The sequence below is a fragment of the Podarcis raffonei genome, chromosome 17, assembly GCF_027172205.1.
Source record: "Podarcis raffonei isolate rPodRaf1 chromosome 17, rPodRaf1.pri, whole genome shotgun sequence".
In the NCBI taxonomy this organism is placed as follows: Eukaryota; Metazoa; Chordata; class Lepidosauria; order Squamata; family Lacertidae; genus Podarcis; species Podarcis raffonei.
The window spans coordinates 6,056,018-6,196,178 of NC_070618.1; the positions used below are offsets into that span (position 1 = coordinate 6,056,018).

The 140,161-nt window shown below is 45.4% G+C and overlaps 6 protein-coding genes and 2 long non-coding RNA genes across 20 annotated transcripts in view; 5 read left to right on the forward strand and 3 right to left on the reverse strand.

Moving 5' to 3' along the window:
* The window catches only part of ZCCHC7 (zinc finger CCHC-type containing 7), a 124,049-nt gene extending 121,327 nt beyond the window's left edge, over positions 1-2,722 (forward strand). For all 4 annotated transcript variants that reach the window (XM_053370527.1, XM_053370529.1, XM_053370530.1 and 1 more), the window contains exons 8-9: positions 1,174-1,291; positions 2,114-2,722. In XM_053370527.1, the coding sequence (XP_053226502.1) occupies positions 1,174-1,291; positions 2,114-2,577 (582 nt within the window). In that variant the 3' untranslated portion in view covers positions 2,578-2,722. The remainder of the gene's footprint in view (positions 1-1,173; positions 1,292-2,113) is intronic.
* A 30,030-nt stretch (positions 2,723-32,752) lies between these two features.
* GRHPR (glyoxylate and hydroxypyruvate reductase) lies at positions 32,753-53,246 on the forward strand. 2 transcript variants are annotated; one of them, XM_053370546.1, is made up of 11 exons: positions 32,753-32,779; positions 36,115-36,183; positions 39,202-39,467; positions 44,831-44,955; positions 46,627-46,699; positions 46,831-46,947; positions 48,378-48,466; positions 49,702-49,806; positions 50,979-51,114; positions 52,185-52,315; positions 53,026-53,246. In XM_053370546.1, exons 1-11 carry the CDS (start codon positions 32,768-32,770, stop codon positions 53,145-53,147), a joined length of 1,245 nt encoding a protein of 414 aa, XP_053226521.1. In that variant the 5' UTR covers positions 32,753-32,767; the 3' UTR covers positions 53,148-53,246. The 2 variants fall into 2 exon arrangements, with proteins under 2 accessions (XP_053226521.1, XP_053226523.1); XM_053370548.1 differs by lacking the exon at positions 36,115-36,183.
* LOC128404717 (uncharacterized) lies at positions 50,232-54,503 on the reverse strand. Its single transcript, XR_008328154.1, has 2 exons — positions 53,555-54,503; positions 50,232-53,516 (listed from the first exon to the last, which is right to left on the reverse strand). It is a non-coding gene; the product is annotated as an uncharacterized LOC128404717 (long non-coding RNA).
* A 370-nt stretch (positions 54,504-54,873) lies between these two features.
* Positions 54,874-103,882, reverse strand: ZBTB5 (zinc finger and BTB domain containing 5). Of its 6 annotated transcripts, none has more exons than XM_053370542.1 (2): positions 103,874-103,882; positions 54,874-57,780 (listed from the first exon to the last, which is right to left on the reverse strand). In XM_053370542.1, exon 2 carries the CDS (start codon positions 57,774-57,776, stop codon positions 55,749-55,751), a length of 2,028 nt encoding a protein of 675 aa, XP_053226517.1. In that variant the 5' UTR covers positions 57,777-57,780; positions 103,874-103,882; the 3' UTR covers positions 54,874-55,748. The 6 variants fall into 6 exon arrangements, with proteins under 6 accessions (XP_053226517.1, XP_053226515.1, XP_053226514.1 ...); XM_053370540.1 differs by lacking the exon at positions 103,874-103,882 and adding an exon at positions 62,710-62,808; XM_053370539.1 differs by lacking the exon at positions 103,874-103,882 and adding an exon at positions 62,164-62,439.
* Positions 62,611-80,565, forward strand: POLR1E (RNA polymerase I subunit E). Its single transcript, XM_053370543.1, has 13 exons — positions 62,611-63,040; positions 64,681-64,866; positions 65,766-65,869; positions 67,476-67,552; positions 68,779-68,864; positions 70,130-70,185; positions 70,826-70,970; positions 72,527-72,634; positions 75,198-75,294; positions 76,447-76,580; positions 77,339-77,420; positions 79,561-79,692; positions 80,279-80,565. The coding sequence occupies exons 1-13, from the start codon at positions 62,626-62,628 to the stop codon at positions 80,424-80,426; spliced, it is 1,770 nt and encodes a 589-aa protein (XP_053226518.1). The 5' UTR covers positions 62,611-62,625; the 3' UTR covers positions 80,427-80,565.
* FBXO10 (F-box protein 10) lies at positions 85,596-118,030 on the reverse strand. Of its 2 annotated transcripts, XM_053370534.1 has the most exons (11): positions 117,679-118,030; positions 112,371-112,961; positions 109,061-109,918; positions 101,424-101,573; positions 97,794-97,930; positions 93,985-94,055; positions 91,505-91,657; positions 90,430-90,705; positions 89,318-89,628; positions 86,549-86,730; positions 85,596-86,383 (listed from the first exon to the last, which is right to left on the reverse strand). In XM_053370534.1, exons 2-11 carry the CDS (start codon positions 112,953-112,955, stop codon positions 86,206-86,208), a joined length of 2,901 nt encoding a protein of 966 aa, XP_053226509.1. In that variant the 5' UTR covers positions 112,956-112,961; positions 117,679-118,030; the 3' UTR covers positions 85,596-86,205. The 2 variants fall into 2 exon arrangements, with proteins under 2 accessions (XP_053226509.1, XP_053226510.1); XM_053370535.1 differs by lacking the exon at positions 112,371-112,961 and having other exon boundaries at positions 117,679-117,797.
* LOC128404718 (uncharacterized) lies at positions 93,256-96,063 on the forward strand. The gene is made up of 2 exons (XR_008328155.1): positions 93,256-94,124; positions 95,932-96,063. It is a non-coding gene; the product is annotated as an uncharacterized LOC128404718 (long non-coding RNA).
* A 9,199-nt stretch (positions 118,031-127,229) lies between the features above and the next one.
* On the forward strand, positions 127,230-134,469 carry SLC25A51 (solute carrier family 25 member 51). 3 transcript variants are annotated; one of them, XM_053370552.1, is made up of 2 exons: positions 127,230-127,422; positions 131,616-134,469. In XM_053370552.1, exon 2 carries the CDS (start codon positions 131,653-131,655, stop codon positions 132,532-132,534), a length of 882 nt encoding a protein of 293 aa, XP_053226527.1. In that variant the 5' UTR covers positions 127,230-127,422; positions 131,616-131,652; the 3' UTR covers positions 132,535-134,469. The 3 variants fall into 3 exon arrangements, with proteins under 3 accessions (XP_053226527.1, XP_053226526.1, XP_053226528.1); XM_053370551.1 differs by lacking the exon at positions 127,230-127,422 and adding an exon at positions 127,454-127,550; XM_053370553.1 differs by lacking the exon at positions 127,230-127,422 and adding an exon at positions 129,968-130,275 and having other exon boundaries at positions 131,627-134,469.
* Positions 134,470-140,161: the final 5,692 nt, after the last annotated feature.

A 140,161-nucleotide genomic window follows, 5' to 3' on the forward strand; every position in this document is an offset into this window, starting at 1 on the left:
GAAACATGGTTTTCACTAAAAAACAAACAAACCCTACATCTTTCATTCCACGTGCCCTTTGCTTATTGATGGTGACCTATCAGGGAGAAGCATAGAGTATTCAGCATGAAGAGGGAGATGTATTCATCCAACCTGGTCTGCATGTTCTTTTTCCTCCATCCCCAGACATTTGAAACACCTGGCCCTTCAAGCCAATTAAGTGTGTGTGTCCTGATGTATGCCCTTCAGCAGCAGCAAGATGATGTAGCCTGTGCTATCAGGAGTGATGGGAGGCACTCCACTTGCCTCAGTTCTCTCAACATTCCCAGTTGCCTTTCTCTGCAAGAAGCTAGAGAACAGGTGCTTGGCCTCAGACTTCCAAGTAGCTAAGGCTGCAGGCTATTTCTTCAAGGATTCCAGATTTTTTTCTGGCTCCCATCAGTCTCTGGAGGCAGACCACTGAATTTGGTTCTCAAACCTGCAGTGGTTACAGGTAGTTTTGAAGTCAAACCTGACCTCCGGCTCAGGTATCAGCTCTCCTGTCTGTCAATTGTTTTATGATACAGTGGTACCTTGGAACTCTAATGTAATCTGTTCCGGAAGACCATTCGACTTCTGAAACGTTTGAGTTCCGAGGTGCAGCTTCCGATTGGCCGACAGCTAGATTTTTGCTCAGCGGAAGCCGCGTAGGACGTTTGTGTTCCAAGGAACGTGGAAAACTGGAGCACTTGCTTCTGGGTTTTGGCGTTCGGGAGCCAAAACGTTTGAGAATGGAGCCGTTCAAGTTCCAAGGTACCACTGTGGTTTGTTTTTAATGTGAACTGTTTGTGTGTTTTTTGATATCAGAACGTCAGGATAGGATATTCCTATAAATTAAGATTTTAAAAAAGCAAACTTACTGTCTAAGCTCACCTCCTCCAAAGTATGCACCAAATATTACCCTTACAGTTAGTTGGTGATGATACTCAAACAGAAACATAGAAATGCATTTCTCTTGTAGACCAGCCACCTCTGGTTTCACATAAGGATATTAGCTAAAGTAAGTTATCAATCAACCATCTCTTCACCCCCAAGTCAGCAAAACCAACTGATGTCGGTTCATTTGGCTTGTTTTCCTGGATAGGGTTTGAATTACTGAATCTAGCAGAAAGAGAAAATGTGCCTAAAAGTTGCCATTAAAATATTACTTTGCAGGAATGTTCAGAGAGGCGGATGTTTGGAGGGACATTTCCTACTTCCCCCTTCATCTATTACTATGATAGCAATTACGATTTCAAGAGGCGTCGTCAGAGAATAAAGAAAAAAGTGCAAGGTATGATATAAATTTGTTGAGCTTTCTAAATCCACATTTTTGTTTTGCTCCTCTTTAACCACGGCTGCTGTTAGGTTTGCTGCTTCTTGACTTAATCTGGATAATTTAAAGGAGTAGAAGTGGGGATATTTCAGAACCAGGATGAAACAAGTATTTACCTTCTCTGATTATATGGCTCCAGACAGACCTGCCTGAAATTCAGGCTTCAGAGTACATAAATGAAGAGGAGAAATATTTTACAGTTATGGGATGATTTACTGAGCACTCAAGCCACATTTGATCTTCACTGAGAAACTGGAGTTCTTTTTTAGCTTCATTGTATGTTTGAGCTGCTGCATTTAGATGAAATGTTCTGAACTCTTCAACCGGTGCTCAAATTTGTGGCTTTTTATTCCCAAAACACTGGAATGCAGAGTTGGCATTTTGATAAAAGGTAAATCATGTTATTTTGAAACCTGCCTATAACTTCCAACTACTTTACTGGGCGATATTGGCAACTGTTGCCATTACATTTCCTATTTGAGGTTGAGCATATAGCTCTAACAGTTATAAAGCTTGGGGGACTTAAGATCGGTATGAACTCAATGATATATCTGTAAAAGATTTTTAACATTGCTCATAGTTTCTGGCTGCAGCTGACCTAAAGAATGGATGAGTATCCATATTTCATCAAACTGCTTAATTACTTTGCATGCAGGGTGCCCTACAAAGACTTCAAATTATAAACAGTAGTAAATGTGTGTGTGTGTGTGTGTGTGTGTGTGTGTGTGTGTATCAATCATTTGACCTCTTAAGTATCATCAAGTGTCTTACTTTTTTCAGAACTTCAAGATGCAGGCCTTGTGCCAATGGCTCTGAAGAGACCACGCATAGACAATGGCCAGGGACTGCAGAGCCATAAGAAAAAGAAGAAAACATTAAAGGACCGTGACAAGAAAGGAGATAAGCATCATAAAAAGCTGAAGAAAATGTCCCAGGCCAACATACTCAAAGGAAGGAAGGATAAGAAAGTGGTCCAGAGTAACTATAACATGGAAGAGGACTTTCCCAGAGGTGGTAACAGGGATGCTCTTAAAAAGAGCAGGAAAACCAGGGCACAGGGCAACTTTGGCCTCCCAGCAAATGGAGGCCAAGCAGAAATCCTTCAGGTTCCTCTGAAGACAGCAAAAAAGAGGAAGAAGAAACGGAGAAAGAATACAAGTGGTAGCTCTCCCAGGGATGAGAGTTTATTCCTGATAAAACAGAGGAAGAAGAAATCAAAACAGAAACAGAAACCCAATTTGTGATGGAAGGGGGAGTGGATGTGGGGTTGGGGATTAAGCTTGAGACAGCTTTCACACCATCACCCACCCACACCCCGTGGAACATAAAACCATCCATAAGTGCAGGCTGGGATACAAAAAAACAAAAAACAAAACCCAATGAGTTTGCCTGTGCTAATGTATACGAGATTATACATTGTACTTGTTTTCTACAACTTCTGTATTTGGATTGAACGTAGGGGGTAAGGGGTTGTGCTACAGAATCAAAGCAAAATGAGGATTGGTCCACTGTGTTGCATACAGTCTTTTTTCTCTTTTTAAAAAAATAAATCCTGCTGTTTGTTAAAGCACTTCTCTTTAGCACATGTGATTTATTTGCATGCAGGCTTTAGAGAAGAACTTCGCAGAGGGCGTGGATATTGAACAAATTGACTTAAAGCTGCTTCACATGTTTGACAGAAATGGGAACAGAATTACATACAACCTGACAGCAGGAATCACTTCATGCTGTTTCTGCTGGTGCTTCTGTAGGGTGTGTGAAACAGGTCTAGGAAACAGGAGACTGAAGAGAGTTCTCATCTACATCCTAATTTATTTTCATCCCAGAGTTGATCCATGATGTCACCTTCTTGTGCATTCTTCTGCCTTGAGGAATATGCTGAAGTGTCTTTAACTTGTCATAGATGCATCAGCACAAGTTGGACTGGCAAGTCTGGTTGTAAGAGCTAGTCTTTTATGTAGGAAGGCTTCAATTCTGAAATCTCAGCCTCTCAGGTGCTCTCCTGCTGAATTTCAAGGGGCTTACTAGTAAGTGACTTCATGGTTGTCTCCTAATATATTTAACTTGCCAACAAACAAAGCAGTTAAATTATTATTTTTTTATTTTAAAAAACCCAATTTAAATAGTTAATTAAATCTTCATAGAGATAGCTATTCAAGTTATAAAGATAATGATTGTGTAAGAAGTATACCTGTTCTCAGAAATAACTTGACATATAATTCAGTTGCTTTAAAATTAGATATTTTTGTACTTTAACGGAATTACAGTTAAAATTTTAAGGTAGTATTCAAGCAGGAAAACAACAATTTTAGTGCCTTCCTTGTTTCCTTAAAATCACACTTATACTGTCTTAACATTAATACTGCCAACCCGTGTTAGCTCTAACTCAAGGATTTTGGGCTGTTTCACACACTACTTTTTCTGAGCCTGACATTAATCTCCATGTTGGAAAAGGTAGCCTTGGTACTATACAATAGCACTGAAACCTTATTGTCATGATAAACCACTTTTCTAGTAAGAGCTGTATCAAATTATATCCCTCCCTTCCCTGACAAAATGCTTTTTGATTCAGCAAAGGTTTCTGTGAGTTGAAAGGGGGAGTGATTTTTCACTGAATTCTCCTTTCCTCTCCAGCCCCCTCCCTCAACCTCCTTCACGGTTTTGGAGGAACCTTTAACAGTGTGGAAAGGGGCACAGTGGACTCTGAATGAGAGAGGAAGCTTTTGTAGGGGGGGACTCCAACTCTTCTGTCCCTCCCCCACCCCTTCCTGCTCTGCTGAATGAAAGATCCATCAGTGGAGGGCGGGGCACAATTGCAGTGGAGCCTAAGCATTTAACATAAGCAGAATCCTGCTTGATCAGTATGGCTAGCCAGTTGGCTATGGGAGCTCATAAGTGAGGCATGATGGAAATACCTCTCTTCTGCTTAGGGACCCCAGCAACTGACACTCAGAAGCCTATGGCCTCTTATACTGGATGTAGTACCTAGACTTCATGACTATTGGCCATTGATGGCCTTACCCTCCATGAATTTGTTTAATCCTCTTTCCAAATCAACCAGATTGATGGCCATCACTACATTTTCCATAGTTCTAGCTGTGTGCTTTGTAAGAAGTATTTCCTTTTGTCTGTCCCGAGTCTTTCAGCATTCATTGGATGACCGTGGCTTCAATTATAGGAGAGCATTCAAAACTTCTTTCTTTCCACTGTCTTAGCACCATGTATAATTTTATAGCTTCTATTTCAACCTCCCCCTCCCTTACACACCATTTTCCCCCTAAACCAAAAAAGCTCCAAGCTTCATATCCTCATACAGGAATTTCTCCAGCAACTTGATCTTCTTGGTTGAAAATGAAAATGAATATAAACCCACCACAATATAATCTTATTGGGCCAGTTCTGTTCTGGTGCCTAGACAATCTAATGGGATGGTCTACCCCATGGGTAGGCAAACTAAGGCCCGGGGGCCGTATGCGGCCCAATCGCCTTCTAAATCCAGCCCACGGACAGTCTGGGAATCAGCGTGTTTTTGCATGAGTAGAATGTGTCCTTTTATTTAAAATGTATCTCTGGGTTATTTGTGGGGCATAGGAATTCATTCATTTATTATTTTTTCAAAATACAGTCCAGCCAAAAAAAAAAAAAAAAATACAGTCCAGCCCCCCCCCACAAGGTCTGAGGGACAGTGGACTGGCCCCCTCCTGGAAAAGTTTGCTGACCCCTGGTCTACCCAGTCTGTGAGGTTGTAGAAACTGACATATAAATATAATTGTGATTATGCAGAACACCATGCGTGGAAGTTACAGGAGTGAGAAGGCAGAGTCGAAAAAGAGCTTAACAACTTGGAGCCCATAAATAAGAGACAAATAGTGGAGCTAGATGACATCATATTGGCTGGCTTGAAAAATTAGATGAGAAGCAACTTTCAAAACAGTAAAGAAGAACAAACATGTAGCAATAATCTTAGCAAGGTAGGATGATAAACTGCAATATTTAGGCAGTATTTAAACTGTATGAGTATCCTGCACAATTCTGTTCAATGACATGTCTGTCCTCTACATGTTTATTTTGGGTCAGTATAAATTACCAGTTCCTATTTTATCTCTTCAAAGCTATATGTCATCCCCATGTGTTGGGTTTTGTTTCTTTTTAAAGAACTCTTAGTCGTTACCCTGAAGTTGCCTGGAACTGAATAACATTCTTATCCCCGGAGAGGAAGATGTCTCAAGGTTGCAGTTGACGTGCACTGGCAAAGTATCACGAGGGACTCTCCATTGTAAGAATAAATAAGGGGCTTCCATTTAGCAAGAGGAGTTGGGAAGCAGGAATGATCTGGTTCTGCAGTGGTTTGGGTGGGGAATTGTTCAAGGTATGAACAAGTGGCAAGAATATACTTAGTTAATTATTTGCTGTGGGCTTCAGGTGGATAGTTCTGTAAGAGGAAAACATGCAGCAATTTCCGAAGTCTGCTTATCTTCTGCTTGTAGCAGAATATGAATTCTGAGGAATTGAATTGACAAGGAGGCAAGAAATGCTAAGGCGTTGGAACACTTACTTTCAAAGCTGCTGAAGTTTAATACTACAATGGACATACAACAGAAATGACAAAGGCATCCTGTATGTGGTGTTAGCATTTCAGTATGATCAGGGATGACGAAAAACAAGGTAAAAAAGAATAAAAATCCATGCCACAATGGTCTAAATTCCACAACAAGGAGAAGAAGCTGTCTTCTGCAAACTCTGTTGCTGATGAAACTTCGGCGTATTTTCATGATTCATCTAATTTTGTGTAATTTGGTTTCCCAAACTTAATGCAGAAATGCAGAGTGGGAGAGAGTAAATGACATGTTCAAAGATGGTGAGGTATGGCAGTCTGAAAAAAGGCCCTGTTGCAGAGAAAAACAAACAAACTGTGACATGTCAACATTATCCACATTGAATCTGCATATTTTGGGTTATTTTACGTAATTTATTTCGCATCAGATAGTGATGGGAGAAGGCAATAAATTGTTACTGAATTGTTAAGGCTAGGCTGACACTTTGGGCTACTTTAGATATAACAATCTTGGTTTAATATACTATAGTTTATTAAACTGAGAATGAAAGCCATGCCTGTGCCTCTTTCACCTCTCTCTGTTTGACACATCTATCCTGGTTTGCTTAAGACAGTCTCCTCTGACATCCAGACCAGGAAACTAGTTTAATTTCAGATTACTAACCAAGATACGAAGCCAGGCTCAAAAAGCTGGTTGCCAAAAGAAACTTTATGGAAAGCAAATGCAAGTTCCCCTTCCCAACAGAGTCTGCATTCCAGCCCTGCCAGGTCCCAACAAGGAGCTGAAGATGCTCCAGACCCTCAGATAGGAAAGTGATGGAGATGACAGCTAATGGAAGGGAAAAGGGTGCAAGAAAGTCTATTGAAGAAGAAGCACCACTTCCTCTCATCTTCCTGACATCTGGAAACAGTGCTTTGCTTCTTCCACAATCTAAGGTTATAGCACAACAACTACATTTTCATGAATGTCCATCCTTTGTCCGCTTTATGCTTAAGTTTCCTTCAGGATCAGTTCTCAGGTATCACTGGACATCTACTGATCTTCCTTTGCACACCCTTCTCTTAAAGGCGCATACACAATTTGCCACATATCGTCCGCTCGTGAGGTGTAGCACATAGTTCAGGCCTGGTGTTGATGTCAGAACAGTGCTCCTCTCTACCTTGTTTTTCTTCAGGAAGTTCAAGAAGTTCTTAATGTGCAGAACTGAAGGACCCAAAGAGGAGGCCCTCAGCCATCAAATCCAGACCATTCAAAATTATTTGTTTAAATCCAGCTATTAGTCAATTAACCATGAAAGCTATGTGGGCTTGTTATAAGCTGTTTTGACTTGCAATCTCAACAAGCATACTTAAAAAAAAAACTTTTTAAAAGGCAATGTTAATTAGGACTCTGGTCTTTGAGGTGCTGAATCTCCCATAATTTGACTTCCTAATCGTTCCATAGAAGAGGTGACGCTTACCTAAAAATACAATTTTTTATCCTGTTGTTTAGGGCTTACACAGATTCTAAGCTTCAGGAGCCATAGTGTATGGCAAATTCACCACTTGCTGAGCAGCATACGTCTTAAGAGTTTCTATTGAACTCCAGCTGGATTTTCTATGCACTGTGGATTTTCATTTTGCCTTTTAATTTTTTACTTTAATGAATTACTTTTAATAAAAGAACAAAGTAACAACCAAGCTTTTAAAAGAATAGAAATGTGTGGACCTTAAGAGAGAGAAATTAAATTGACTTCAGGAAAACTAATTAAAAACTTGAGAAAATTCCATTCAAAATGGCTGGCCTGTATGTTAAGGAACATAGGAAACTGCCTTATACAATTGGTCCATGTAGCCCAGTATTGTCAACACTGGCTGGCAGCAGCTCTTTGAGATTTCAGAGCGGGTATTTCCCAGCCCTGCCTGCAGATGCTGGGACTGAACCTGGTATAAACAAAACCACTCACAGTATCAACAAAACCACAACATCATCCATTGTTGTTGTTGTTGTTGTTTAGTCGTTTAGTCGTGTCCGACTCTTCGTGACTACCCCATGGACCAAAGCACGCCAGGCACTCCTGTCTTCTACTGCCTCCCGCAGTTTGGTCAAACTCATGCTGGTAGCTTCGAGAACACTATCCAACCATCTCGTCCTCTGTCATCCCCTTCTCCTTGTGCCCTCCATCTTTCCCAACATCAGGGTCTTTTCCAGGGAGTCTTCTCTGCTCATGAGGTGGCCAAAGTACTGGAGCCTCAGCTTCAGGATCTGTCCTTCCAGTGAGCACTCAGGGCTGATTTCCTTCAGAATGGAGAGGTTTGATCTTCTTGCAGTCCACGAGACTCTCAAGAGTCTCCTCCAGCACCAGAATTCAAAAGCATCAATTCTTCGGCGATCAGCTTTCTTTATGGTCCAGCTTTCACTTCCATACATCACTACTGGGAAAACCATAGCTTTTACTATACGGACCTTTGTTGGCAAGGTGATGTCTCTACTTTTTAAGATGCTGTCTTTTAATCATCCATTAAAATTAATCTAAAAACTAACAAGGCAGAAGAGAATAAAAACAGCAGCAGCGACGTTCAGAGCATCATCACCATCATCATCATCATTTATTATTATTTATACCCGGCCCATCTGGCTGGGCTTCCCCAGCCACTCTGCGCAGCTCCCAACAGAACACTAAAACAGAATAAAACTTCAAACATAAAAAACTTCCCTAAACAGGGCTGCCTTTAGATGTCTTCTAAAAGTCAGTTGTTTATCTCCTTGACATCTGAAGAGAGGGCGTTCAACAGGGTGGGACCACTACCGAAAAGGCCCTCTGCCTAGTTCCCTGTAACCTCACTTCCCACAGTGAGGGAACCACCAGAAGGCCCTTGGAGCTGGACCTCAGTGTCCAGGCTGAATGATGGGGGTGGAGACACTCCTTCAGGTAAACTGGGCCGAGGTCATTTAGGGCTTTGAAGGTAAGCACTAGCACTTTGAGTTGTGCTTGGAAACGTACTGGGAGTATCCCCAAAAGCCTCTTGTCTTTGCTCTGCCAGACAGCAAGCGGCAGTGAAGCCAGCTGGACTTCTCTCAATCTTTCTTACTTTCTTGGGAGGCTTTTCCTGGAGTATGTACGCATTGGGTAGGAAGCACGGTAAACTTATGCTTAGTTGAATTTGTGGCCTCTGGAGTGGTGGTGGTGGAATTGCCTCTTGATAACCATATTGTTGTGGTTTGATCAGTTCCTCAGTAGTCCTGTAAATATTAATACTGTGCCTTCCCAGGGCAGATCAGGTGGTAGTTTTGCCAAGAAGGAAGTAATTTCAGCCCAAAACACAAATTAATTGTTTCTTACTAAAGCCACAGCTATCCAGTAGCTGGTTTGGTGTCACCTGAATCTGTTCCTTACAGCAAATGTGCATGTTATATCATTGTTCATATACCTGGGATGAAAGGAGAATGACAGCAAATGTGAAACTTTTTCCTGAACTTGGGTGTCCTCCTGTTCTTTATTCGGAATGAGAGTCTCTGCTCAAAGATACAGAAAAATCTCTGCCTCCTGCTGTTACTGTGAAGAAACCCAAAGCACGAACCTCACCGTCTAAAGTGTTTTGCTAGATTTCACAATCTCCCTGTTATAGTAAATGTACCTTGGAAAACGAGTAAAAGCAGGAATCGGCACTGTATTGTGTGACAGTCCGTAATTAGTCTTTTTGCATTGCAAAAATGATTATGAGCACTTCAGTTCATTATCAAAGCAAATTTAATTTTTATATGTAGAGGGAGCTGACTGTATTTAAAAAGGAAGTTTTGTTTATATAGCCTGAAAAAATTAATTCCTGACAAATGTGAAGGAAATTGATAGATTTTAACCAGGAATATATTTGTGTACGCCTAATTGTCCTTTGTGAAAATATCTGCTCTACATGCCAGCATAGATCTCTATTACAAATGAGTAATTCAAATTATGGTGTTTGGGGTTGGTTTTTTTTTAAAGCTACCTGATCCCATATTATAGCCCATTAAATTCAACATGGTTTACATACATGTTAAGCATGAATAGGATTGAAGCCAATGTATTTCAAAATGTAAGTTAATTTAACAAAGGGAAGCATCAATCACTTATATCAAAACTGTTATCCTGGTCAGAAAAAAAAATGCAAAAATATTGGTAAATGTGATGTCAGGCAATAGCCTTCTGAAATCAAGTAAGCTAAAAAATAAATCTTCACATTTTATGTGGCAGCTGTGCTCATTAAATGATCTTACACCAGTAACCACTCTCTGTCCAGCCCAACATATGTCAGTGTTACAAAAATAAAATGCAAGAATCCTCTACATCGTTCAACCAAGTGCTTTGAGAATGCTTACCATCAAGGCATAAAAGCAATGACTGTTCCCTGTAGTTTGCCCCCAGAATATGATATTCAAAGAAATGCCACCTCTGATCATGAAGAAGCCCCCATTTAGTTATTATGGTGGATCCATCCTCCATAAATCTGTCTAATCCCATTTTGAAACCACCTAATCTCTAAGAAGGGACGTGGGTGGTGCTGTGGGTTAAACCACAGAGCCTAGGACTTGCTGATCAGAAGGTCGGCGGTTCGAATCCCCGCGACGGGGTGAGCTCCCATTGCTCAGTCCCTGCTCCTGCCAACCTAGCAGTTTGAAAGCACGTTAAAGTGCAAGTAGATAAATAGGTACCGCTCCAGCGGGAAGGTTAACGGCGTTTCCGTGTGCTGCTCTGGTTCGCCAGAAGCGGCTTAGTCATGCTGGCCACATGACCTGGAAGCTGTACGCCGGCTCCCTCGGCCTATAAAGCGAGATGAGCACCGCAACCCCAGAGTCGGCCAGGACTGGACTTAACGGTCAGATGTCCCTTTACCTTTAATCTCTAAGAGGAACTACCATTCCATAGGAGGATTCTTGCCTCTCTCTTCCCTCCTGCTTCCTTTTCGTCTTCCCTTATAATTCAGATTGAAATATAATTTATTTTTGCTGATTTTACTCTATAAAAGACCACATATATATCAATGGCACTATATAAATATGACTGCCCTTGAAATGTTGCCCTTGCCTTTAATTTGGCCTATGCATTGCATCTGTTGCATCTTTTGGTTTGTTTGTTTGTTTGTTTGTTTGTTTGTTTGTATAAGAATCTCCTGTCTTGTAACTTGAATTCATTGCTTTGGGTCCTAGCCTCTGGAGCCAAGAGAAAAGAAGCTTGCTCCATCTTCTACGTGACAGTCCTTTAGATATTTGAAGATGGCTACCATATCACTTCTCAGTCTCCTCTTTTCCAGGCTAAACATCCCCAGCTCCCTCGACCTTTCCTCATAAGACTTAGTTTCCAGACACTTTATCATCTTGCTCTCCCTCCACTGCACATGTTCTAGCTTGTCAATATCCTCCTTAAATTGTCTCTCTCCACCTTTTAGATGTTTTTGTTTTGTTGTGTTGTGTTGTGTTGCTTAAGATTGTGCCTGAGAAGAGTAGCACCAAGCTCAAAGACTCTTATATGACTCTTAACCTTCATGTGTTTTAGGGTGCTGTATTTGTTTACATTACTTTGAATTGAAATCATATATTGGGTTATTGGAGGTATTGTTTCGTTGCTATGGTTGTGAGCAGCCCTGAAGGCTTATTTGACCATTAAGGAGGGATATAATTATAACAGATGCAACCCCAACATGGAAAACAATGAAATAATCGATGGAGGAAAATGTGTTGCCTAGTCCTTTGGCATCTGCCTGTTCATTTAAAATTAAGCAAACTCCATCTTCCCAGTTGTTTAAATATTAAGGCACACTTGGATGTTGTTTTAAACTGATAGGGGTGACCCGTTACCTTGGTCAGCATGATTTTTAAACCGGAAATGTAGCAGTATTGTCCCTGAAGTGTTTTATTCTATCAGCCACTGTGTCTGAGGAACTCAGGGTAGTGGCACAGATTCTTATGCTCTCTACTCACTTTAATCCCCCACCTTTGGCCATGCTGGCTGGGAATGATGGGAGATGTAGTCCAACGACATCGAAGGGGCATCTAGTTAGCAATCCTACCGGAAACATAACAACTGGGTCAAGATCACCCAGTGAGCTTCATAACTGAAATGGAGTTTTTAACCTGGTCCAACATTTCAGCCATGAAACCACACAGGCTCTTAGAAAAAGGCAAGCGAAGATCTGTTCGTTGCTGCGGTGCCTTTCATAGTGCTGTGGTCTTCATGAGACTGTTCTCCTGCCCCCATTACCACATTTCTTCCTCCCTCCCCACTCTACTATTCCTAGTGCTGCTAATAGCAACACAATGTTCTACTGTTTCACAAATCTGAAGACTTGTTTCCTCCTCTGGATAAACTATTTGGCCTCTGGACAAGATTATTTCCATATGGAACAGGATTGTTATCACTTAATAGAAAATAATTATCCAATGCAAATTGACTTACGGGTTGTCGAGCTGGCTAGAAAGCAGCAAGCTTCACGGAGCATTTTAAAGGCTGCCTTGCTGGCTGTTTAAGTACATGTAACTGCAGAGATAAAGCCCGATATTTATTTTTCCTGAGACTGAGGGGCATTAGGAATTCAGAACATAGACGCAAAAAAATAACCCCCAGTGCTTTGAAAAGTAGGCGTTTTCAAGAATGGAAAGTAATGGCAAATTTCAATAAAGGTGGCATAGACAAGAGCGAAGGCAGCTAACCTGTGGTACTTTCAGAGCTTGCTGTACTCTGACTCCCATCATCCCTGGCCATTGGCCCTGCAGTCTGGAGTGACTGCCCCTCTATTAATGTCCGTGTCAGGTCGCTCAACGATTGCTACTGTGTCCTTTCTTTTAGCAGATCAAGATGACAGCAAAAACTGCAAGGTGTTTAGCGGGGGCAATTGGAATAAGATATATTATTTGATTATTGATGTAAACCCCCAAAATGTATTTTCTGTAGTAAGTTTTTACCTCTATCTCCAGTACATTTTATTTCATTTTATTGCTATGGCTAGTTGTTGTTGTTGTTGTTGTCTAGTCATTTAGTCGTGTCCGACCCTTCGTGACCCCATGGACCAGAGCACGCCAGGCACTCCTGTCTTTCACTGTCTCCCACAGTTTGGTCAAACTCATGCTGGTAGCTTCGAGAACACTATCCAACCATCTCATCCTCTGTCGTCCCCTTCTCCTTGTGCCCTCCATCTTTCCCAACACCAGGGTCTTTTCCAGGGAGTCTTCTCTGCTCATGAGGTGGCCAAAGTATTGGAGTCTCAGCGTCAGGATCTGTCCTTCCCGTGAGCACTCAGGGCTGATTTCCTTCAGAATGGAGAGGTTTGATCTTCTTGCAGTCCATGGGACTCTCAAGAGTCTCCTCCAGCACCAGAATTCAAAAGCATCAATTCTTCAGCGCTCAGCCATCTTTATGGTCCAGCTCTCACTTCCATACATCACTACTGGGAAAACCATAGCTTTAACTATACGGACCTTTGTTGGCAAGGTGATGTCTCTGCTGCCTTGCCGTGGCGAAGGGGCTTGAATAACTCAGAGAAGCCATGAGCTATGCCGTGCAGGGCCACCCAAGTTGGACAGGTCATAGTGGAGAGTTTTGACCAAACGTGATCCACCTGCAGCAGGAACCGGCAAGCCACTCCAGTATCCCTGCCAAGAAAACTCCATGGACAAAGACAACAGGCTATGGCTAGTGGCTGATGCAAATAAAGATTCTTCTGATTCTGATGAAGTTCCCCCAGTGTGCAGTTTGCAATAGTCAGAGATTTTCAACTTAGTCCCCAGTTCCCTTGACTAACTACATTCTTTCTGCAGCACCCCTGCAGTCTATCTGCTGCTGCGGCTCCTAATGCCCGTGGGGGTAAGGGAAAGAGAGAGAGAATTAGGGGAGGGAGGAGGAGAAGAGAGGAAGGGGGCAGCTGCACACAGCATGGGAAGCCAACCCACTCACTGTTGAGGAACACGCAGGACTTGGCCCAGGGTGTGGTGCCACTCACACTGCCTGCCTGCTCGCTCACTCACTCCTTTGCTCACGCTTCCAAGCTGCTCACCGGGCAAGCGGGAGGAAGTGTGTGTGGGGGACAGAGACCGGTGCTGCTCTCGACTCCCCTGACAACTGCTCACGGGTCTGTACCACACATGGTGCTGCTGCTCCCTGCATCCCACCATTGGCCACCTGAGGGAGCTCCCTCACTCTGCCTAACAGTAGGGCTGGCCCTGTGAAACAGGACTTTTTTTTTCTAGGCAAGCAGGGAAGAGACTTTGTAGCGACTGGTTCAGTCGTTAGAAATTGATAGGAATGGGTTGTGAAGGTGTGGACATCCAAAGTGGTGTGGATAGGCTGGCGGACAATACAGGTGAGGAATCAAAGGCTGTGGCGTGTTTGAAGCTCTGGAAGGGGCGGGGGGATTGGTTACAGTTAGGATATTGGAGATCCTAGACCTAATGGTAGTCTTTAAAGGAATCTTGCCTGTTCCAAGGCCAGCTATACAGGCAGATTTGCTGGGTCTCAGTTCATGGATGAGTCTATGCTAAACGAAAGGGTTTGCTTTTGTTGCTCACAGAGAGATATTTTGGAACAAGACAATCCTGTACAGAAGCAATAGACTCCACTTGCAAATAATACTCATATTTGTAAATTAGGGACGGACAGTGCTTTTTGTTTTCAGGGGGTACTCAGGGGTACATAGTACCGGCACCTCTTCTTGTTAAAAAGTGTGGCACATACTGTAACAACTTTATGGTGAGTATCAGCACCTATTTTTCTAGAAAAAAGTGCTGGGGGTGGAGGGTTCAGCCCATTCTGTTTCAGGTTAGTTTTGCATGCACTCAATCATAGGTTAGTTCCCTTCCATATTTTTGCAGATTAAAAAAGACATGAATAATTTAAATTGTACACATTTTGTATGCATTTTACACACATTCTTCCCCCGGACTATGCATTTTTGGTATGCTTTTCAATGCATTCCCCCCTAAGGTAAGCATTTCTGTATGCACTTTCCCCCATAAAATGCACATTTTTGTGCACAACTTTTGAACTGAAATAGTACCGCAAAATTCACAGGTGTGCATAATCCAATCAGTGGTTGTATTCCACTCTGCATAAAAGTCCAGGACTGAAAAACTAGCTCAGTGGACCAAATGATTTTGCCCTTCATCCCTATTGTAAACACTTTGGTATTACAAAATACCATGTAAGATTCCAGTATTTACAAGGGAAATGACTTTGACAGCTATCCAGAAAGAATTGCCTTCCTTTGCAAGGGCCAAAGTCATTTAGCACAACAACAACAAAAAAGCTGCAGCCATAAAATATTTCTATGGAATTAGTTTGCATCTAACTTTTTCCCATGTTTGATCTAGGACTGCAAGATTTATTAAATTAGAGTTACTCTGAAGGGCTGGAGCAATAGGGGGCATTTCTTTTTCTTTCCTTTTTTTAATTGGAACATTTTGATATTGTTTTAAAGATCCTGATCACTCCCATTTTTCTCCCCTCCAATTTGGATTCCTGTAATTAAAACACTTTTGAGGATGCTCTGCTCCCCTAAGTAATAAGTAGTTTACCCAATTAATTACACTATTAGTTAAATATGTATTTTTGTAACATGCATATTCACCCAAGTATTTACTTGAACTACCAAATGCATATTTAAATATGTATCATACATTTTAATGCATAATAATTATTTGGGAGAAAGCGAGAATCGTTCTGAGACACACCTGTCTAGGGAACAGAAATGCATACCTGCCGGTAGAGTTTTGCCACACTACAAACATGGCTGCCACTCTTGTTTTGAGGGTCTTCTACAAGAATCTGGAAATCTGAACCCACCACCACCACCACCCCCCCCTCTCTCTCTCTCTCTGTGTGTGTGTGTTTGTGTGTCTCCTATGGAAAGTAGATGGCATTTTAGTCATTTTCCCCCTCCATGAAAGCCACCACACAGGAATTGAGGGTCACATGTAGCAAGTAACTCAAGTCTGTGAACTGAGTATTTCTGCTGCACTTAATCTAGGACACTGGTTCTTGTTCCCTGTTTCCCCAACTTGTAAGACATTCCAGGACAAGTTTCCTTGACAGCAAAGAGTTGTAGAAACTTAGGACTGTAGTAAGCTGGGCAGGAAGCCTGCAGGAAGCAGCGGCACTGAATTCATTCTGGTGGCTTAAGCAAAAGGAGTTACTGATCTTCATCCAGGTCCCCTTCCAAATCTGCATCTTCCTGTAGGGACTTCATCCCTTCTTGGTCTTCCTTAAAGCCCAGTCCCAGAGGTGTGTTTCTGCACTCATCACCCAACTGGGGACAATAAAAAAGGAATAGCAGTCCCAAAAGAAGGTCAGTTGTTCAGAAGACATGTTTGAAGACTCTTCTTTTTTTGTTGTTTTAAAAATGTCAACAGGCCTATTAGGTGGTTTAAATTGTTAAAATGAACCAATCATTTTTATGACTCCCCTGTATTTTATTTTATTTTATTTTATGGCAATGTATCTGGTTTCGCCAGAAGCAGATTAGTCATGCTGGCCACATGACCTGGAAAAACTGTCTGCGGACAAACGTCAGCTCCCTTGGCCAGTAAAGCAAGATGAGCGCCGCAACCCCAGAGTCGTTTGCGACTAGACTTAACTGTCAGGGATCCTTTACCTTTATCCTTTCTGTAAATCTCGTACATCTCCCTGGTGCAGGATTGTCTTTGAAATAAGTAACAAAATGTGTAAATTTTATTATTTATTTATAAAAGAATTCATAGTCATATGTTACAAAATGCTGTAAACAGGAGACAGTGCAGCTTAAACTAAATGTTCGATAGCTGGCGCTATTGAGCACCGTTGCTTCTGAAGAAGACTCAGGAATGCAAAATAGCCATGCGACCACGTCATTTACAGATGTAGGTGGGCATTTTGCTATTTCTAACCAATCGCAGGCATACTTGACCCTGAAATACATGCCAATGATTGCCACCAAAACAAAACACACACCCTAAGCCACTTGGGGCACCCCCTCCACAATGTCACTGAAATAAATGGGATATACACAACCCTTGCACCATCCGGTCAACTTCCTGGGGAAACGGTCCCAAAGAAATATTCTCATTATTTGGCAGCCTAGTTTGTTTTCCTTTACAAAATCAATTTTTCAGTGTGGATTTTGGCTCTGGGGAAGCCCACTGAACTGATGAATATTCAACATGTGTATATTTTCATAAATGTTAATTCCACACTTAGTCACTTACAAAGTATTGTCTATTCACTGCATGCAGTTAACTGATCATATTGCATCTCTGTTGATAGATCTGCCCTGCAGTTAGACAAAGTACAAGATCAGTGGAGTGGGTCGCCTCTACTTTTAATGACACATGTTTCCTAGGAAGAGCCCATGTGCAATGAAGGATGCAGTGCAGGAGGCAACATTCTCCCAGTGAATACTCCTTAGCCGCCCTGGTCAGTCTCAGAGACTTCATAAGAAACATACAAGCAGGCAATAAAATGAAAAGCATTCATGTGAAACAGCAGCCCATAGGTTTGTCTGGTGTCCGCTGCAGACGGCTCAATTACCCCTGACATTGTCTCTTGCAGGGGAACAGAGAGAGAGAGAGACTACTTTCCTGATGGCAACTGTCTTCTGCAAGCATGGGGCAGGGCTTGTTTTCACAAACTCCATACACTGAGATTTCCTTCTATCAGGCATTCTCAAGTTTTGGTCCTACAGAGCCTTCTCAAGCCAAGGAACTGTTGACTGTCCTCCTATTATAACGAAAAGCACATTCATACTACATCTTTTTCTCTCCAGTTGTCTGGTTTTGACTCTACACTTGCAGACCTTCCAAGTGTCCCTGTTTTCCAGGGAAAAGACTTACAGAAGCTACCCCAGTTTCGATCCCAGAATGTCCCACTTTTCCTTAGGGCGTCCCAGTTTTCATCGGCGAAATTTTGGAGGGTATGGAGTTATGTGACCACCAAGCCAAGGAGATAAGTAACTATACAACCTTTAGAAGACAAGGGAAAACAGCCCTGTATAGGGAAGTTTTTTAATGTTCAATGTTTTATTATGTTAATGATGATGATGATGATATACTATTTATATGGTTGCCCCAGCTACTCTAGGTGGCTTCCAACAAATTAAAACACGAAACACAGTAAAACTAAAATATTAAAAACTTCCCTGTACAGGGCTGCCTTCAGATGACTTCTAAAAGTCATAGTTGTTTATAATATAATATTTCCTTGACATCTGATGGGAGGGAGTTCCAGAGTGGTCACAACTACCAAGAAGGCCTTCTGCCTGGTTCCCTGTGGCTACACTTCTCACAGCAAGGGAACCACCAGAAGGCCCTCGGAGCTGGACCTCAGGGTCTGGGCTGAATGATGAGGGTGGAGACGCTCCTTCAGGTATACTGGGCTGAGGCCTTTTAGGGCTTTAAAGGTCAGCACCAACACTTTGAACTGTGCTTGGAAATGTACTAGGAGCCAATGTAGGTCTTATATGGTCCCATCGACTGCTCCCAGTCACCAGTCTAGCTGCCGCATTCTGGATTAGTTGTCGTTTCCAAGTCACCTTCATAGGTAGCCCTACCCCATAATGATAGAGCAGACAGCTGCTGTTCATACATGCCCCAAGACAAACATTTTGGCAGGCAGAGCGACAGCAGCATTCTTCAAGACAACTGGCACTGATAAATTGCATCCCAAATAGTGCTGAGTAGAGTCCAGACCGCTAATACCCTGTACACAACTGCCTATAAAAATTAAAAAGGTCTTCTTAGAAACATTTGTAAAAAGGGAGTGAAAGAGTTTAATCATTGTAGGAGACTATACCTTAAGGGTATCGTTTCAGAAATACAGGCAGAGATTAGAGGGGATTTGCGAGATGGTGTTTATTCCCAATTTAGGTGCTTTCCATAAATTAATTATAGAAGCAAGCCAAAAACAAGGGGAAAGTACACTGGGTAATTCTCAGTGTGTTAGTCATTTTCATACACTAATATTCATGCCATCTGCCTTGGGGTTTTTCTCGCTCTCTTTTCTCTGAATGTACTATTGTTAATTTGAGGTTGCTTTCTCCTACAGAGATCGATCTCTCTACTTCTGTTGTTCCATGGCAGGAAGAAGCACCACATCATGGGCAGTTTATTCAAAGTACAAATGGTTGAACACAGAGACACCATTACTTAGCAAGCAGTTCTTCAATGGAGTTCCTTGCTGAGATGTTTTCTCATCCCATCCCTGCCCCCTGTTTATGAAGCAGTGGGGAGTTGAGGGCAACCTTTGAAAGATCTGTTTCCTTTGAAAAAGGGAATTCCAGAGTCTTAGGCCTGTTTGGGACATAACTGTGTGATGAATGATTGAGCCTTGGACTTGCACACTTCCCTCTCCCCTTTCCATTCCAGCATAGCCATGAGTAGGAAATTGGGAACATGTGCTTCCTGGTTCAAATTAACCATGGTTGATTGTTATGCCCTCAAAGGGCAAACTGTGGTAAGTGTAAACTATGGGTTACTAAAACAAGCCCAAATCAAACTCTGGTTTATAACTCTAGCTTGTTTTTTTAAAAAAAAACAGCATAGTTTAAGCTAACCAGAGTTTCCAGCCTAAACATATGCTTCCAATCTCCTCCTTGTGGCTGCACCTGGGATTTCCTGGTACTTGTTTCCATAATGATGAAACATGGTTTAACTTTACGTCTGAACCCATCCATAATGTGTTCCTGAAAGGTATTTAGACATAGGCTCCAGTTGTGCACACACTGCACATGCAAAGTGTGGTCCACTCCCCAAAGACTCCTGGTAGCTGCAATTTACCCCTCACAGGGGTACAATTCCCAGCACCCTCAACAAACTACAGTCCCAGGATTCTTGGGGTGTGCACGCTTTAAATGAATAGCATTCGCACAGCCTCCACATACCAGTCAACTGTCCCAGAAAAAACGGGGCATCTTATTTTTTCTCACGAGAGGACCATGGCCCAAATAACCGCCACTGTCTCATGCAATTTCAGACCACATGCTCACCCTGAAAAAGTACTTTTTGGGGGCAGCAATCTTGCATGGTGCCCCAAAATGTGTTTTGGGGTGCTATGTCTGGGGGAAATGCTTTTCGGGGGAGCTGCGATCTCGCATGGGTCATGTGACTTGTGTGGCCCCAGAAGATGCCCCAGATTTGAGCCACTTCATATTGAAGGCTATGACTCCACAAAGCAGCTGACAGGGACGCGGGTGGCGCTGTGGTCTAAACCACTGAGTCTCTTGGGCTTGCTGATCAGAAGGTCAGCGGTTCAAATCTGTGTGGTGGTGGTAAGCTCCCGTCGCTCTGTCCCAGCTCCTGCCAACCTAGCAATTCGAAAGCATGCCAGTGCAAGTAGATAAATAGGTACTGCTGCAGCGGGAAGAAAAACAGTGTTTCCGGGTGCTCTGGTTTCCATCACAATGTTACATTGTTCCAGAAACAGTTTAGTCATGCTGGCCACATGACCTGGAAAGCTGTCTGTGGACAAACACCGGTTCCCTCAGCCTGAAAGCGAGATGAGCGCCACAACCCCATAGTCACCTTTGACTGGACGTAACCTTCCAGGCGTCCTTTACCTTTACCTTTTTTTTTTTTTTTTTTACAAAGCAGCTGGTGGTGCGGCTCCTCCCAAGGCAGAATCAACAAAGTCCCAAGAGTTTAACAAACTTAGAACAGACCAGTTTCCTTTGTGAAACCTGGACCTCTGGGCAACTCCAAATATTTCCTGCTGACAAGTCCGTAACCTGAAACACTTTTGAATTCCAGGGAATACTGAAAATTGCCTGGCTGGCCCACCAAAACAAATATGGAGGATTGCTGTCCTCAATCTAGCAATGAATTAATTCAATTTGCCTGGCCTGGTCAGAGATTGACAATCCCTGTGTAACGGAGGGGAGAGGGAAGACCCATTGCCAATCCCTGGCAATAGTATTTGCAGCATACATAATTTCTAGCTCTGCATTGCCACCCGGGAGTTCTGTTCTTTTTATATATGTACATTGTTTTGTAAAGTACTGAATCTGCATTTTACTGCAAGTCAGATCCTAACTGGTTTGGCAGGATGGTAGAAGGCACGATGCCATCTCTGTCTTGCAGCCACCCTGCCAACGCCCGTCAGCCTGGACCCAGATAGAAAGACACTCTGCCAAGACTGCCCCTCTGAGAACAAGCGGCAGTGGGAGCTCTCAGACTTGAATGGTGTCCTGTCCGGCACATGTCAGCCCTATAAAAAGCAAAGATGGCATCCTAAAGCCTCAGAACACTGGGACAAACTGCCTAGAGGAACGGTAGCATTCCTTCATTGGAGATAATTACAGAAAAGTTAATTAACTATTTGGCTGGGGGAAAGCAGGAAGTTGGACTGAGATGGTCCAATATATTCCCCCCGCCGTCTGAAATATGGCAACCCCAGTCTCACCATCAACGCAAATATCATCTTTTGGAAAGCGAAGGGGAAAGGGTGGAATAACTGTGAACAGAGCAGGAGAAAAACTGACAGAAGCAGATGAGAAAAGGAAGAGAGGTAAACATAGTTGTAAAAAAAAAAATTAAAAGTGTATTAAAGATAGAACCTGTATTGTAGGTTGTGGTCAAAGGTGGGGCCTCCTGGATCTGGAAAAGTTGGAAGATGGCTGCTCTAAGGAGTTGAAGGGTGTGTGGGAGTGTTCAGGGTCAGCCCAAGATATTTTGGCACTTAAGGCTAACCACAAAATGGTGCCTCTTTCCCCACCAGAGAAGAAGGGGGTGAGTGAAGATCTCATCAGGAACAAGGGAGGGAATAAGGATCTACATCAGGATCTGCTGACCCTGTGAATCCTGCTGCCTGAGGGGATCCACTCACCTTGCCTCATGGGTGGGCCAGCTCTCTGTGTGTTTAAGATGACCCCCAGCCAGGCACTGGGCAGGCCTAAGCTCAGCAATGTTACTACCCACCAAATCCTTTCTGGCTGTTTTGAGGCTAGGTGTTAGACCTAATGCTGAAATTGTGACATGTGAGGTCTGGGAGATTTTAAAAAAGAAAAGAAAGGGTAGTGTCTTGCTTGCCTTACAAAAGAAAGAAAAATAGAAGATTGCTCCTTACAATATAATTGCCCCCAAATGTTGTTTGCAACTAGCTAATTACAAAATCTCTGTAATGCTGAGCAAAGGATTAAATGATCAGGTTAATATCCCCAGTGGAGGCAACACGTTTTGTTTTATTTTATTATTTTATTTCCCCCCTACAGGAAACTTTAAACTTATTAGGCTGAGATTATTTCTGCAACCTTTCAAACAGCCCCAACACATACATTTGCACTCCAGTGAGCACAGACTTCCATCTGGGTAATGGACTTCTGAGTGTCACAAATTCCCAGACAAAAGGTGCCAGCTTTCTGATTCTGTATGCAAAAATCTCTGGCAACGCGCACGGCGCAGAATGCCGCCGCTCAACATGCTGTGTGTCGACGCTTTAACAAGGCAGACTTGACGCTGATTCTTAGAAGCAAATTTCCCATTTGAAAGCTAAATTAAAAAGCTGACTTCCAGCCATCCTTAGGACCAAGGTAGTTAAGCTGCACTCTCTCCAGTGTCCTTGTGTGCTTCCTCTCCCATCTTGCAAAAGAGGCAAGGTAGTTTCCTTCCGTGGGGTTTTGCTGGCTGGGGAGCCTGCAGCTGCTTACCTGGAAAATGAAGGCAGGCCTCATTTGCTTCCCCACCCATGAGGCAAGGTGAGTGCTAGTTCCCCACATCGTGAGCCAGTGTGGTGTAGTGGTTAAGAGCGGTAGACTCGTAATCTGGTGAACCAGGTTCGCTTCCCCGCTCCTCCACATGCAGCTGCTGGGTGACCTTGGGCCAGTCACACTTCTCTGAAGTCTCTCAGCCCCACTCACCTCACAGAGTGTTTGTTGTGGGGGAGGAAGGGAAAGGAGATTGTTAGCCGCTTTGAGACTCCTTAAAGGGAGTGAAAGGTGGGATATCAAATCCAAACTCTTCTTCTTCTTCACCCCCCCCCCCCAGCAAAGCAGAGGGGAGACATGGAGAGGTCTGCTGCCGAATAATAATAATAATAATAATAATAATAATAATAATAATTTATTATTTGTACCCCGCCCATCTGGCTGGGTTTCCCCAGCCACTCTGGGCGGCTTCCATAGAAACCAAAAATACACTAAAATATCACACATTAAAAAACTTCCTGTCAGAAAGTTCTTTCTGGTGTTTAGTCGGAATCTTCTTTCCAGTAACTTGAAGCCATTGGTTCGAGTCCTACCCTCCAGAGCAGGAAAAAACAAGCATGTTCCCTCTTGCATGTGACAGCCCTTAAGAGATTTGAAGATGGCTATCATATCTCCCCTCAGTCTCCTCTTTTCCAGACTAAACATACCCAGCTCCTTCAGCTGTTCCTTGTAAGGCTTAGTTTCCAGACCCTTGGTCATCTTGGTTTCCCTCCTCGGCACACATTCCAGCTTGTCAACATTCTTCTTAAATTGCAGTGCCCAGAATTGGACACAGTATTCCAGGAGTGGTCTGACCAAGGCAGAATAGAGTGGTACTATTACTTCCCTTAAGGGACGTGGGTGGCGCTGTGGGTTAAACTACAGAGCCTACGACTTGCCGATCAAAAGGTTGGCGGTTCGAATCCCCGTGACAGGGTGAGCTGCCGTTGCTCAGTCCCTGCTCCTGCCAACCTAGCAGTTCGAAAGCATCTCAAAGTGCAAGTAGATAAATAGGTACTGCTCCGGCGGGAAGGTAAACGGCATTTCCGTGCACTGCTCTGGTTCGCCAGAAGTGGCTTAGTCATGCTGGCCACATGACCCGGAAGCTGTACGCCAGCTCCCTTGGCCAATAAAGCAAGATGAGTGCCGCAACCCCAGAGTCGGCCACGACTGGACCTAATGGTCAGGGGTCCCTTTACCTTTACATTACTTCCCTTGATCTGGACACTATACTTCATAGAATCATAGAATCATAGAGTTGGAAGAGACCACAAGGGCCATCGAGACCAACCCCCTGCCAAGCAGGAAACACCATCAGAGCACTCCTGACATATGGTTGTCAAGCCTCTGCTTAAAGACCTCCAAAGAAGGAGACTCCACCACACTCCTTGGCAGCAAATTCCACTGTCGAACAGCTCTTACTGTCAGGAAGTTCTTCCTAATGTTTAGGTGGAATCTTCTTTCCTGCAGTTTGGATCCATTGCTCCGTGTGCGCTTCTCTGGAGCAGCAGAAAACAACCTTTCTCCCTCCTCTATGTGACATCCTTTTATATATTTGAACATGGCTATCATATCACCCCTTAACCTCCTCTTCTCCAGGCTAAATATGCCCAGCTCCCTTAGCCGTTCCTCATAAGGCATCGTTTCCAGGCCTTTGACCATTTTGGTTGCCCTCCTCTGGACACGTTCCAGTTTGTCAGTGTCCTTCTTGAACTGTGGTGCCCAGAACTGGACACAGTACTCCAGGTGAGGTCTGACCAGAGCAGAATACAGTGGCACTATTACTTCCCTTGATCTAGATGCTATACTCCTATTGATGCAGCCCAGAATTGCATTGGCATTTTTAGCTGCCGCGTCACACTGTTGGCTCATGTTGAGCTTGTGGTCCACCAAGACCTCTAGATCCTTTTCATATGTACTGCTAGTAAGTCAGATGCCCCCCATCCTGTATTTGTGCATCTGGTTCTTCCTGCCTAAGTGCAGAAAGGATGGATATTCAAGGATGTAGGTGTCGCTGTCAAGCGTTGATGTTTTGACCCATGGGCTTCTGTGACTGAAGCGCTTGTTCCAATAGCCGGTTAAACTGTAAAAAGGAAGGGTGGGGGGTGGGGGGGTGGGATTCCCTGCACACAGCACTCCAAAGAGATAAACACAAAGATGTCACCAAGCGGATATACACTTCTGACATAAATCCCCTCCTTGATCACATAGGAAGATAAGCTCCACACTACACATCCCAGCCCCATTTTTTGAAAATAATCAACTTTTAAAGCAATTATTAAAAATAAAAGGCTTAAGTCTGAGTAATCTGACAATGTGCAGGATGGCGGAATAAGTGATGGATAAGCGATAAAACGAAAATCCTATCAGGAGGCTTCAGTCTCATTAGATAAGCTGATCTCACACATAATACTATGTGCAATTCATAGTGGGGGGAGATATACTACGGTAAGCCTATGGTCTCTGAGTTTATTAAAGCTGACGAACACTTCACGCTGTAGACAGACCTGTTGTTAAAAGCTTTTGCCTGGTATCTGATGCTCCTAGGTGCTTCATCAGCATCAGAGAGAGGATGTCCAGAAATTGGGTGGAAGATAGTTATTTCCTTTTCCCTGACATGTAGGAACAGAGGATAAGTATGCATTTAAAGGTGAGCATGCCTAAAAAAGACATATTCCAAAGCAATATGAATACACAAGAATAGCCCTCCTTCAAAATCCACTTTTCCACATTTTGCAACGCAGTTCTCAATCCAACTACTGTATACAAAAATGCACATACTGAGCTAAAGTGTGCATAGAAATGCATTGACTGGGGAAAATAAGATGCATATATCTACATTTTATTAGGGGAAACGGCTTTGCGAAAATATGTACAGATTGCGTACAAATATGTGTATATGAGAAGAAATGCACACTAATGGACTTCTGATGCACTTTCGCGAGTATTTTTTTCAATAAAAAAAATATCACAAACAGATGTGGAATTGTGGAGGACTGAAGTTAAGAATCAAAAAATGAAAAAAAGGAGAGAAACTGAAATTTACAGGTTTGCCCCATTCCTTCATGAAATGGAAAAGAAGTTATGAGCCTGGGTGCTTTGATGTTTTAATTTTTTGGAAGTCTCCCAGAGTGGCTAGGGCAACCCAGTCAGATGGGCAGCATCTATTATTACTATTATTATTATTATTATTATTATTATTATTATTATTATTATTGCATTTTTCTGTGTATTACCCCCCCCCCCCATTTATAAGATGCCCCCTATTTTGGGGGACTCCAAATAAAGAAAATGGGGGGAGTATTGCCTATAGTTGTTGAGCATTTTTGGGGGGGTGGCCCCGAGTTGTTGAGCTTCCTTTAGGCAGGATTGCCAAAAATCGCACACCTGCCTGACCTACGCTGCCACTCACATGCATTGCAAAACCCACCTATCAACAGCCCTTGCCGCAGCCACCAATCACACGCCCAATAGCCAACAACAATCTACGGCTCACAGCAGCAACCAATGCCACGTCCCCCCGTGCACTATCCATGTATAAGAAGATCCCCAAATTTTAACATTTTTTTCATAAAAACTCATACACGGAAAAGTATGGTGGTATTAGGTGGTCAGGTTGCAGCTCCTGTCTTAAGATGTCAGAAGCAACTATACCTGATTCTGAACCTCCCTCTGCCACAGACTCTCCCTTCTCACCTAGTCCTGTCAATTCTTTAGCTTCTGACACCTCCTCTTTTGCATCTTCTCGCTCTGACCACTCATCGCCCTCCCACCCCCAGTCCCTGGACTCTGAGCCTTCTTCCCTTGGAGGTTCCCCAGCTGGATCTCCCACCATTCCTCTCCACCCAACCAGTCAATGACATTCAAATACTCTTTATCCAAGCCCTGGCAGCTCCTGATAACAATCGTAATATGGTCACAGATCATGTGAAGCTGGAAAACCAACCATTATTGCCTAATGGTAAGTACAGTCATACATCGGGTTACAGACGCTTCAGGTTGCATTTTTTCGGGTTACAGACCCACCGAAACCCAGAAGTTCCCGGAACGGGTTACTTCTGGGTTTTGGCGGTTGTGCATGCGCAGAAGCGCTGAATTGCAACCCACACGTGCGCAGACGCGACGTTGTGGGTTGCGAACGTGCCTCCCGCACGGATCATGTTCGCAACCTGAGCGTCCACTGTACAGTGGTACCTTGGTTCCCGAACGGCTTAGTTGTCAAACAAATCGGCTCCCGAACACCGCAAACCCGAAAGTAAGCATTCCAGTTTATGATTGTTTTTCAGAAGCTGAACGTCCGACACAACTTGCGCTTGAGTGCAGGAAGCTCCTGCAGCCAATCGGAAGCTGTGCCTTGGTTTTCGAACGGTTTCGGGAGTCAAATGGACTCCCGGAATGGATTAAGTTCGAGAACCAAGGGAGCACTGTATGTATAGTTCCTGTTATCTGATAAAGTAATTCAAGTTTTGGAATGGAAGTGACATAAAAAAAGAAACCCACCATGCTCTACACACACAATTCATTTCTTAGAAAAAACACACTTTGTTTCTCCAGGGGTGCCCCCATCCCAACCAAAACCACACACCTTCAAAATGGAAGGCAGGATAGAATGGGACTATTTTGGGTACACTAGACGGTTACCTTGATTTTTAAAATAAAATGTCAGGGGAATAAAGACTGTTTCAGTATCTCCTGAACAAGCCGCCAAACACAACTGGTCCATCAATGGATAACAACCTTGCATTCAAGATGGTGCCACTCTTTGGAGAATGGAAACGGAAGGGCTGGTGGAGCAAGATTTGGTCCGACAGACTCCAAACCCAGACAAACATCTTGCTTGGATTAATGCAGTCTCTCATTGTTGCAGGGCGTTTGAGCTGCAAAGGTCCCGTGACATTGTGGTAATGTGGGAGACCTGCCGCCGCCCATAGGTTTGTGTTCATTTACATTTTGCTTTAATGACAAGCTGTCAGACCAGCTGCTGATTGAAAGCACCATTGTTTCCTTAATCTAGAGAAAGAATGGGCTGATTCTCAGAAGAACAGAGAATGCTTTATGGCCATCAGATCTCCTGTGTGCTCGTTCTTGTGATTTAGCATGGCCCGACTCCTCCCTTAAACCAGCCTTGAGTTTGTCCATTTGCTCATTTAGTTAGGGGTGTGTTGCTGCTCCCTTGATCCCACAAAAGACAAGAGTAATGGAGTAGGTAGCTAGAAATAACTGCAGGATCCCATATTGTGTAGCTGGAGAGGAAAGGTGGGGAACTGGGGAGGAATGCAATGGGGGGAAATAACTTTTGAGTAGTGAATAGTGATAACCAACAGCTGCCACCATCAACTTTTCTAGGCACACGCCTGGGTTGTTTTATCAAACCTAAGTAGAACATGTCTGAACATTCTTAGCCATCGCTGGCCTTCAGAGAGCTTAGAACAGAGTTTCCAGCTAAAAAGAAGGTATTGACCCAACCAGAAATGGAGACTTGAGTCACTTGCAGATGGTCTGTTTGGTGGGCTTCCATCCTGATTTTTAGTACAAAGTATGTGGGGAAGTTCGGGATGTGGGTGGCACTGTGGGTTAAACCACAGAGCCTAGGACTTGCCGATCAGAAGGATGGCGGTTCAAATCACCGCGACGGGGTGAGCTCCTGTTGCTTGGTCCCTGCTCCTCCCAACCTAGCAGTTTGAAAGCACGTCAAAGTGCAAGTAGATAAATAGGTACCACTCCAGCAGGAAGGTAAGCGGCATTTCCGTGAGCTGCTCCGGTTCGCCAGAAGCGGCTTAGTCATGCTGGCCACATGACCTGGAAGCTGTACGCCAGCTCCCTCGGCCAGTAAAGCGAGATGAGCACTGCAACCCCAGAGTCGGCCATGACTGGACCTAATGGTCAGGGGTCCCTTTACCTTTTATGTGGGGAAGTTAGAGGACATGGGCTGTTTGCTAAGTGTTTGTTTGTTTGCTTGCAGGGATGTTATATGACAGGTGTAGAATTTGATCTGACTTGAGGTCTGTACCCCTATCTCCCTAACCCCACATGGGCTGCCGCCCCCTGTCAATCACCGGATATCACAGTGACACCTGACCCAGCAGAGGCACACCCAACAAATCACCAATGACCCGCTGATCACTGGAGGTTGTGAAGCCAGGTGCACAGCACTCCACAACCCTGGCGATCATCTGATTTGATTTTAGCTCCTAGAGTGGGATTAACTCCCAAGGCAGAGCTGGATGTATGAGCAAGAAAAGCAGGAATTTAGATTTTGTTGCAGGGTGAAGGAAGGTAACATTGGGGACAGAGGAGCAAGAAGCAGGAGTGGAAGAATCTGGGAAGAAATTGGGTTTTTTTTGAAGTGGAATTAATTCTATGGGTAATTTGGGCAGGAAATTAATGTAATGGAATTACAAGGAAGATGAGATTTGGGAGAAAATCTAGGAGGAAAATAAATTTGTGGAGGGGACTCTAGAAGTACAGTGAACCTACAAGGAGAAAATATTCCCAGTACCTTTAAAAAAATAAAGAGTAATTATTTTTTGTTTGGGCATGGGCTGGAACGGGTATACACCGAATACCTGAGCCAACAATCTACCTATATCTGCAATCAGTAATGTGCCCATTTCTAATCCAGATCATTGTCTGCTTGAGTTTATTAATCACCTCTTACATTTAGCCACTGTCAGGGCAGGGGGGTGGGTGCATAGCTGTCAACCTTTCCCTTTTTTAAGGGAAATTCCCTTATTCCGAATAGGATTCCTCGCAAGAAAAGGGGAAAGTTGACAGCTATGGGTGGGTGGCGCTGCAACTGGGTCTGTAATAAAAAAACAAAAACAAACTTTGTGGTCAGTTCCCCCAGCTCCCCCCCCCAAAAAAAGAACCCACTGTCTTTGACTCTCCTCATCTGACTTAGAACTCAGGGCTCATGACACATAATGGCAATAGAATCATAGAGCTGTGGAGTTGGAAGGGACCACTAGGGCCATCTAGTCCACCCCCTGCAATGTAGGAATATTTTGCCCAGTGTGGAACTCGAATCCACAACTCTGGGATTAAGACTTTCATGCAGGCTGTCTGCATATGGTGTGTGCACTTTGCTGAAGTCCCTTTGAAAGGCTTCTTTCACCCTTGGGAGGAAGGGATTTTGCCTGTGCTCAGAGGCACTCTGCCCTGAAGTGCCCCAATTTTTGTAAACAATATATATATATAGCAATATATATATTGCAGGGAGCAAGCGTAAAATATTTCCAATGAGTATCCCTGAAGTAGCATTAAAAAGGGAGGGAGGAGTAACAGATTGACTCGTACAAGCCCAGATAACAGTGTCTTATATAGATAATGGATGTAGAAAATCACTGAGCAGCGGTCAAGGAGGCTGGGGCAGCTCCTTCCCGGCCGTTTTCCTTGCCTCTTGGCAAATGATGAATCCTATCAACCGTAACTTGTGTTAAACATAGCTTTTTCTAATTAATTACATATTGCTCTGTGCCTCTCCAAAGCTTTTAGCCATGCCGCCAGGCCTGTAGACACAGGCTCTGACATTAGCAGGGATGTTGCTGCTGCTGTTCTGCTCATTGTGGAACATGAATGTCACCGAGAGATAAGCAATCTTTTTAGAATGTGACCTTTTTTTAAAAAGGGGGGGGGAGAGGGAGAGAGAGACAGAGAAGAAGAAAAAGCCAAGTTGGCATTTGCGAAGGGGGAGCCGGTTCATTAAAATTATCTGTATTTCTTACTGAGCATTAGAGCAATCTGCAGGGACGATCTCCAATATATTTGCATTTAAAGAATGGGCACATTCCCAGAAATAAAATAAAATAAAATATTCTACATCTTATCAACCTTGGCACTTTTTACTTTCCATTTTCTTTGTGTATATAGAAAGACAATTCAGCTAATGTTCTCTTGCAGGGGAACTTTCAAAGAGCCTTTCCTTGCTCAAATACAAAGAGACCTTGGGGTTGTCTCCTGCATTAAAGACGGTTTGCAAAACCTTGAAAGTCCCTGAGTTTCATCCCTTAAATGAAACCAAAAGATCACACTATCTTTTAAAAGTGGTCTTCTGTGTACACTTGCTTTCATAGCAATTTGCCCCACAGGGTATAAAAGCTATGCCTGGAAATTTAGCTCTGTGGGGATTGTTTACATTATGAAGCCAGGGACTCCCTGTGCCCCGTTTGGGTTCCCTACCCAGCAAGAAATATTTACAAGAGGAAAAGTCTTTGCTGGGTATTAGACTGAAGGACCATTAAGCAAAGCATACCTTTTAAACAACAGTGACCATTCAGAAGTGTCTGGGAAGCTTATAAGCTGAGCATGAACTCAACCATCCCCTCCTGTCATTAATCACAAGCATCTGATATTCTGCCTCTGAACATGGAAGTTCTTTTAAACAACATAAAGGTAAAGGGACCCCTGACCATTAGGTCCAGTCGTGACCGACTCTGGGGTTGCGGTGCTCATCTCGCTTTATTGGCCGAGGTAGCCGGCGTACAGCTTCCGGGTCATGTGGCCAGCATGACTAAGCCGCTTCTGGTGAACCAGAGCAGCGCACAGAAACGCTGTTTACCTTCCTGCCGGAGTGGTACCTATTTATCTACTTGCACTTTGATGTGCTTTCGAACTGCTAGTTTGGCAGAAGCAGGGACCGAGCAACGGGAGCTCACCCCGTCGCGGTGATTCGAACCGCCGACCTTCTGATTGGCAAGTCCTAGGCTCTGTGGTTTAACCCACAGCGCCACCCGCGTCCCTTGTTTAAACAACATAGATAATAGCTATTGATGACTGTTCCGCCGTGAATTTGCTGTCCAAGGCTCCTTGGCATGTTCCCCCCAAGTGGAGGAGCGACTTCCAGACACCGCAGTCGTGCACTGCAGAATCGTGTATGTGGATAATCTCAGTTTCGCCATGTAAATAAGCACTGGGTCGCATCTTGCCAGCAAAACAGGGAGGGAAGCAAGTTTCGTTGATTCTGCCCCCATCCCTGCCTCCCCAATTGCAGCTCCTCACCCAGATCTGCTTTGGAGAGTGTTCCAGTTCTCCAGACCAGTTTTCAGGCACTAGGGGTTGGTTTTGCTGCAGGGACAATTTTGCCATGTGCCAAACATCTCTCCCCTCTCTGTTCCCTTGACAGAAGCCTTTCTGTAAACTCTGCAACACTGCTGATACAAGCCATTGGTTCCCTCACCATACCAGCCCTGTATAGGGAAACCTTTTAAGGTGTAATGTTTTATTATGTTTTTACATATGTTGGAAGCTGCCCAGAGTGGCTGGGACAACCCAGTCAGATGGGTGAGGTACAAATAAAATAACAACAATTACCATTCGTAATTTTATACCACACACACACACCTCTTGCCCTGGTTGTCCTTTATCTAAACCCAAAAACCTCTGGCGACAAAGACACAAAGTTAGGGTGGGGATGTCATGGAGACACCTAGTGGCCGATGGTGTGAATATTTACTTATTTACTTACTGGTTTTAGGGAAGGGGCACCAAAATTACTGAGCAGCTAATCATATTGAAATATCAGTCATCTGTTTTGTCCTTTGTTCTTGTTACATTAAAAAAGGAAATGTGTGTGTGTGTGTGTGTGTGTGTGTGTGTGTGTGTGTGTAAAGGAGCATCAAATTGCTGTGAAAGCACTGTAGCTCCTTCTAATCTTTTTTCCCCTAATTCATTTCATTTTTCTCAGCTCCATCTTTCCCCTATTACAGTGGTACCTCTGGTTACGAACTTAATTCGTTCCGGAGGTCCGTTCTTAACCTGAAACTGTTCTTAACCTGAAGCACCACTTTAGCTAATGGGGCCTCCTGCTGCTGCCACCCCACAATTTCTGTTCTCATCCTGAGGTAACGTTCTTAACCCGAGGAACTACTTCCCTGTTAGCAGAGTCTGTAACCCAAAGTGTTTGTAACCCGAGGTACCACTGTATAGCTATTTTTCTCCCCTAGGCTATTTTTTAAAAATGACTGCAAACAAGCTTTGCCACATTTTGTGTGGACAGGAAGACCAGACAGCACTGAGTTAAGTGTGCAATGAATGTGGGGATTTGTGAGCATAGTTGTGTCTTGGATTATGACTAAGGTTTCTCAATGCTTATTTACTGTGTTTATCTTTTATTTGTTGTTCATTTTTATCCTGCCCGCCCTTCAAGGAGTTCAAGAAAGCATATATCTCCGCTCCCCATTCCCATCGGGACTCAGGTCTGGAACCCTGGAAAGTCATTGCTGGTGTAGATGAGCAATCGGGTAAGAGCAGAACTTGTGGTTATCCGGAAGCTTTTTAATGTCTGATGTTTTATTGTATTTTTAATATTTTGTTGGAGGCCGCCCAGAGTGGCTGGGGAAACCCAGCCAGATGGGCGGTGTATAAGTAATTTATTATTATTATTATTATTATTATTATTATTATTATTATTATTATTATTAAAAGATTCAGGACAGGAAAAAGAAAGCAGCACATAGTTAATTATGTACATCATTGTCACAGGATGCAGTGATGGCCAAAAGACAAATTCATGAAGGATAAGACTATAAGGATAGATATCAATGATGGCAATTCTCTGCCTGCCTGGTTGGAGACTATATGCTTCTGAACACCAGTTTCTGGAAAACACAGGAGGGGAGAGTTCACTTGTGCACAGATCCTGCTCTCAGGTTTTCCAAAGGCATCTGGTTGGCCATTGCTTTTATGTTTTTACCAGACTATTGTTTTCTGCGCTTTTCTGCAATTTGTATATACCCAACCAGAGCTGTAGCTGGAGGGGGCGGGGCTAGCCAGGAACGCCCTCCCATCTGATGTCAAGGAAATAAACAACTATCTGACTTTTAGAAGACATCTGAAGGCAGCCCTGTTTAGGGAAGTTTTAAATGTTTGATGTTTTGTTGCTTTTTTATTATTATCATTATTAATATTCCCTTGGGAGCCGCCCAGAGTGGCTGAGGAAACCCAGCCAGATGGGAAGGGTATAAATAAATTATTATTATTATTATTATTATTATTATTATTATTATTATTATGCCCTGGGTGAAGCCTCCAGAGGGGCACCATTGAGGCTCCCAGCCTGTGTGAGTGTGTGCGCAAACACACATAGGGGACAGCCAAACTGGGTCTTTGACCCGGGTGAAATAAGGCCTACTTTGGCCTCTGACCAAACTCTAATAAAGTCCCACATTCTAGCCCCCTGCTACACCGCGCTGACTCTATGACAGACCCGAAGCTCTATTTGCATCCCCCTTTCTGCAAACATTCCTCATGCAATTCATTCTTAGCGGGGCAAATATGCGTGACATTGGGATTTGCAAGTTGCCTGCCTGAGATTTCTGAGGAAACAGATATGCTACTATAAATTTGTTTCCAGCAAAAATCACTTAGCGGCGCAGCGAAACCACTGAGCAGCAATCTGCCACAGGGAGACTCTGACCAGTCATGGCTAGCCGAGCTATATTTGAATATTCTCCAGGGATGCTTCGCAACACACTGAGTGAAAATAACTTGCGGAAACTAGTTGCTGACTGTTTGTGCAGACCAAACCTTTGGCGACACCAATCTTATTCCCTTTATGAAATATGTATGCATATGTGTTCATGCACCACACACACATGCGCACATGCCTCCAAGAGATCTGCTCCATGCTCGCTCTTATTCAGAGTCCATATGAATCTTAAATAGGGTTGCCTGCTTCGCTCACCTAGAAGTCCCCAATTTCAACCCAACATATCCAGGCAGTGCTGGAAGTAAATCCTGTCTGAAATCCTGTATCACATCAAACCAGTGTGAAGTCTATATTGTGCTATCAGTTTTGTAATTTTTGACATGGCAATATATTGTGAATCATGGGGTTTGTGTGTGTGTGTGATGCAAAGATCATGACGCAGGGGAAACGGTTAAGCCAGCTGATGCCACAACTTACCAGTAGTTCCATCCTTATTTGAGACATTGTGATAGATCGGTATAGCGTGATGTTTTGTTGTTGTTGTCGTTTAGTCGTTTAGTCATGTCCGCCTCTTCGTGACCCCCTGGACCAGAGCACGCCAGGCACTCCTGTCTTCCACTGCCTGCCGCAGTTTGGTCAAACTCATGCTGGTAGCTTTGACAACACTGTCCAACCATCTCGTCCTCCATCGTCCCCTTCTCCTTGTGCCCTCCATCTTTCCCAACATCAGGGTCTTTTCCAGGGAGTCTTCTCTTCTCATGAGGTGGCCAAAGTATTGGAGTCTCAGCTTCAGGATCTGTCCTTCCAGTGAGCACTCAGGGCTGATTTCCTTCAGAATGGAGAGGTTTGATCTTCTTGCAGTCCATGGGACTCTCAAGAGTCTCCTCCAGCACCAGAATTCAAAAGCATCCATTCTTCGGCGATCAGCTTTCTTTATGGTCCAGCTCTCACTTCCATACATCACTACTGGGAAAACCATAGCTTATTCACAAAGTTGAAAACCAGATACAGTCATACCTCGGGTTACAGACGCTTCAGGTTGCGTTTTTTTGGGTTGCGGACCTCCGAAACCCGGAAGTACCGGAACGGGTTACTTCCGGTTTTCAGCGGTTGCGTATGCGCAGAAGCGCTAAATCGCACTTTGTGCATGTGCAGAAGCACCGAATTGCAACCTGTGTCACTGCGGGTTGCGGGCGCTGCGGGTTGCGAACGTACATCCCGCATGGATCACGTTTGCAACCCGAGCATCCACTGTATCGCCCATTCCTTCTGCAGAGCCACTGCCAGTCAGCATAGACCTGGAACAGGAATCCTGTGGCTTTCCAGGCATTTGTTGAACTACAATTCCCATCATCCTTGACCATTGGCTATGTTGGCTGAGGATGATGGGGGCTGGAGTCCCAACAACATTGGAGAGTTCTGGGTTTCCCACCTTCTGCACTATGAGGTATGGTATCGGACTAAATGTTTGTCCATAGACTGAGCGTACATAACCATGCAGGAAATGACCTCTGTATCTCCCGTCTCCTTTTGATGTGGGTCCTCCTCTTTCTTCGTCCACAAATTTTTTAGTGATCTAAAGCCTCCTGAAAGGGGGGAAGGGGGAACCACCTCAGTATTTATCAATGCTATTTTCTTTAATTGTATATGTCATTTGTTCTTCAAAGGCAAAAGTTTCGCATCTACATAATTCCTGGCACAGCCCTGGAAGGGCTTCGTTTAAATGTCTTCCCTCTGCATATTTTTCGCTCGATGGTGCTTTGTTTTTTTTATTCATCACTGAGGAAACGTCAGATTTACCCATGTTTAATAGCATTTATTAGTCCCTTTCCACCTTGCTCAGCATTCCTCCGCCAATTGGATCCTGTCTGTGGTTATTTGCATAAACAGCAGCAGCTTTGTTCTAATATGATTTATGTATCGCTTCTGAATCCTATCAATGCCTATTCCTCATTTCTCATCACAGCTGTGTAGGCACCATATATATTCAACCAGGCAGGAAGAGAAAGAGGAGAGAAAAGGTAAAAGGGGTGAGGATTTGGAAGCCACAATATCGCAGAGCTGATTTACTTCCCGTCACTTAGCATTTCCATCAATGGAAGCAAAGTGTTTATTTACATTATAATCTTCCTTGTCATCTTATTTCAGTGTGCAGGTCACCGCATCCTTGCCCTTTTAGTAACATCAGCAGAAGGATATTGGCCCCTGTGTGTGCAGGTAAATGGGGCATTCTGCTAGGGAAGGGGCAGAAATTTGATTTGGTTCGCATTTTAATGGGAAACTACCTAATTTGCACCTCTCACACCGGTCTGCAAATGGCAACACAGCTATTCTTAAAATCACACGATTGTAGATTGTGCTCTGCTACGATTGTTTGCCATTGGGGTGGGCTAACAGTTAAAGGTGGACGTGGGTGGCGCTGTGGGTTAAACCACAGAGCCTAGGACTTGCCGATCAGAAGGTCGGCGGTTCGAATCTCCGCGACGGGGTGAGCTCCCATTGCTCGGTCCCTGCTCCTGCCCACCTAGCAATTCGAAAGCATGTCAAAGTGCAAGTAGATAAATAGGTACCACTCTGGCAGGAAGGTAAATGGCGTTTCCATGCGCTGTTCTGGTTCGCCAGAAGCGGCTTAGTCATGATGGCCACAGGACCCAGAAGCTGGACGCCGGCTCCCTTGGCCAATAAAGCGAGATGAGTGCCGCAACCCCAGAGTCAGCCACGACTGGACCTAATGGTCAGGGGTCCCTTTACCTTTACCTAACAGGTAAAGGGGGGAGCAGCAGTGGATGATTTGGGGCTCTCAAATTTCAGGAGCACCCTGTGCGGCGCTAAAATTCAGTGCCCCTTGCCCCCTACATCATTGTCGCTGTGCCCTCTGCAGCGCCAGAAGCCAGTGCTGCCAAACTAGTCATGCTACCCTAAAACAACCTCTAGATCCAGCCACCTCTGGCTATAACAGGGCTCATGACTCCACTCAAGATTACATTTTTGTAAGTCTTGCAAAAATTTGTATATTAAAACAAATGTGGGTTTATTGGGAGCAACACACACTAAAACACTGATGACTTCTCATGTGTTCTTTTTAAAGTGTTCAGGGGAGAGTGTTCTAAATCTAAAATGTCCTTACGTTGCTTCCCTGTTTTAGTGCCTCAAAGCTTCAGCTAGTTTCTTACTAGAAGAAGGCATCTTGAAAGCAGCAGGAACTGTTTCCAGCTTTTTGTGGGCAGCATGATCTCAATAAAAGATTAGTGTATTAGTGTAGGAGGGAAAAAGTGAGTCTTATAGAGCAAAAAATACGGTACCTGCAAGGGAGATATTTCAGCTAGAAGGTATGGGTCAGATAATGCTGGCAACATTCCCACTCCCTCCTAAGGCTGCTGTTAAAGGCTCAGGAGCAAGTGAGGCTGTGTGTGTGTCTGTCTGTGTGTGTTTAAATCCTTTTATCATACAACCCAGTGTTCAGAGGAGGATGTTCCAGATTGACATGTTTTCCACTCTGTTCATGTTATCTTCAAAACACCCCTGTGAGGTAGGCTAGGCTGAGAGACAGCGACTGCCCTAAGTTCACCCAGGGAGCTTCAGAGCTGAGTGGAGTTTTGAACCCCAGGCTCCAAGGTCCTAGTTCAAAATACTCTCACCGCTGGCTCTTTCCAGAAGGTTCTCCATCCAGATGACAGAGAACCAGCTCCACCACCAACCTTTAGAAGGCACCTGAAGGCAGTCCTGTGTATAGGGAAGATTTTAAAATGTTTAATGCTTTATTACGTTTTTATATGTTGGAAGCCACCCAGAGTAGATGGGGCAACCCAGTCAGAGGGGCGGGGTAATAATAATAATAATAATAATAATAATAATAATAATAATGGAATAGAACATCCCTATTTTCATCAGAGAAATATTGGAGGGTATGTACTTGTGCTGTCCTCTAGCCTCATGAATGTGCAATAGAAAGGACCAAGCAACAAGAAGAAAACGTTGTCTGTGTTTGCTGGTTACAAGGTTTTTTCCTAAAAGAAGGGAAAGTTTATTAATTTGTGGTGTATTTTTTTAAAAAAAGTTTGCTGTTATTTACACCTCTAAAGATGAGAACCCACATCACAGAACGCTTAGGAAGTTCTAAGTGGGAACAAGCATATAATCAGTTCTAAAGTACAAACCAGGTGAAAATAATTAAAATATGAAGACTGCCCCCGCTTGAAAATCCAGGTTGCATATGGTTTCACGGTGACTATTGGATGGCATTCCATCTCTACCAGTGTTGCCATCTTACAAGGAAAGTCTCCATTAATTAAAAAACTAAAAAGCTGCCAATTCTTTCACTCCACAATTAAAAAGCCAGCCAATAAATAACCTTACAGGTATGAAGGAACTGGGAGCGCCAGTGCCAGATTTACGTATAAGCTAAACAAGCTATAGCTTAGGGCCCCACTCTCTTGGGGGCCCCCAAAAAAATTAAAGAGGAAAAAACTGGATGTACATTTCCAAAATAGAAGATAAAAAACAAAATTAAATAAATAAAACAAAACCTACATATAGCAACAGTGTTTTGTGTTGTGTAGGCTCTTATGATGTAAGTAATGGGCCTTTGTGTTTCTGAAGGAACTTTTGTTATTGCCAAATGCCAATGTGTTTGCATTATTAAGTTTGTTATGAATAAAAAAGCACTTTTAGTTAGAGCTTAATAATTATTTCACTATCAATATACTTCTTAATTGTATTTCAGTCCAGCAATTACTTTAATAAAATACATATCTAGATACCTACTAGGTCCATAAATTACCATATATATAGCATATATTCAACACAAAAAACAGGGAGAATTTGTTGTTGACAAAGGACAGCTGGACATATAAAGGGCCCCATTACCTTCAGTAGCTTAGGACCTCTTCAAACCTAAATCCAGCCCTACTTGCAACCAGTGCTTTTTTCTAAAAGAATGCTTGGGGCTACTCTCATTTTGACTCAAGAAAATTTCATAGTTCACCATTTCATAGTTCAAACTGAGAAAAACAAATACAGTAAATGAACCAAAGTACAAAGATCCACAAAATGTTTAGGGGGGTCTGCGTACCCCTGCGTACCCCAGAAAAAAGTGCACTGCTTGCGACAGCTAGGAAGTAAACAGTCAAAAGGACATTGCCCTTTGGAAAAGAACCCCACCAATGTTATTTTGCTTAGCCTCAGCCCCATTCACCCGCAGGATTCACACAGTGACAAGGATTTTTGTTTTAGAAGAACACGCGCCAACATCTGGGCGAGGCGAGCCGTCTGCGCGCTTTGGACGTGGCCGCGGATGGGCACCAGGGGGCGCTGCCGAACAAGCCTCTCTCCGCCGGACGCCGCCCGGGCCAAGGGTTACGGGGCGGGGAAGGAGCCGCTTCGCCCGGAGTCGCCTTTGCAACGCGGCACATGAGAGCGGCGGCCGTGCAGAGACTCATGAAGGTCTTCGTGACGCGGAGGATCCCCCCGGAGGGGCTGGCGGCCTTGAGCCGGGCCGGAGAGTAAGTGGGCTGGCGGGGAGACGGGCTGGGGGTGCAAGGGAGAAACTCCCCTCCCCTTCTCCCCTTGGGAAGGTCGCCCGGCTGCTCCCCGGACTCTGCCTGCCCTGTTCACGCACGTGTGAACCCCTCTTTCCTTCTCTTGCGTGTGCACCTTTGGGAAATCGTGTGTGTGTTTGTGGCTTCTTGTTTGCTGCTGTCGCTTTTTTGTATTGTTATGGACGACCTTTGTTACGTTGTGCCTATGTATTCCCCCCCCCCATATTGTAAGCCGCCTCGAGCGTGCTTTGAACTGTGGAAAGGCAGCCTGCAAAAATAAAATGGTGGGCGGGCGGCTTACTAAGCAAAGCAGGCCTGTCTGTAGCATTAGAGCAGGGATAAGAAACTTGCAGCCCTTCAGAGGTTGCATGCATCCCAGCCAGCATGCCCAATACATAGCTGTCAACTTACAGATTTGAAAATAAGGGACCAGCAGCCTCAAAAACAAGGGATCAGCAGCCAAAATAAGGGACTTTGCTTAACTTATACAGAAATCCGCCACTGATGGAGCCCTGCTGCTTTGGCTGCCACTGACTGTGTTTTGCAGGGGGTTGGACTAGATGTTCCTAAGGGTCTACAACTCCCACCAAAGAAGAGGGGCAGACAAAACGGATGAACGACGTCGAGATGGCAAAGCTTACAGGCAGAATTAGAAACCAGGAAGAGGACCTCTTTAGTAAAGAATGGGGGAAGTTTATAATTTATTTGAAAAGCTATTGCAAAGATTGGTAGGATTGACAGAAAACTTGTAGTAAAAATTTGAACTATGGACAGACAAATCATTTATAAAAATAGAGTTCTGAAAGGGATGCAGAGGGGGAAATCACTACATTAAGATGCCGCACTGGCTGGAGGGGATGCTAAGCAGCACGTCGGGGCTGCTGTCGTCTTGGAGCAAGGAGTTCCATCGGCCCTTCCCCGCCCGAGAGAGAGGGAGGGAGGGAGACTCTCGCCCACGCTGCCCGCAAACCCGGCATGAGACGGTTGTGGTGCCACGGCAGCCGTTGAAGCGCCCCCTTTTGCGTCCCTCCCCATCCCCTCCTCTTCCTCCTCCCTCAGGCCGCCTCCTCAGCCGCCACCGCTGCCACCTCTGGCTTCCCCTGGCAGCGCGGCGCAAGTCTCGCAAGAGAGGGGCTGCCTGCCCACCTGCCGCCACCCGTCTCCTCACGACGCCCCTGAGGGGGAAAAGGGAGAGACGGGGACGCGGCAGCCCGTGCGCACTCTCTCTCCCTCTCTCACGGCGGAGGACCCCAAGACACTGCTTCCCTCAGAGCCGGGCGAGCATGAAACCCTGGAAATTTAAGGGACATCATCAATCCGGACAGAAGCGGGAAACAGAGCTGGGATAAGGGAGTTTCCCGCCAAATAAGGGACGGTTGACAGCTATGGAAATCGTGTGTGTGTGTGTTTGAGGCTTTTTGATGTTTTGTTTGCTGCTGTCGCTTTTTTGTATCTAGAACTCGGTTATGATTTATGGTTGCGCATCTTTTAAATGTTTTATTTATTGTTTAGGACGACCTTTGTTACGTTGTGACTATGTATCCCCCCCCCCCCGTATTATAAGCCACCTCGAGCGAGGTTTGAGCTGTGGAAACGCGGCCTGCAAAAATAAAATGGTGGGTGGGCGGCTTACTAAGCAAAGCAGGCCTGTCTGTAGCATTAGAGCAGGGATAAGAAACTTGCAGCCCTTCAGAGGTTGCATGCGTCCCAGCCAGCATGCCCAATAGTCGCAGACAACGGGATCGATGGTCCCAACAGCAGTTGCAGGGCCGTTGCTTTTCCATCCCTGCATTGGACCCAGGGTGCATATATAGTTGTCGTTTAGTCGTGTCCAACTCTTCGTGACCCCCTGGACCAGAGCACGCCAGACGTTCCTGTCTTCCACTGCCTCCCGCAGTTTGGTCAAACTCATGCTGGTAGCTTCGAGAACACTATCCAACCATCTCGTCCTCTGTCGTTCCCTTCTCCTTGTGCCCTCCATCTTTCCCAACATCAAGGTCTTTTCCAGGGAGTCTTCTCTTCTCATGAGGTGGCCAAAGTATTGGAGCCTCAGCTTCAGGATCTGTCCTTCCAGTGAGCACTCAGGGCTGATTTCCTTCAGAATGGAGAGGTTTGATCTTCTTGCAGTCCATGGGACTCTCAAGAGTCTCCTCCAGCACCAGAATTCAAAAGGATCAATTCTTCGGTGATCAGACTTCTTTATGGTCCAGCTCTCAGTCCAGATAAAGTGGGTACCATCTCCTGACACCATACTTAATAACAGTATTGAAAGTGCATACGCACAAACACGCAAGCACACACACACACATATATAAACATCTACATTTTTATCCCAAAAAATTAAAATAAACCCGTATCTCCTGATGAATAGCATTTGGACTATAATGTAACTTAAACAGAAAACTATCTTTAGAAAGATTTTCCCTCCAAAAGCATTTTATTTTTAAAAAAATCCAATTTATATTAAAAAAAAACAATTTTTCAAAAATCTGATTTAAATTTAAAAAATCCTATTTTTAATTTTAAAAAAACACATTGATTTTTATCCGCCCTGCCTTGGAGTAATTTTGTCTGTTTAAACTGTTATTTGTGCTGACCAGCTGACTACATTCAAATAAGACTGCCATTGTTCCAGGCCAGCTAATGGTTAATCATTTGTGCAAACCAGGAGACTAAAATTGGCTGGGATCAGTATCTAGGCCATAACTTGTGGTCACTATTGATGCTTCCCCTCCGCGCCACCCCTGGGGTGGGTGGCCTTGCTTCTGTGTCCTGCCGCATCACATGGTGATGTGAATCCCCTACCCCTAATCCCCCCTCCCACACATGCTGGAGAGGGGTGGGTGTTTCTCATGCTGCCCTGGGCCACATGAAAGACCTCATTGCCCACTCCACAAATCCTCCACATGCCTGGCAACTCAGGGCAGTGGAGGAGGAGGAGGAGGAGATCTGGCTGAAAACTTCAGCAAGCAGCCGTTGTGGAAGTGGAACAGCTGGGCACCTACCTGCCAACTGTCCTCACCTCCCTGCTTGCTGGTTCTCTCTTCACATGCTGCTGCCCATTTCATTTTTAAAAATTTCTTCATTTGGTTTTTCAGATTAAAATTTTACAGTCACAAATCCAACATAAAAACAAGATTGCAAGGAATCTCTTGGACTTACCTCTTCCCCTTTGTGGCTCCTCTTGTTAATCATTTCCTCCTGCATCTTTTATGATAATCTAAATCTTTTATCTCTCCACTGTATCCAAAATTCACCATTAAACTACAAGTGTTATTCCAATCCTACTAATGGTTTTAACTGTTTACAATGGTCTTTAAGATACAGTGGTACCTCAGGTTAAGTATTTAATTCGTTCCGGAGGTCTGTTCTTAACCTGAAGCACCACTTTAGCTAATGGGGCCTCCTGCTGCCGCCGCGCTGCCGGAGCACGATTTCTGTTCTCATCCTGAAGCAAAGTTCTTAACCTGAAGCACTATTTCTGGGTTAGCAGAGTCTGTAACCTGAAGCGTATGTAACCTGAGGTATCACTGTAAGTTATAAATTTTTCCGCATTCCTTATTAAAATTTGTTCTTCCTGATTTCTGATTCTTCCAGTCATCTTAGCCATTTTGGCATAATCCATCAACTTGATCTGCCATTTTTCTCTGGTAGGGACCTTATCTTCTTTCCATCTCTGGGTCAATAACATCTGCACAGCTGTCGTCACATTCGTAAATAGTCTTTTCTGCTCCCTTAGGATTTCGGCACCTAAAAGGAAGTCTTCAGGTTTTTTAAAGAAACGGTTATTTAAAACATTTTTTTCAACTCATTATATATCATTTCCCAAAATTCTTTTACTACCTTACATTTCCACCACATGTGATAAAAGGTGCCTTCTTTTTCCTTACACTTCCAGCATGCATTTGACCCTGTTTTGTACATTTTTGCTAATTTACTAGCAGTTAAATACCAACGGCACATAATTTTCATCTAATTTTCTTTCAACGTGTAACATGCTGTGAATTTTAAATCCCAATTCCGTAACTTCTTCCATGCTGCAAGTTGTATATTACACCCAAAGTCTCTTGCCCAACTGCTGCCCATTTCAAGGAGCGCTGGGTTCTTCTGTGTCCACACATTGCCTGGGCAGTGGTGGACCTTGGCGTCTCACATTTCAGCAGTGACTTGTGCAAAGCCAAAATTGGGCCAGTCTCTCTGCTATCAGCAGCAGCCTGAGGTCACAAAGGGCATTATTTCTCCCTTCAGTGTTGCAGCAAGGTCACAAGCGGCAGTTTTCCTTTCTCTCGGCAGGCAGCAAAAGCAGGGGCATGTGGGCACACTGTTTCTCTCTGAGTAGATAGAAGCGGGTGCATCTGGACACGGCCCCTTTCTCACTGAGGTAGGCATATGCAGGAGGATTTGGGCAGAGTATTTTTCTTTCCAAAGTGGGCAGAGGTAGTGTGTGGCCGCTGGAAACCAATGGGAGGTGCTGTTTTATTTGCTAAAAAATGCAAACACCCATTTCCACAGCCTTCGCCTTTTTGAAATGTTAAAGGGAGTGTGGGATAGTTTCCTACTGAATTATAGCAACCTTCCTCAGCATGAAGAGTCGCGGGTGGCGCTGTGGGTTAAACCACAGAGCCTAGGACTTGCCGATCAGAAGGTTGGCGGTTCGAATCCCCGTGACGGGGTGAGCTCCCGTTGCTCGGTCCCTGCTCCTGCCAAACTAGCAATTCAAAAGCATGTCAAAGTGCAAGTAGATAAATAGGTACCACTCCGGCGGGAAGGTAACGGCGTTTCCGTGCGCTGTTCTGGTTTGCCAGAAGCAGCTTAGTCATGCTGGCCACATGACCCGGAAGCTGTACGCCGGCTCCTTCGGCCAATAAAGCGAGATGAGCGCCGCAACCCCAGAGTTGGTCACGACTGGACATAATGGTCCTAATGGACCTTTACCTTTTTTCCTCAGCATGAGTGATATAATTTAATATCTTCATTCATCCCCTGTTACAATACACAACACTCCTGCAATAGAACAGCTTCCAGGTTAAGCAACTGGTGCCCAATCTTACTAAAGTTTGTCTTTGCCAATTAAAACTGAAGATCGAAAGTGGCGAAAGCTGTGCAGCCTCTAGTGCAGCGGTTCTCAACCTGTGGGTCCCCAGATGTTGTTGGACTACAACGCCCATCATCCCTGAGCTCTGGCCTTGCTAGCTAGGGGGTGATGCGAGTTGTAGTTCAACAACATCTGGGGACCCACAGGTTGAGAAAGGCTGCTCTAGCGCCTCGGGTCGACTTGTGGTCTGCTCTGTGTGATTCTGCCTTTCCTGCTTCCTCTGACGCTGCAGCGTCCAGCAATGGGATTCAGATGAACCAATCCCACAGTCGGAGTTGCTGGCGGGGCTGGCTGGCAAGGACGGGCTCCTGTGCCTCTTGTCTGACCGGATTGACAAGGAAGTCCTGGATGCTGCAGGTGAGACCTCGGGTGGGAGCTCAACGGAATGGTGTCAGAGTGGGCTGTAGAAACATTAACACGGCCAGTGACTTGCCGATCCATGTGACAACCTGGGCAGGGAAAGTTATTGGCTGCTCCCCAGATACTGGTGCGAATGCAGACCAAAGCCCTGCGCCTGTATAAAGCTGAAGTTGGTGCCTAATTCTTTTCAAGAGGTAGAACTGGAATAAACTCATGGGACTGGCATCAACCCCAGCCTCATTCTTCTTCTTATCTCCTTTTGGTGAAGGTTTGCATTCAGCTCCTCAGGATTATCTGGCCAAACAGTCTGTATCTGGGGGGAAAGTTCCACGGGCCAAATGTTCTCTTAAATCCCATTTTTATACTGTGTTTGTATCTGTGGGTTGTTGTTACCCCACTGATTAATTTGGGTGTGTGGATAATCCTCAGTGCAATACAGTGATACCTTAGTTCTCAAACTTAATCCGTTCTAGAAGTCCATTCCAAAACCAAAGCGTTCCAAAACCAAGGCACGCTTTCCCATAGAAAGTAATGCAAAATGGATTAATCCGTTCCAGACTTTTAAAAACAACCCTAAAACAGCAATTTAACATGAATTTTACGATCTACCGAGACCATCGATCCAGGAAATGAAAGCAATAAACATATGTACTGCAGTCACACAGTTAATGAATCAGTACCTGAACTAGGTTCCATAAAAACAAAAAAAAGAGCCACAAAAACGCAAAATAAATAGCAAAAACAGACAGACACTCAAACCGGAAGCGTAACACTCAAAATGGAGCACATTCAGCTTCTGAGTAAGTTCGCAAACCAGAACCCTTACTTCTGGGTTTGCAGTGTGTGGGTTCCAAGTTGTTTGAGTACCAAGGCTTTTGAGAACCAAGGTACCACTGTATTTTATTGATCAATTGCACAGATTAATGAATGAAAGCTCACAGCTTTTTAATGGCTCAAAAGCTAGGTTTCCATTCATAGCTGGCATTCTTTTGTTATTTTGTTTCTTTTCAAGCAGGACGTTTGAAACCTCATCAAAAAATCGCCTTCTTCATTTCTCTGTGTTTATTAGTAACCAGACAAAAGCCTTGACAAGTCCGTTGCTGCCAACTGCATTAGCTTTTAATGCTTTCTGAAGCTGGTAGGAGCTTTGGTGTTTGAGGTGGGCACTTCACTGCTTTTCTCTGCCAACTAGCTGTTGGGAATCTCAGGTGAGATATCCACGCAGTGCAAGTTGCTCCCAGTACCAGTCACCACATGGAAGAAGCTTAAGGTCCAAATAGTTTACTGTTGCAGAAGATAAGGCTCACTAAAACAGTTCTGAATATACAGATACAGATACAGATACAAGTACAAAATATTTCCATTGCTCCAATTGAACTCCAGCAATTCAAGATGTAACACTGGACAATTAACACCAACAGACTGACGACTCGCAGACTAATTGCAGACTAACAGACTGATGGTCATTAATCATAGATATAGTTGGGTCACTGGGCCGTTACCATAGCAGTTGGCTTGACTGACCTTGCACCCATTATTAGCTCATCCTTGGGGTGATTTATGCACATTAAAGGAAATTAACCCCTTCTCATGCCTGGCTACTTCAACACTAGTTGCCTTCCTCTTAATGACCTTTTGTTCTGAGCATGTGGTCTTCATCTTTTTCAGGACCATCCCTGAAAGTAATCAGTACGTTGTCTGTGGGATATGACCATCTTGCCATTGAGGAAATAAAAAAGCGGTAAGACTCACATCTTTTTAAAGGTGATTCTTAGAGGCAAACTACATCTTATCATGACAGGGGGAAAACTAGTCAATAAGTGCCTTGTGGCTCAAAACACAGAAGATCTGACTGCTTCTTTTAAATTCTAGTGGGATCCGTGTGGGATACACGCCGGACATCTTGACAGATGCCACCGCTGAACTCACAGTAGCTTTGCTCCTAGCAACATCCCGCAGGCTGCCAGAATCTGTGGAGGAAGTGAAGAAGTGAGTGTCCAAAGTGGTATTTATGGGACTTCCACACCACACTGATTGGACTGCTTGGAGGGGGTGGTCATGTCCTATTTTGTCTTTTAGCCTCATTCAGCATATTAAAAAAGGCAACTGTGGCTCACAGGAAAGTAGGAAGGTGGCTTAATCAAAGTCAGATGGTTAGTCTGTCTAGTTGAGTGTTGTCTACTCTGAATGATAGTTCTCCAGGGTTTTAGGTGGGCTTCTTGGGCACCCTACCTGGAAATGCCACTTACCTTTTACATGCAAAGAAGATCCTCTACTTGCTTCACAGAAACTGTGGATGCACTTATACAACTATTGCTGGACTGTCCTAAGGAGGAGCTCCTAGTGTACACACACACACACACACACACACACACACACACACACACGAATTAAAAATCCATGGACATTGAAAACTAGTTGCCAGAAGGTGACAAAGTCCCCTGAACTTTGAGCTTCAAGCTATTTTGTCTTTGGCATCTGGTTTTATTTCCATTCAGCTATGCAAGCTGACACTTGCAGCAGAGTTCAGTTGCACTACAACTACAGTCTGAACCAGGTCCCCGAGGCTGAACTGTGAAGTGGAAAAACCCCAGTCCAAATCTTGCTTCTTGCCATGAACTCATCAGATAGCTGCATGCAACATCCTGAACTCTCAGCTTCACCCTGCAATATGAGGAGTAATAATAGTGACCTACATTACAGGGTTGTTGTATGGATGAATGAGAGTGTGTGCATGAAGTGTTGCTTTCCTTTAAAGCATTCTTAAAAGAGTATATAATAATCTTAGTTACAGTTGAATAAATGCTTTAGTTATATTGTGGTGACAGGGTGGTGCAAATCTAGCAAGGCAGTGTTCCCCAAACTTGGGTCTCCAGCTGTTTTCAGACTACAGTTCCCATCATCCCTGACCACTGGTCTTGCTAGCTAGGGACTATGGGAGTTGTAGTCCAAAAACAGCTGGAGACCCAAGTTTGGGAAACACTGGATCAAGGTATCTAAGTGTACGCTGCTGAACCACTGATATCTAGATGTGGGCTACTCAACTGGCAGAATTTAGCATCTATCCCTGGACATTGTAAGACAGATGTTGGTTCCAGTGCCCATTTGATATTTGTCTGTTATTTTCCGGAGTCCACCCACCTGATACAGGGAGAGAGAGTAGAGAATGGGATTAGGCCTGAAATCATTGTGGGCCTTGCAAGATAAAGGGTGGATCAAAATTTTTAAAGCAGGATTTCTTCCTTTGTCTAAGGTAACAAGATAACAGTGTCTGTGGTTGTCATTGTCTACAGCTGCTCATTTCTGGAATTTTAGCTAAGAGCCTGTTTAGCCAATGCAGCTTTTTCTTGCCATTACATTAATGCTTGTCTGCTACGCTCTGGGGCTGTTCCCATTGTAATTTGGTGTCCTCTTCGCAGTGGTGGCTGGACCACATGGAAACCCCTCTGGATGTGTGGCTATGGACTTTCTAACAGCACCGTTGGGATTATAGGGCTAGGAAGAATAGGTAAGCTGAGTTCTACATTCATTCTCAGCCTGCCCTTCCACAGCTGGTTTGACCACCATGTCTTTGCAAGGTAGGTAGGTTGAGAGAGAAACAAGCATTACACACGTGTCTAGGTCAAAACCTCAAGTCGCCACCCTGAAGGAGGTATCTGCTGCATCTGTGTGGAGACATTTAACTGCACAATCTCTGCAGAATTGAGCATCTGAGATTAGGCTCAGGTTATCAGTCCTAAAGCTTGTACTGTTCACTTTATCGCAACGTGGACTTTCTACTATTGATTGTCTCTTTGAACAAATATCCATGACCCCAAAAGGAGTTGTGCAGTGTTTGATGTTGTCTTTCTCACATACCCGACTTTTGAGATATATGGTGCCATAAGTGCCTTTAGTGCAGCCATTGCCGTCGCCCTTTCAACATAGAGCTGCTGGTAGCCTGCCCATTCTTCTGCCCATTGGCATAATAATTCACTGGGAAGAGCAGGAGCTTAAGTTCTGCTCATGGCTCGTCTGCCAATGGACCAACTGGGGAACTGGAGAAACTGAGTTCAGAATAGTTGTGGCCTCTAACCTGGAAAGATTTCATTCCACACTCTGGGTAATAGTGCAACCCTAGATGTGTTTACTGAGAAGGAAGTCCCATTGTATTCAGTGTAGCTTACTCTGAGGTATGGCTGGGACTGCAGCCATGGGGCAGTTTTCAGTAGCCAAACGATTTGGAAGCCGGACACTGAAAACCCAGAATTGCTTCCGTTTTTGAATGCGCCTCGGAAGTTGAACGGCTTCAGCTGCATGTTTTTCCATTTTTTCAATGGATTTTGTCAACCGCCCATTGACCCTTGATTTTTGAACGTTTCAGAAGTCAAACAGCCTTCTGGAACAGATTACGTTCGAAAACCAAAGTTTTACTGTACACAGTTTGTGTGTAACCATGTGGCAAAGTTATCCTATTGTCAAAGGGTAAGATTTTAACCATGGATCAGGTATGCAGGTGTGGTAAAATGATTGTATCTACCCCGATTTACCAATTTTTCTCATCTGCTTCTCTATCTGAGAATGCTCAAGTGCTAAGTTTTGATTTGGGCATTCAGTGTTAAAGAAAGCCTCTGATTATGTGAATTTTGCATGTACCTTTGAAGTGCTAACACCATTTTCAGAAGCCCCATTTCTCTGTCTTGAAGGATGAAACATCCTTGCCTAGCGAGTGATGTGATATCCTTTGGTTCCTCATGTTTCTAGGGCAGGCTGTAGCACATCGTCTGAAGCCATTTGGAGTCAAGAAGTTTTTGTATGCAGGACGTCACCCCAAACCTGAAGCTGCTATGGAACTGAAAGCCGAGTTTGGTGAGAGTTCTGTCTTCGGATTAGTGGAATTTCTTTATGTGTGTTCAATACTACATCCCGCCCCCCATTGATGCGGAGTAGAAAACTGAAGTTGAAGTCCTATCAGTGGCTCCTGGGCACAATGGAGGCTATTCACTGCCTCCATAGGTCCAAGGCAGCATGCTTCTGAATACTTGTTGCTTGAAACTGTAGCAGAGAAAGTGCCCTTATGCTGAGGTCCTGCTTGCAGGCTCCTCTCAGGCATCTGGGTGTCCACTGTGAGAACAGAACATTGGAACTAGATGGACCAGGGGCCTGATCCAGTATGGCTTTTTGTAAGTCACTTCAGTGAGGGAGGAAAAAATCTCTGAAATGAGAAGACTTGGTGTTATGTTGGTTGAAAAGAGGATTCACTCAATTCCTGCAAATGAGAACGATTGTTTCAGTTTGACAAAACCTTAAGATTTATTTGTTCCTGTTCCCGGTGACCATAGTTAAAAGTGAGGAGTATACATCCCTTCGTGAATCAGGGCTATGCACCCCACCTCCTAAGTCATTTGGTCATGCAAGCATTGCCAAAGCAGGGACCCAGCCATCACCAGTTAACCTTAGTCTCGCTTAGAGAACAGCAATTCCCGTCTGGAGACATGCTGTTTACAATGAGACGTACCGACTGCTGCACCGCAAGTAAAGAGTCAATATGGAACAAACATGGCAGCCACATGCACCTTACACAGGCATGTTTTGGAAGATCAGTAGATCAGTCATCCATCCCTTCAGGCAAAGTACAGCACAAACTGGATGGTTGTTAGGTTTTTGTTCAGAGCAGTTCAGAGCCCAGAGTGCCACGTAGTTCAATGAGTCAAACAGGATCCTTTTGAAAGAACAGAATACTTGGATATGCACACATTGCTGTACATCATCGTCCTCATGGTGTTGGGGAGAACAGTACACTCTGAAAACAGAAATAGGGCAATTCCTCCCAGTTGACTTGGCTCATATGAATGCCGCAACAGGCTTCAAGGAGTGCCAACAGCATAATTGTGCAGACTCAAGCATGCCTGAATCATCCCTGCTCTCCTGACTCTATTCAGAAGGACCCTTGCTGTTTTGGTGAATAGGAAAAGCTAGTGAAAGTAGGTAAACCTCTTAGACAGACCACAGTGAGTTTCCTCTTTCTTTCTTTTCTCCAGTGCCCCTTGCCAAGCTAGCGGAAGAGTCGGACTTTGTCATTGTGACATGTTCTCTGACACCAGACACTCAGGGGATGTGCAATCGGGACTTCTTTTGCAAGATGAAGAAGACGTCTGTGTTCATCAACACAAGCAGGTAAAACCAGATGTGGCCCAGAGTGGAGGCTGGGAATCGGGGGCACATCCCCCAAGACAATGCCAAGTCCCAGTGCTACTGCATAGCATGACTGAAGTAACATGACAGTATGGAGGAGCGTGAGCCTAGATTTGCAACATACCCTTGTCTATCACAAGTTTTTTAAAATGCACAAATCATTCCCCCTCCCCGTTTTAATTAAGGTCCTCCACCGCGTCCAAATCTCTTCACTGTACGATGAACACATGGCAGTACAAGACGCCACATCTTCCCTCACAGCTGTGCTTCCTTTATGAGACATTTGCCCTGGTTTTGTAAAGAAGCAGCACTTGTGGAAATAAGCTTTCCATATTCACAACACTTAACTAGCTGGATCTCTCTTGAGGTCTATCACTATCCAGGCCTGCACCACTCAAAACTAATATTCTGCAGTCCTTCCCTTAGACAAGACATTCATTGCTCCTGTGAGTGCTGTATATTGCTCAGTCTATCTAAAAACCGGTTGCCTAGCTCCATACCTATGCATTTCTAAAGCAGCAAACACCAGCCAAAATAGGAAACTTAGCATGTACAATATCAGCAGGTTGTATTCTGCATAGCGCGAAGGTCCCATCAGTTCAAGCATTTCTGTTTGCCTGACATAACAGTCTCCCCCCGCCCCGCCCCCGCCAAGAAGCTTGGGTGCAGTGAGAGGAGGGGTGAAGTCTCATTGCACTAGCACGAATCATTGCGCTGTCTTCTGTTAGTGCAATAAGTCAAATAATAAGCAAATGACCCTGGGAGTCATTTAATCCTTAGCACTATTTCTGTGTCACTGCTGCTTGCACTGATTGGGGGAAGCTGCCCCCCCCATACAATTTCCTAGAGTACCAGAGTGATGGGGGATGCAGCCCAGCAAAGCAGCACCCTTGCCGCTTCAGGCAAGGCATAAACAGTGTGGTAGTATTAAGCTGTCAAGAAAAGCCACAATCCATATTTCCCCAGTGAGAGTCTTGTTGAATTATTTACTGCAGCTTGCAATGTAGGCTCAATAACACCTTCACGCCCGTTTTCTCCCTTTGCTCTGTTAGGGGCACTGTTGTCAATCAAAAGGACCTATACGAAGCTTTAGTCAATGGCCACATCGCAGCAGCGGGCTTGGATGTTACAACCCCAGAACCTCTGCCTACTGATAATCCGCTTCTTTGCCTCAAGAACTGTGGTAAGCTGACTTAATTTCATAGAATCGTAGAGTTGGAAGGGACCCAAAGGGTCATCTAGCCCAACCCCCTGCAATGCAGGAATCTCCGCTAAAGACTTAATGTGTACATGGCTATTTCTGCACCGTCTCCTCCTGGGGAATTAACGGCTGCCTTTCAGAAGCAGACAGGTGCTGCTTAAGTCTCACTTGCACTGAGCCGGCAAGGCTCAATAGCAAGCAGAGGTTTTTCCTTGTGGAAATGTGTCAAAAGAACATCTTTGCAACTATAAGGGCTAGAAACTTGTGGGTCGTTCTTTTCTAAATTGGGAGTTGTTCTTAAAAGAAATCTATGCCTGCTACATCCTGTGGCATTTCTATACTCTCTCCCACGATGTTGCCCTAAGTATGTGCATGGGTAAAGCAAGAAATAAAATGCAGAGGGCATCCTCTGAATTTTGCACTCCTGCTCCTTTCCGCAAGGCAGGCATCTTTGGGGCTGTAATTGGATTGGCATGCCCTGCAAAAGACAGATAATATATTTAAACACTGATCTAACAGAGATGGGGCCCTGGAAATAGAATACAGAGGGAATGGGTTGGCTTGAGCAAGTGATTTCATGAATCAAGATATAGTATCTGATAAAACGATATATTCATGAACTAGTGATTACAAGTCGATAAATACTGGCTCGTTTCCTAAATTGCTTCCCCCCCCCCCCGTGTCTTGAGCAGTAATTTTGCCTCATATTGGAAGCGCCACCTACGCCACAAGGAATGCCATGTCAGTGTTGGCTGCCAACAATCTTCTGGCTGGACTGAAAGGAGAAAGCATGCCAAGCGAACTCAAGCTGTGAGAAGCAAGACTGGAAGAGTGTTGAAGGATTTTTTACTTTTTGCCCCAAATGGATATTAAATGGGACAAACTGTCTTTCAAATAAAGCATTAAAACAGTGGCAGACTTTTGTGTATTATAGCAAAAGGTTCCAGTTCACACCTATTTTTTAAAAGCAATACTCTATATCTTATACAAAGTAATTAAGATGCTGTGTACTGGTATGTTTTCTACAACCGTTCAACCAGAAGCAAACAGAAAGCAGGAGACTGAAAATAATGAGCTTCTCCCCCTGCCCCCTCCTATAGTGGCCTCTACTGCTGGAAGTTATTTTGTCATAGGCTTCAGTGGGGGAGCTGTTACCATGACCTGTTTTAAAAGGACTTCCAGGCTTCCCCAACTGTAGCCAATCCACAAATTACTGAGAACTGATGGTTTCTCATCCTGCCTTATTGATATTTGATGAAATGTCCAGCTGTCATGCAGTTTTTACACTGTGTTCAGCCCTCTGCCAACCCCAAACAGCTTCTTTGGTCCCTGAGGCCTCAATGCAACTTGAGTTCCGTCCAAATGACAACTTCCCCACTCTCAGAAGCAGAACTGGGTGTGTTCTGTTGCTGCCAAAAGGTTTGCAGTGAAAATCAATGCATTATTACAGTATAGATGCGTGTTACAGTTTTGATCATGCACAGGCCTAAAACAAGAGCAAGTTGTCAGACTTTAAACTCTTATCTTAAAGCATCTACATCTTAATTTTTTAAAATGAATGTTGGGGATGCCGTAGAGCAGGCATGGCAAACTCGGCCCTCCAGATGTTTTGGGACTACAATTCCCATCATCCCTGACCACTGGTCCTGTTAGCTAGGGATGATGGGAGTTGTAGTCCCAAAACATCTGGAGGGCCGAGTTTGGGGATGCCTGCCACAGAGAGAAAAATCACTGTAATTTACTTGAAATAGTAAGATTGCCTACAGTTGCTGAGGATGGATTCCTTGTGGGGAAGCACACTTTTACAAAGTTGTCTTTAAACTGCCATATACAGTAATTCTTGTTGTTAGGTCTAAACGGGGTGGTACCCTCCCACACATTTTATCTCTCTCTCTCCCATCCACCCCTCAAACCATAATTCCACTGTCGAAGTCAATCAAGTCGCTTGCTTCAAGCGCACTATCTGCTTCTGCCTCCTGCTAGTACCCACACCAATTTCTGTGGCTCACCTCTTTCTCTCCCCCCCCCCCCCGGAAAAAGCCTGCCCTCTGTGTAATAGCCTCTGCCACGCGCAGTTCCAAAGCATTCCCCCAAAATGGATGTGTATCTGTTTTCAACAGCCTGAACTTAAAAGGAGGGTGCGAGTGCTCTCCTACTTGTTGAGGCTCTGGAAACCAAACTCGGAAGCTCTGCCCCCTACAAAGATGTGCAGAGAGTCATGGATGGTTTTCAGTGGTAAGACAATGGCACTCTGCACTTGGTGTAATGGCACGCGTTCCTAAAAAAAAAAAAAAAAAAGGACCATATGAGTCCTATTGTGAGGAAAACAGCAAAATTAAAAACTGTGGCCCTACCACATCAAAATGTTACTAGCCACCACTGACTTTTAATATTAAAATGCACATTAAAGAAGGAAAAAAGTATTTGAAAGTGGTACCATAAATTCAGACGAGCTTGACCAGCAGCACCTGAAAAGGCAACTTCCACTGTCAAAGGACTTACAAGAATGCCTTTTGAAATAACAACAGTAGACGGATCAATTACGACGTAATGTTGAGTTTAACACATGAAATACAAATTGATTAGAAACACTACCAAGCATGACACAAACACACTTTACTTTTCAGTACAAGATCTTACAAAAAGAGAAACTATGAAACACCTAGATTTTGCTGTATTCAAAAGTATATACACACATACATATATCAGACAGTCTAAAAGTTACTTGCATTGGACTCAAGGTAAGCACCTGCATTACACAGTGTATGTTACTGCAAAACAACCAAAAATACATTCAGAACCCCTAAAACTATGTTATTCTATAACACACTCCAAAAGCACTTTGAGGTGCAAAGGTCATTTCTCTTCAAGATATGCAGTCTCACAATAAAGAGCTCTTAGTAACGTTGTTCACACACTCCATGTAGCAACCTATTTTACAGATAAATGCTTTCACATTTTTTAAAAAACCATTACAAAGGTTCCACTTCAGCTTTTTGAAACATGCTAGTTAGTTATGTGCTAGCTACACTTTCATTCTTCCAACCCTTCTCCTACTCTTAGAACTAATGACACTAAGGATTGTATCCATATACTGTATAATACATGCAGTCCAATCCCAAGCATGTTTATTTGGGAGCAAATCCCAGAGAGTTCAATGGGGCTTACTCCCAAATGTCTGTTAAGACTGCATTCTCAGAACTACATTTGTGTCAGAGCTGGAGAATTTCAAAGCGCTTTTTAGAAGTTGTTCAGGCCTCACAAAACCCCTGTGAGGTAGGTATGGTACAAGTATTAAAAAGAAGCCTTTTTTTTTTTTTTGCGTGTGTGGCACAATCACACTGCAAATGTTCGCCTCTTGTGTTCCATGGATTATTAAAAATCTGTATTGGCATCATGGAACTGAGGAAGAGAGTTAAAGCAAAGTGCTGGGTAGATTGCTGCTTTGCCAGCGTAGGCAAGTAGTTTTGGAATGTTTATACAAATGGCTTGACTGACTAAACCTCTTGCCACACTTTAAACAGGCATAGGGCTTCTCGCCTGTATGCACACGGATGTGCTTCTTGCAGTCTGTTAAAGTTAGAAAAGTCTTGCAGCAGATTTTGCAGGCATACTTGCGGGCACCTTCTACTACCAAGACGTTATGTTCAGATAAGGCTTTCTTACATTTTGAAAGAACATCAGCAGACGCTCTGGTCAGCTGCGGTGGGCCAGGTTGGGAAGAATGCCCGTTTTCAAAAGAGGAAGTGGCTCCGTTCATCATCAGCTGAGAATTCGAAGCATTGTCCGGAATCTGAGCGCTCCGAACAGAGGTCACTACAGGCATTTTGGGAGCTATGCGGCGATACCCAGGAAAGGTGGTGGCGCCACCTCTCGAGTTCATGACTGCCCTCGATAAAGAATGCAACCCCAAGCCAGATCTGGGGAAGTCCATTCCAAACTGCTCTGCTGCCCGGTAGCCGGACGTCTGTACACAAGGAAGACCCATTACATTCTGCATAGGTCTGACAAAATGGGAGTCTGCACTCTCGTTGAACGGATTCTCTACATGAGAGACAGTGGCAGAGGAATGACCATTAGCAGGCCCAGATTCTTGGCTAATTAAATACGATGCATCACTATCCATTCTACAGTCACTGGTTGTATTTGGAATGTTGTCCTCATTATTTGGGCCAGCACCAAAACTGCTGGCTCTGCTCTTATTCAGAAAATTTGAAATACTGAAGGTAGATTTGTGTTCCAGGTTATTTGCTACTTCCATGATATGGATATCTCCCACCCTGTCAGTACTAGACTGTGGGTCAGAGAAGCTACGGTCGCTACTCTCAGGGCTCAGTTCTATCTTTTCAGCACTTGGTCCTCCGCCTTCCACTTCAACAGACTCGCTTCCTTCTGCTTGGGAAGTCACATCGCTCACTTCATCCTGGGGCTCTGGAGAACTCAAAGGCTCAGATTTCACCACTACCCTCATGTGTTCTTTTTCATTTAGTCCAACCTCAGGATTCTCACACTGAAAGTTATTTTTTTGGGAAGCTGTTTCCTGATCAAAGCTAGTTTCCACTTGAGTTGCCTGTGATGCCATAGACATTTGAGAAATATTCCCCCCACTGTTGTCCGACTGGCTTGGCACTTGTGCATCTTCTTGGGCACCAAAAGACTGGTCAAACATAATAGTATTATCTTCCTGGTTGTCAGTTACACCATCGGGTTTAGAATTGTCTACAATTTTCAGCGAGTCTGGGGAAAAAAATTCATCTCGTGAATGAACCACAGTCTGTGCGCTCTCTGGAGTAACATCTGACATGATAGAATCATCTATGGGAGCCCTAATGCGTTGTCTCGCTCTTTCTTCAGAAGTCTGCTTACGTTTATGGAGACGTCTGATTGGAAAAGCACTCCGTTGCTCTATGTTACTTCTGATTGATGAACTCATAGAATTTGCCTGTTCTTCTGTGCTTTGGGTAGAAGTTAATGCAGAGCTCACGATGCTCAATCCCAGCTGCTGAAGCATGAAAGACCGTTGCATGCGTGCATTCTGCTCCTGCACTCTATCGTTTGGTGGAGACATTGGTAGTGTCCTTGTAGTAAGGTAGTGTTTGCAGGCTTTAACCACAGAGTTCAAATGGAGGTGAGAAGCTGCTAGCAACACATCCATAACATTGCTCTCTCCAAGCATGAGTGTGGAAGTGTACATCATGTCAATGAGAGCAGCAAAAGCTTCAGCTGTCACTACTTCACTGTCCAACTGGATCATGTTCATGGTCTGATCTCCTTCTGCTACGGTGAAAAGAGCACGGAAGTGTGTGCTGCATGCTGCCAAGACGGAGCGATGCGCTTTGAAGTGCCGGTTCCCCACCACAATGACACAGTCACACAGCTGACCATGAAGCCGCTGATAGTTCAACTGCTGAAAGATTTGCTCGAAGTGCCCTGGAAAATCCATGATCCTACAAAAAAAGAGAATATGATGTAAAAACAAGGACCAAACTTCTGGTTTTTAGCACACAAATGGGGCACAAAATATACTCTATTGGCCCAAATATAAGCCTGGCCCAAATATAAGCCGGCAGCCTTTCCCCTTCCTCATTCTCTCCCTTCCCAGCCTTGGGGGAGAGGACAGGGGACTACGTGCGGGGCTGGTGCCACTTTGCTGCGCTCCTGGCTGCATTCTGTAAGGTCGCAAATATAAGCTGCACTTTAACTTTTCACGATCGGAATTTGGGGGGAAAGTGTGGCTTATATTCAGGCCAATACAGTAGACATTTGATAATTGAAGCTCCTGTACTAGGCTTGTTTTTAAAACTTATCACCACCATATTGAAATACACATGATTTCCTTAGTTTGTAGGAATGTGAATGCAACGGCTTCAGGCCTTAGACACACAATGGGATTCTGCTTGGAAATGGAAACCAAAGTTTAGACTGCAATACAAAAGAGCTGGGCAAGTCCAGGAGATGAGTTTAGGAGCATGTAGCTTATTTAATGTTAGACTGCAGAGACTGTGCTGGAGAGAAGTATAAGATACCTATACAAAATACTCAGATGCAATTAGTCGAAAGAAATTACAGGGGGATACCAAGAAGGGGAGGAATGTTAACAGCTGAGCAAGCAGACAGATGAAACACCCACAAAAGAAATGTCTGAATTCCCAGCACACTCAATAGCTGCATATATAACAAGGCCATAGGACAACTAGTAGCTTGAGTCGCATGGGCTGCAACAGGTTACCTTATCCAGCACTCAGCAGACCCAACATAAGCCTGTCTTATGTCATGGTTTGCTGTACAATCTGGCCCTAGGGCTAAGATTTGTCACTGCTCATTAATAATCATTTCTTCAACTCTGAAGAAATTCTGGGATTAGCCGAGAGAGAGAGAGAGAAATTGAGTGCAGTTTTGCAGTTTGCCAGTGGCAAGTAGAACTGGCTGCCCAGGAAACACAGCACACAACAGGTTTGACTCTCTACTGCCCTTGTGGGCTTCTACTCCACAAAACGTGCCAGAACCTGGACAATTCCTGTGGTCAGATGCCCCTTGTGCATGTCAGAAAACACTGAAGACCAATTACTAAAGCCATTGGGTAGATGGGAACCCCCAGGGAGGAGAACCAAGGCCATGAAGATGTTTCTAGAAAGAGGCTCTTATTCTGATAAGAAAGGTAACAGGTTTAGTTATGGCATCTGAAGTATGTGAACCATTCAAGAACTGCTTATACTCTCTGCTTGTTGCTTATACTTCATTGAGTCAAATAATTTCTTTTAGTTTGGAAATATTTTGAATTATTTTTTAAAAAGAACAATTCATATGCATAGCTGAAAACTGAAATTTTAAAGGGGTTTTCCCCACCACCTTCCCCTTTGAAAAAGTTTTCCCCTCCATCTACTTGGATCCAAAATATGCCAGTTCTTAGCTTTAAAGGCTTTAGTGCTCAGCAAATTGCCATCAAGTCAGAGAACAACAACTGAATTCTCTTTTGATTGCCTTTCAAAATCCAAATTGGGCAATATTTTTATTAGGCTGAACAAAATGTCAAAAGAAATCAAAACTGAATAAACCAATTATTTCCTCAGTTCAAAGTGGTAAGAATAATTAAAGAAATACTGTGACAAACTGAGGGATGCTCCTCCATTGGGTACTAGGAACTCAGTGACCATAATCTGGAATGACAAGTGGCTGCTTCCATGTACTCTGCTGGTTTCTGCAAGAAGGTCCATCTAATCCCATTTCCAATAGTGGCCAAGTCTCCAAGAACAACCTCTGGATAATGCAACAGCTGCAAGTATGGCAATATTTAATGCAGAATTGAAGACCCATTGTGTTTACTTTTTGACAAAAGGATTCTATCTTTAGGAATTGAAAGCTGATGCCCATAATAGTTAAAGGGACTGTCTCATTCATGGATGTTATTCCATGAGACAGCGAAGTATTCTTACGAAGTATCCATTTGCTATCTTAAGATACTGTTAACATTATACAGGTAACTTGCTAGAACTATGGTAGCCATTCCTGTTTTGTAAAAATTTGGTGCCTAATTAAGGTGGAGTGGACAGTTTGGTTCAAAATTACTTATTTTTGATTAAAAGGGGTGGATGTGGCCTCTGGACATCTGTTGGGTAGGGAATTTGGCCCTTTAATCTGTTTTGAATTCAACTCTCCTGCTTTAGGGAAAAACAGTAAAAGAACTAGTCTTGCTTAATCATGTCCAGCTCTCAAAGGGGAATGCTTTGTGACTCTTACTACGATTAAGCATTTCAATTTATAATTCAGAGCGCTAAAAAACTAAGGCATTGGGAGCTAGTGACTCTTACTTGGCTATGTGCAACTGTCATATGCTGTAACTCATTTTTCCCCAACCTGGTGCCCTCCAGATATTTTGTACTACAACCACATTAGCTAACCATCTGCTGTGCTAGCTGAGGCTACTATGAGTTGTAATGCAAAACATATGGAGGGAACCTGGTTATATAAGTTCCAGAGATCAATTGTGCTCTTAGCATGTAAAACATGCTAGTTTAAACTTAGTAAAAGTCACCCTAAAAAAGAACATCATAATGTTACAACGGCAAAACACAATCACATTTTACAGTTTGTTGTGGCTTCCAGCATCTAACTTAAGGCTACATTTTCTAAGCTGATAAAAAAGCTTAGAAAATAGTTTTTCCCTGCTCATTGTTTTAAAAGATAAACTACAGCTAAAGACACCATGAACTGCACCATGGCTAAAACAGGAATATTTGTTTTCTATACTTTCTAGTCTTTGAGGTCACTCCTCGTGTTCCTATTTAATGATAAGTACAAGTCATTAAAATTTAGAATTTTCTTTGTAGGATATTTGTGCAGTTTTCTCAGTGTCCACACTATTACCAAGTTCTGCTCCAAAGGTTTATTATGTTCTCCTCCCTTTTTCTTCCTGCAAAGAAAGAATTAGTGGTAGCTGGGGAAGAGCCATGGCTCAATGATAGAGTATATGCTTTATATAAAGAAGGTTCTAGGTTCGATCCCTAGCACATCTGGGTAGTGTCTGAAATACTCAGGAGTTGCTGCCAATCAGTATATACAGTCCTGAGCTAGATAAACCAATGGTCTGATTTAGGATAAGGCAGCTTCCTTTTCAAGTGACTTTTTATGTTGCAAATTGCAACTGACATTCAGTGATAAGAACTTAATTGCATAAAGAATTTCCAAGAAGTAGTATGTTTATGGACAACATGTCCAAGAAAAGAGGCAACACAGCAGAAATTATTCTGAAATAGTTTTAGTCCTAGATGAAAGGGGACCTTTACATCCAAAATACCCCCATGACAAAGCTATTGAAGATTTACAGTTACCAACCGGTTCTTGGGTACCTCGGCATAAGTCCACACCTGACAATCCCTGCAGTCTCACCTGGTGTCTTTCCACAATTGAAATAGATGTGTGGGCAGTTCTAGAACAGAATGCAACTATGCCTGTCTTCTTGGATAATGGCAGTAGAACAGAGGGCTCTTTTCAAAGGCAGCAGCACCAATACTCCATGCAAAGGAATCTGGGATGGCTCCTGTATCTTTTACTCAGCAGGGCAAACGAAAGTTAAGAGTAATGTGCCACTCTTTCCAAAACACAGAACACACTCCAAGCTGATGTCAGCATTGGGTCCTGAGGCTTGTTTTCACAAGGACCATGCTGGCCTATTTATAGCCCTGCCATGCCCTTATGAACTGCAAGAGAAAGACAACGTTACAAGGCACCCGAGCCCACTTGAAATTAAGCCTGCCAACTCCCTGCCCCCAATTCAAGCTTTTTCTGCGAAGGGGGGGGGGGCGGGGAGAAGTGTTCAAAGACGACTGTGTCCTGAACAGCCTTTACCAAAGGTGTCATGGGTTTCAAAGACGCTCTAAGTAGGTACGAAAGGGAGAAACGTGCTAAGAGGAAGGCACACTTGGCAAACCCTCACTGTGATCAACTCCCACCTGGAAACCTATGGAAGGACGGGTGGATCCAGAATTGCCCTCCACTTACAGACTCACTGTTAAAACCATGTTCATGGAAGACAATCTGACTTGGCTACGAGGGATCGCCAAAAAGACACTTGATTTCATGCATCTGTTTAGATCCTGCCTTTCTAAATTAGCATTCGAGGCATGATTTTTTTAAAAACAAAACCCAGACACTAAACGTTTCACAGCCCCCTCCCTTCAAAGGGCAGAAGAGCGACACAATGGAGGCTCTCAATGCAGCCCCCTCCCACCCCCCGTCAGTTAGGCCTATGCAAAGCGGGCCGATGACAGAGAAGGAGGGGAAGCCCCCCCCCCGTCTAGGGCAGGAGGCGCCCCTCCCCACAGGCCACTCACCAGTCCATGCCCCGCCCTCGCCGGGAGGGAGCCCAGGGAGGAGGGGAAGGGGAGAGAGGGGGCGTGGCGGCAGGAACCTCGCGCTCCCTCTCCGTTGACAGCCCGGCCAACGTCTGTCACGGAATCACGCCGCCCCTCGGACCACCGCGGAGCATGCGCACCTGCGCCGAAAGAGCCCGCCCCGCCCCCCTCCGAAACAGGCCGCGCTGAGGGCATGGAAAGCAGCCGTCTCGGGCGCTCTCGGCCAACCGCCCTCAACGGGCTTCCTCGAGTGCGCGTGCTCGCGAAGGAACACCAACCCACCCCTCCCCCACACACACCTCCCGCGACCCCGCGGCCACCCAACGGCAGCGCGCCTCGCCTAGCCCCACCCCCGCCGCGCGCCCCGCAGCCAATGGCGAGGCAGCGCGCCCACCGCCGCCTGCCACGCCCCTCCCTCGCGCGCTCACCACAGACCCTCGCATGTCACGGCCCAATCACGGCGCAGCACGCGGGAGCGCGCGCGCCCAACGGCCGTTTCCCTCCTGCTCTCGCGGCCTCTCTCACCTAGGCGGGGGGGAGGGGAGGGCGGCGTCGTCGACGACGGTCCCCTCCCGTCCCGAGCCCCCGTATCTCCGGGAGGGAGGGGCGCCCGTTGTTCTCGGCTCTGGCGCTGCCCGCTTGTCCTTCCTTCCGCTCCTCAGAGGCGGGAGAGGGGCGGGCTCAGCCGTCCGCCGAGTCTCCGCCTTCGCCGAATGGCTGCGCTTTTCTCTCCCCCCCCCTCAGCGGATTCCGGGCGGAAGTGACGTCGCTCCCTCAGACGGCAACCCAGAACCCGTTGAGGGGCGAACCGTCGCAACGGCTAGCTGCTACCCATGCTTGGGCTTCGGCCAATGGGGTGGGCGTTCGGGCTGGTTGCGAAAACGGATTGGGAGCATGCGAGGAGAGGGGCGGGATTCCCCCAACAAACGGCTCGGTGATTGGACAGGACGCAGACACTTACTGAGAATTCAGTGCGAAGTAGAGAAAGATTTGGCTCTTGCGCATCCGCGTTTGACTCGCTTTATAATTTGGCGGCTGTTGCGAGCCCACAAACTTCAAAATTAACACTATAAACAGCTAAAGATGTGAGCTGGGTATCCGTGCCTGTTATATTGAGTATATTCTATGATTGGAATTAGTAATTGAATTATAATTTGGTATTGTTATAATGAGGCTATTATTGGATTGTAATTGAAAATTAATTTAAAAAGTATTGAGTATATTCTGCCACAACTTGGGTTATTTATACGCTGCCTTTTTAAACACGGTACACAAGCTAGCTTGCGAAGATAATATAATTCATAATAAAACTCAACTTAAACAATTTACAGCTCAAGAATCTCCGCAGCTGCATTCCAGATCGGTTGTAGCTTCTGTCTTCAAGAGTAGATCCTTGTAAAGCACATTACTGTAAGCAATCCTGGAGATGACAGGAATAGAACTGGCGGAGATCAGGTCAAATTTCTCCAGGAAAGCGAACTATTGACATGCAAGACCTGGGGTGCCAACTTCAATAAAATGCCCGGGGGGGCATTATGCTCCCTCCTGCATAATTGATCACATGTTACGGTGCATGGACACCAATTGAATGGCATTGCCTATCATCGGCTTTGGGGGGCCCGGCCCCCTCAAATATTTTAGGGGGGGAAGCCTCAAGAAGTCCTATGTGCAAGATGCGAGTTGGTAAAACACTTGTGGCCATCCATTTGCACGTCTGAGTCCAAGAAATCTTCCAGACTCCAACCCTGTTGCTTAAAAGTGACTGCAGTTCCGTTCAGATCAGGCTCAATCCAGGATCACCAGTACTAAACCTGCAACTAACGGTGCTCCTGTCATGCCTTGATTAAATTTTAGCTTGCCCATCCATCCAAAAGTCACTTTTTCAAGAACCTGTGCTTCCTCCTTGGGATCGGAAGCTGGGACTGAAAGAGAAAGCTGGGTGTCATCTCCTTATTTACGATATCCTTGCAGCTGTTAAAAAACAAATAATTTTTAGTTTCCCCTGTGGAGCAATATGTTTTAATTTCCTTAGTAAATTATAACTGTTTTGCTTCAAGTGGTTTTTGATCTTTTCCTTGGTCTGGCTTTAAAAGCAACTTATAAAATGGTCTTTATATAATCAGGACTAGAGATGTTTAAAAATCCACGCAGAAAAGCTGAATGCCGCAACGCAACCTATAGAAATTATGCAGATTTATATATTTTTACTTATTTTGCATGATTTGTTCTTCAGCTAGTTATGAGATGCTGCAAGGGGTACCCCAAACAAGCCAGCTTTTGTATCCATAAGGCAGCTTGCTGTTTTTAAAAGCCAATCTTCTCCAGAAACAATGATGTCCTGGGAATCGAGCAAAGAAGACTGAACGGAAGATCTCAGAATCGAGTCCTGGATCCTCGAGAGGGGCTAAGACAGGAACTACACGGGAACGCGATCTCCTTTGGGAAGGGATCTGGAGTCAATCTCTTGCCAGTTCAGTGGCTCTTTCCCGTCTGCAGGTGGCGAGAGAGGCTTAAGTGAGCAGCACAGGCGGAAGAACCTCGAGTCAGATCACTCCTCCTCTTCCTGGACGCTGGAGGAAAATCAACCGGGAGACCCGGGAGTTCTTGCGTGTTTTGCCATGGCAGCCGAGGCCAGGTGGTGCTACCGGGGGGATCCGCAGGAGGAACAGCGCGCTCCGCTCGGTAAGGCCGGGGAGAAGGAGGGAGAAGACGAAGGCAATTCTCTTGTACCCTCTTCTGCAATGATAACTTTTCCGCCTTCCTCTGCTCCACGTGGGAATGTGTATCTTGGCAGCGTGTAAGAGATCTGGCGTGCATTTGCTCGACTCTCGGCGCCCCTAGGGCAGCCGGCAGCTGAGCTTCCCTCCTGGGCAGGTGAAAAGGGGGATAGAAAACCGATTGAAAGGATTAGGACCAAGAGTCGCGATTAGGGGTTGCGTTAGCATTGGGCAGGAAAGTTACGAATATGTTCTTCCTTGAGTGTGGTTTGGAGTTGACCTTCGATGTTAGTTAAAAATAAAATAAAATTAAGCCTCTTCAAGCCCTGTTCTTTCAATAGGTATAAGAATGGCAAATCTTGTGTTGTCCTGTTATATAATATTATTTATTATATTATATTGATGCGGGTGGTGCTGTGGTCTAAACCATGGAGCCTCTTGGGCTTGCCAATCAAAAGGTTGTTGGTTCAAATCCATGCGACGGTGTGAGCTCCCGTTGCTCTGTCCCAGCTCCTGCCAACATAGCAGTTCGAAAGCACACCAGTGCAAGTAGATAAATAGGTACTGCTGTGGCGGGAAGGTAAACGGCATTTCTGTGCGTTCTGGCTTCCGTCACAGTGTTCCGTTGCGCCAGAAGCAGTTTAGTCATGCTGGCCACATGACCTGGAAAGCTGTCTGTGGACAAACCCTGGCTCCCTTGGCCTGAAAAGCAAGTTGAGCGCTCACCCCACAGTCACCTTTGTGTGGATTTAACCATCCAGGAGTCCTTTACCTTTTTACCTCTTATATTATTATTACTGTGTTTCTTCCCCACCCTTTCTCTTACTCTAGACTCATTGGTTTGTTCTCACCATTTGCTTACAGTTCAGTTTACAAATGGGAAGTTGAAGAGTTCGGAAAATATGAATTTTACCTTGTACAGAAACAAAGACACCAATAACCCAAAAAAGAAAAATAAACGAATGTTGGTAAGTGATATTCCCGTAATACAGGTTCTGTTTTATGTTTCTGTGGAACTGTATATGTGTTTGTTTTTATTATTAGTTTTATTATGTACATTCTGCTTTTCCTTTATTAAGCTTTCAGAGGTTTATGTAGGGCTCCGGTGGTTTTATCATGAGGCTTTCTTTGTAATAATCTCTTTGGCCGCTGGGAAAGGCCTCAACCATAACATTTCTGTTATATTCCAGTGATAGGAAGTTGGGAATTCTGCCCAGGGTGAGATCTGAGATCCTGAAACGCGACTTCATAATACTTTTAAAAAACCACAGCTGTGCTGATGTAGGCCACATCTTAAGATGTGTTAAAAGGAATTGATTCATGTACGCACACATATTGCCATTACTGTGTTATTTATTTGAACATGGTGGTAGTACATGAGCCTGCAAATCTTAATAGTTGTATAGAAAAGACAGGTTCAGGAGGTACATTTTCTCCCACCATAACAAAGGGTCAATGGGACAAGTTGCAATTTCCAAAAATCTCGTTTTTGACTGATTTTTCCAGCTCACCCATGTCAACGTTCCCTCATTGGGAAAATGCAATTCTCAGGGCAATTTTTAGTATGGTCAGTGGATGTGATGGGACATCCGCTTCTTCTCTCTGCTGCAGAAAATCCTTCAAGGTTTTGGAGCAGATTTTGAGAGTGTGGTAGAAGGAATAAATGAATAAGAATAAAAATGTGCACCCCACCCTCCCAAAATTTCAACACCTCTTGTGATGGTTTGACCCCTTTCCATTTTAACTGTTCTACAAACACCCTCCATATCTCCTCAAAATAACTTCACCTGCATATTCCCCATCTTACCTTAATGGCGCGTGTTAATTTGTCATTCATAGCTATATCCCACACCTCTTTATACCATTCTTCCATTTTATATTCTGCTTGCCCCTTCCACTTCCTAGCTATCATAATTTGTGCAGCTGTCAATAAATTTGTGAGCAAGTCCTTCACAGCCTGCGAACCTTCCACCCCATCGTAAATGGATAATGCTGCTACCTCTGGAGCGAGGCTTACAAAATCTAAAACCCACAGGAAAATAACAGAACCTGTGATTTTTGTGTGTGTGGAAAGTGGCTGCCTAAGAAAGGGCCCATGGCATTGGTGGTGCCAAGTACAGGCAGTTCTCTTGCCAATGCCATTTTTGTCAAAATTTTAAAGTTTTCTTTTAAAAAACTTACTTATTACGTTGACTAAGAGTCAGGGATTGGCAGCCTATGGGTACAACCTGGCTCAAGGAGGGAGAACAGCTGGCTCTATATTGCTACCGCTTTACAGTGCCGGGGCAACAAAAGTTGTGTATCTTTCCAGCTGGTCTTCTTCTGACTGGACTCAGTAAGCCTCTAGCTGGAAGGAAAGGTGAAATAGGAGAAAATCATGTGTTTGATTACTGTGCAACCATGTGTGTTATCGTTTATTTGGGACTTTGTCAATCTTGAGGTTAGCAAATCCCCATTCTGAGGTGAAAAAAATGGAGCATTCAGGAGTATTTAAGCCAGTGTGGAAATCTGCTTTCACCTAGAAAACCTGCACCCAGAACTCACTCACTCTTTCTTTTCTTCCTTCCTGTTTAGAATGTGGAAACAGAAAGACTCTCTTATGTAGGAAATAACTTTAGCACAGGAGCTATGAAAAGCAGGACTCCATGCAGGTATAATTGTCTAAAATGCATGAGTATAGCAGTATGTTTGCTTTCTTTAGACTGTCAAGACGATGCTGGTTGTAAATGTTTATGAGATTGTAAGTATGAATTGGTTCAAGATAGCAATCTTTGTTTCTAAACATTTAAATGGAGTGTTGTGAGTCACAAAGACAAATATCACCTTAAAGACCAACTAAGTTAGTTCTTGGTATGAGCTTTCGTGTGCATGCACACTTCACACGAAAGCTCATACCAAGAACTAACTTAGTTGGTCTTTAAGGTGCTACTGGAAGGAAAAAAATTTTTTTGTTTTGACTATGGCAGACCAACACGGCTACCTATCTGTAACTAAAGACAAATATGTGCTCTGTTTCATAAACTACAGACACCATAGACTATAAAATCAGACCACTGTGCATGTCTTAGAGCATAATACCACAATGATGCTTATATTTATTCAATAGTTCCCAGACCCTTGGTAAATTGCCAATGGAAGTGACAAATGTAAAGAGCCTTGCAAGTTTAGGGGTCCACCAGTTTAGATTATTATTCAATAGTTTCCTTTATTGCTTCTTGTGTGTTGGTTGGTTTATTGGCTAATTGCCTGTTTCATTATTCTGTTTGCAACATTTATATGCTGCCTTTCTGCCAATGCATTGATTGAAGGTGGTTCACAGTTCAAGATAATGGCTTTTAGTATAATGGTTGCAATACAAAAGGGAGTAGGGACAGGGAGGAAGATGAAAGTAAGTAAAGCTGTAGTCACTCTAAGAGGCAGCCAAGGGATGGGAAGAACCAAAGAATAATTTTAGCCATCCTTTTGCCACAGAAACAAGTCCTAAGGAGGCTTACAGTATAGTGATTTCAAGTAAGAAATACTATTTGAGTCATAGACGCAAAAACTGCTAAAATAATAAGTCTGGCTAACGACTACAATTGCTGTAGAAAACAAAAGATGTCCCCCCAATGCAATGTGCTAGCTATTACTAAACTAGGAAAAAATAGTACAGCCAGCTAGCTTTTGATATTAACTATTATCTCTTCCGTGTGCTGCTCTTGTTTCACCAGAAGTGGCTTAGTCATGCTGGCCACATGACCCGGAAAAACTGTCTGCAGACAAACGCCAGCTCCCTCGGCCAGTAAAGCGAGATGAGCACCACAATCCCAGAGTCGTTCGCAACTGGACTTAACTGTCAGGGGTCCTTTACCTTTTTTATTATTATCTCTTCCATTAGATACTTTGTTGGTGTATTAGACAAGAACTCTGGACAAATGGAAGTCTATAATGCAGAGTTATTCAACATGCAGCCATTGATTTCAGGTGGGTAAAATATGCTTCATATTTATAGTGGATTTGAGGGGCACTGCTTATATTCCAGGTGGCCTGTACTAACACAGAGTCAGGTAATTGACTGAATGTTGTCTAGGTTGCATTTTGATTGCGGTTCTCAAAGAAAAAGTTGGGGCTTGCTTCTTAGAAAGTTGAAGGAGTTGGGTATTTTTGGCCTAGAGAAAACAGAGGAGATAGGATAGCCATATTCAAATACTGTATTTAAAGGGTTGTCACATGGAAGATAGAGAGAGCCTGTCTTCTCTTGCTCAGGGTGGGGACTGGGACCCAAACCAATGGCTTCAAGTTAAAAAGAAAGGAGATTCCGACTAAACATCAGAAAAAACTTTATGACTGTAAGAGCTGTTTGACTGTGAAACAGTTTCCTACGAGAGATGGTGGACTCTCCTTCCTTGGAGGTTTTTAAGCAGAGTTTGGATGGCCATCTGTCACGGATGCTTTAGTTGAGACTCCTGCATTACAGGGGGTTGAACTAGATGTCTTGGTCATGGTGGCTACTTTGGAATCTGCTGGATTGATTGCTTCTGTCGACAGGTGTCTCATGTACAGGTACTGTAACGAGCTGGGATTACAGGTAAGACCTGTCCCTTACAGCGGGTGCTTCTAATCTCAGCTCGTTACATACAGTGAAGATACCAGGTAGCCTGACATCTGGCTGGTTGATAGGGGGGGATCAAATACTTGTTTCACTCATTATAATGCACATCAATCTCTGACTTTTGTCTTCGGGGTTTTCCTGTTGTTATTCTGTCTCTCACAGCTACAATAAACCTACCATTAAAATTATGGGCTGGTCATTTCTTCGTCAGAGGGGCAAACGGGCACACTTAGCAGGGGATCAAATACTTTTTCCTCCTCGCTGTACCTGCCAACTCTACAATACTATGATTTGGGAGGATATTAAAACATGCACTTCCTAATCCTGGTTAAGTACATGCTTTTTTCTGAATGTTTAAGTTGGTTCTTGGACAGCACTTTAGAACCCCTTATTGGCCAAAGAGAATGTGGTGTCCTCACTAACCTCTCATTGGCAGAGCATAGAGATCCTACTGGAAAGCCTTTTCGATGAGAGGACCTGTAACAACAGCTTCATTGTGCTTCGTGGTGTTGTAATGTAGATGCTTTCATTTCCCCATGCTTCAAGTTCCCTTTGGTGGGGATCAGGGCCAGACTGACTTTGAGGGCTGTCGGTCCTGACTTTGCTAAATTATTCTCCTTTTCTTTTCTTTTAACAGATGGTGTAGCTGATGATGACCTGTCAGAATATTTGACTAAATCCTATCGAGAGAAGGTACAGTTTACAAAGTTGTCTGTGGACAAATGCCGGCTCCCTCGACCTAAAAGCGAGATGAGCGCCGCAACTCTATAGTCGCCTTTAACTGGACGTAATCGTCCAGCAGTCCTTTACCTTTACCAGATAGACTCATAGGTTCCTATAAAAGTATGCGAATGACCTTTCATTCCTACTTTTGCCCTCACACAGGGTCTTCCTGGAGTGTTCAACTGCCATTAATTTCACAGTCTTTGATTCTAGCAATAGAATCTCAGTAGAATCTCTGGCGGTAGTATATGTCTGCTCATAGTTTAATGGTTTAATGCTTTGTTTTTTAGTGGATTATTGCTTCAGCAATGTTTCTAGAAATCACTACATAACAAGCTGTTTTTATGTTGCTGAATCTAAAAAGATGACCCAGCTGTAACTGGGAAGAGAATGGGTATGTTTTGTTTAAACAGTGTTTGCCAGATAGTTTGGAATAATTTAACTCCCTGGTTGCCTTCTCATAATTCCACTGCCTTCAATGGGTTTGAAATACGAGATTTATTATTAGCACCTTATTAGCTGCCCCCAAAGTGAGGTTGCCTTGCGACTTATTCCAGTGAGACTAGACTTGTGGTGCTGGTGCAGCAATTTCTCTTTTATGCTTTTGCAGATAGATATGTGCATTGAAGCCTTTGGAACCAACAAGCAGAGAAGAGCCCTGAATTCTCGGAGGATGAATGAAGTTGGCAAGGAAGTGTTGAATAAGGCTGTAACCAAAGCGGCAGAAGACATTATAGAGACAAAGGGAGTTGCTGGTAAGTAAAGACAGCTTTGGAGAAGAAAAATTGGAGCACCAAGCCTGTCTAATAGATTTCCCAGAGTCCATTTCAGTCTCTGAACTTATATATTTGATCTATTAACAGACGTGGTTTACAAGAAGAAAAAAACAGAGTGCATAGTCGAAGCACACAGATAATACAGTCAACACAGTTCTGATTATTTACGTTAAGAAAAAAACCAAATCTGTATTAACTGTATCCATAACTATATGACAAAAATCAAAGGAAATTATTAGGCAGCATGAACACTGTTCACACAACCACTTTCATAGCATCTCTTTCACCACCCATGCAAATAATAATAATAATAATAATAATAATTAATAATAATAATTTATTTATACCCCCGCCCACCTGGCTGGGTTTCCTCAGCCACACTGGGCGGCTCCCAACAGAATATTAACAACACAACAAAACATCAAACATTAAAAACTTCCCTAAACAGGGCTGCCTTCATATGTCTTCTAAAAGTCAAGGAGATAAGCAACTACCTGACATCTGATGGGAGCGCATTTCACAGGGCGGGCACCACTACCAAGAAGGCCCTCTGCCTGGTTCCCTGTAGCTTCACTTCTCACAGTGAGGGAACTGCCAGAAGGCCCTTGGAGCTGGACCTGAGTGTCTGGGCTGAACGATTGGGGTGGAGACACTCCTTCAGGTATACTGGGCTGAGGTTGTTTAGGGCTTTAAAGGTCAGCACCAACACTTTGAATTGTGCTTGGAAACGTACTGGGAGCCAATGTAGGTCTTTCAGGACCGGTATTATATGGTCTTGGCGGCCACTCCCAGTCACCAGTCTAGCTGCCGCATTCTGGATTAATTGCAATTTCCGGGTCACCTTCAAAGGTAGCCCCACATAGAGCGCATTGCAGTAGTCCAAGCAGGAGATAACCAGAGCATGCACCACTCTGGCAAGACAGTCTGAGGGCAGGTAGGGCCTCAGCCTGCATACCAGATGGAGCTAGTAGAGAGCTGCACTGGATACAGAATTGACCTGCACCTCCATGGACAGCTGTGAGTCCAAAATGACTCCTAGGCTGTGCACCTGGTCTTTCAGTGGCACAGTTACCCTATTCAGGACCAGGGAGTCCTCCACACATAAAAAAAATAATAAAATAATAATTTATTTATACCTTGCCCAACCAACCACTCATGCCCAAATTGCTCATGCTCACCAGAACTACAGGCCATGTGCTCACTGCACATTCACATTACAGTGGTACCTTGGGTTACATACGCTTCAGGTTACACACTCCACCAACCCAGAAATAGTGCTTGAGGTTAAGAACTTTGCTTCAGGATCAGAACAGAAATTGTGCTCCAGCAGCGCGGCGGCAGCAGGAGGCCCCATTAGCTAAAGTGGTGCTTCAGGTTAATAACGGACCTCCGGAACGAATTAAGTACTTAACCCGAGGTACCACTGTAGTTGGGAGCCAATGCACTGGCAGACCACGGTGGCTGTTGCAGCTGTTGCAGTTCTGTGTTGCATATTCTCCCTGCTTCTCGGGATAACATTCCGTTTGCTTTCATAGCTTTGGTCAGCGATGCGGCAGAGGGTGATAAGGCCGACGTCTCTCTCGTTCTTCCCCCATGCCACGAAGATGCTGGCAGACCAGAGGATGTCTACAAGCTCGAGGACAGTATCCTTTATAAGCTTGCATCGCAATGTGGGCAGAACCCAACCTTAATGTAAAGGAATAGGCTTCAGTGTCGCGGGGCAGGAGAAGAGAAAGTGTGTGTGGCCGGGAGTATTCCTAGTTCAACCACAGATGGCTCATTAGCCTGTTAGACTTACTAGTTGGATCTCTTTGGGCGTGATCAGAAAGAGCGGACTAATGCGTTGGGGGTTTCAGAAGCTCAGTTTTAGTGGGAAATAGTACGATGGTAACGGGACGCGGGTGGCGCTGTGGGTTAAACCACAGAGCCTAGGACTTGCCGATCAGAAGGTCGGCGGTTGGAATCCCACGACGGGGTGAGCTCCCGTTCCTCGGTCCCTGCTCCTGCCCACCTAGCAGTTCGAAAGCACATCAAGTGCAAGTAGATAAATAGGTACCGCTCCGTCGGGAAGGTAAACGGTGTTTCCGTGCGCTGCTCTGGTTTGCCAGAAGTGGCTTAGTCATGCTGGCCACATGACCCAGAAGCCGTCTGCGGACAAACGCCAGCTCCCTCGGCCTATAGAGCGAGATGAGCGCACAACCCCAGAGTCGGTCACGACTAGACCTAATGGTCAGGGGTCCCTTTACCTTTACCTTTAGTACGATGGTAGCATTGAACTAACGTGTAGGCTAGAGATTTGGGCACTCGTGAAGTCTGATCACGTATAAGCTTAACCATTGTAAGGAAGGAAGCATTTTTCTCCTTACCTAAATGGTATCCTTGGGGGAATCCTGCCTTGGTCTGGCAGGTTGAAGGTTCTCTCAACTTCCATAAAATCGATCTGCCCCAGATTACCCTCCTTTATTTCACTGTTCCATAATCATGGTTGATGACAGTGATTGGATAGTGAAGTGTTCCCCCCGCCCCATGTATAGATTTATTGTGTGTGTGTGTGTGTGTGTGTGTGTGTGTGTGAGTGTTGAGTATCTCAATACCTTAATAGATTCCTCTGTCTTTTCATAAATCTTGAAGTGATGCTATAGCTGAAACTGGTTCTTTGAGGGATGAGGGCTAGATAAAAGACCCTGAGACATTAGCTCAAAGTCAGAAATATACTGGAGTTCACTCATGGTTGTGCTATAATCTGCTTTGCTATACAGTCAGTCAGTTTGATTGCACATAGCCAAAGGCTGCCGCAATGTACACAGGATCATTCAACAATTAAAAGAAATTATACTAGATTGATATAGTTGTACCTTGGCTGGCGAACGGAATCTGTTCCGGAAGTCCGTTCAACTTCTAAAATGTTGGCAAACCAAGGCATGGCTTCTGACTGGCTGATTCACCCTGGAAAAAATGCCGACGGCCGAAACAGATGTTCGACTTCCAAAAAACGTTTGCAAACCGGAACACTTACTTCCAGGTTTGTGGCATTTGGGAGCCAAAACATCCAAGCACCAAGGCATTCAAGAACCAAGGTACGGCTGTAATAGAATACTTAGAAAGCATTTTTCATTGGTACCGTAGAGAGCATCCCTCCCTCACAGGCTAAATAGATCTGGCGAAAAATGTTTTGTCTTTCCCCACTAATTAGAAAGTTCTCCTACGTGTGCCTAGCTGAAATGAATGGGGGTGGTGCAGTCCTGATGGGCTGGCTGCCATTCTTAATGGTGTCCCACCTCACGTCACTTTGCCTCATGGTAGGGCTGCCTCTGGGAGCTAAACCTCAGTTAGCATTTGGAGGACCCTAGGAAGTCATCGCGGGTGGCGCTGTGGGTTAAACCATACAGACCCTAGGACTTGCCGATCAGAAGGTCTGCGGTTCGAATCCCTGCGACGGGGTGAGCTCCCGTTGCTCGGTCCCTGCTCCTGCTAACCTAGCAGTTCGAAAGCACACCGGTGCAAGTAGATAAATAGGTACCGCTCCGGCGGGAAGGTACCGTATTTTTCGCTCCATAGGGCGCACCGGACCATAGGGCGCACCTAGTTTTTAGGGGGGGGAATAAAGGGGGCTGGCTGTCTTGGCTTCCTCTTTAGCCACACGCAACCTCTCCAGCCGGGAGAGGCTGCGCACGGCTTTGGCAGAAGCCAAGACACCGAGCAGGATGGATCCCGCTCGCTGTCTTGGCTTCATTGGGGGGACCCCAGCCCCTAAAACAGGTCCAGGAGCGGCGGCAAGATTGCACGCAACCTCGCTGCCACTCCTGGAGCTTGCGGATAGCTGCCTGAAGCCTGGAGAACGAGAGGGGTCGGTGCACACCGACCCCTCTCGCTCTCCAGGCTTCAGCGAAAGCCTGCATTCGCTCCATAGGATGCACACACATTTCCTCTTCATTTTTGGAGGGGAAAAATTGCGTCCTATAGAGCGAAAAATACGGTAAACGGCGTTTCCGTGCGCTGCTCTGGTTCGCCAGAAGCGGCTTAGTCATGCTGGCCACATGACCCGGAAGCTGTACACCAGCTCCCTCGGCCAATAAAGCGAGATGAGCACCGCAACCCCAGAGTCATCCACAACTGGACCGAATGGTCAGGGGTCCCTTTACCTTTACCTTAGGAAGTCATCAGAAGCCAGCTGTGTTGTTGTTGTTTTTCTGAAAAAGGCTCTAGTTATTCCACCTGCTGAGTATGAGGCGCTTGAGGCTCCTGCTGCAGCTTTCATGAATGTAACCCCAGAAGAAATCCTCAAAATGGCAGAAGAGAAAAGGTATGGGCAGTCTCAACGTTTTGCTGAGGAAAGGGAGTATGGAAATACTGCCTTGCGCTAACCAAAGAAGAGTGGCAGCTTAAGTTGACAGAATATGCGCAGCTTTCAGTCTTAACATATAGAATAAGAGAACAAGAAGAACATACATTAAAAGAAGACTGGAAAATGTTTACTGAATATATGGGTGAAAACTGTGTACAGCTGAAAACGCTGGCAGAATTAAGATAAATTCAACAGGGTGGATAAGTTTTGATGGATATAATAATGGAATACTGAATGGTTTAGTTTATGTTAAATATGCAGGGATTTATGATATGCAAGATGAACAGTGGAAAGAGAAGAAGGGACGTCACTGACGTTTTAAGGTTGTTTAAATGATTATTCTAAATTGTAAAACAGAATTTAATAAAAATTACACACACACACACACACACACACAGAGAGAGAGAGAGAGAGAGACGGGGACAAGTATACTTTCCTTTTCTCCTCCTCCTAGTGTGGGTTTATGGCGAAATTGTCATGCCATGCTACTGTAGGCTTTCAGAATAGTTAGGGAATCTTTTACTCTTTAATCAAGGTGTGTTATGTATTTTAATTTGCTACCTGCTTAGACTGTAACTTTGCTGTCTAAAGCAGCATTTTTATATATTCTGTCTCTCCTATTTTCTGTAATAAACCAAGCTTTCTTGAAAGACAAGAAAAGAAAAAGGAATTGGGAATAGCCTGGTGGGAGCTGAGCACCATAGCGGGATGAGGAACGCTATACAGGCGGGCATGATTACAGGGGTACGAGCAGGATATCCATCCGGCTTCTTAAATCTGTGTTCCTTAGTCCTAGTTATAGAGGGTGCCAAGGCATAAACAAGCAACAGTAGGTTTCACAGAACAGTAAATGATGTCCAAAGTAAATTCTAATCAGAGTATACCCATTGAAATTAATAATAAGAAGTTCATTTCTTTCAATGGATCTACTCTGAAAAGGACTAACGTTGGACGCAACCCAATATCTTCATTTTAACAGGGCAGCTTCTGTTGTAAGACTACGCTTGCTTTCAAATCACACAGAATTCTGTTAATTTGCAGTAGCCGGAGAAGCTACTTCTGTTGCCAGATGCACTTTGGCCTAATGACAGCCTCTTCTGTCTTCCCTAGATACTGCTCCTTTGTCCTGGATGAACTTAAGGCCATGCCTCTGGATGACAAGAGGCGTGATCACAAGGCTCGATGTCTTTGGTATTTGGATTGTCTTGTCAAGCTGAGCTCGCAAAGGGTAGTTAAAAAGAAACGTAAGATTTCCCTCCTTGCACCTCTTACTTACCTGAAAGAAACAAACAAACAAATTTCTTTCCAGTAGCACCTTAAAGACCAACTAAGTTAGTTCTTGGTATGAGCTTTCGTGTGCATGCACACTTCTTCAGATACACTTGAAACAGAAGTTGCCAGATCCCTCTATATAGTGAGAGGGTGGGGAGGGGTATTACTCAGAAGGGTGGTGGGAATGGGTGATAGGCAGATAGCTGTGATGAGCCTGTTGACGACTCTTAACGACTGCAATAGGTCTTACAGGAAAAAGCAAGGGGTGAGGTGAGAAGGTGAAAAATAGCTTTGTCATTTATAATGAGATAAGAATCCAATGTCTTTGTTCAGACCAGGTCTCTCCATGGTTTTAAGTTTGGTAATGAGTTGCAATTCAGCAGCTTCTCTTTCCAGTCTATTTCTGGAGTCGTCTACAGGCTCATCACAGCTATCTGCCTATCACCCATTCCCACCACCCTTCTGAGTAATACCCCTCCCCACCCTCTCACTATATAGAGGGATCTGGCAACTTCTGTTTCAAGTGTATCTGAAGAAGTGTGCATGCACACGAAAGCTCATACCAAGAACTAACTTAGTTGGTCTTTAAGGTGCTACTGGAAAGAAATTTGTTTGTTTGTTTGTTTTGAGTATGGCAGACCAACACGGCTACCTTTCTGTTACCTGAAAGATAATCAATTCATGTCCTTTTTGGGGGAGTGAACTAACTTTACAATGCTTCTTGTTCTAGTTGCACTGGGACCTGATTGTCCACACATTGTCAGCAACCAACTTGTGAAAACCTTTACAGCACTATCATTTGGCAACGGCAGGTAAAACATACTACTTTGCTCTTACGTCTCTCAATTTTTTAAATATATTTTACAAGGTGGAGGTTGTACTTCACCAGATCTTAACCTATTACAGTATTTGTAAGAATGGATTCCAAATATCATTGAATTTGTCCATGGCAAGTCTGCATTTATATGCAAGTTGTTCATATGTTGCGAGTTTGTACAAATCTTCAATTCTATCGTAGAAGGGAGCCACATTTTTATTTTTCCAATTAATCGTTATCAGCTTTTTTGCTGTGGTAAGGGCACAGAGAGTCCACTCATATTGTCCCTTTGTAAGCTTCCATGTGCTGGGTATATTATTCAAGAGGATACATTGCTCTTTAAATGTAAGGTTCTGTACAGTTCTGTTGATGGTTTCAGTTACCTTCTGCCAACAATCTTTCAATATAGGACAATGGAAAAACATAAGTTTTTGAGAAGCATTATCCCTATTGTATCTCCAACAGTTCAGTACCGTAAAGGTAAAGGGACCCCTGACCATTAGGTCCAGTCGTGACCGACTCTGGGGTTGCGGCGCTCATCTCGCTTTATTGGCCGAGGGAGCCGGCGTACAGCTTCCGGGTCATGTGGCCAGCATGACTAAGCCGCTTCTGACGAACCAGAGCAGCACATGGAAATGCCGTTTAACTTCGTGTCTATTTATCTCCTTGCACTTTAACATGCTTTCGAACTGCTAGGTTGGCAAGAGCAGGGACCAAGCAACGGGAGCTCACCCCATCGCGGGGATTCGAACCGCCAACCTTCTGATCGGCAGGTCCTAGGCTCTGTGGTTTAACCCACAGCGATACCTTAGATAGCACTTTTTTAAACAAACGTAATAGGGTCCAGTATATTCTAAATACTTTTTTGTTGTTGTATGAGCCTCAATTTAAGAGCCAGAGACACCCTTGTTATAGCAGTTAAAAGTTTCCCATTCTGGTTTCTCTTCAGATTGTATAAATCTTTCACCTTGTGCGTCTATCAAAACTTGTAGATCTTAATTTGAACTGGCTAGGCTTTAGTCACTCACTAAACTGGGGTTTTGCAATACGATAACACAACAAGGACCAAACACCTCTTTCCAGGAGAGTGTGTGTGTGTTCTTCCTTCCCAGTTCATTTCAGCTGTATACAGCAATATATTTAGGTGGGGGGTGGGATATTTATTCCTAAATTCCTTGTTGTCTGATGAGCCTCGCCAATTTGGGGAACACCCAACAATGTTCCTATAGGTGATCTCTGCAGTTGAGCTAGAATATAAGGGTTCAGGCAATATCTGAGGTACCCTGGACTCAAGTTGCCCTGGGCTTTGTAAATCAATAGAAGGACTTTAAACCTGGCTGTGTAGTAGATGGACAGCAAGTACAAGTTTTTTTTTATTAAAAAAAATGGTGCCATGTGTTCTCGGCCAGATGTCTGCAGCAGCTGGAGTTTCTGAACCAGACCCAAGGGCAGCCCCACATAGCGCTCAATACAGTAGTCCAGCCTCGAAGGTTTCCAGTGCATGGGCTATCTCTGTCTAGGAACAGCTGTAGCTGCTGAACCGAGATGAAGCTGGCAGAAGGCAAACATGTCTCTATTTAGTGTGCTTCCGTTAGTCGTGGGGAGTAAATGATCTGCAGGGTGTAGAAGCTCAACTCCCTGACCTGTGGAAATCTTAGGCATCGCCTCCTGGCTTCAGAGATCTCGCCACACATTGGCTGCATCCTTGGGAGTCTGGGTCTTGTTTTTTTGGAAAGGAAGGAAGTACTCCAGAAGCTAAGTTCTGTACCTGACGAATGCTATGAATCACCAGGTATACATTGCTCTGGTTCGTACAAAGCGTAACTTGCTTATCTTAAAATACCGCCCTGCTAACAAGCACCACTTTCCCCCAAGCCATGATGTACTCAGGCCTGTATGTGGGCCAAGATTTCACACTTCAGGACAAAGCAAACAAAGTAAAGGAGTAAAAACTGCTGAACATTTATGCAAAATGGGGGGAAATGATTCCAATTTGCAGCTGCAGAATTCATCTTTCGTCCCGGAATGTAAGTTTTTTTTATGGTGAAGGACTTCCGTTTTGTTCTTTCTGATTGTGGGTTGGCCTATAGGGTGTACACTGCCCTGATTCACCCTCTCCTCTTTTGGTGTCTTAGGCTACAGAATCAAGTTTCTGCTTCCATGAAAGTGAAGATTACGGCCTATGCCATAGCGCTGGCTTTGCATATTAACAACTTCCAAACAGACCTGACAGTGTTACAGCGGGATCTGAAAATGCGGGATTCCAGGTGAGAGTAACCTTGACTGTGCTCATGTGAGTCCTTCATGGCTTCTGTAGCATCTCCAGTGCTTTCTGGAGAACCTTACAAGACTCTCTTTCACACCCTACCATTGATTTCAGTGTTGGTCTCAAGGCCTATTATCTTCTGATCCAGATATAGGGATCTTTTTTAAATTTGAAGATTTTCTTTATCAGAGTTTTCAGCCAAAAATGTCTCTCAGATCAGCTTAATAAAGACGCAGGTGGCATTGTGGTCTAAACCGCTGAGCCTCTTGGGCTTGCCAATTTGAATCCCCACAATGGGTTAAGCTACCATTGCTGTGTCCCAGCTCCTGCCAACCTAGCAGTTCAAAAGCACGCCAGTGCAAGTAGATAAATAGGTACCACTGTGGTGGAAAGGTAAACGGCGTTTCTGTGCGCTCTGGCTTCCGTCACAGTGTCCTGTTGCACCAGAAGCAGGGAAGGATAAGTTACCTCTTCTTTCTGTTGCTGTGTGTTTGGCCTTAGAGACAAGGCTAACAATGTGAAGGTGGTGGAACAGAAATACAAGTAAATCGGTCTCTTTACATGCATATTTTATTTTCTCCTGCCAGGATACTCGACATTGCCAAGGCAATGAGGCTGAAGATCTCCAAAAGCAAAAGCCTCTCTGGATTGGATGAACACAAACTGGGGACACTGTCTCTGCCCTTGCCTGTGTACAAAATGCCATCAGGCGGAAGGAAACGCAAGGCGAACTAAATGGCGACTGTCACTCTTTGTCGAGCCCCGACTGTTCTCCAGTGTCACACCAGGCTGAAGGAATGAATTGGTCTTCCAGTTGTTGCAACTGAGCACCTTCTTGAACTGGACAAGGCCTTAATAAAGGATTAGACCGACATCTGCTCTTGTAGAGTGAGTTGTACTCCAACAACAGCTCGGGACCCAAGTTTGACAAACACTGCCAACTAGCAGCACTCAATATTCTCTTGGCCCAGGAGTAGGGAGCCGGGAAAGCTGTATACCCCAACTGTAGCTGGAAGGCCAGGAATTATCCATTCCTGTCCTAGACCCCGGTCAGTCCTTTGCCATCCCTTTAGCCTTTTCCACACTATGCCCCAGGCCCCTACCCACCCCTCTCGTGGTGCTTATAGAGGCCCTCTCCTGTCCCCTAGACCATGCTTTCCCACCTCATCACCTCACATAGTTGGGACTCTATACCAAAACATCCTTGTACCCATGGACCTCTGTTCCATTCCCTCTCAGTTAACTTCTACAAGGTCATGCTTTCTGGTACTCTAACATAAAGGTACCTACTATATGCAAGTAGATCTGGGAAGTCTTATTTTTCTGTTGTATGTGAGTCTTTGAAAAGAATAGCTATCCATTTCCCAGGCAGAAAAATGAGAAGCATCAGCATGCGTCACTCCACTGCTGTTATTAATCATGTCACAAACGGCAGATGATGCTCTCCTCCCACTGACTGTGGAAGCTGTTCACCGTACGATGAATGTTGGTGTGCCTGGCTGTGTTTTGCTGCTGGCATTTGACAACCGTTTTCTGCTATTATACGGCAAAACTTTTAACAGCAAAGACCTTTAAAAAGATCAGCTTGGTTGTCATTTCTCCCTCTTGTATCCCGCCTCCCACTGTTTTGAATGGAACGTATGGAACAGCGTGTTTCAGGCCCTCTGTGTGCCCGCCCTTTACTCCAGGGAGGCAAATTGCAACAAACCAGGCTGTCATGCTTTTGATGGAGAAGCAGCCATCAAACTGTAATCAGAAGTGGTCTTGGTGGCCCTCTGCACACACAGCCACCCTCTTCACACATAAACGGAGATACATGTGCCTGTTGTTGTATATGATCGGAAGAGCCCCGCAGGATCAGGCCCAAGGCTCATCTAGTCTAGTGTGTTGTTCTCACAGGTGGGAAGCCGACAAACACAACCTGAGTGCAGTGACACCCTCCCCACCTGCAATTCCCAACAACTGGTACTTATTTGCTCTCGATAACACCGGAAGCAAAACATAGTCGTCCTGTCAAAGAGCGAGCCAGCAGTAAATCACACCGTTCAAGTTGGAGTTAACCCTTTATTAGTAAAACTGATCTTCACAGACTTGGCTGAGCATCAGACCTAAGGAGCCCAACAGCTCACCCCCGGTAGGTCTTGCCCCATGGATCAGTTGCCAAGACCAAAGGCCCACACCTCCCCACAACCACCCTAAGTCCCCTTCTCTCCAGGGCTTTTTCCAAGCAATCGGAGATTGCACCTATGTGAAGCCAACCTCCCCTCTGCCCTTTCCATGCCTCTTCTGGTTCTGGGAGACCAGCAGGGAAGGTCACTTGTTGCAGCAGGAAGGGGAGACACCTGTGAATCTTCCCCAGCCTGACATCTCTGCCTCTTGGCCTCCCTCCTCTCCTGCTCCAGCTTCTGCCTCTTGATTCTGGACTTCTGTCTGCCACAGATTCTCCCAGCTTACCAAGCCCTGTTACCTCTTCAGCTTCTGACACCACCTTTTCCCCATCTTCTCCCTCTGCCCACACATTGTTGTCCCACCACCACTCCCCAGGCTCTGAGCCTTCTTCGCTTGGGGGTTCCCCAGCTGGTTCTCCCACCATTCCTCTGCATCCAACCTATCCATGAGACATGCTATCTAGTAGTCCACCACTGATCTCTCCTCCAAACAAGACCCACTGAGTTTGAATGCTGATGCCACCAAAAATTCTAGTTTCACTGAAGCATCCCCACTACTTTGTAGAGATGGAAAGAAATGACAGCTAGGAATCAGAACTGTAAGCCTGTCCAGATCTGGCCTGCTGTAGCTGAGCAGATCCCAGCGCACCTCTTCCCTCCCACAGCTGGACCCACATGCCTGCTGCTGACATTATAGGAGCCATGCTGTCCTTTTGCATCTGGCCGTCTGCATAACATGTCTAACAATATCTAACAAGCCGGTTAATTAAGAAGTGTTTGGTGTTTAAAATAGAATCTTTTATTCTTGCAATATACAGGTTTTCCTTCATAAAACTTTACATAGAATGTTTAACTTCTGTTTTTAAAAAAGGAACTTGTAACACATAATCCGACACAAAGTTAAAAGCCTTACAAAGTTTTTAGAAAGGTTAGTGGCCTTCTGTGATTGAAATCCAGTTGCTTTTAAAGGGGATGTCTGTGGCCCTGATCCAGCCAAGGTTAGCTGTGGCAAGCCTTCCTGTGTCTACTCAAAAGTAAGACCCATTGATTTGGGGTGGCAGGGCGCTTACTCCTGGAGAAGCAGATATAGGATTATAGCCTAAATATCATTAAAGCAACGAGGATCCATTTAGTTTCAATGGGTCCATTGCAAACTATCTTGATCTGCATCTGAGGACCCATTTATAATTTGTAGCTTGGTTTGCTTCTATGGCTGACATGGGCTGGTCTAGTGCATTTTTATTCCAAAATATATGCCACTCATTTCAGTGGTACTTCCTCTGGAGTAAGTAGAGAGAGGATGGCAGCCACATCCTGCAAGGAATTTCTACAGAAGCAGTTTCTACACTGCATCCAAGAAGATTCCCTCATGACATGTGTACAGGTGTTGTTTATGTACGCATTGTTTTAATTCATTTTTAAAATTTTGCTTTGTTTTTGTTTTGATGAAATTGACATCCAAGATATCACCTGGAGGGCGACAGGTTAGCCAGCCCTGGAGTAGACAATCTTGGGCTTTAGGACAAGTAGTCTGACCTGGAATAAGGCAGTTTCTTTTGCTCCATGCAAGGTCATAGCTATTTATTGTCATGGCCTGTTGGCTATGCAGAGTTTGACTTGCCTTAGATGTAGGAGTGCTAGTGTTTTCGCTCAAGAGAACTGTTCCATGTCGTGCCATCAGAATAAGCCAGTCCAACTTGCACATTGATGAGATATAAACAAAAGGCAGTTCGGTCCTTGTTCATGCATGTCACTGGTATGTGCTGCCAACTAAAAACTAATGCTACCATCTTTGCTCTCTCAGTGCACAGCCCATCCAGCTCTTGTATCAATAAAAGGGGGGGCCTCAGAGGCTCTCTTCAAGAGGTAAGGCAGGGAGGAGGAACCAACAGAACTTCAGGTCTCGTTGGACTCCCATCAGCCCCCAACAAACATGGCCAACGGTCGGGGATAATGGGAGTTGTAGTCCAGCAAGTCCCACAGTATGCATTCTTCTTTCAGACAAGTTTTTGCTTGCACATGCAAAGTTAATTCGGAACTAGTAGTCAATCTACTCCCTTAAACTCTGGTGGTCACTCTAAGTAAGAGTTCTTTTGAGTGACCTTCCTGCTGCAGGCCAAAGTGCTGCTAAAGGCACAAGAGTGAAGGCCATTAAAATGGAAAAGAAGTTGGCAACTTCGCAGAGAAACCCAAGGGGTTAGAATTCAACTATATACATATAGAGAAAGAACCTTCTCTGGGTGCATATGCTATAGGCAAGTCACAGGGAGCCACCGCTGGGTATGGGATAATATAAGCAAAAAAATTCAATTCCTACTTTGTTTGCCATTTCTGAATGCACAAAAAAAATTATCACCTCTAACCTGCTTAGTGTGGCTTTTCAGTTCTTGTACAGTTTCCTTCCATCAACTCCGGAGCATCTGAATTGTGTCCTAATGTTGGGCAACCCCCACCAATCCCCCCAGTTTTGGTGCTTTTAACAGTTTCACTAAAGCAAACAAGCAAAAATCCTGTTTGCAGATCCTGACATGCAGAAAGTAATAGGGAGGGCTTCACCTGTTGCATGTCTGCCTGCCGTGTACCTGTTGAAAGACTGAGGAGTCTTACAAGATAAAAGGGGGTTAATCCTAGTCCCTCTTTGACCAGAGGAACGGCTACCATGGCCCCCCCCCCGAGTCTCATTAAAAGAGCGCAGCAAAATATTTCTCCCCATTTATTCACCACTATCCAGCTTCTGCTTTGCGTGTGTCTAATAAGAAACAACTCAACTAACTCATTATTTAGGCCAAGGAGTTCCATGAATACCTTCCCCCATAATTGTACAGGTCCATTTTCTCTTGCAGATAATTTTCAAAGGCACAACGTGCAGCTTTGCCATTCTTGCATAAAATCATTTCAAGTTCTGAGCTGCCCTGGCATGAAAATGGTTGCCAGCTGCCTGGGAGTCAATTCTGTCGGTCGTTTTTGTACATTTTTTAAAAAACCAACACCATGTTATTTTGACATTGCTAGTCAAGAGTAAGTTACAGGTTTTTTTTCTTCTTGCAGTGTACAATAGATGCTGTGTTCATCTGCTGAAACTTCACGCAGCAAAACCGCATAGAAACAGTGATCCGTTTGCCTTCTTGAAGAGTCAGCATATTCCAATTCTGTCTGCTTTATAGGCCTATTTTGCCGTGGTCCAAGCACTTCCCAGCACAGAAGAAAACAAAACTAACATTCAATGGAGGAAAGGGAGATTCATTCTGAGCAAGGCTTCACTGTCTTATCAAAAAGACCAGCTCCGTGGCTGAATAGTCAACATTACTGGGGCAACTTGACCAGCTGGCTTTTTGGCAACCACTAAAAGGGTGTGTGTGTGTAGGTAGGTAGGTAGGTAGGTAGGTAGGGAAGAGGGAAAGGAAAGGTGGGTGGCGCAGAGCCTAGAACTTTCCAATCAGAAGGTCGGTGGTTCGAATCCCCGTGACGGGGTGAGCTCCCATTGCTTGGTCCCTGCTCCTGCCAACCTAGCAGTTCGAAAGTACACCAGTGCAAGTAGATAAATAGGTACCGCTGTGGCGGGAAGGTAAATGGTGTTTCCATGCGCTGCTCTGGTTCGCCAGAAGCGGCTGTCATGCTGGCCACATGACCCGGAAGCTGTACGCCGGCTCCCTCGGCCAATAAGGCGAGATGAGCTCCGCAACCCCAGAGTTGGTCACGAATGGACCTAATGGTAAGGGGTCCCTTTACCTTTATCTTCCATGATGATGTCACTCCCATTTCTATTTATTACCTACTCACCACCATTTTGTTTTTACGGGTAGGAGAAGTACTGACTGAAAACTATGGGGAAGTAACAGACTTTTTGGGAAGCTCTCAATCTTCCACCTAGAAGGGAGCCCATCACAGCACCCTGTAACCTCTCTCCACTGCTTAAAAGCTGTATGTAGGGGAAAGTATTGGTTTCCCCAGCTTTGTGACATCAACAGCCTTTGTGACATCATCCACTAGGCGAATCCCAGAGCAAATTTTGAGCAGCCAGTGTCACTAAGGGAAAAGGCAACGAGGAGTCAGACAGGAGTGAGAGTTGGCATGGTGGCTGCTGATGTCACAAAGGGTCCCCTTCACAAACAAGACTACAGCTGAAGACGACTACAAGGAAGAGGAGGAGGCAGCAGCTGAGGCCTGAAGTAAGGGTACAGGTGAGGGAGCAACCATGCCAGGGAGCAAAATCAGCAAAACCATTTCCGTTCCCATCGTACTGTAGCCGCTGCGCTGAAAAGCAACTGAACATGAGCTCGTTCACTCCTGCAACAAGCGCGCATGGGGAAGTGACTTTCCAGGGCGGCCCGTGAGGAAGGCCAGGATCACACAATTGTACAAAAGATGCTCCCGTTGCTATGGCATCCCCCATCCACTCTAGCTGCTATCCTGGCGGTCATGTTTGAGACTTTCTGACTATTCCCAGATGTTGATACGCCTCTGGAGGCTCCTTCGATGTGAGGCCGTGCTGGGGGATTCTCCAGGGTCCAGGCAACGTCCGACCTGGAAGGACAGGAAGACATAACAAGGCATTTGTCAGATAACCTAGTCTGAATCAACGCCGCCTTACACATGGAAAAAGACGGTATGCTTAAAATGTAGAGGGCATCAGCTGTATGGAATAAGGGCCCTCATATTCTCAAGTTCCCAAAGGGCTACCTGGCTTACCTTTTCTTGAATGCCAGGAGCTTGTTGCTTTGAACGACAGAGGCGTCCGTGTCGGAGGCCTGCTGCAAAATGCTCTTTTTGGACTTCCCTTGGAAAATCACATTGTCCTGCACCAAGGCCTTGGTCTGGTCAAGCATCTCAATCGCATAACCTCGAAAGGAGTGGATTCTGTTCTTGGTAACCTTGAAGGAAAAGAGGAGAACACAATTATTGGTAACATAGTACTCCAATAGCAAAATTAGATGATTCATCATTCTGGAAGAGAAAGAGCGATTTGGTTTTCCAGAAGGAGGTGATTTAAAGAAGAAGCGCCCAAGACAGCTTGACAGGGACCTATGTGATAAGGTTTTCAGCAAATCCAAGAAAACCTGTTTTAATTTAGTTGGGTTTTTTTCCAATAAGATGGAAAAAAAGTGTGTTCTTTGTAATTTGGCAAAACATACTCAGTAACCGCAGGAAAGATACTCCCTGGTGCTGTTTGTCTTTTTTGACTTCCAAGTTTTCAAATGACTGAAAATTTTGACAGATTTTTTGGAGCACTTGGGGTCAAAAGAAAGTAATTTACAACAACTGTGGTTGAGACATTTCAGTCCAAATCTGAGCCAGACAGAGGATGAGGTCAGGTGGGTGTCCTGTCCACCCACCCCCACAAGAAAAATTCTGGTTATGCCCATGTCCAAGAGGGAATTGGCCAACAGCAGTTCTGTGGGAAACTGTGTAAAATTACCAGCCGCCGGTGCCGCAAAACACACTCAAATTCCACTATACGGCGATACTGAAATTGACAAGAATCGACACCGGTTCTGAGAGATCTGCACTGGCTCCCAGTACGTTTCCCAGCACAATTCAAAGTGTTGGTGCTGACCTTGAAAGCCTTAAACGGCCTTGGTCCAGTATACCTGAAGGAGCGTCTCCACCCCCATCGTTCAGCCCAGACACTGAGATCCAGCACCGAGGGCCTTCTGGCGGTTCCCTCATTGTGAGAAGTGAGGTTACAGGGAACCAGACAGAGGGCCTTCTCGGTAGTGGCGCCCACCCTGTGGAACATCCTCCCTTCAGATGTGAAGGAAATAAGCAGCTATCCTATCTTTAAAAGACATGTGAAGGCAGCCCTGTTCAGGGAAGTTTTTAATATTTAACGTTGTACTGTTTTTAACACTTGATTGGGAGCCGCCCAGAGTGGCTGGGGAAACTCAGCCAGATGGGAAGGGTATAAATAATAAATTATTATGATTATGATTATTAAAAACAACTGAGAAAGAAATGGGAGCATTTCCTGGAGGTTGGTACACAAATTAAGACACAATTTCCTTTAAAAAATATCTACTGCAGAACTTGCACGTTTGTGTGTGTGTGTTGCTGAGGTGTTATGGGCTCTTGGTGTCAGTGAATGGATATGTAGATCCTCATCTTCTCCCAATTGTTTATTTCTTTCGCCTCCTTCACGCCTGTCATTTTCTGGGACCGCATTCAACATTATATTTCTCTCCACAGCAGCAGTTTCCCCCCCTGCTTCTCTGAGGACTGTTCCAACCTGTTTACTTGCTCTGCTACTTCTCTTGGGGTAGGCAATGGATTCTTGCCAGAACGCAAATGGTAAAAAACAGCAGAGGCAACAAACAACCCTTAGGCTTCCTATTAAAATGTGCTCACTTTTCAATATAGAGGTGTGTGGGCACTTTGCACCCCTCCCCATTTTTGCAATTGTTTTTTTTTAATTGAGCGATGTGGGATTTTTTGGGGAATTTTGTTGTTGTTTGGTTGCAACTCGTTTGTCTGTTTTATTTCTTTGGGAACGTGTGTGTAGGTGTTTTGACTCCTTTTGGGGGCAGGGTGGGGGTGGTTCTGAGCATCGCGTTTTCCTTCCTTCCTGTGAAATAGGTATTTTGCGGTGTTCACAGAAGTTTCTTAGCTCTCCAAGTGTGCTCCTGGAACCAAGTATCTACAATACTGTCTTATTTATTTTATAGTACAGTACACTGATTATTAGGGACCCGGGTGGCGCTGTGGGTTAAACCACAGAGCCTAGGACTTGCCGATCAGAAGGTTGGCGGTTCGAATCCCCACGACGGGGTGAGCTCCCGTTGCTCGGTCCCTGCTCCTGCCAACCTAGCAGTTCGAAAGCACGTCAAAGTGCAAGTAGATAAATAGGTACTGCTCTGGCGGAAAGGTAAACGGCGTTTCTGTGCGCTGCTCTGGTTTGCCAAAAGCAGCTTAGTCCTGCTGGCCACATGACCCAGAAGCTGCACGCCAGCTCCCTCGGCCAATAAAGCGAGATGAACACTGCAACCCCAAAGTCGGTCATGACTGGACCTAATGGTCAGGGGTCCCTTTACCTTTACAGTGATTATTGCTTTCATTTTATGGATCAATGGTCTCGTTAAATAGTAAAATTCATTTTAAATTCCTGTTTTAGGGGTTGTTTTTAAAAGTCGCGAAGGGATCCATTTTGCATTACTTTCTATGGGAAAGTGCGCCTTGGTTTAAGGACACTTTGGTTTTGGAACAGACTTCCAGAACATGGGGCAGCTTTCACACATATAAATATCACTGCTGGAAGGGAAAAAATGAGGTAACTTGTGCATGCAAGGACTGGTGAAATATAGATAATCATAATGAGTCATCTAAATAACCACAAATCATCATAATGATTATTTATGACTATTTAGATGACTCTTCGGTCCCTTCCAACTTTGTAATTCTATGGAAAGCCACCTGCCAGGGATTCTTTAGCTGTAATTCCTTGTTCTCTTTTATTTCTCTACCTACCTTCATATCGGCTGCCTGCAGCAGCTTGAGGCCACAGCCCTGATTGCCCAAAATGTCATTCTCGGTGACGATTCCCTCGCCCTTGGAGGCCACCCCGTGGCTGCTGTTGTCATAAATGCCGTTCCCACGAAGCTCCACCCGGCACTCTGCTTCCACCACGACTCCACCCAGGCTATTGCAAGAGATGCTGTTGTTTGCGATTCTCGTGAGCTGCGAGCTTTGGAAGACGGAGACCCCGCAGTCGTGGTTGGCGTGGATGGCGTTTCCAATGATGTTCAGGGCTTCACTGCTCTTGATGTACAAGCCAGCAGCTACGAGAGGAGGAAAATCAATAACCTATCTTAACCAAAACAACCACCACCACGACAAAAACCTGGGGCAAGAAGGGACAGAAACCCGGAAATGCACCTACGTTGAAGTCAAACGATTAAGATGCTACAATGTTAATATCTGCATTAAAAACAAAAATTGCCCCCAGTTAAACAGACCCCAGCTATATGGCTAGGATCATGATTTTAAGGAAGGTGTGATATTCCGGCACCACTTTATAGTGTTTTGGCATGGCAGCTCAGCATCACGTTGCAGGCGGCACGTGCCACATGGTGGATCGCGGCACCATAAGTCACCGAAACCGGTGGTGGGGCAAGTGTGGCGTTTCTGCAGGAGCTTCCCAGTATACCTGATGGAACGTCTCCACTCCTATCGTTCAGCCCAGACACTGAGGTCCAACTCCGAGGGTCTTCTGGCGGTTCCCTGACTGCAAGAAGTAAAGCTACAGGGAACCAGGCAGAGGGCCTTCTCGGTAGTGGCACCCACCCTGTGGAACACTCTCCTGTCAGACGTCAAGGAAATAAGCAACTATCTGACTTTTAGAAGACATCTGAAGTTTTTAATGTTTGATGTTTTATGGTGTTTTTAATATTCTGTTGAGACCCAGAGTGGCTAGGGAGACCCAGCCAGATGGGAGAGGTATAAGTAATAAATTATTATTATTATTATTATTATTATTATTATTATTATTCCCAAAAGGAATACTCAGAAGCTTCTTTGGAGCCTCTTTGGCCTTTCCCATGGACAAGGCTGGCTACACAATTTTCCTGGCCAGCACTCACCTCCGTTGTGGTTGATGTTGTTCGACTCCACAAGAGCCACGCTGATTGGCCTCCGGATAACCACGCGCTCATCCTCACTCTCCAGCTCATTCTCCCAGTTGGCAGCTTCTCCTTCGTCATTGAAGTTCTCATTGCCCCCTTGGTTGGCGAGGTATTCATTAGCATCATCTTTGCGGCAAAACACCGCAATCCCATAGATGCTGTTGTGACCGATTTGGTTGTTTGCAATGTGCGGGAGGCTGGAGGACATTATCCAGACGCCGCAGCCCTTGTTCCCTATGCCAAGAGAAGAGGGGGAAAGCACATTGGCCTGTCTTCCTGATGTAACATTGTGCAAGAGACTGAAGAAGCTTAGGCCGGGAGTTAACTGGGTCCTAGGTGTCCTGAATTGCTTGGAGGCTGAGGAATGGTGAGAGGCAGAATCTCCACAGACTGGGCTGAGTGTCAGGCCTAATAAGCAGGACAGGTCATTCCTGGTGGTCTTCCTCCATGAAAATCAGTTGCTGAAACAGGAAGTCCCTGCCTCCCCACAGACATCCAAGTCCCTCTTCTCCAAGGCTTTCCCCGGGCAATTGGAGACTGCGTCTGTATGCAACCAACCTTTCCTCCGCCCTTTTCATGCCTCTACTGGTTCTGGGAGACAAGAGCCAGTTGCAGCAGGAGGGGAAGACACCTGTGACTCTTCCCCAGCCAGACTCATCTCTGCTTCTTGGCCTCCCTCCTCTCCAGCTTCTGCCTCCGATTCCGGACTTCCCTCTACCACAGCCTCTCCCAAGCTCACAAAGCCTTGTTTCCTCTTTAGCTTCCAACATCTCCTCTTCCCCATCATCTCCCTCTGACTCATTGTTGACCAGCCCCCCAACCCTGGGCTCTGAGCCCTTTCCCCTTGGATGTTCCCTAGCTGGTGCCTCTCACCATTCCACTGCGTCCAGCCAGTCCCTGACAGGCCATCCTCCATTTTGAAACTGGATTCTAGAACAGTCTGTGGAGAGCTGCTCTGCTACACTCAGCACACAAGACCCAGGGAAACAAGGATAGGGAGGGGGTAATAACCGCACTGTCAGCAGAGGTTTACCATAAATGGTGTTTCCTTCTATGAGTCCTTTCCCACGCTCCCCGACCACCACGCCGTCTGAATAGCCACAGCAGATCAGGTTACTTCTGAGGACAGGGTCACCTCCACGGCGGATGTCTGTACCTCCCCACTGGTTCTCCCGGATGACGTTTTCTAAAGCAGTTTAAGGAAGGAAGGGTAAACAAAGGACTGCCAATTATCCAAGGAGCACTGAAGGAATGAAGTGAAAAGACTATTTCACGTCAAGCCGGTTTCTACCTCGACTTCTGCATCAACCTGAGGCAGCCCAAGGCTGTGTCATCATCCAGCACGTAGCTAGCAAAATGCTTGTTGTTATGAAAGGTTATTGTTGTGTTTGTTATGAAGGATGAGGATCGCTGTCAGGGGCTCAGGAGCAGAAGCACAGGGGAGAGAGGAAATGGAGAGCGAAGGGGAGGAATCCGAGGGCAGCGTAGGGGAGTATGACAGTGACCCGAGAGATTCCATGAGCTTCTCCAGCGAATCAGAAGATTCCCAGAAGGGGGCGCCGATGGTGAGGGCAAGGGGGGTCCCAGGGGGGACGCACCAGAAGCAAGGGGCCAGCGGGGACTCCCAAAGCAGCAGCAGGGGATCAGGACCAGCTTCCCCACCAGAGCGTAGTGGGGGGGAAGAGTCACATGTGTCAGGACCAGCGTCTCCTCCAGCAGGGAGAGAAGATGAGTCAGGGCTGACCACGCCTCCATCGGAAAGTGGGGAAACGGAGGGGAGGTCAGTTCCAGCTAGCCTCCCCGAAGGGGGAAGCAGTGACAGCAGCAGTGTAACGGTAAGAAGGAAGGTGGGAGGCTGGGCACGCGCGCCAAGTTCGAATGTACAGGCGCGTGGGACAGCAGGAAACCCGGATTGGGAACCAGGTCCTAAAGCCCGCCGGAGGGAGGGGGAAGATTCAGGGGACTCAGCGTCAGAAGAGTCTAGGAAGGGCGAGACCCCGACGGACAGGCGGACCCAGAGGAGGAAAGAACAAAGGAAGAGGTGGAGCAAGGCTAGAGTCTTAAACTGGTGTCAGGGGGGAGGAGATTCAGACGGAGCTTCGGCGGTCTAGAGTTTGAGACGTAGGGCTGCGCGCTGCGGCTGTGGAAGTGAAACTGAACTTCAATAAAGACTTTTATACTTAACAACGAAGCGGCGTTGGTCCTTTGTGAGCTGGGACCTAGGGCAGCTCTGACAATCGCGCTGTGGTCTAAACCACTGAGACTCTTGGGATTGCCCATCAGAAGGTTGGCAGTTCAAAACTGTGCGACAGGGTGAGCTCCCGTTGTTCTGCCCCAGCTCCTGCCAACCCAGCAGTCCAAAAGCATACCAGTGAAAGTAGATAAATAGCTACCACTGTAGCGGGAAGGTAAATGGCATTTCCATGCACTCTGGCTTCTGCCACGGTGCTCTGTTGTGCCAGAAGCACTTTAGTCATGCTGGCCACATGACCCGGAAAAGCTGTCTGTGGACAAACGCCGGCTCCCTCGGCCAGAAAGCGAGAAGAGCGCCACAACCCCATAGTCAACTTTGACTGGACTTTACCGTCCAGGGGTCCTTTACCTTTTGTTTTGTTTTGTTATGAGAAGAAGGGGGAACAGGAGAAAGAGGGAGAGCGTTCTCTTTCCAGCGCAGATCCTTGGCTACTACGATAGACCAGGAGCTGCAGTGACAGACCACTAAAGGAAAGCTTTCCAAACTGTGTGCCGCAACAATTTAGTGTGTCAGTGAGTAGGTGTGTCGCACAAATGCTCCCCGCACTCCTCCTGGGGCTGGAAAGGGTTCGTTTAACCTCCGGCTTGCTAGTAAAGCTGAACTGCTATGTCGTGGAATGATGCACGTCCAAAAAGTGTGTCCCCAACGTGAAAAGTTTGGAAAGCTCTGCACTAAGGAAATACTTTGGCCATACTCAAAAAGGGAAGTTCTGAGAGGCAGGTGGTGCCAAACAGACAAGAGAAATAACCCTGAAGTGGTCACCAGGCTTTTGTTGTTCAGAGCTGCAGCAGTGCTGAAGTGACTCTCCTATGAGCTAGGAAGCCCATGGATCAAACAGCACTTCAGCCAAGAAGTCAAAAGGTGGCTTTAGGCAAGCAGCCAGAGTCTCTCTTCTGTAAGTTGGGGATGTGCACACTGGCCTACCTTACAGGGTTATGGGAAAGGACCACCAAGACCTTGTCACATGAAACTTGAAGCACAGAAGTGGAGGAAGCTGCCCAATACAAAATCAGCCTTATCAAACTCAGTATTGTCTACACTGACTGCCAGCAGTTCCAGGGGGGGTGGCTCAGGCAATTGACATTCATTCCCAGTCTTACTTGCTCAGCCACTGAGCTAGGGACCTTCCTGCCCAGGAGTGTAGTGGGGTGTGTGTGTGTGCCAAAAACCCTGCCAAAACTGAAATGAGGATTCACTGTTTGGAGGTTAATTTTTGCCCAACCCAAACCCATGCCCCAGAAATGCTTTCCTTCCCACACCTGTGATTTGGCCTCTTCCGTTCTCGTTCACAGCAATGCCAGCAGCAAGGCCTTGGAAGATGTGGTTCCCACTGGAATGAAAAGGGGTGAAGACACTGTCAGTGTTTTGTACAGTTTGCTTATTTGTATAACAGCACAAGGTGAGAAAATAGTGGTGGGATTTTATCTTCTACACAAGTGCAAACACAAAGAACTCCCTCTGTGAAATTTGGCTTTCCTAATACTCCTAAGTACTTGGCTTATGTCTTTTTTGGATAATTAATTGATTAAATTTATATTTTGCCCATCATAACATCCCAGGGCAGTTCCCAGAATACAGTGGTGCCTCGCAAGACGAAATTAATTCGTTCCGCAAGTTTTTTCTTCTTGCGAGTTTTTCGTCTTGCGAAGCACGGTTTCCCATAGGAATGCATTGAAAATCAATCAATGCGTTCCTATGGAAACCGCCTTCAGACCAGGTCCGGGGACAGTCTGTCCCCCGACCTCTTCTGAAGGCTGGGGGGGGGGGACAAGGGCTTTTCTTCCCACCGCCAGCCTTCAGAAGGCTGTTCTGAAGGCTGGCGGTGGGAAGAAAAGCCCTTCTCTCCACCTCCCGCCCCCCAAGCTCCGGGGACAGGAGGGCTTTCCTCCCGACTGCCAGCATTTTAAAAGCCCCCAGGACAGCGGAGACTTCTCCGCTGTCCGGGGCGATCTGAAAATGCTGGCGGGTGGCAGCGATCATTTTAAGATCGCCCCGGGACAGCGGAGAAGTCTCCGCTGTCCCGGGAAGGCAGGCAGGGGGGAGCAAAGACTTTTGCCCCCCGCCGGCCTTCAGAAGAGGTCCAGGACCTCTTGTGAAGGCCGGCGGTGGGCGAAAGTCTTTGCTCCCGATGGCCAGCATTTAAAAGAGGTCCCCGGGGATTTCCCTATGGGCTTTCTTCTTGCGAAGCAAGCCCATAGGGAAATTTGTTTTGCGAAGCGCCTCCAAAACGGAAAACCCTTTCGTCTAGCGGGTTTTCCGTCTTGCGAGGCGTTCGTCTTGCGGGGCACCACTGTATACCATTTCATTTTTTGCATTTGTACTGCTATTATTTTTACAGTATTGGCTATCTTTTTTTAAAGAGATTTTACTACAGAGTTTACCCATCTCAACAAATGCCTGCCAACATTTCCACAGGAGACAATATTACAGCAGTTTTATTTTAGTGTTACCCAAAAATGATTTTGATTGTCACCAGATGCCAATAAGTGACCATATCTGAATTCAAAACTTATCTTAAACTTTGCTGTTGTCAGACTGAAGGCAGAAGTTCCAAAAGGTATCAGCAAAGAGTATGGTAGCTGAGTGTCCTTAACATGAGGCAGTTGTTTTTCATTATGACAGCCTGAGCCCTTGAATATTCTGGGAGTTTTTTATAGTATTGATTTGCTTACTTCAATTAAAATTTTTTATTATTATTATTTTTAAAAACAGTATTGAAAGCTGCTGAGAGATCAAGGAGAACAAGCAGTGCTTATTTCCACCCTGTCCCCATCGCTTCTCTGAAAATGATCTTTGTGGGGGAATAATAATATGGTGAGATCTCTGTCAACCTAAAGAGAATCTCCCAGAGCCATTCTCTGGATGCCTCTGGGATCGAGGCTTTAAAATGCCGGAGAAACAAGCTTTCTGATTGGTCCAAAGACCCAAGTGAGACTTCTGTTTGAAATACATTCAGGGCTGCTTGGGAATAATTAGCGTAGCAATAATATCTTCTTAAGAACAACAAGCTTCATCTCCCGCAACAAAAACACTAGGCAAGATCAAGTCAAATGCCTCTTGTTTTAGCAGGGACAAACTGATCTCAATTATAATAGACTTGCAGGGTTTTTTGTTTTGATGAGCATGCTGCTGACAGCGTTGTCTAGGAAGAGAAATTAATGTCTCCGTTCTGAGCTCCCTTCTTCTTTTATGTTCATTTCCTCTAGACTTCATTCGCTGCATCATAATCACCAGACAAGACAGCTGCCTATTTAGAAATTGCTACTTATTTGACAGGTCTGTTTCAGCCCAGTCGTGACCCTTATGGTTTGCAGATTAATAAAATCTGTTTCACACTTGTCAGTCGAGCTATTATGCTGGAACAAGCCGTTCCCAAACGGATGCTTAAGCCTGTCTAGGTTGCTTTGTGTTTTGGAAGAGCGTTGTGGGGCTGTTGTTTTCCTGCAAGAAGTGTCTGATGTTGCATTCGCAGCACAGCTCCGACATTCATCTCAAAACAAGAACCGCCAATAAATCAGTATCAGGTTTGCATGCCCTACAGACTCCCAAGTTTGCAAATAGCACAACCTGGAGGGTGATGAACTGAACTTCATGGCCAAGTTGGGATTCAAACTCTGGTTTATTTGAACTCTAGCCATTTCGCCACACTGGCTCTATCGACTGCCTACCAAAAGTAGCCCTGTGCCAGGGATGGAGAACACTGGGGCCACTCAGCTATTGTCAGAGTATGGCTCCCATCCCCCTTTGTGCGTTGGCAAGGTGGTCTGAAATTGCCACAACTTGGAAGCTAGCAATGTCTGAAGAGCCACGGATTCCCCATCCCATCGCTACACACCCTCAGGCCATGTCCTATTGGGATGGACAACTGCCCTTGCATGAACCACGATCCGCTGCTGCAGGACTGTGTGAGGGAAAGCTGCCTTTCTGGGAAGAACAACCATTTTTTATATGCTGCCCATCTGACTGGGTTACCCCGGCCACTCTGGGTGGCTTCCAACAAATTAAAATATAGCAAGACATCAAACATTAAAAGCTTCCCTAAACAGGGCTGCCTTCAGGTGTCTCCTAAAAGCCAGATACTTGTTTATTTCCTTGAGATCTGACGGCAGAGTGTTCCACAGGGAGGGGGCCACTACTGAGAAGGCCCTCTGCCTGGTTCCCTGTAACTTTGCTTCTAGCAGTGAGGGGACCGCCAGAAGGCCCTCGGAGCTGGACCTCAGTGTCCGGGCTGAATGATGGAGGTGGAGATGCTCCTTCAGGTATACTGGGCCGAGGCCATTTAGGGCTTTAAAGGTCAGCACCAACACTTTGAATTGTGCTCGGAAACATACTGGGAGCCAATGCAGGTCTTTCAGGACTGGTGTTATATGGTCTTGGTGACCACTCCCAGTCACCAGTCTAGCTGCTGCATTCTGGATTAGTTGTAGTTTCCAAGTCACCTTCAAAGGTAGCCCCACAGAGTGGGAAAAATTGCTTGACATTCTACATCAGCAACCTTAGATTTGCCCAGAACACACAGTATGAAAGCTACTTCCCTACAAAGCGACTGCAAAGACAGGTAAAGGTAAATGTAAAGGGACCCCTGACCATTTGGTCCAGTCGTGGCCGACTCTGGGGTTGCAGTGCTCATCTCGCTTTATTGGCCGAGGGAGCCGGCGTACAGCTTCCGGGTCATGTGGCCAGCATTACTAAGCCACTTCTGGTGAACCAGAGCAGCGCATGGAAACACCGTTTACCTTCCCGCTGGAGCGGTACCTATTTATCTACTTGCACTTTGACGTGCTTTCGAACTGCTAGGTTGGCAAGAGCAGGGACCGAGCAACAGGAGCTCACCCTGACGCAGGGATTCAAACCGCCGACCTTCTGATCAGCAAGTCCTAGGCTCTGTGGTTTAACCCACAGCGCCACCCGCGCAGGTACATTGGCCTAAAGACTTCATCTCCCTGTCAGTGTTCTTAATAATAATAATAAACTTTCCTGATCTTTAGCTGCATGGAGGACGTGTGGGTGTATTGTTTCAAACCGACATCCAAAAAACAGCAAGAAATGCTGCTGTTGAATAACTTACCTCACCAGAGGGTTGCCGTTATACAGGATGTAAATGCCAGCCTCTTTATTTCCATATATTTGATTGCTACGGATGATGCCTTTCCCGTTGCCAAGGACAACGATGCCGGAGCGAAGGCCGCCGTGGATCCTATTACACTGCCGTTTGATTTATGCACAAGCACAAGAGGAATGAAAAATAGAAAGCAGGAGAGGGAGATCAGCCACAGAAAAGTCAAGGACTCAGTACAATAGCAGAAAGGTCAGCAAGCCTCCGGACAAAAGCGCCCAGCTCTTTCAAAGCTGGAAGTGGTTTGTTTTCGAGCGGAAGAGCCCAATTTTGTGTCTCCTTGGAGAAGGCCTGGCATTTTGGCTGTGACTAAGCCTTCTGCCTCTATAGCAGCCACTCGATATGGAAATCAAAAGGGCTCCCATCCTACCTTGGCCCCGTTACTCAGATAAATACATAATCTCGTCCACCAATTCCCAATTTTGCTGGACAGGAATAAAGGAGAGGGTAAAGGCTTATTGGATCAACCAGCTCTTAGCAGCTTCTCAGTTGTGTCTCAGCTGTGGCTTTTAATATGCAGTCGTTAGCAAGTGATGTTGTTTTAGTTTCTTGCTGTGTAAAAAGCCTCACCTACTGATTTCTGCAGATTAAACTGCTGTTAAAAAGGCACAGGAGTTGGCCAGGCAGGATTTCTTCTTCTTTTCCTGGTCAGTTAGCAACCCTAGCTCCTGCGGGCAGAGAGAATAATGGCATCCACAGGCCAATGTTACATTTGTAGATCCGATTTTGGGGGTGAGTGAGCCAGCTAAAATTCCAAACGCAAGTCGGAGACCATCTTGCCGGGTCTCCTCAATTTTTTACACGTGCCCCATTTATTCAGAGGTCTTTCCTCTGGGGGCACCCCAACTTCAGAACACCCTCCCCTCTGAGGCCTGCCTAGCACCAATATCAGCTCAATTTGGACACCAGGTTAAAACATGGCAATTTTCTCAGGCATTTTTGAATTACCACTCCACTATGTAATAACAGAAACCAGCTACTCAGTGTTCTAAGATTATTTGTTCTTTTGCCAGCTTTTTGTTTTCCTGGTGGAATTACAGTACAGTCATACCTCAGGTTACAGACGCTTCAGGTTGTGTTTTTTCTGGTTACGAACCCGCCGAAACCCAGAAGTACTGAAACAGGTTACTCCCGGGTTTCGGCGGCCGTGCATGCGCAGAAGTGCTAAATCATGCTTTGCGCGTGAGTGCCGAATTGCAACCCACGCGTGCGCAGACACGGCACCGCGGGTTCATAGCTGTCAAGCTTCCCTTTTTTTGCGGGAAATTCCCTTATTCCAGCGCTGTTTCCCACTGCATCCCGCTGCTATTTTGGATTGTTAGATATCCCGTAGACTGTCTCCGGGACAGGTGAGGCTGCTGATCCCATATTTTCGAGGCTGCTGATCCCTTATTTTCAAATCTGAAAGTTGACAGTTATGCGCGGGTTGCGGACGCTGCAGGTTGCAAACATGCCTCCCGCACGGATCACGTTCACAACCCGAGAGTCCACTGTACTGCTTTAAATGGGTTCTTTGACACTGCCCTGAGAACAGTTTGACTGAGGATGGGATAAATGTTTTTTATAAATATCTGAATGAGCCATTAAAAGTCACCAACCTATCATCCCATGCCACTGTATTGTGAGGAATCAGGACCACAATGGACAGGAAAAGGTTTGGTCCACTATGTTTTCTATCCAAAGAAGGGTAAGGAAAGAATGCAGGGGAATGAAGCACATCAGGCAAGGAAACCTCCTTGCACCGACAGGTCAGAATAAATGGGAAGTGTCTCCAGTCCCTCCAGCCCTTGTCTTGGGCAGCTGATTCAATTCTGAATTGCTTGCTCCTCCTTAAAGGAAGGCTGCTGTCCATCAGCAAGCCTAGGTCCACACCTTCTTGCACTGTGCAAGGACAGAGCCTCTCACTAATGGTGCCTCCCTCTTGCACAACACTAGGAAAAGCTCTACAGTAGCGGGGACAGAACACAACCCAAATAATAATATTAATTTATTCTTTATACCCCGCCCATCTGGCTGGGTTTCCCTAGCCACTCTGGGTGGATTCCAACAGAATATTTAAAACATGATGAAACCTCAAACATTAAAAACTTCCCTAATAATAACTAATTAAAGGTAAAGGGACCCCTGACCATTAGGTCCAGTCGTGACCGACACTGGGGTTGCGGCGCTCATCTCGCTTTATTGGCCGAGGGAGCCGGCGTACAGCTTCTGGGTCATGTGGCCAGCATGACTAAGCCGCTTCTGGCGAACCAGAGCAGCGCACGGAAATGCTGTTTACCTTCCCGCCAGAGCAGTACCTATTTATCTACTTGCACTTTGACGTGCTTTTGAACTGCTAGGTTGGCAGGAGCAGGGACCGAGCAACAGGAGCTCACCCCGTCGCGGGGATTCAAACCGCCGACCTTCTGATTGGCAAGTCCTAGGCTCTGTGGTTTAACCCACAGCACCATCCACATCCCAATAATAACTAATAACTAATAACAACTAATTAATAACTAATAACTAATTAATAACTTGTTTGGGCTCTTGGACGGCAATGAAAGCTGCTTGATCATTACGGAGTTCCAACATCTTTAGCGTGGCATGGGGATAACCTAAAACTTACTGGAAGGGAGTAGCTGAGAGCTACAGGTTTTTCATGCAAACATAGGAAGAATTTGAGGATAAAACAAGTAGCCGTAGATCAGCCTTTCCCAACCTGTGGGTTCCCAGATTTTGTTGAACTACAACTCCCATCACCCCAGCTAGCAAGGCCAGAGCTCAGGGATGATGGGAGTTGTAGTCCAACAACATCTGGGGACCCACAGGTTGAGAACCGCTGCCTTAGGTCAAAAGCAGCTGTCACATTATGCAGCAAACATGGGATTCCCAAGACTCTGGCTGCAGCATAATGTGAATTTGGGGAGGCATACACTGGGGAGAGGGACGCGGGTGGCGCTGTGGGTTAAAGCCTCAGCGCCTAGGACTTGCCGATCGAAAGGTCAGCGGTTCGAATCCCCGCGGCGGGGTGCGCTCCCGTTGCTCGGTCCCAGCGCCTGCCAACCTAGCAGTTCGAAAGCACCCCCGGGTGCAAGTAGATAAATAGGGACCGCTTACCAGCAGGAAGGTAAACGGTGTTCCGTGTGCTGCGCTGGCGAGCCAGATGCAGCTTGTCATGCTGGCCACGTGACCCGGAAGTGTCTGCGGACAGCGCTGGCCCCCCAGCCTATAGAGTGAGATGGGCGCACAACCCTAGAGTCTGGCAAGACTGGCCCGTACGGGCAGGGGTACCTTTACCTTTACCTTTTTACACTGGGGAGAAGTGTTTACGGGTGTGACTGCTTGGCTTTACACCCCTCCATGCAACCTCTGCCCCAGGCTCCTTTCCTTCCCAGCCAGGCCCTTTTTCCAGCTTAAGACTCCAGCTAGGAGGAAAAGTGCCCTGGGGAGGGAGACTTGCAGGGAGAGGGGTAAGCACCTGCCTCCCGCCTGTTGCTTCTCTCTTACGAATGCCCACATTCACCAAACATTTGTGTTAGGCGAATCCCAAGTTTGTTGCGTCAAGCTCTTTGGGTAAAAACCCGAGCACACAAGGGTCAATACCAGGATCAGAGGGTTGGCTCCCTTCCGAATGTCCAGGCCGGCTTCGCAGTTGGAATGGATGTTGTTTTCTGCAATCAAGCCTCCCGCCCCGAGGCGCAGAAATATCCCGGAGGTCTTGCAGTGGTGAATGTCATTCTTCAGCATGACGATCTAAAGGAAAGAAAAGGCAAATGCATTTCTAGAAAAAAGCAGAGGAGGAGCTTGCTACGAGCGCACAGACATCAGCGTTTGTCAGGCTGAGATGGTCAAACAAAACAAGGTCGAGACTGAGATGTGATGCAAGAAGTCCCTAATTTGAATCTTGCCTCTGCCTCAAATTGCTTTGATGGCCTTCCCTAAGGAAGTCTCTATTCTCGTTTGACGCTATTCAGCCATCCTTACCACTTGTGTACATCGAGGGGAAATGAGGGACAGCACCGCAGCTCATCTGCTCCCTGTTTTACTGTGCCTGCATACCGTATTTTTCGCTCTATAGGACGCACCGGACCACAAGACGCACCTAGTTTTTAGAGGGGGGAAATCAAGAAAAAGCCTGTCCGCTTCTCCCAGAGCTTCTCGGGGCTGCGGGGGAAGCCCGGGTCCCCCCCCCATCCCGCTGGCTGTCTTGGCTCCTGCCACAGCCGCGCAACCTCTCCAGCCGGGAGCTAAACCTCTCCAGCGCGGTTAAAGAAGCCAAGGCAGCGAGCACGATCCATCCCGCTCGCTGCCTTGGCTTCCTCTTTAGCCTTGTGCAACCTCTCCCGGCTGGAGAGGCTGCGCATGGCTATGGCAATTCCCCCACCTCCCGCAAAACCCCACAGGAGCCACGCACCCTTTAAGGAGCGCGCAGCTCCTGTGGGCTTTTCTACAAGGAGGGAGAAGGGACTGACTGGCCGCGTCAGTCCCTTCTCCCTCCTGGGGAAAAGCTCGCAAGAGCCACGTGAAGCTTGTGTGCGGCTCTTGGGAGCTTTTCCTGCCTGCCTCCCCCCTGCAATCGCTCCATAGGACACACAGACTTTCCCCCCTTAGTTTTTAAGAGGGAAATGTTGAGTTGGAAAAATATCCCAGATAGTTATGGGGAGGAGTTCTCGGGGAAAAGACTCTGGGAGAAATCATGTGCTTTGGACAAAATTTGATGGTCTTACTCCGAAGACTCTGAAAAGGGTGGGGAATCATAAGCTGGGTGTTTTTTTGTTGTTCAGTCTTGCTGATAATGCACTGTTTAAAAAGTCTTATGCAGGTTAGAGTAATTTGCATGGAATAATTTGACTCAGAAATTGTTCTGATGCCCTAGAGCAGGGATGGCCAATGTGGTGCCATTCAGATGTTGTTGAACTACAGATCCCATCATCCCTGATCAATTACCATTCTTGGTTACGGATGATCGGAGATGGAGTCCAATGACAGCCACAGGGCACAATGTTGGTTACCACTGCCCTAGAGAGGGATCTAAATTAAGCCCATTTGTTTTATAGTGGTACCTCGGGTTACATATGCTTCAGGTTACATACGCTTCAGGTTACAGACTCCACTAACCCAGAAATAGTACCTCAGGTTAAGAACTTTGCTTCAGGATGAGAACAGAAATCATGCTCCGGCGGCGCAGCGGCAGCAGGAGGCCCCATTAGCTAAAGTGGTGCTTCAGGTTAAGAACAGTTTCAGGTTAAGAACGGACCTCCGGAACGAATTAAGTACTTAAACTGAGGTACCACTGAACTTGCATTTAGTAAAGAAAGCTTAGGAAAACGCTGAAACTGCCAAGCTCGCCTGATATTTATTAAAAGCTGACACCCATTCATTCTTACATATGAACTTAGGAAGTGGAACGTTCTCTGTCGAAGGACAAAGCACTGGAAAATATTCCAGAAAATATATTCCGCTCCGCATCACTGTTTTCAGAACAGTGACTGAGTAGAAAACATACAGGTGGTGCACTCCTCCCAGGTGAATACCTTATGTGCATTAAGAACGACAGAACGAAAGCTGTGCAGAAGGAAGCAAGACGAGAGCAGTAAATCATGCAGAGAAGCGGCAGGCCGCCTCCTCAGTGCGGGGACACTTTGAACTCACAGTATGCCAGCAGTCCCACCACACACAGTTCTGAAGTTCCTGGTTTACAGAGCAAGAGGAGACCGAAAGCAAACACACACACACACACACACCCTGGAGCATCATAATCTACGCAGGCTGGCGAAAGTGAAAAGTGAAGAGACGCTTTCAATCCCGCCATTGTTTTATTTGCGCATGTAAGTGGTTTAGATATTCATGCGTACCGCGCTGCCTAATTCCATTCCAGTCGAATAAACCTTTAAACCCATGTCTGACAAGCGTAAAGGAATAAATCTACAAATTGCAATATCCTCGCCTTGGTAAGCGCCGCGTATCAAAGATTATAATTAAATTACGCCGCCTTTATTTGCTCATTTGAAAAGGTGGCTCGCCCCCCAATCCGTTAATTAAAATGCTGGAACCGGGGCGGGGGGGGGGAGAGATGGCTGTGCTCCTCTCCTTATTAGTCACTCACCATTGACCTGGCATGGAGGTCAAGCTCCGATTAGAATGCTAAGCTCGGCTCTCCGACGCATTAACAGAAAATACTGTGGTTATCCCCATAACAGTTAATAGGATGACAGGTGTTTACAGCTCTCTTAATTTCTGACCGGGACGGATCCACCTCGGGGACTTACGGAATCATTCAGCCGGGCCAGGGGTGGAGGAGACGGACGCCAAGGTCAGCCTCGTAAGCAACGCCACACAAGTTACTGGCCTGCAACAACTGTTTGGTGAGAGCCAGGCAACCGGTAATCTAGCTACCAATTCGTGAGCCACTCTCCATGTAATCGTACATCCTAAACATGTAAATACGGACATTTTTATTAGGTATATCGTGACGTATGTCCTGTATGGTTGAACGGAGACTCTGGGTGGAATTTCACATCGCACTGATGCGATCGGTCCATCAACACAAGCATTCCCGCTGACGGAACAATCTCCCATCTCCTCCATCTGCACAGTTTCTGGGGGTTCGTGGCAAATTTGGGAGGGGAAGGAAATCCCTAATGGGTGTCCTTACACCAGCTTCCACTAGAGCAGGGCGATCCAACATGCAGCTCTCGTCAACATTTGACACACGCCCTTCAACTCTCATGCTGCCATCCCAAAGCTGACTAAGGGAGGCACTGGGCTTTGGGGCTGCTTTTTGGGGCTGGGGGGGGAGAAGCCGGGCTTCCCCCCACCGCCAGCCCCCCAACCTGCTTTTTGGGGCTGGGGGGGGAACCTGGGCTTCCCCCGCCAGCCGCAACAAGCTCCTGAGCAGCTCTGGGGTAGCCCGCGAAGCCTCCGCAGGGCAGCAGGGAGTCTTCATCCCGCTGCCCTGGGGAGGCTTTGCGTGGCTATCCCTGGCTTTTGCGGGAGGTGGGGGAAGGGACAGAGCGAGGCTCTCTCACTTCCCCCACCTCCCGCAAAAGCCCCCAAGAGCTGCGCTCCCTTTCAAGAGCTGCACGGAGTGTGTGTGTGTGGCTCTTGGGGGCTTTTCCCCAAGAAAAGCCTGCAAGCGCCGCACACACGCTCCACACAGGTCATAAAAGGGAGCGCTGAGCAGAGCCTGGGATGCATACAGGCTCTGCTCAGCGCTCCCTTTAAATAATATTTTTTTTCTTGAATTCACCCCCCCCCCAAAAAAAAGTAGGTGCGCCTTATGGTCAGGTGCGCCTCATGGAGCGAAAAATAGGGTATGTAGTTACTTAAATCTCCATGACATTTGATGGGAAGGTGCCACTGCCGAGAAGGCCCTCTGCTTAGTTCCCCATAACTTCACTCCTGCAACTTAAACTGCACTTCACAATGTTAGGAAAATGAATGAGATACAGAGTCGTTTCTCGCTGCCCTTCAAGGTTTTGGGGATGCAGTGGACTAGGAACCAAAACAAATGGGATTCCATCTTTAAAAAGTACACATTCCTTTAAGAAAAAAGCCTCTGCTTCTGTTCAAAGTTCTGTTCTTAAAAGCCAAGAAAACAAACTTCCCTCTGCTTCCTTTCCTCCCTCCCTCCTCTATGAAACAAGCGAGCAGCAAATTGCTGGCTTGGAACGGCAGGCTGAACGCTGCTCAGAAAAATGCAGGTGTAATTGCAGAGCATTTCACCCGGGAACAATAGCTGCGTAACGAACGGCACACAAACCCCCACTTAATGTTTCACTCATCAGCTAAGCCGAACGCGCAGAGCGCAGGAGTCCTGCACTGACAAATGACATCTCCCGGTTTGACTTCTGCACTTCTCGATGCTTTTGTTGCAAAGGAGCAAATCCAGGGGCGAGACAGAGAATGCTTACGCCGTCCTCCACAATCGGCGAAGGCCATCCCTCCATTTCCATGTTCCCAGAAGAGGCATCATGTTGAGGCTGGTGCGGCAAAATTGACAAAGACTCCTGTGATACCTTAAGGCTTACAAACCCGCTATGGCATAAGCTGGAAGTAGCCAATGTTGCAGACTGCAACTCCCATCATCCCCGACCATTAACTATGCTGGCTTAGGCTAATGGGTGCTGTAGCCCAAAAGAGCTGGAAGGCATCACATTGGCTACCGCTGGTATAAACTAAAGTGGTACCTCGGGTTAAGAACTTAATTCGTTCCAGAGGTCTGTTCTTAACCTGAAACTGTTCTTAACCTGAAGCACCACTTTAGCTAATGGGGCCTCCCACTGCTGCCGCGCAGCCAGAACACGATTTCTGTTCTCATCCTGAAGAAGGTTCTTAACCCAAGGTAATATTTCTGGGTTAGCGGAGTCTGTAACCTAAAGCGTATGTAACCCGAGGTACCACTGTACTGTTGACTACAGTGGTACCTCGGGTTACAGACGCTTCAGGTTACATACGCTTCAGGTTACATACACTTCAGGTTACAGACTCCGCTAACCCAGAAATAGTGCTTCAGGTTAAGAACTTTGCTTCAGGATGAGAACAGAAATCATGCTTCGGCGGCGCAGCAGCAGTGGGAGGCCCCATTAGCTAATGTGGTGCTTCAGGTTAAGTACTGTTTCAGGTTAAGAACAGGTTTCAGGTTAAGAACTGTACATCACATGGCATCAGACAGAATCATAGTGTTGTAGAATTGGGAAGGACACTGAGGGAGTCCGATGCAGGAATATGCAGCTTCCCCATACAGGAATCGAACCTGCAACCTTGGCGTTAGCACCACCACACTCTGACTAGCTGAGATGCATGAAGTGCTATTCTTAATAGATGAAGAAGCAATCTTCCAAGGGATACTGTGATATGGAACCCCCGAATTCATCAAGAAATTCAATGCCATCAGTTCTGGACTGAATCAGGACAACAGGTTTTCACCACGCTGCATGCATTACTTGGCTGACTGGTGCCAGGATCACTGCATCGTCTGCTACTGTTTCGAGAATTACTGGCATTAATGATGCAATCGTCACTACATTTCCTGAATTTTGTTTCCCTCTGAATTCACTGCTTATGACACGCGCACCCCAAGATGAAAACACAACCCACGGGTGTATCTGCAACCGAGGATAACAATTCATGCATTTGATGAAGAGGACTGTGGTCCACAAAAGCGTATGCTACCATAAATTTGTCAGCCATCAAGGTGCGACTCAACACCTTTGTTGTAAAAAGCAGCAGACCCCCAGCTGCTGTTCCCCTGGGGCAACGGATTCCAAGGAAACAGTTTTACTGTTTTGGAAGCTGCAGAAAGAAGGGGGAAGCTGGGTGCCTTCCCAGCCCAGCACCCTGACAGGATGCAAATGCCCCCCTCACCAGTCATCAGATTGGGGATGGGTTAACAACCCCCTCCCCATCACAATTAAACGAGGAAGGAGTGCTCTGTGTGTGTGCGCGCGCATGGAAAAATGTGTGTGCAAGTGTGTGGGTGGCCACATCCCATGTGGCCCTCAGATGCTTGGCAAAGGTCAAATGTGGCCCTCAGTCCCAAAAAAAGGTCAGTCAGCCATCCCTGCAGCAAAGCATTCATGGATGAAGGGTGCAGCATAAGCAATTAACATGGCCCAGTTTCTTTTTTCGTTACCCAGGAGCTGCCAACATCCTGGCCACTGTCTCCGAATAATTAGGATCCTAAAATCTCAGCAGCTCCCTATACAAAAGGCTTCCTTTTTAAAGGTTGCTAGGCAAGGAGCAGCACCACACTCACCAGATTGTTGAAGAGATACGCGCAGGATTTAAGACCTAGTCATAAATGGTTGCAGGCACCATAAATTGCGTATTACAATTCACGTAACATCTCCCAAGCCCTTTCAAAACTACCTTGGCTAGACCTCTGAATTCTTCGGCGTGGAAACAGCAACCAAGGAGGACTCCCCCAGCTCTGCCTTTCTCCCCAGAGCCCCCTTCTCTGAGGAATGACCCACCTTCAGCAACCTGGAGCCCTCCAGATGTTTTGAACTGCCAACATCTGGGGGTGGGTCCAGGTTGGCACACACTCCTGAGTTCCAGCATGCTGAAGGCCATACTGACAGACCAATCAATTTCAAATCAGGGCAGTGGACACACCCATTCATACATTTACCTTACCATAAGAACACTGAAAATAGAATCTCTCCGTATTTTGATCTCTGACTTCCAAGGAGGGTGGCTGGGTGAAATCAGCTTTTTGGCCAGGCCTCCACAACTAAATGCACCCCACAACCAAGCGCTCAAATGAGCTTTCTAGTTTGGGGGCTGGCAAAAAGGGCTGACAAGCTTTAGGTATGCTTTGAAAGCTAAGTGTGGGGAAATCACAAATTAATTTTCCTACAAACCCCTGTTTTCTGTTTTTCCATTGCTACTGCTTTGTTGTAAAGAAAGCAATAAACCTTATGGATATGATGATATGCCTGCAAGTATACAGGCAATGGATGCCTGGTGACTTGAAACCAGGGGAGAGGCGGGAGAAGTTTTTCAATGGTCGTAGGTTTGGCATGTCAATACCCTTCAAATATCCTGGTACTTGCCATTCTCTATAACTAGTAATGTAAAGGTAAAGGGACCCCTGACCATTAGGTTCAGTCGTGATCGACTCTGGGGTTGCGGCGCTCATCTTGCTTTACTGGCCGAGGGAGCCGGCGTACAGCTTCCGGGTCATGTGGATAGCATGACTAAGCCGCTTCTGGCAAACCAGAGCAGTGCACGGAAACGCCGTTTACCTTCCCGCCGGAGTGGTACCTATTTATCTACTTGCACTTTGACGTGCTTTCGAACTGCTAGGTTGGCAGGAGCTGGGACTGAGCAACGGGAGCTCACCCCGTCGCGGGGATTCGAACCGCCGACCTTCTGAACGGCAAGTCCTAGGCTCTGTGGTTTAACCCACAGCGCCACCCGCGTCCCTTGGTCCTTTATTTAATCTTAGCTTATTTGAGCTGCTGCTGCTTTACTGCTTTCTACCATTTTTCTTATATTCTGCAGTGTTCTACTGTTTCCAGCACACAACGCTCTCATCTCCTTAGGGAGGAATGGCAGGCATAAATTTTTCCAAATCGCGACATAAATTAGGAGGCCGACATCCCCAACTATTAAGAGGCGTGAAGCTCAAGGTTGTGATAAAACGTTTGCCTACAAAAGGAAATCCCAAACCGACCGAACACTTCTGCCGACTTAACCCAGGCATGCAAGATTTTGCTCCTCGTCTTGTACGGCACCTTACTGTTTTGTATGCATCGCACGGCATAGGTCAAGTCCCGGAAGATGCTCCCTTCCACTCTCGCTTGCCCCTGGGAGCAAACAAAGAGGCCGCCTTTCCCATCCCTGAAGAGACACTTCCGAACGAGGCATCCTTGCATGGCGTTGGCAAGAGACTGCGCCTCCTTGTCTTTCTGAAGCTCCTGCTGCAGAGTTTTCAGCTCGTAGTCGCTCGGAAGCGCCGCCAATCCGTCGGCCTGCGGCCTGCCGTCAATCACTTTGGCCAGCATGTGGCTCAGGCTGTGGGCCTGGTAAGGCAGCCGGCACATCGACTCGTCGTCCTCCTCGTTCTCGCTGCTCATGCTCAGCTCGCTGTCGCTAGAATCCGTCTCCATTGTCGCAGCCTCTTCCTTGTTGGCCCCCTGGAAATGCCCAGCGACATCGCTCCCTTTCTCGCACCCTTTCTTCGGCATTGCTGGAGGGTGCGAAGGAGGCAGGGCATTGCCAGGGTCCCCACCCACCACAATTTCACAGGTCCGTACGCTTGTCAGCGGAGGCCCCCGGCTCTCCAGCTTTGATGCGCTGCAATGTGTCTGTGGCTCCGGCGTCTGTAGCGAAGCGGAGCAGGATTTGGCCAAGGTGCTCAAGTGCTTACAGGCCCAGTTCCTGTCCACAGAGGGGCAGCCATCCACAGTCACTGAGGCGTTTTCACTGCCCACAAACTCACAGTTTTCCAGGAGGCAGATGGCGACACTGTGGAAATTGATGGTGGACTGGTTGAAAGTGCAGAATTTAACTTGGCAAGTGCCCGGGGCGTGGATTTGAAGCTGTCCGTTCTCAAAGTTGCAGTTGTCAAACTGGACGTGGCCCGAATTTGTCTAGAGAAAAAGAATACCAGATCAATGTATGTTCAGGGAGGTTTTTAATGGCCGATGTTTTATTGTGTTTTTCATATTTTGTTGGAAGGCGCCCAAGCGGCTGGGGCAACCCAGTCAGATAGGTGGCATAGAACTACTATTATCATTATCATTATTATTATTATTATTAATACTACAGTGGACGCTGGGGTTGCGAATGTGATCCGTGCGGGAGGCACGTTTGCAACCCACAGCGCCGTATCTGCGCATGCGTGGGTTGCGATTCGGCACTTCTGTGCATGCGCAAAGCGCGATTTAGTGCTTCTGTGCATCTGTGAGCCCCGAAACCTGGAAGTAACCCATTCCGGTATTTCTGGGTTTCGGCGCGTCCGTATCCCAAAAACACGCAACCTGAAGTGTCTGTAACCTGAGATATGACTGTACAGTGGTACCTCAGGTTACATACGCTTCAGGTTACAGACTCCGCTAACCCAGAAATAGTGCTTCAGGTTAAGAACTTTGCTTCAGGATGAGAACAGAAATTGTGCTCCGGCGGCACGTCAGCAGCAGGAGGCCCCATTAGCTAAAGTGGTGCTTCAGGTTAAGAACAGTTTCAGGTTAAGTACGGACCTCCAGAACGAATTAAGAACTGTACTACTGTTTCACAGTCACAAAACAATTTCACAACAGACACCAAGAAGATCACCAAACGAACCCAAGGGAGACTGCATGGGAAACTGCCCTACTAGAAAGTTAGCTAACCAATGGAACTGAGCATGGGTACAGACGAAGGAAGATGCCTTCACCCCGGTGTGGCTCCCCTTTATTACATATGTGGGCCAACAAGACAATGACTGATCCCCAATAGCACACAAATCGATATGGCTAATTTGATACAGTTGCATTCCCATTACACACACACACACACACACACACACACAAAACACACTGCAACCCCCCCCCCCGGCTACAACTGGCCATGCCCTGGGCTTCCTGATCTCTTGCACCGCCAGCAAAAAATAAAGATACGTACTCAAGTGATGCCAAAACAAAACTTCTGCTCGTACAATATGTAAAAGAATAAAACGTGGGGAAATTTATAATTTACCTTAAAAACCATTGTAAACAAAATTGTTAGTAGGATTGGAATAACACTTGTAGTTTAATGGTGAATTTTGGATATAATGGGAGATGTAAAAGATTTGGGATTATTATAAAAGATACAGGAGGAAATGATTAATAATAGGACCTGGCAAGGGGAGGAGGGAAGTCCGTGAAATTCTTTGGAATCTTGTTTTTATGTTGTATGTTGGATATGTGACTGTAAAACTCTAATTTGAAAAACCAAATAAATACATTTATTAATCAAGAATGGCTCTTTAGTGTCTCCCCCACATACTTCTTTTTCCTCCCCACTTCTCTCACCCCCAACGCCATACTGCCTACAACAATAATGTCTCTGTACAAAGGACTCTATGATCTGAAAACTGAGAACCTGTGTGTACCTTTGTACACCTTTAAATAAAAACACATTTTTAAAAGCAATAGTCACAAGCACAGGACCTCCCAGTTGACTCTTGGTCTTCTACCTGTCCTGGGGGGAGCAGAAACCTATGACTGAGGCATGATCCCAACCTACCCCTGCTGCAGGACCGATCCGACATTTTCATGCCTGAAATAGAAACCATCATGCTCTCGTGAAGCTCTCGTTCAATGTGCTACAACCTGAGCAGGAGAACCTTCAATGGACTGCGTTACTTGGTTCAGATCCATCCATTGCCCATTCTGTTATTCTTACTGGTGCCCAGAGTTCACTGCTTGATGCACAAAGGTACCGTATTTTTCGCTCTATAGGACGCACCCGACCATAGGACGCACCGTGTTTTAGAGGGGGAGAACAAGAAAAAAAAAATCTCCCCCTCTCTGCTCAGCGCCCCTTCGGTGAAGCGGCAGGAGAAATGGAGCCCCTTCCATTTCTCCTCCCGCTTGGCTGAAGGGGTGATGTGCAGCTCTCCCTCTCTCTGAAGCCAGGAGAGTCTTGCTCTCCCGGCTTCAGCAAAGGGAACCCAAAGCCTTTGGAGCACAGCGGGAGTTCCTGCTGTGCTCCAAAGGCTTCAGGCAGCTATCCCGGTGCGCACCGACCCCTCTCGCTCTCCAGGCTTCAGTGAAAGCAACGCGTAGCCTCCGGAGCGCAGAGGGAGTGCTCCCTCAGCGCTTTGGAGGCTTCGCGTTGCTTTCACTGAAGCCAAGGAGCCTGCATTCGCTCCACAGGATGCACAAACGTTTCCCCTTAATTTTTGGAGGGGGAAAAGTGCGTCCTACAGAGCGAAAAATACGGTAAGTGGTAGACAAGGTGGTGGTAGCTCCAGATGTTGGACTCCAAGTCCCATCAGCCCCAGTCATCAGGGTGATGGGCGTTGTAGTCCAACGATATCTGGAGAGCCTTACAGTCCTCCGACCCATTCACACTCACCTTATATATGATGGGCGTGAACCAGGCTGGCATGAAGACCAAATTGCATAACCTCGCGGTTGGACAGTGCTGGTCAAAGCTGACCAGGAGAGCCACGTCTCCGAGTTTGCCCCTCCCCATAATTTCCACAGGGACCTTAAGGAAGACTTCGCCCTGCTCTTCGTACACTCCGGGCAACAGGACGATCCGGTCATAAGGACACGCCGAAACCAAGGCGCTCCGGAGGTTTTCGAACTCGCAGCCGGGACCCACGCAAAGGACGCGCCGGTCCTTCTTCCTTCTGAATAGGTAGAAGCAGTTGGAGGATTCGAGGTCCTGGCTGTTCTTGGTCCAGGTTTTCGAAGCGAGGTAATGCTGCTTGAAGGCTTCTCTCCACGACCAGGGCTCCACGTCGGGCTGGTTGGGCCAGTTTGGGTGCCGGCACTCGATGCAGCCCAGGCAAAGCTGCCTCCACCGCGTGTTGTCCAGGCTGAGGATGAGCTCGTACCACGCTCTGCACACCAAGCTGCAGCGGCCAAGGTCCGGAAGGCGCAAGTAGGACAAGATCAGGCGCCACAACTCCAGTGGCAAGCCACTGATTTCCATCGTCACCTGTGAACGGCAAGGCACAAAGACTCATTAATCTCTAGACTTAAGAGGAGATGCTCACCTCTCTCCTCCCCTTCCTTTCAAAGGTGGTATGAGGGATGGGGACCAGAGAATCAAAGAACTGTAAATGGCTTTTGAAAATGATGGAGTAGGTGGAACTGGCAAGATTAACAGGCTCAGGCTGCACAGGAAAAAGCATTTTGGTTCCAGAAATTTATTCTGACTGTGCAGATAAAAATATAACTTTTTGTTATTATACAGCACCTTGATGGGGGTTTTGTCAGTTTGCTTGTTCTGATAATATATTAATTGGTTCCTGTGATTTTGTCTTTGTTGTTTATGTTGGTTTTGTGGGCTGTCCCTGGATAAAGAGACTTTTATTCTTTCAGTTCTCAATGTTTTTAACCAGGCATCCCCAAACCTGGCCCTCCAGATGTTTTGGGACTTCAATTCCCATCATCCCTGACCACTGGTCCTGTTAGCTAGGAATGATGGGAGTTGTAGTCCCAAAACAGCTGGAGGGCCGAGTTTGGGGGTGCCTGTTCTTAACCCAGCTCAAGGTTGTCATTTGAACTAGCCAAATGTTGAACTGATAATCAATCACAGTCAGCCTGTGATTTGAGCCGTCTTGCCCAAAAATGGCAACTAGATATTCCATTTTGGTGACTGTAACCTCGATTTAAAGTGCCATTCAGAGCCTAGATTATCTATCCAAGTTTCTAACACTATTGACAGTTTGTTGTGTACGTTCTCTTCCATTAAGGTAAAGGTAAAGGGACCCCTGACCATTAGGTCCAGTCGTGACCGACTCTGGGGTTGTGGCGCTCATCTCGCTTTACTGGCCGAGGGAGCCGGCGTACAGCTTCCGGGTCATGTGGCCAGCATGACTAAGCCGCTTCTGGCGAACCAGAGCAGCACACGGAAACGCCATTTACCTTCCCGCTGGAGTGGTACCTATTTATCTACTTGCACTTTGACATGCTTTTGAACTGCTAGGTTGGCAGGAGCAGGGACAGAGCAACGGGAGCTCACCCCATCACGGGGATTTGAACCGCCAACCTTCTGATCGGCAAGTCCTAGGCTCTGTGGTTTAACCCACAGCGCCACCCGTGGCCCTTCTCTTCCATTACTGCCAAATGAATTTTACCAAGTACTTTCTTTTCCGATCACCACCTGATCTCTTTAACCATTAGCCTTCATTTGCATTTTTTCAGGGGAGAACTCTCACCCCGACCCTCTAAAGTGGAATCCTTTTTTCCCCCTTCTTGTTTTTGCCGCTCTTTGGGGGCTCAGAATGTCCCTTAATAAAAGAACATGAATCACTAGCTTCACTGGAGGGAAATTGTTATTTTTTTAAATCTGGAGGTAAATTGCTATACTGTAGTTTCTCAGCTCTGCTAAAAGCAGTTCCTCAAGGCCACCACTGACATGCACATTCAGAGCCAAACTGCGCATGACGCAGGAGATCTTATTGTTGAACATCTCAATGTCTTTAAATAAAAAATAAAAAGCTCAAAGCAGCTAAATTGGCTCGGAGCAGGCGGTGCTGGGAAAGGAGGCGTTAACTCCCCCCACTGTTGCTTTTTAGACTGAAGTCACCCCCATCTCCTGAAAGCAGCTATTAGTCCCACTTTAATCAAAGTGGCGGCTTGTGGGGTATCCGTATTTCAAACACACCCCATGGCTCAATAGCTCCCTGGATCCACATACAATGCCATTAAGGCAAGGTATAAGTTCCACTTCACCCTCAAGATACAGTGGTACCTCGGGTTAAGTACTTAATTCGTTCCGGAGGTCCGTACTTAACCTGAAACTGTTCTTAACCTGAAGCACCACTTTAGCTAATGGGGCCTCCTGCTGCCGCCGCGCCACCAGAGCACGATTTCTGTTCTCATCCTGAAGCAAAGTTCTTAACCTGAAGCACTATTTCTGGGTTAGCAGAGTATGTTACCTGAAGCATATGTAACCTGAGGTACCACTGTATTAGTGCTAGAAACTCAGATATATAAACTAGGCGCCAAATGGGTCCTTAAATCAGAATTGCAGTCGCCAAAACAGAATGTCCAGTTGCCATTTTGGGGCCAGACCAGCTCAAAGGTGCATTTTTCAATACGACTTTTTGGTTCCTTGAAATTCTTTCTGATTGTGCAGACAAAATATACAGTGGTACCTCGGGTTACGAACTTAATTTGTTACGGAGGTCCATTCTTAACCCGAAACCGTTCTTAATCTGAGGCGCGCTTTCGCTAATGGGGCCTCCCGCTGCTGCCACGCGATTTCCGTTCTCATCCTGGAGCAAAGTTCGCAACCCAGAGCAACTACGCCGGGTTAGCGGAGTTTGTAACCCGAAGCATTTGTAACCTGAGGCGTTTGTAACTAGAGGTACCACTGTAATGGTTAGAATTCTGCAGGGTGCGTTGCTAGCGTGTGAAAAGAGTCAAGATTCAAGGATCCATGTAAAATGACATTTGGCACCTGCTTCGTATAATATAGGCAGGTAGTTGAAAAACTATTTTGTTTCCTCCGGTTTTTTAATCAACACACTGTGGCTGGTTTTTGGAGCTGCTTTGGAAATGCTATTGCGACACTACATACTGCTCTGTGCTGTATTCTCTGTTTTATTGAATTTGTATGTAGCCGCTTAAAAAAGAAAAAAACCCAAGCATCTTGAAGCCATGCAGCTCCAGATGGTGGAGACGTCAGACACCATCCTGATGCCAGAGCATTTTCACTTGGTTGCGTGTGGCCGACAGGCAGGTGCAAAATGCGCCTGGCAAATTTCGAATGCTGGATACACACTGTGTGCAAAAATGAAACCCACCCTTTCATTATCCTAAACTGCAAGTATAACAAGTATAATTAAGCCTACGAGGAAAGCAAAGGCCACACAGTTGCATGAGCCCCTAAGGGTTAAAAGCAAGTGTTTTACCAATGCAAACTAAAACTTGTATCAACTTCCTTAACACCAGGGTCTCTCTCTAGCTCGCTCCTTTAATGTAGGGCAGGCACGTCCAACTCCCAAGAGACAGTGATCTACCGTATTTTTTGCTCTATAAGACTCACCTTTTCCCTCCTAAAAAGTAAGGGGAAATGTGTGTGCGTCTTATGGAGCGAATGCAGGCTGCACAGCTATCCCAGAAGCCAGAACAGCAAGAAGGATCGCTGCTTTAGCTGCGCAGTGATCCCTCTTGCTGTTCTGGCTTCTGAGATTCAGAATATTTCTTTTCTTGTTTTCCTCCTCCAAAAACTAGGTGCGTCTTGTGGTCTGGTGCGTCTTATAGAGCAAAAAATACGGTACTCACATTATAAAAATACTAGCTGTGATCTACCCATTGTTATTGACAGGCAAAGTTGTTGAGCTTTTTTTCTTTTTTTAGGCAAGGCAAAGTTGCTGAGACATCCAGTGATTTACTGGTAGATCACAATCTACCTGTTGTAGGGGAACTGTTAAGTCTGAGGTGCCTACCTGCAGTCCCCAAAGAAATGAAAGAATCACCCAGACTCTTCCAAAGCAGGTAAACCCCGGTAACATTTTAACAAAGGGTAGCAGCTCAGTACTAGAGCAAAAGGTCCCAAGTTCAGTCCTTGTCATCTCCAGGCAGGGCTTGGGGACAGTAGCCAACGCTGTAGTTAGATAGACCACTGGTTTGGTTTACTATAAAGCATTTTCCTAGTGTTATGTACTGAGCTGAATCCTAGAACAATAGGATCCAGAGTGCAGCAGTCTGATTGGTCCGCAAGAGCCACCCAATCCAGCTCCAGGTGGAAGTGAATCAGCAACCGGATTCGCCTGCAGGAACAGCCAATCAGGCTTCTGGAGGTGGTGGATCCGCAACCTGATTGGCCTACAGGAGCACCCCGGAATTAGCCAATCACGCGGGGCCCACTGTGTAAATAATGTATATATAGCTAGACGTTTTGAGGAAAGTTTCATTCATTGCTACTATGAGCTGAATAAAGAGCATGAAATTGACACTCGACTCTGAGTATATTTCACCTAGGTTCCTAGGATCTGCTTGCAAATTGCATTTCTATTATCTCCTGGGCTATTAATAATAATAAAAAATACTAATCAAATGCATCCTATGTGCGTCTTGCAAAGCACATCCTATGCACAGATCTACCACTTGAAAGCGTTGTGCATTGCTAATGCCCCCCCCCAAAGTGGGGAGCCCACCGGGTTTTCAAACATAGGGATTGATGCTCAGAGCACAAAGAGCGAAGCCAACAAGTCTAAAGCCATTGTGTGGAGGGGGGAAACCCCGCCTTCCTCCCCTCCAAAAATATCACCAAAAACCACCCAGAAATCAGAAGCACATCCGGACAACGGCCACAGATCGCATTTTGTGAGCGCGTTGTGCAACCCGCTCCATGTTTGCTGTCCCGAGGGGACTTGCTCCAAGAGAAGAAGTGTGTGCACAGGCAGGAAAAACACATCCCGAGAAAAAAACAACTATGCATGCAGAAAAACACGCCCCGAGAAGAACTATGCATGCAGAAAAACGCACACCAAGAAAAACTATGCATGCAGAAAAACACATCCCGGGGGAAAACCATGCATGGAGCCGAGCCTGAAGATCTGCAAAAGCGAAGCGGGTTGCACCGTGCAAGGCGCCCCCCCCCCGGCCCCGCTTGCTAGCAGAGCTAAGAAAGTGCACACACAAAAACACACCACCAAACATGAGTTTCCCGATCTGGTTTTGCTCTTTTGTTTCGTTACCTTATGACGGCATCCCGGTCTCTTGCAAGAAAGCGCCTCTCCGCCAGCGAGCCGAGCCCGGAGGCTGCGGGAAACACCCCGGGATCGGAGCCACTCCCCCGGCTCCGGCGCGCACGGCCGCGCCGATCATAGAGATCTTCCCAAGGAAGGGAGGCGCACGAAGAGAGCATTTCCTCGGGATCTCTATCGTGGCGATCACATGGTCGCCGGGGTCCTGGAGGAGAGAGATCGGCTGCAGCAAAGGCGGGAGGAGAGGGGGGAGCCTGGTTTGGAGGAAGCGGGTCGCCAGTGTCTTTGCAGCCCAGCCACGTTCACGCACACGCGTGTATCTTTGGCGATGTTGTTTCTAAGGAGCCTCGGGGGCTCAGGCTCGTCACGTGTGCACAGGGCAGTCTCCGGGAAACTCACTTCCATGATAGGGCAGGCATAGCTGTCGACTTACAGATTTGAAAATAAGGGACCAGCAGCCTCGAGAATAAGGGATCAGCAGCCAAAATAAGGGATTTTGGTTTAGTTTATACAGAAATCCCACACTGATAGAGCCATGCTGCTTTGGCTGCGACTGCCTTTGTTTTGCAGGGGGTTGGACTAGATGATCCTAAGGGTCTGCAACTCCCACCAAAGAAGAGGGGCAGACAAAACTGATGAACGACGAGATGGCAAAGCTTACAGGCAGAATTAGAAACCAGGAAGAGGACCTCTTTAATAAAGAATGGGGAAAGTTTATAATTTAGTTGAAAAGCTATTGTAAAGTGTTACATACATTGGTAGGATTGACAAAAAACTTGTAGTAAAAATTTGAACTATGGATGGACAAATGATTTATGAAAATAGAGTTATGAAAGGGATGCAGAGGGGGAAATCACTACATTAAGATGCTGCACTGGTTGGAGGGGATGCTAAGCAGCACGTCGGGGCTGGTCCCGTCACTTCCTGGCAAATAGAAGGGGAAGAAATGGAGGCAGTGAGAGATTTTACTTTCTTGGGCTCCATGATCACTGCAGATGGTGACAGCAGCCACGAAATTAAATGACGCCTGCTCCTTGGGAGAAAAGCAATGACAAAGACAGCATCTTAAAAAGCAGAGACATCACCTTGCCAACAAATGTCCATATAGTTAAAGCTATGGTTTTCCCAGTAGTGATGTATGGAAGTGAGAGCTGGACCATAAAGAAGGCTGATCGCCAAAGAATTTATGCTTTTGAATTCTGGTGCTGGAGGAGACTCTTGAGAGTCCCATGGACTGCAAGAAGATCAAACCTCTCCATTCTGAAGGAAATCAGCCCTGAGTGCTCACTGGAAGGACAGATCCTGAAGCTGAAGCTCCAATACTTTGACCACCTCATGAGAAGAGAAGACTCCCTGGAAAAGACCCTGATGTTGGGAAAGATGGAGGGCACAAGGAGAAGGGGACGACAGAGGACGAGATGGTTGGACAGTGTTCTCGAAGCTACCAGCATGAGTTTGACCAAACTGCGGGAGGCAGTGGAAGACAGGAGTGCCTGGCATGCTCTGGTTGATGGGGTCACGAAGAGTCGGACACAACTAAAGGACTAAACAACAACATCTATCTATCTAGATACAAATACATTCTGATGACCAATTTGATGATGGAGCTTGTTGAATTGGACAGACTTGGGTGGAGAAGTCTGTGCTGTAAAGACCTAGTTAATCTAGGTTTTGAGAAGTGTTGTGTACAATAGGTTAAAAAAAATAGGTAAAGGACCCCTGGACAGTTAAGTCCAGTCAAAGGCGACTATGGAGTGTGGTGCTCATCTCGCTTAATATCTAGCAGATAAGAGAACATACTGTGAAGCTGGTAGTGTAATTTATGTCTCTCAGACTAATATCAATGTATGTATTTGTAATACAGTGGTACCTTGGTTCTCAAACTTAATCTGTTCCGGAAGTCCATTCCAAAACCAAAGCGTTCCAGAACCAAGGCACGTTTTCCCATAGAAAGTAATGCAAAATGGATTAATCCTTCCAGACTTTTAAAAACAACCCCGGAAACAGCAATTTAACACAAATTTTACTATCTAACAAGACCATTAATCCATAAAATGAAAGCAATAATGTACTGTAAGGTAAAGGTAAAGGGACCCCTGACCATTAGGTCCAGTCGTGGCCAACTCTGGGGTTGCGGCGCTCATCTTGCTTTATTGGGCGAGGAAGCCGGCGTACAGAATTCGGGTCATGTGGCCAGCAGGACTAAGCCGCTTCTGGTGAACCAGAGCAGTGCACGGAAACGCTGTTTACCTTCCCACCAGAGTGGTACCTATTTTTCTACTTGCACTTTGACGTGCTTTCGAACTGCTAGGTTGGCAGGAGCAGGGACTGAGCAATGGGAGCTCACCCCGTCATCGCAGGGATTCAAACCGCTGACCTTCTGATCGGCAAGTCCTATGCTCTGTGGTTTAACCCACAGCACCACCCGCGTCCCTAATAATGTACTGTACTATTAAATAAATAAGACAGTATTGTAGATGATAAAAAGTAAAATTAATTTTTTTTCTTACCTGCACTGATGAGGGTCAGTTCAGGGCAGCTTCCGATGCTCCTATGAAATGTGGCCACCAGCACAAATTGTGAAATGTAGAGGCTTAGCCATCAGATGGCAGCAGAACCTCATTGCCTTGATTGATCAGCATTGATTACGTGAGATGTAGGAAGGGATTAATACCTGCAAAACTGGGAATCAAGGTAGCTCTATCCAAGATATTATAATCCCTATGTAAGTTGCTGATAGAATTGTGGTAGTAAAGTTTGCCAAGAGAAGAATGGCAAAATAAGCTATGGCAAAACTGACCAAAAAGCTCAGGAACCAAGAAGACCAAAACTTAAAGAATGGGGGAAAATTTATAATTTACTTGAGAGGCCACTGTAAGCAGATTGCAATAACACTTGTAATGCAGAAGATATTGTGGATAAAAAGGAGAAACATGAAATTTGGATGCTGAAATATAGTGGTATACCTCGGGATGCAAACAGGATCCGTTCCGGAGCCCCGTTCGCATCCTGAATGGAACGTAAGACACGACGGCGCGTCTACGCGTGTGCGGGTTGCGTTTTGCCACTTCTGTGCATGCGCGAGCGGCGAAACCCAGAAGTAACACCCTCCGTTACTTTCGGGTTGCCACGGAGCACAACCCGAAAGCGCTCAACCTGAAGCACATTCAACCCGAGGTATGACTGTAATATGCAGTTTTAAAGGTTTATAATAAGACACAATGAAGGGGAATGTGGGAAGTCTGGAGATTTAGAGAAATCACCAGATATGGATATGTATTTTGTATTATTGTAGCTCTGTACTTGTAAAATCAGATAAAAAATATTAAAATAAAAAATAAAAATAAAGTTTGCCATGATGATGCAATTCTAAAGCAGTAGTTTTCAAACTGTGTTCCGCATGATTATAGGAGTCCACAGAAGTTTACCGGGGGTTACTTAAGTATACTAGCAGTGGTGTATAACTGAGCGGAAATACAGTTTTTCAAAACGACCGATCTTCTCATGCAATACAGAGCTGCAAGAAAATGTGGGCATGCATTCATTGCAAGGATATTCCTCTGCCAATGGAAATGGCAACAAGTACAAAGAGCACAAGGGATGCGGGTGGCGTTGGCCTAGGACTTGCTGATCAGGAGGTCGGCGGTTCGAATCCCCACGGCGGGGTGAGCTCCTGTTGCTTGGTCCCTGCTCCTGCCAACCTAGCAGTTTGAAAGCACATCAAAGTGCAAGTAGATAAATAGGTACCACTCTGGCGGGAAGGTAAACGGCGTTTCCGTGCGCTGCTCTGGTTCACCAGAAGCGGCTTAGTCATGCTGGCCACATGACCCGGAAGCTGTACGCCGGCTCCCTCAGCCAGTAAAACGAGATGAGCGCCGCAACCCCAGAGTCAGCCACAACTAATGGTCAGGGGTCCCTTTACCTTTACCTTTACAAAGAGCACAGCCTTTTCAGTTTTGGCCCCAATATGTTTAAGTGCCCTCCCTCTCATGGTACCTATGTCCACCTGGCTTCATTCCTTAATTTCCTTTAGGTGAGCAGTAAATACGGTTTTGTTTCAGGAGGCATTTGGCCCTACTGCTTCGCTGGAATATCTGGTCTTTTGTTTGTTGCTTTTATAGTCAAGACTACATTTATTGTTCATTTAAAATGGTCTCAATGAACAATAAGTGCGTTTTTCAGCAGAAAGTAGAGGTGGAAAGGCTGAGAGATACACAGTGCTTTTTTTATTTTAAAATGGTTAGGGGGACTCATTAGAAGAAAATCCCTAAGTGGGGAAACAGCCCAATGAGGACTGAGTTTGCTCAGCTGACTGCTGCTGTACAGAGGAAGAAGGGAAAATGGAATTGAGGGGCTTGAACCTGCAACAGTAGCATTCTACAGTGTCATTTTTTATTTTTTATTTTTTTTGTAGATCCCACTTCTGCCTGATAGAACTAAATTAACTGTCTTTTGGGCAGGACTTTGTACTTGCAGTTTGTACTTACTGCCTTTTGCGAGTGGAAGTACATTCTCGTTTTTCCAGTTTAACAAGTTAAAGCATGGGGGTGGGGAATAACACTTGCAGTCACCATCAACAAATAGCAGCAGAGTAAAAAAAAACCCAAACTGGTTAACCTTCCTTTTTATGTTTGTTACAGTCATTTCCAGTGTGTTCGTTGCCATTGCTTTGAACAAGTTTCAATTTGTTATAATTGTGGCGAGGCAGAGTACAGTAGTACCTCGGGTTACATACGCTTCAGGTTACAGATTCCACTAACCCAGAAATAGTGCTTCAGGTTAAGAACTTTGCTTCAGGATAAGAACAGAAATCATGCTCCACCGGCGCGGCAGCAGCAGGAGGCCCCATTAGCTAAAGTGGTGCTTCAGGTTAAGAACAGTTTCAGGTTAAGAACGGACCTCCGGAACGAATTGAGTACTTAACCTGAGGTAAAGGTAAAGGTAAAGGTACCCCTGCCCATATGGGCAAGTCTTGCCGGACTCTAGGGTTGTGCGCTCATCTCACTCTATAGGCCGGGAGCCAGCGCTGTCCGGAGACACTTCCGGGTCACGTGGCCAGCGTGACGAAGCTGCTCTGGCGAGCCAGCCCTAGCGCAGCACGCGGAACACCGTTTACCTTCCCGCCAGAGCGGTACCTATTTATCTACTTGCACCTGGAGGTGCTTTCGAACTGCTAGGTTGGCAGGCGCTGGGACCGAACGACGGGAGCTCACCCCGTCATGGGGATTCGAACCGCCGACCTTCTGATTGGCAAGTCCTAGGCGCTGAGGTTTTACCCACAGCGCCACCCACGTACCTTCTTAACCTGAGGTACCACTGTATAAATAACATAAATATAATCAGTGCTTTTTTTCTTTTAAAAATGTTTAGGGGTACCCTCATTTTGATTCAAGAAAATCACCATTTTATAGTTCAAATTGGGGGAAATAAATACAGTAAATGGTCAAAATGACAAAGATTCACAAAATGTGTAGGGGTATGCATGCCCCTGCGTACCGCCAGAAAAAAAGCACTGAATATAATAAATAAATGCATATGAAGACCTTGGGAAAAATATTTTAGAAGCCACAGACAAAAAACAAAGAAACAGGCAGAACAAGGTCATTTGAGTAGTCTGTGAGGCTTTGGGAATTATTCTTTGCATTACACTTTTTCGTCTTCAGTTTGACTGCTCCAGAAATGCTTTATAAGGAAGGAAAGATTGTTTTGGGGAAAAATATCTGGTGCTTAAACTTATTTGCTGGTTCGTTTCAGTCTTCCTGAAGTCAGCGGACTAATTTAGATTTGGAACTGCGCCTTGTTTAAACAGTCTCTGGTTGTAAAGACAAGCAGGAAAGAGAAACAACAATGGAGACTCTGCTCTTGGAAATACTATCCTTCTTCTTCTTAGTCAGAACTTGCAGGATTGGACCCTGTGCCCCTTGATCTAAAGAAGAGAATTAAAGAAAAGCATTATAATGCTTGCGTTAGCAATGCTGAAGATTAATTTTAGATAACACACAAGGTTCAGCAGAAGCTAAAGTTCATGCTTATCCTAGAACATTAAGTAATAAAATATTTCACTTCTTAACTCTTCACTCTCCTCAGTAGGGAGTAAACTGAGTTGCCAACACGGACTTTACGGAAGTGAAATACTTTACCAATGCAGTAATTCAACTGGTTTTGTTTTTTAAAATTGGGCCTTTTTTGTCAGAAAAGGTGACAGATGGATAAATATTTGTGCCCCACCATAATTTTGTTTGATGCATTTCACATTATCACCACTGTGTAAACAGGGACTGCCCACTGCTATGTGGGGACTCCCTGTAGACAATAAGATCTTATTTGTGTGTGTGTGTGTGTGAGAGAGAGAGAGAGAGAGAGAGAGAGAGACAGACACACACACACACACACACACACACAGAGAGAGAGAGAGAAACCTCACAAAGTTGCTGCATAATGCTGCAGCACGATTGCTGACAGCAGTGAGACCTTGTCAGCATATAACAGCTGCACTCACTCTGCACCGGTTGTTAGTTTGCTACTGGGGCAAATTCAATGTGTTACCATTAGCATATGAAGCCCTTAACAACTTGGGACCAGTTTACCTACGAGACCTCCTTACCTCACATGTGCCAGCTCAGAATTGGCACCACTACAGGTGACATAAATACCCATTCCCCATTTGTAAGAACTTGATCGTTCAGTGTTGCAACACCTGCACTCTGCCCATTGAGATCAAGCAAGCACTCTTGCTGCAATCTTTTCGGCACCTGCTCAAAACATTCCTGTTTAAGACAAGCCTATGCAGCCAGATGCTTAGTAAAGTCAAGGTAACTTTTAATCTGTTACAGTATTTTAACTTCTGTAAGTTTTAAAAGGGGTGTACGGGGTGTTACGGGACACGGGTGGCGCTGCGGGTTAAACCACAGAGCCTAGGACTTGCCGATCAGAAGGTTGGCGGTTCGAATCCCTGCGACAGAGTGAGCTCCCGTTGCTCAGTCCCAGCTCCTGCCTACCTAGCAGTTTGAAAGCACGTCAAAGTGCAAGTAGATAAATAGGTACCACTCCGGCGGGAAGGTAAACGGCGTTTCCGTGCGCTGCTCTGGTTCACCAGAAGCGGCTTAGTCATGCTGCCCACATGACCCAGAAGCTGTACACCGGCTCCCTCGGCCAATAAAGCGAGAGGAGAACTACAACCCCAGAGTCAGTCACAACTGGACCTAATGGTCAGGGGTCCCTTTAACTTTTATGGGGTGTTACAGAAGGGGTAGTGGGGGAAACGTCATGCTCCTCCTGGGGTAGTTGGTCCACCTTTGGTCCCCACACTACATTCACCTCTCATCTGTGGCTCCTAGAAGCTGCCAGCATGCAACAGCAGCCACACCTCGGGGGAGGTGACTTTAAGAGTTTGAGTTTGTAGTCTCTGTTAGAGTTTGTAGTCTCTATTTGAATTTGTGCTCCTTGTCAGAATACATGCTTTTGAATGGATTAGTTTTTGTTACTACTGACTATTGATTTGCGGGTAGGGATCACTCCCACGATTGAAGCTTACATTGGCCTGAGTTCTTGGCATGGTTTTTTCCTGGTACACCTCAGGAGAAGGCATGGACTGGCTGGCTAAACCAGGTGAGGGAAGCTGATGGGTCTCAGACCCTCAGGAGTTAGGGACTTCCACTACATGCAAAGGCAGGCTCCGGCAGATTGAGCAGACGAGACCAATAGTGGGTCCAATGGTCAAGAAGGTTTCTGCACCTGCTGTAGAGGGAAGGGAGGGGCAGATGGGTCTTGTCAACCTGGGAAGGTAGCTCACCTAGAAGATGGAAAACCCTGATCCTAAACCTCTGCTGCCTTGTGGGATATTTTGGGGAGAAGAAAAGGCTCAGGAGTAAACCCTACATAAATCCAGAGTGGAGTCCCTAAGGCGGTTGGATGGCACCTAGTACACTTCTTGCGGCAATTCCGGCAGCCAAGTTGGTGCCAAACCTATTGCTCTGCTTTCCTTTGGACCACATCAGCAAGGCCAAGAGCAAGGTCTGAGCATCCGAGAACCTCCATACACACACTACCCAGGGACATGGGTGGCACTGTGGTCTAAACTACTGAGCCTCTTGGGCTTGCCGATCAGAAGGTTGGCGGTTCAAATCCCTGCGATTGGGTGAGCTCCCATCACTCTGTCCCAGCTCCTCCCAACCCAGCAGTTCAAAAGCACACCAGTGCAAGTAGATAAATAGGTACCGCTGCAGTGGGAAGGCAAATGGCATTTCCATGCGCTCTGGTTTCCGTCATGGTGTTCCGTTGTGCCAGAAGCGGTTTAGTCATGCTGGCCACACTGACTCCCTCGGCCTGAAAGTGAGATGAGTGCCGCAACCCCATAGTCGCCTTTGACTGGACTTAACTGTCCAGGGGTCCTTTACCTTACCTTTACCTTTACACACTGCCCAGGCTTGCGCCTTGGGAAGGACATTTTGGTGCTGCTATCACAGCGGTTTGACTTCATCCCTGGAGACCTACTCCATTGTTTTTCGGAAGGACTGATGCCAACATGTTTTGTAAAGAAGGGTTCTGGGGAAAGAGAAGTGGGAAGAGAGAAAGGAGGTTTAGGGCAGACAGTAGAATTTCATTCTTTTGCATAGTATATGAACAAAACTTTTGCGTAGGTGTCACTGTTAAGTTGTGGGTGAACATATCAGACGCCACAGCGATTCTTCAAACAGCTCTTGTTTATTCACAGGCCAGAACTGAACTGAAGGGTTCAGTCAGCCTGCTTATATAGAGCTCCACTACAACGCAACTGTAACAACTTTCTGTAACTAGCCAATCCCTGAACGTCACTTTCAATCCCTTATTTGCATATGTGGACCTGAGTGAAAACTATCTACAGTATCCCCCTGCTGGCCCAGGGTGAAAACTTCAGTACATAACAGTCACATTAACAGGTAAGGTACCTCTGGTTAAGTACTTAATTCGTTCCGGAGGTCCGTTCTTAACCTGAAACTGTTCTTAACCTGAAGCACCACTTTAACTAATGGGGCCTCCTGCTGCTGCCGCGCCCCCGGAACCCCATTTCTGTTCTTATACTGAAGCAAAGTTCTTAACCTGAAGCACAATTTCTGGGTTAGTGGAGTCTGTAACCTGAAGTGTATGTAACCTGAAGCGTATGTAACCCGAGGTATCACTGTACTTTATTTTCCATATTGCCTGCAGCAGTGATGCCTCTTTCTGAATATGACCGATTTGTTTGAGTGATTCTGCGACTTGAAAGCTTCGAAGAGGAACTTTTAACAGAAACGTATCTTTAAAAAATATGAATTTTCCTTTTCCTTTTTTGTGTGTAAACCGCTTTGGGGCTGCTTGCCTTCAGAAAACTGCAAACCAAGCGGCTTATAGATCCTACGAAGTAAATATAGTAAACAGATAAAGTTGCCCTGCTCGAACAGCCGGAAGGGGGCGCTCCTTCGAATCCCTCTCCGCGCATGCGCTTTCCGAGGGGGGGAGTGACAGAGGCGGCGCCTGTCACGTGAACGCCGTCCTCCTCCTCCTCCTGACGTCACGCGTCTTTGCGTCAGGGCGTGGCGAAGGTCCCGCTCCCCGGCCGGTTCCCGCGGGGCTGCCGCTGTCAGAGCAGTTGCCGAGAGCGGGAGCGCTTCGCGCGCGGCGCCGGGCTGGGCTGCAGGACGCGCGCGTGCGCGTGCACGTGTGCACGGGAGCGCGCGCGATTCGGGGCATCCTTTCGCCGCCATGAAGCCCCGGCGGGTGAGTGTGGAGTCAGCTGGGCTCGGGGGTAGGAGTGCCTAGTGGTTAGAGGAGGAGGGCGAGATGGGGACCCGGGCCGGGCCTTCCTCCTCCTGCAGGTGGCTGCTGCCTGCTGACCTCGGGCAAGGGTAAGGCCAAGGCCCTTCCGGACCGCTCGCTGCAAGGCGGGGCTCTCTCGCTTTCCTGCCGCCTTCCTCTCGCGGTCTCCCTTTCCTCCCTGGCCTCGCCGCCTTCTTGCTGGAGGTGTTTCTCTTTGCCATTGTTGGGGAGGAGAGGTCGGGATCCTGTTTTGCTTGGGAAGGCAAAATATGAAATAATAATGTTTCCTTTTGAAAGGCACAGGGGCAGAGCTGGCAAAATAATAATACGTAATAATAATAATAATAATAATAATAATAATATTTTGCTTTGAAAGGCGCAGGGGCAGGACTGGTTAAATAATAATAATAATAATAATAATAATAATAATAATAATGTTTCATTTTGAAAGGCACAGGGGCAGAGCTGGCAAAATAATACAGTGGTACCTCGGGTTACATACACTTCAGGTTACAGACTCCGCTAACCCAGAAATAGTACCTTGGGTTAAGAACTTTGCTTCAGGATGAGAACAGAAATCACGCAGCGGCAGCGGGAGACCCCATTAGCTAAAGTGGTGCTTCAGGTTAAGAACAGTTTCAGGTTAAGAATGGACCCCCGGAATGAATTAAGTACGTAACCAGAGGTACCACTGTAATAAAAACAACAATAATAATAATGTTTTGCTTTGAAAGGCGCAGGGACAGGGCTGGTGAAATACTACTACTACTACTACTACTAATAATAATAATAATAATGACGCAGCACTGCCTCAAAAGTGTGGGAACACCCCTACCCAAAAAAACCCCACATAATTTTGTGCACAAAGGAGGCTAGTTCCATAAGGGACATTTCCTTTATTTGTTATGGTAGGCATGTGTTAGCAATACATATAATACATTTGTGGGGAGGGAACCTCAAAGAGAAATATTTTGATTCCCAAATGAATTTGAAGAGGATTTCCTTCCTGCCAACTTGCAGGGCTAAGGCTGCTTGGTAGCCATAAAGAAGCTGGCAAAAGAACTTTGGTTGAGGGTGGGGGGTGCCGGGAGGGGAGGAGAAACAGAATATATATATGCACGTGAATGGAGGATTTTCAATACAATGACTAACCTGTACTAACATTCGCTTTTCATCAGGTGAGTCATAAGGTCCAGACATGCAAAATCTTATGTACGCCTCTGTTATACCCAATTGCAATTCAATGTATTCCTGTTGTGTTTTATGATTTCCCTGATATTGTAAGTGAGCCAGAACTGGTCTGTGACCGAAATAATAAAAAATTCAATTCAATTCAACACCAGCACAGAGGGCATTGGCTTTCCACACCAGGGCTAAAAAGGATCGCAAACTCAAATCTTTCCACAAAAGTAGTTGGTCAGATTTTTCTGCCTTCCTCACAGCAGCTCAATTCTTCACAAACCAGCCAGACTGTGTGCACAGTTTAAAGCACCCCCCCAAAATAATTCTGGGCACTGTAGTTTGTAGAGGGTTGCTGAGAATTGTAACTCTGTGAAGAGTAAACTACAGAATTCTTTGAGGGAAGGATGTGCTTTAAAGGTCTAGTGTATATGCAGCCTCATCACCAAAGGATGAAAAGAGGGGTTTGGAGCAAAACGGCTGGGTTCCCTCCCCATTTCAGAAGTGGAAAGAGAACAGCTGTAGTACTACTTGTCAGGAAGAGGGCAGAGGCCTGGGCAGGAGTTGGCAAGGTTTACCCCGCCTGGGCTGGTTCACTCCAGCGGAGATACCTCTATGAGCCAGATTTCCGGCGTCTGCATCGGCGCAGACGCGATTTCTGGCGCCACGGAAGCGAGTCCCCGTGCTGTGCCAGTTTAGCACAGTGCACGGGGACTCACTGAGCAGGCTGCTTGGTTTGGGGGCAGCTCGTGGACCGGTTAAACAACCCCCATGGGCCTCTTGTGGTCCCTGGGCCTTTGGTTGCCGACCCCTGGGCTGGGGAATGGAGAAGGAACCTGTGGCAGATGAAGGCTACTACAAGGAAATAGGAACTTAACAGACTGAGGAAAATAAAGTAGAAGTTTTAAAATGCTGACTGCTGCTTCTGTTCAGTCAACCAGGAATGTGTTTGGGTGGCAAGATTTAAGACGCACCAGCAGCAGTTTCCTGCAACTTGTGTCCTGATGCACAGAAAATGAAATATATTTATCACATGATTGGTGGCAATAGTGATCTGCTTAGTCCGAGAATATATGAGGAATGACTCAGTTGGCAGAGCACGAGCCTCTTCATCTCAGGATTTGAACCCCACATTGGGTGGAAGATTCCTGTGTTGCAAGGGGGTTGGACTACATGACCGTCATGGTCCCAAGAAGTCTGTGATTCTGCAGTGCAGATTTGTTATTGACTGTTACAGTTTAAACATCGAAAAAGAATGAGTAATGGATTTGAAGGAGCTGCTTAAAAGGAAAATGCTGTTAGTTTAAATAAAAATGGAGCTTTTCCTGGCTAGGCCCCAACTCTTTTAACCAGATGCAAATACTTGGTTGCTACGTGGGTAGACTCTTGTAGATGAGAAAAATTCCTCAGATAGTAAACGAACTTTGCGCCGGTTGCTGGAAATATATAAATGTAGCCGCCAGCTGAACCACCTTGGGGGTACAGTTCTGTAAGTGGGGTGTCGCTGGGGGGGAAGGCCCTCTCTCTGATTTCTAACCACTTCATCTCAGTTGACAGAAGGGCCTCTTCAGATGATTATAATGCAAGGACAGATTGATGTGGAAGCAAAGATTCTTCCAGGTACCCAAGCCTCAAGTTATGCCGTATTGGATAATCTTGTTACTAGCCTGTGCAATAGAGTAGAGCATCTTGGACCAGCCATTTCTCCCTTTCCCAACTGCCACTCCAGATACTGCCCATAAAGTACACAAACATTCCCAGTGCTTCTCTTTTTAACATGCCCTTTAAGACTCTGCCTTCTTTGTGAAAGTGATTATTTGGAGAAAGTTGTTTACCTAGAGCTCTGCAAGAAAAAAGTAAGAAAATGAAACTGTTTGGGAACTATGGTGAAACTTGGAAGCAATTTATCTGTTTGCTGAGCTGAGTGAAGTGCGAGTAGATAAAAGAAGATAGCAAGCAGTAAGAAAGGGAACTAGGCTTGCAGGGTTCTGTTTCTCTTTTTGAAGAGAATGGTTTGCATTATACATGTTTTCTGTCCATGGAAGACTTAACTTTTCTTCCCAGTTACCTTCTGTAATTAAATGCACTATGAATTTTATGATAATGGTCCCTGCCAGAGAAACCTGAAATTAACTTTGTGTGGACCTAAGATAGTGCTGTGTGAAATGCAGAAATTAAATTCCATCCTAAAAAATCCAGACATGGGGTGTCAGTTGAGATGGGATGAGGTGAAGATTGCCTAAGCTGATCAGACTACTAAAAATTATTTTAAACTTTTCTTTGCTGACTTCAATATAAATATTTTCAGGGCGGTTCATACTATTACGGGGAAAATAGTTGACCCAGACATGTCCATATATGTGGGGGTGTGTGAGTTTTCAATTTTAAACAAATCCATCCAAATTATTTAAATTCGATACATTTTCCCAAAAAGTAATTACTGTATTTTTCGCTCTATAAGACGCACCAGACCACAAGACGCACCTAGTTTTTGGAAGAGGAAAACAAGAAAAAAAATATTCTGAATCTCAGAAGCCAGAACAGCAAGAGGGATCGCTGCGCAGTGAAAGCAGCAATCCCTCTTGCTGTTCTGGCTCCTGGGATAGCTGCGCAGCCTGCATTCGCTCCATAAGACGCATACACATTTCCCCTTACTTTTTAGGAGGGAAAAAGTGAGTCTTATAGAGCAAAAAATACGGTAGGTTTCCCACTCCTGTTGCAAGCATATGTCCATTAAATTCCTGAGGTTACTGCTTCATTCTTCTTTGATCACCTTCTCAACCTTCTATTAGTTTTAATCCATTTTCATAGCCAGCCAATTTTGGCTCAGACATGTCCTCAATGCTTTTAAAGCCAGATGTTCCCCTTTTACTCAGTGTTTAGGGTAGCTTGGGTCTTTCAGGGGGGGGGGAATGCGTAGCAAAGTACATAAAACTAAGCCGAGTTATGTACAGCTTTGTTCACTCTTTTTGTAGGAGAAGAGAAGTCAACTGTGAAGAGAGAACAAGCAGCATGATGGATTCAAAAGACCTTGTCCTGAACAAATCAACGGCAGACCAAGTCGGTCACCGCATTGTAAAAGTTAGCTCAGGCAAACATTACTTCTGTGGCTATTGTGCAGCCATCACAAATGTTGCCGTCACCTTCCCCGTCCAGAAAGTCCTCTTTCGGCAGCAGTTGTATGGCGTACGAACCAGAGATGCGGTACGTCAGCTGCAGAAAGATGGGCTCAGGAATCTGTACCGTGGGATCCTTCCACCGCTCATGCAGAAGAGCACAACCCTGGCAATCATGTTCGGCCTGTATGAGGACCTGTCCTCCGTACTCCTGAGGCACATGAGTGCGCCTGAAATTTTGACCCGCAGCTTGGCAGCCGTGCTCGCTGGGACCACGGAAGCGGTCCTGACCCCCTTTGAGCGCGTTCAGACACTTCTGCAGGACTACAAACATCACGACAAATTTACAAACACTTACCAGGCATTCAGAGTTCTCCGAGACCATGGGGCCAGGGAATATTACCGGGGGTTAGTGCCAATCCTCCTCCGGAACGGCCCTAGCAATGCTCTCTTTTTCGGTCTCAGAGGACCTATCAAGCAGTGTTTGCCTGAAGCCACAACTTACAGTACTCACTTGATCAATGATTTTATTTGTGGAGGTCTGTTGGGTGCTATGCTGGGATTCCTCTTTTTCCCACTGAACGTAGTAAAAGCTCGCATGCAGTCACAAATCGGCGGGGAATTCCAGTCTTTTCCCAAGGTTTTCATGAAGATTTGGCTGGAGCGTGACAGGAAAGTGACGCACCTCTTCCGAGGCGCCCATCTGAATTATCACCGGTCTCTGATTTCTTGGGGAATTATCAATGCGACATACGAATTCTTGCTCAGATTATTGTGAAAAGTGCTTGTGGAGTTCATTTTCTCAGTTGGGCGCCAGACAAACACAGAACTGTCAATTTCCAGTGAGAAATCAAACACACTAATAACACTGAACTCCAGCATAATAGTTAATCCGTAGGTAAAAATGCCAGTTTTAAACAGTGCCTACTTAGCTCAAAATGTATTCAGTCATATTAATGGCCTTTCAATCTGTGGGTGCGAGTGAACTGAATGGCTAGAACAATCGTTTGAAAAGTTTCCTCGGATATGCCTGAAGATGGATTCATTTGCTCCAGATCACCGTCAACTATTCTCACACTCCTGGTGATCAAAAGAATGCACTTTGAAGAAATGTGTAAATGGGCGGAAAACTGATATTTAATTTGTCGCTTGGCCCTTTTGGAACAAACAGTGGCATGCTGTAATAAACTCCCAAGATGTTTCAAGACTCCCCTTCCCCACTTTTTAAAAAATTATTCTTCCTTGAGCAGAGACTGCCAAATTTTGAAGAGAAACCCTTTTCCCCAAACCTTAAGGTTCTGTAAAAGTTGTCAAATAGCTTTTGCTAGACTGTTGATGCAAATGACACCTTGTCGAGATTTCGTATTAAATTTCAGAAACTGAATTCACTGTAAGCTGAGCGGTGGGAGTATCTGTTTAAAAATAAATAGGTGTGTGTGTTGCTGGAAAGGTGAGGAAAGCTTTTAAGTGCCCTTCATGTTACACTGCCACCTGACTTGTCAATGTGGTCTTTTGTGTGGCTCTTTATACTACTAAGTTTTGTTGCAAGTGAATATACTTCTCCAAAGGGTTGCTTTAGGAAGGATGGTGCGAATGACAATTGGTGCAATCCAACCAAAATTATGCATTTTCCCCATTGAATTCTCTCCCCCTCCCCCCGGTGATATTTAAACTGCTTTAGCTTTTTCGGTGGGTTGTGGTCTATTTGTTAATACTTTCTACAATTCTGGCATAGCTAATTGGTATTCGGATCTGAAATGTTATGTGCTGTCACCTAAACTTTGAATACTCTAGTTAAGCAAGGCTTCGTGTGCTTGAATGAAAATGACTTACCCAGGTATTGCAATTTTCAGGCTATTTCACTGTGGTTGAAAAAGGAATTTAAACAGCTCCTTTCACACGCTGCTCAGGCTTGTTTTATGTTGGGAATGTGCCTCACGCACGGCCCCCTCACCTGTATCTCATTCAGTATAGACTCAATACAGGTAGGTCCAGTTCATGAGTTCCGTCCACTCACTTTACAACAGAGAAGTTGTTGACTCAGGCCTTGCTTCATATAAATCTATATATATATAAAACTCGCATCAGGCGTGCGAACTGGCTGATTGTTCGGTACGAAGGACCATGCATGTGTGTAAAAAGGACATAAGCTTCTGCAAGCTGATTTTCTGTGTTTATTCAATCATGCTAATAAACATTTCTCTGCGCATTGGAATTCAGGTAAAAAGCAAAAGAACAGAAGCAACCTAAGAGGTTTCAAGTCAGAGAGGAAAGCATGTCTGAATACCAAAATAATGCTCTTAATGGGGTGGGGGAGGGTGAAATTATTTTGTATGGGTTTTTTTTAAAATGCAAATAGGAGTTAATATTTTCCTTATTTGTAGTACACAGGAAAGCTTTCCCTAGCTGAATTGATAATCCTCCAAGTGTTTATCCTCAGAGTGAGGGTTTTTTTTTAAAGTGGAACTAATATCTCACTATTGAGATGGTGTGGTGTTTTTTGTTTCGTTTTTTACTTTATGTTGCCTGGTGTCAACCTGAAAATTGCCCGTCAGCAGCAGTTTGTGAACCTATTTATCCTATTTCTTGATTCTTGTACTGTACCGGTGTATGCTGTTTAGCCTCACAGATTGCCAAGCACAAAATGAAAGAATGTTTGATATTTTGAATGTTGTGATTATCTGCATTTAAATAAAATGTCTGTTGGAATGTTTAGCTGGTAAAATCTGATTTTACCAGTGTGTTTTTTTATTTTTTTGATATCTTTCCCTTGATGGAATAAACAAACATGAATTTATTTGCTGCAATGAAGTAGACTAGCATTTTTCAAACATTATCTTACAAGTTCAGTCCATGTGAGATTAGAAGTATCTTGAACACTTGAAAAAGGAAGGCAATGAATAAGATTGTTCTTGTTCTCAGACTTCCCTTTTTTCTTCTCAATTTATATTGCATTGTTAGAAAATAATTGCATAAATAGCATAATGTCCACGAATGAGTTTTAGGGTGCAGAATCCTGCATAACAACATGGCGGAGTAGAGACTATACTACCATATTTAGGATTACAGTCACAGGTAACTTTCTCAGTAATAATAGCCATAGCCATCAGCTGGGCAATAACACAAGAGTTAGGTACCACCATGGTAATTGTCTGCCTCTTGCCCAGTTCATGGGGTTCAAATCTCACTACAGCCTCGCTGAAGTTAGAACAAAGCCCTTGCTCAACAAAGTCTTGGCTACATTCAGCAGGAAGGTTGGTAGTACAATAGCTTTGTAAACAAGCATTTTGGTTTCCCTGTGAATGCCCTGGTCCTCAAACACTCTGCACTTCAATCAGGAGAAAGCTGTACTCACAGAGCTCAGGCAATGCTGGATTTCGTCTTCCAAAGCAACTACTCTATTCCGAACTTAAAAATGGTAAGTGTAATGCTGGTGGTCAACAAAAGAGGTTTAAAGACTGTCTCAAGGCAAATATACAAAAATGTAGTATAAACAGCAACAACTGAGAACCACTGCTCCAATTAGAGACCAGCCTTTACGAAAGGTGTCGTGGGCTTTGAAGATGCTCAAACTCTGGATGAAAGGGAGAAAGGTGCTAAGAGGAAGGGACGCTTGGCAAACCCTCACCGTGATCAACTCCCGCTGGAAATGTCCCCACTGTGGAAGGATGTGTGGATCCAGAATTCGCCTCCACAGTCATGGACTCGCTTTTAAAACCGTATATGTAAGACAATCTTACTCGGCTACGGATGATTGCCAGAGAAGAAAGAAGACATTCAGCAAAACAGATGCATCCATTTTCTTCTGGAAACTGGTTGTTTCAGTACTTGGAAAAGCTTCACTCTGGAGAATGCAGATATCTATTTGCTGCCATCAAAACCATGGAAGGGGTATTTAGGTGAAGCTTAGAGTTTACTTGGCTGAATTCACCATCATTGCATCTGCTCTCTTGTTGCTCAGAATTCCCCACCAAAACTTGGAGACACCTGGAGTTCGCCCCCAGGTAGAGGATATCCAAGAGCTAATTTTTCTGGCAACTCACACAAATCAAATCTCAGTACAGTCTTCAGCTCAGGGTTCTGCTGAATAATACAAGCCATTGCAACTTAATTCAGAGCACAGTTGTAACACGTTTATTATGCAAGCAAGATAAGCCAATGAAACATTAACATCACTCTTACAGGAATAAATACAAGTTTTTCCAGCCAGCTCTTGGAAGTGCGCTGTATTTAAAGCTCACAGCTATTATTATGAAATTTTAAGAATGTTAAAAATACATGCGCAAGTGTACTTCTGCATTATATATTTTTTATGCCAAATGAGAAAATTATTGTATACCAATAAGTTGTTGCCACAGATCCATTATAAGATCAAACAAGGCACCATGGGTGGCTTCGGTTGCTTATCCCACATTCCAGGACCACCTTCAGCCTTGTAGGATTTTATTATAGTGACTTGAAAATTTCACCCAACACTTTGCTGAAATGATTGCTTATGGAGGGGGAAAAGCCCTTTCTATACCAGCATTAATCTTTCAACCCAATCCAATGCATAGAAGCCCCACTACGTTCAACAGTGCTTATACCACAGTAAGTGTGCACACAACTTAAGTATTTGCTTTTCCTTTTACAAATGTATTCACAAAATCCTTCCTCAAAATGTGCAAAAGTATTTCAGTATTGATTGTTCAAGTGTTCGCAGAGACTGTCTGCCTATAACATCCAATAATAGTGGTATTTGATAGTTGACATGCAAGAAATAATAGCTGAGGTTATTGGCCCCTAGTCTGCTGTGATAATGGTACAGTGGCTTTCATGCTATTATTATTATTATTATTATTATTATTATTTATTATTATATTTTATTTTATACCCCACCCATCTGGCTGGCTTTCCCAGGGTGGCCTCCAGGAAACAGAAATGGACTCTCACAGGAGATAAACCATTTAAACGTATGGAGTGTAGAAAGAGTTTTCCTCAGTGTTAACTCTTCACATCAACAAACTCATGTTAGGGGGAAATCAATGTTAAATTCATGAAGTGTATATGTGATGTTCTGGTATTTAATGAAGGTAACATCTCACAAACTAAGGTGTCATGTAGAGTATGACTATTGAGTGATGGTGGTGAGTGACGTTGGGCAGAGACTCAAATGAATTTTGGTCTTCAGCAAATATTTCTGAGTAACATTTTCTACGTTGCTTCCTTTGCAAAGGAACTTTGGTGGGTTTGCCACAGGGGGTCTGTGCAATAGTATGCAGGATTCTGTGGTATGTTCCATGGCGCATACCCATTTCAAAGAGAGTTTTATTGGGTGTCACAATTTTGAATGGAGAATGCCCTCCGGCAAATCCAACACTCGCACACTGCTGATCTTTTTCTGTAATGTACAATTGTGGTCGTCAAATTGTCTTTCAGGAAAGCTTGTCCATGCTTACTGATAGTTTCACCAAGGTTAAAGGGGGGGGGGGTGCAGAACGCCTAGCTTTTAAAATGTGAATGGTGAAGTTGGTGCAATCGACAAACTTTGAATATTTGCATTTTTTCATTTCTGGTCATTTTGAGCCCATTTGATATCAGTGCAACAAGTTAGTTAGGGGCAATCTCATTGAGGATGACTAACTTGCTTGCAAATTGGAGTTGCAATGTGCTTTCTTAGTAAGGTTGGACTAGATTCCCTTTGGAATCATAGCTCCACAATTCTAAGCTGGCTGAGAATTAAGTATGACCTCTAGTGGGGTTTTTTGAAAAGTGCACCATCTGTTCAATACTGCGCTCCCTGGACCAGCACAACAGCTACCAGCTTCAGATTACATTAGCAGTGGTTTTTGGTAAACGTTCTATAGGTTTTGCTGTTCTTCCAAAATATAGCTAGTTAATTTGCTTCTGGCCAGGCAGGCATGCTTCTTTGTTGTTTAGTCGTTTAGTCGTGTCTGACTCTTTGTGACCCCCTGGACCAGAGCACTTCCACTGCCTCCCGCAGTTTGGTCAAACTCATGCTGGTAGCTTCGAGAACACTGTCCAACCATCTCGTCCTCTGTCGTCCCTTCTCCTTGTGCCCTCCATCTTTCCCAACATCAGGGTCTTTTCCAGGGAGTCTTCTCTTCTCATGAGGTGGCCAAAGTATTGGAGCCTCAGCTTCGGGATCTGTCCTTCCAGTGAGCACTCAGGGCTGATTTCCTTAAGAATGGAGAGGTTTGATCTTCTTGCAGTCCATGGGACTCTCAAGAGTTTCCTCCAGCACCAGAATTCAAAAGCATCAGTTCTTCGGCGATCAGCTTCTTTAGGTTTCTGGTATTCTGCAGGAATTAAAAGGTGACAATGCTTTCAAAGCATATGTGTGTGTGCATTTCACACTTCAAAATCACAAACAGAATTGCTAAAGCTTTAGTTGTGTGTCCTAATATATACCGTAAATGTATAGGAATAATGCAAGGTCAACCTAACAATAAAACACTTGGCGTTAACCCATAACTTCGTTTACATCCAGATTTCATGCATGTTTTCTTAGAGCCACTGATTTCTGAGGAACTTTGAATAAATAAGCATAAAATAGGGATTGCTCTCAATGCTGTGTTTTATAACCGGAGAACAATTTAGCTATTTCGGTATGAATTTTTTCTTAACTGAGGGATGGAAAGTTTTTCCTTTCCTGAGGACAATGTTAGTTTCTACTAAGCCAGAGTAAAATTAACCTTAAAATGTTCTCACTATGAATTTTTGCACCTCAGTTAAAAAAGAAAAAACCAAGATGGGGTGATATTGCAAGATGCATTTTGAGAGCACTAGTTTCCTAACGGAATATAATTACAAGGCGTATAAATCAGTTACAAGCCACTGAAAAAGTTTGTAGTGAAGATTACACACTACTGATTCTAGAATGTATTTTAATTAATTGACTGTGCAATTTTATGTGCTGTGCTATTTTTACCTGTTGTTAGCCACTCTGAGCCCGGCTTTGGCCGGGGATGTGGGATATTATCTATCTATCTATCTATCTATCTATCTATCTATCTATCTATCTATCTTGCAGTGGCCTCTGCGGAACAGCCAACAGCTCAGAACTCAAGAGAGAAACGAACAAGATGTGGAGCGTTTTGCAAAATATTTCCCCCCCATCAAGTCCAAAGGTGTTTTTTGGGGGGGGAGGGGGGCAGAGAACTGCTCCCTATCTCCATACTCAGCAGCCTTTGAGACTGTTAACATAGCAGATAACCTCAAATATGGCAATTATGACCCCCCACTTTATTTTAAATTCCTTTGGGGCAAATGTATCATCCTAGACCGGGCGCGTCCAACTTCCAAGAGACTGCGATCTACTCTCACTATTAAAAAAAACTGGCAGTGATCTACCCATTGTTGAGCTTTTTTTAAGGGAGGATGAGCCAATATTGCTGAGCTTTTTTTGTGTGGAGTGTGGGTGTCTATTTTTATTCAAATCCCATCAATGCTCAGTCTTACAAATCGAGTCTCACCATTCAAATGGATGTCTAAAACAAAGTTCGTACATGACAGAATAACTAGCTTTTGCAACACAGATGTAGGTATATTGGATTCAAATGACATTTCAGGAAATAAGAAACCTGGGATTGTTGGTATTTAGGGCAGCTTCCCTGCAAGTCAAGCTCCACAATCTCATGAGAAACAGATCCAGAGAACCAGAAGTTCCCCATGCAGGCAATGCACTAGCCACCGCTCTGAGGGTTCAGTCAAAAGGTTTGGTCAAAACTGTATTTGCAAACGTATTTTTATTAGCCAAATTTTATACAAGTTTAACACTTCAATATGACCTCCTTACGAAGTTACATACCGCCCCCCCCCATGATGTATTTTATTTTACAAATTTATACCCTGTCATTCTTGTCAAAACAACCGACAGTGACTTATCACAGCTGAAGCCATTGTCTCAATTTCAAAAACTCCTTTCTTTGTAAAAGCTACTTTTTGGTCTTCCAACCATGGTATCACTTTTCAGGGTTTCATCATTAGATAAGAGCACATGCCACAGAGACTCTAATTTTTCAAACAGAGAGTAATCAGATTGTTTTAATGGTTGTGATGGTCGTTTGAGCTGCCAGAGCACTTCTGTGCACTAATGTGGAACATACCCGTTTCTTTATAATCTCATGTAATTTAAAATCTGTTGCAATGGTCTCATTGTAGCTCTCCTGCCAACCCCCAAATCGGTAAGAAATGCACCCTATCATCCCTCAAGATCAGCTTTCTAGCCGATTTCAGGATGCTGAACCTCTTTTGTGGGAGTGAGGCAACACACACACCGCATGCCAGCTCTCTGTTGCTTGCACCCTAGTGATGGAGCTAGCATTCATTTGGAGCATTGATTTTTATGACATTTATCTAGATCTTTTTGCAATCTGCTCTAGCAGTTCAGGACAAATTACTTA

Excerpts from the sequence above, each read along its gene's own strand:
- GRHPR (XM_053370546.1), top strand. Across the intron at positions 39,468-44,830 it reads GCCTTGAGCCGGGCCGGAGA|CGTCCAGCAATGGGATTCAG; the intron begins GTAAGTGGGCTG and ends CTGACGCTGCAG. Across the intron at positions 48,467-49,701 it reads TATAGGGCTAGGAAGAATAG|GGCAGGCTGTAGCACATCGT; the intron begins GTAAGCTGAGTT and ends TCATGTTTCTAG.
- ZBTB5 (XM_053370536.1), bottom strand. The coding sequence starts at position 61,187 with ATGCCGAGGTACCCAAGAACCGGTTG. Across the intron at positions 57,781-61,161 it reads AGGTACCCAAGAACCGGTTG|GATCATGGATTTTCCAGGGC; the intron begins GTAACTGTAAAT and ends CTTTTTTTGTAG.
- POLR1E (XM_053370543.1), top strand. The coding sequence starts at position 62,626 with ATGTCACGGCCCAATCACGGCGCAGCACGCGGGAGCGCGCGCGCCCAA. Across the intron at positions 64,867-65,765 it reads GGAACAGCGCGCTCCGCTCG|TTCAGTTTACAAATGGGAAG; the intron begins GTAAGGCCGGGG and ends ATTTGCTTACAG. Across the intron at positions 72,635-75,197 it reads TGTCTACAAGCTCGAGGACA|TTATTCCACCTGCTGAGTAT; the intron begins GTATCCTTTATA and ends AAAAGGCTCTAG.
- FBXO10 (XM_053370534.1), bottom strand. The coding sequence starts at position 112,955 with ATGGAAATCAGTGGCTTGCCACTGGAGTTGTGGCGCCTGATCTTGTCC. Across the intron at positions 109,919-112,370 it reads TCACGCCCATCATATATAAG|ACAAATTCGGGCCACGTCCA; the intron begins GTGAGTGTGAAT and ends CTTTTTCTCTAG. Across the intron at positions 89,629-90,429 it reads CAACATCAACCACAACGGAG|CTGCTGGCTTGTACATCAAG; the intron begins GTGAGTGCTGGC and ends CTCCTCTCGTAG.
- SLC25A51 (XM_053370551.1), top strand. The coding sequence starts at position 127,486 with ATGGGGACCCGGGCCGGGCCTTCCTCCTCCTGCAGGTGGCTGCTGCCT. Across the intron at positions 127,551-131,615 it reads CCTGCTGACCTCGGGCAAGG|GAGAAGAGAAGTCAACTGTG; the intron begins GTAAGGCCAAGG and ends CTCTTTTTGTAG.